This window comes from Anomaloglossus baeobatrachus, chromosome 5 (assembly GCF_048569485.1).
Source record: "Anomaloglossus baeobatrachus isolate aAnoBae1 chromosome 5, aAnoBae1.hap1, whole genome shotgun sequence".
Classification (NCBI taxonomy): domain Eukaryota; kingdom Metazoa; phylum Chordata; class Amphibia; order Anura; family Aromobatidae; genus Anomaloglossus; species Anomaloglossus baeobatrachus.
Genome location: NC_134357.1, coordinates 390993005 through 391136305, shown reverse-complemented (window position 1 = coordinate 391136305; position 143301 = coordinate 390993005). Strand labels below are relative to the sequence as shown.

General features: G+C 51.4%; 1 protein-coding gene across 3 annotated transcripts; it reads left to right on the top strand.

Annotated features, from left to right (window-relative positions):
• Positions 1 to 42045: 42045 nt before the first annotated feature.
• On the top strand, positions 42046 to 142384 carry MED1 (mediator complex subunit 1). Of its 3 annotated transcripts, none has more exons than XM_075350124.1 (17): positions 42046 to 42149; positions 57276 to 57375; positions 57462 to 57540; positions 57617 to 57671; positions 66598 to 66730; positions 67222 to 67250; positions 83192 to 83263; positions 83342 to 83404; positions 83484 to 83557; positions 83648 to 83737; positions 86016 to 86130; positions 86497 to 86621; positions 87034 to 87152; positions 112761 to 112962; positions 113585 to 113680; positions 132791 to 132896; positions 136454 to 142384. In XM_075350124.1, exons 2-17 carry the CDS (start codon positions 57289 to 57291, stop codon positions 139695 to 139697), a joined length of 4689 nt encoding a protein of 1562 aa, XP_075206239.1. In that variant the 5' UTR covers positions 42046 to 42149; positions 57276 to 57288; the 3' UTR covers positions 139698 to 142384. The 3 variants fall into 3 exon arrangements, with proteins under 3 accessions (XP_075206239.1, XP_075206240.1, XP_075206241.1); XM_075350125.1 differs by having other exon boundaries at positions 57273 to 57375; XM_075350126.1 differs by having other exon boundaries at positions 42046 to 42174.
• The last annotated feature ends 917 nt before the right edge of the window (positions 142385 to 143301 follow it).

Here is a 143301-nt window from a genome sequence, read left to right as displayed (position 1 = left end):
TCCTATATAACCTAAAGCCAGTGCTATACTGGCACTATCAGACTGATTCTATACTTAACTTTAGTTGTCAGCTCGGATGTATAGGTTTTGAAACACAAGCAAGTAAATTTACAGAAATGTACAGCTTTATGATTGGCAGCAGCTGCCCAATAGCTAATAAAGAAGCAAATTAATACAATTGATTTATGAAATCAATATTAAAACAACGGTTATGCTATGTGTATTCCTGCCACTCACCAGAAACTCCCAAGTCTTCCTCCAGCTCCAAATCACTCACTGTCTCCTTAGAAATTCTCCAGGGACCACCGTCCTGGCGCCATGGTAGCGCACCAAGTTTCCACTTACTACAGCTCACACTCACCATGATATAGTGCAATAAAAGTGAGGAACAAATTGTTATACCCTACATATTACAAGACTGCAACATGGCGGAACAAAGTAAATATACAAAATTATCAAGTGGCGGTCCCGCCAACGTAGTAACATTTTTGGTAAGAAGGACACGTACCAAAAGATTTCTCTAGAGAATGAGAAGGATTCTTCATGTGAAGGAGATTCACCATTTTGAATGTGTATTGCATATATGGTACAAGCGTTCCATTATTTTTTTTTTTAAGGCCTTCAGCTCAATCTCCAGCCATGGCGACTTGATAGATGAATAATCTGTAACAAAATTGATGTTGTGCAACCCTAGATAGGTCCATCAGGGTCTTCTCTTCCATTTTCTAGATTATATCCAGCCATCGGGTTGCTGGTCTTCCTCTTCTTCCTTCTATTCTTCCGACCATGACGTTTTTCTTCAGTTATAGCTCTCTCCATAAAATGTGTCCTTAGTAGATAACTTGTAGCTTGGTGATCATTGCTTCCACTTACTGGAAATGTACTGTAAGTTAGTGCTATGTGCAGAGTTAACGGGAGTTTCTAGATGAAGACAATGTTGCACATGGCCATAATGCAGTATTACAACTGTGAGCAAGTGGCCGTAAATAAAGAGGAATTAAAGGTTTATGTGCCACCCCCGCGACAGCCGACGGGCTGCTCGGACCCGAATCCACAGTGGCTCAAGGGGTCTCTGGATCCGAGGCGGGGTCGCGCGGCTACCCCGGAATAAAAAGGGGGATGTCTTGGGTGGTGAATGGGATAATGTTCATGACGCCACCCACTGTGTGTGGTAACACGAGGGACCACCGCTGCCGTTTGGGGGGAGCCCGGGGACGATGGTGTGTGGCAGCTCGAGATGTTAACCCCTCTGTGGGCAGGGGGAGTGGTGTCCCGGGATCCGATGATGGGTGGAGTGGAGGACCCGTCGGGTGAAAAGGGATATCGGGTACTCACACAGTCCAAAGTCACTGATGCTGACACCAGGTAAACCAAACTCTTGGGTATCCTGCTCTCTTTGGGCAAATATGCTGGGTCCGTGCCCCTTTGGTGTTGCAGGTTGGTCTGAAGCCTTGTCCCTTGGCACTGTGTGTCCTACGTGTGGATCCATTCACATGAAGAGATTCGGGTCCCGCTCACCTGCGTGGCTAGCAGGGTGAGCTTGCTCTCAGGGGTCACGCTTGGGATTTTCTAGACGGTTGTGGGAAGTGCTATCCCCCTCGTTGCGCTAGTACCCCGATTCTGGAGCGGGTGGGGAATGGTTCCTGAAGATTCCGTTCCCATCGGGTAAATTACTGGGCTGCGTGAAGCTTCTTCCAAGCCTAGGGTCTGCATACCCCGTTGTGCCCTGATCCCTGCCCGGTTGTAGCACAAGGCAGCCGGCCTGCTCTCTGTAGCAGCACCATGCCCCCTATCACTACCCCCTGCGACCGGGGTTCCAGCTCCTTCTGGCCAGACAAACGTCTGACACCTGGGACGGGTACATTAGCCCAGCTCCACAGCGTGACCTGTCTTGTCACCACTGCTCACTGCTCAACTACTACTCTACAACTGACATCTCTGCTCTCCCTTTTCCATCCCTCCATCTGGGTGGCCCTATTCCCCTCAGGCTGCCCAATGGGTAGTTGGTAGGTGTGGTGCAGAGTGTTCCTCAGGATTTTGGTACGCCTGTTGGTAGCAACACCAAATTGACAGGACCCGTAACCAAGGAGGAGCGGGTACCATGCAGAAAGGCAGATTGCACTGCACCCTTGTGACGACCTGATAGGCCAGGGCGTCACATTTATTCCTCACAGTAAATGATCCTCTATCTCTGGGGGTCTGAATGTTGTGACCCCTAGCAATCCCATGATGGGGCTCTGCAGAGTCCCATCTAGTATAGAACAGATATTTCGATATATTCGATCATTGCTCCATTCATTGTTTATACTCAGCTTTCTCTGGCAGTCCAGGGCGTCACATTCTCCCTTGGTTAAACGTAGGTCGTCCGCGAGCTACAGAACACCAAGCATTTATTTTTGTTTTTAAGGAAAGAAAAGGGTTAACAAACATATTTATTTTGAACAGGTTCATCCCACATTAGGGAGGTACTTTCTTAAACCGTTACCAACTTTTTTACTTTTGAGTTCGTCTGCCACAGGGGACGCCACCGGTTTTGATGGCAGCGGGGACCCAACCTTCCACGTTGCGGTCCCTCCCTGCGACAGTCCAGTCCCATCGTCCCGGGTCACAACAACCCCCCATCCAAACAACCTGGTTCCCCTGGAAACCTACATGGGTCCTTGGGCTGAGCCAAGGTCCCGGTGTAGGTCAGACGACTCTGTTAGGCACAATGGGTGCAGTCTTTTTACAAGTCACAAGTTCGTGTTGGTCACGCCAGTCATGTGACCGTGGTCCATTTTTAATCAACTAAAAAATGTGGAAGTCTTTGTAAAACTTTAACAAGAGTCCCTGTACCGTAGTACAACTGCTGTCAATCTAGAGAAAATCAGGTTACTTTCCCATGCAATTAGCTTTTCATTAATTCTTTCATTTTCTAAAATTTTCTATATGGAAAATAACAAACTGTGGAAAATAACAAACGGAAAACACAGATACCTAATTTTACGGTACCATATTTTTGCTTATATCAACATTCCTCTCTGTACCTCTGTGGAGGCTGCCCAAAGTTAATACGAGTGGACCTTCTTAACTCTGGACCCTCATCCCCTTCTGTCGACACCGCTACCTCCCCTACAACTTCCTCACTTCCTGTGCTGGGTGTTGCAGGTAAGACCCTACGTGTGCGTGGCAAGGGAATAGGTGTCATCCTAGGTGTTGGAGTGGGTGCAGTGTCAGTAAGCCCATCTTGTTCTGTTTCTTTCATGGGTTGTGGGAATGTTAATACGGGGACTATTACTGCTCCATTTTGAATAGGCCAGTCTTCCGGAAAGTCACCTAGAATTGTTTGAATCACCTTCTTCCCTTTTTCTACCACCGGAGGTTGGGGTTGAGGCTCTTCTGCTAGCCTGAATGGTTCTGGGCACTTCTTTAGATGGTCCCGGGACACCGTGGCCATAGTCCTCCCATGATTCTTGCTGATCAGGCAGGTTTTGTGATTATCAAAGTTGGACGGCTGTATCACACACGGCTCCTTTTCCCATTGGTCATCTAGCTTGTGCTGCTTCCGTTTTCTTTTTAACACTACTTCACCGGGAGCAAAGGGAGCCGCTCTGGCTTGTTTATTGAAGTTCCTTTCTTGCCGTTCCCGGGAGTGATTCAAGTTCTCTTCAACACACCGCTGGATTTGCTTGTACTGGGCCTGGCGACGGATGTCCCAATATTCCCCGGATGCGTATGTCTCTGGTAGCTCAACCCCTATTTCCAAATCTATTGGGAGCCTTCTGGGTCTAGCCCTCATCAGGTACGCCGGGGTGCACTTCGTGGATCTGACTGGAATATGGTTGTACATATCCACCAAGTCCGGTAGCTTCTCAGGCCACAGATTCCGTTCTTCCAGGGGAAGGGTTTTCAGCAAGTTGATCACCAAGGGATTCATCTTCTCGCACATTCCATTTGTTTGAGCATGGTAAAGGGTAGTGTGAATCTTCTTGCACCCATATAGACTACAAAACTCTTGGAAGATTTCGGCTTCAAAAGCAGGGCCTTGATCCGTCAAGACTCACTCAGGATACCCATGTGGCCTGCAGAAATGGGCCTGGAACGCCTTGGCTGCTGTGCTGGCTGTCAAGTCTTTGACAGGTACTAACACTAGGAACCATGAATAGTGGTCAACCATAGTGAGTGCATACGTGTAGCCACTGCGACTGGGAATTAGCTTAACATGATCCAGAGCCACAATCTCCAAGGACTGCTGGGTGATGATCGGTTGAAGTGGTGCTCGCTGACTGGTGCCATCTTGCCTCCTCAAGACGCAGGGGCCGCAATTCCTGCACCAGGCCTCGATGGAATCTCGCATCCCAATCCAATAAAAGCGACTCCTTAGTAGCATCTCCAACTTCTTCCATCCAAAGTGCCCAGTCCCGTCATGGTAGGCCTCCAGCACTACTGGAACATGCGATTTGGGAACCACTATCTGGAAGATCCTCTCGTGAGTCTTGGGGTTGGTTAGATTCCGACACAGCTTGCCTTGATTTAAATAGAGCTGGCTTCGATCTTGCCACAACTTTATAGCTTCCTCTGGGGCATTTGGTCCCAAACGGGCATCAGCTCTGGACAGCAGCAGTTTGACTAGCTTGATTGCAGGATTCTGATCCTGAACCTCTTGCCAGCTGTGGTGAGGTAGGGGGTCGCAAGTTATCTCCTGCTGGTGGACACTTGTTCGGGGTCGCTCTTCCGCACAGGGTTGGTGAAAAGCGGGTAGCTTGACCTCCTCCAGGTTGTCTTCATCCCCTTCTTCATCCAGCAGGTGGGGCATTCTGGACAGCGCATCCGCATTGGTGTTCTTGCGGTCAGCCCTATATTTGATAATGAAATCATAGTTAGCCAGTCGTGCCACCCACCGCTGCTCCAGGGCTCCCAGCTTCGCCGTATCCAGGTGGGTCAGCAGGTTGTTGTCCGTGTACACAGTAAATTTGGCCGCAGCAAGGTAGTGCTTGAACCTCTCTGCCACAGCCCATACGTGTGCCAAGAATTCCAGCTTGAAGGAGCTATAGTTCTCTGGGTTCCTTTCTGTTGGCCTCAGCCTCCGGCTGGCGTAGGCAATCACCTTCTCCTTGTCCTTCTGCACTTGGGATAGGACGGCGCCCAGTCCCACATTACTGGCATCTGTGTACAACATGAATGGGAGGCCATAATCGGGGTAGGCCAGGATCTCGTCCCCAGTGAGGACAGACTTCATTTGTTCAAAAGATTTCTCTTGTTCCGGGCCCCATGGAAATGGCAGCCTTGAGGGTTGCCCATGTGTGGTCTGACCCACCAGGAGATCTTGTAAGGGGGCTGCCATCTGGGTATAGCCCTTGATGAACCTCCGATAATACCCCATAAGGCCCAAGAATTGCCACACTTCCTTGACAGTGGTAGGTCGCGGCCAGATCTAGATGGCGGTGATCTTTTCAGGGACTGGCGCCACGCCTTCGGCGCTTACCACATGCCCCAGGTTCTGGACCTTAGGTTTGAGTAGATGGCATTTGGACGGCTTGAGCTTCATCCCGTATTTGGATAGGGCATCAAATACTTCGGCCAGATGTTCCAAATAGGCCTTGTACGTCTTATGCGGGCGTCACACGAGACGATCTATCGTGCGATATGTCGTTGGGGGTCACGGTTTTCGTGATGCACATTTGGCATCGCTCGCGACGTCGTCCCGTGTGACACCTATGAGCGTCTGTAAACGATCGCAAATCGGTTACGAATCGCGAATCGTGTACATTTTTAAAAAATCGTTTATTCTACTTTGCACCGGTTGTTCATCGTACCCGGGGTAGCACACATCGCACTGTGTGACACCCCAGGAACGATGAACACAGCTTACCTGCGTCCCGCGGCTCCCGCTGGCTATGCGGAAGGAAGGAGGTGGGCGGGATGTTTACGTCCCGCTCATCTCCGCCCCTCCGCTTCTATTGGCCGGCGGCTGTGTGACGTCGCTGTGACGCCGAATGTCCCTCCCCCTTCAGGAAGTGGATGTTCGCCACCCACAGCGAGGTCGCTCATCAGGTAAGTACGTGTGACGGCGGTTTAACGACTTTGTGCGACACAGGCAGCGATTTGCCCGTGACACACAAACGACAGGGGCGGGTATGATCGCTCGTGCAATCGCACGATAGAACGTACCGTGTGAAGCCCGCTTTAGAGTAGACTATGACGTCATCCAAATACAACAGAACTGTCTCGAAGTTACAGTAACCCAAGCAGCACTCTATCAGCCTCTGGAACGTCCCGGATGTGTTGCACAGCCCGAATAGCATACTGTTGAATTTGCACAACCACATCTGGGTCGCAATTCAGTCTTCTCTCTGTCTTCTTCAGCGACCGCCACCTGCCAGTAACCGCTGGTGAGATCAAGAGTGGAGAAATAAGCAGTAGACTTCAAAGCAGCTAACGACTCCTCAATTCGGGGCAGAGGGTAGGCGTCCTTATGGGTGATTTTGTTTATCTGTCGGTAGTCCACACACATCCACATGGTCCCATCTTTCTTCTTCACAAGGGCCAGTGGAACCGCCCAGGGGCTGCAGCTATCTCTGATCACTCCTGCTTCCTTCATGCTTCAGAACATATCTTTAGCGCATTGGTAATGGGCAGGTGGTATGGGCCTGTACCTCTCCTTAATGGGGGGGGGTGTGCCTGTGGGTATGTGATGTTGTACCTGTCGCGGGCGGGGAGGACGCCGCCGCTGCGCTCGCTAACGCTCGGGTCCGGCGCTGCTGCGGCTGCTGCTGCTCAGTGGCTCGAGCGGTGGGCCAGATCCGGGGACTCGAGCGGCGCTTCTCACCCGTGAGTGAAAGGGGTGGTCGGTTTGGGGGATTTAGTCCGTGACGCCACTCACGGGTTGTGGTGAAGGTAGGCACCACCGCTGCTGGTGACGGGATCCCGGGAGCGATGGTATGGAGCAGCTGGGATGTTGTTTTCCCCCTCCGTGGGTAGGGGTCGGTGGTCCCGGGGCCCGGTGGCGTGACGGGGAGGCAGGGTTGGTGAGGTGAAGGGTTGCAGGGACAGCGCGGCGCGGTGCCGGATGGCACGGGTGTACTCACTCAGTAAGAGATGCACAAAGTCCTCGGTAAACCAAACGGCTGGATGGACGGGTCCCGCAGCCGGCTGCATTGTCTCTCCCCGGACAGGTGATGGCGGCTGTCTTTCCCTGCACCTTTGTGGACTTGTCTGACTACGGTGGATCCCCAACGGTAGTCCGCTCCCCGGTGTATGGATGCCGGAGGAGCCCGTTTGCCCACAGGCGCTGGCCCTTGGGTTTCTAGCCTTAGGCGGTAGCTGTATACCCTCACGCTGTGGGCGGTTGCCTTCTAACGGGTCTTTGGCTGTTAGGAAACCCCTGGGGTTCCTGTCACACTCGGATTTGACTGTTGACGGTGACTCCAAGCCTAGTCGGGGTCCGATGGCCCTGCCCGTGTGTGCTGGCTTCACTTTGCTCCCCGGTCGGTACCGGCGGGCCAACGCCTCGACCCCGGTCCTACGGTTCCGCGTTGATTCACCACTCCTGCAGACAGCCACCACCGTCTGCCAACCTTGTTGTCAGTGCCTGGGCCCCAAACCCAGACACTCTTCACTTCAACCTCTTCCACTGAACTCCTGAACTCCACTCCTCCAAACTCTAACTGACTGCTTTTCCCGCCTCCAGGCCTGTGAACTCCTCGGTGGGTGGGGCCAACTGCTTGGCTCCGCCCCACCTGGTGTGGACATCAGACCCTGGAGGGAGGCAACAAGGGTTTTGTGTTTGGCTAATGTTACTGTCTGGTGGGGGTGGGGGTGTTTGTGTGTTACCTGTGACGACCTGGCTAGTCCAGGGCGCCACATACCCCTTTAATCCGCCCAAAATCCAAAGGGGGCTTGCTGAAAACCTGCTCATACTCCCTGACAACCCTGTAAACCCCTTGTTTGTGATATACAGGTGTAGTGTCAGTGCCCACATGTAGTTCCTGATACCATTTTTCTTCTGGATCCTTAGAGCTGACCAGGGGGGCCTGATGGGAACTCCCCTGCGAGTCGGCTGCATGAATGTTGCTTGGGTTCACTGTAAACAACTTGGCTATGGTGGCATACCGGGGCAATGCGACCTCCTCTTCCCCACAGTTGAGTACTCGCACGGGCACCCTCCCCTTTTGGACATCGACTACCCCTCTGGCCAATGCTCTGAGGGCTGTGGCCCCACCACTGCCTGGTAATCTTGCCCCGGGAAGCCTACAGCTGCCCTGCACCAAATTAACATTTCACTTCTTGGGGGTACCACAAGAGGGGCTGCATCCATTACCCGCATACCACCTATCTCCCCTCCAGAGAGATTTACCTGTTGCCGCTGCAGGAGGGCTCGGATCTCACGTTGCAGGACCCTCTGTCGCCCTGCTCTTGCAGTCTCTGACAGCTGTTGAAGCAAAAAGAACACTTCACTCATGCAATTTTCTATCACATTTGTTCCTAAAATGATCTTCGGGTTCCGATCACTAGGGTCATTCTGGACGACAATAAGGCCCTGTCGGACTAAAGGCTGCTTTACACGAGTCGATCTATTGTGCGATGCATCGTTGGGGTCCCGGATTTTGTGACGCACTTCCGTCATTCGTAACGACATCTTCGCATATGACAGCTCCTTGCGAGTCCAAACGATGCCTAATCGTTTGAAATTCGGCCATCGTGTACTCATCGTTTAATTCCATAAAATCGTTCAGTTTAGTCTTCATGAACGACACATTGCAAAGTGTGACACCGTGTAATCGGCCATCCTCGTAGTTGTTTGTGACGTCATTAAACGTTCAGGGCGTATTTGTGGTTTTAAATAATCACGCCTAATCTAATCGGATTGGTTGCAGCAGATGCGTTTTGATTGGTTATTACTGTTATAAAATACGGAGCTGTAGTCATGATGTGTCAACATTCAGCCTTGGCGTCATGCACAGTGTTTTATAGTGCATTAGTCCTAATTTTTCTTACGTTTGTTTGTTCGCTGCCAATCGCCCCATTTTGTGACTCCTGAATGGAAAGCATACTTGTTGATGACCTTGGAATCTCTTGATCTCTTGTGAAGTCAAGGAGATCAAAATACCACAGCCGTGGGACATAAAGATCGGCAGTCGCAGCCCCTGAACGTCGTGACTCCTCGACTTTATTGAGTTCCTTTTTATATACAGTGCGTATTCCTTGTATTTTTTTCTTGATAAGATTTACATCCACAGGCTCATTAGGAAAATGGTTTTTATAGATACTAATCAGATCCGCATAAGCTGCTTGTTTGATGCGTTTGTTACTATATTCAGGCGATTTAATTTTCCAAAGACAGGTTAATGTGAGATATTTTTCAATGAAATCACGCAAAAATAATTCGTTTTGATGAGCCGTCATCTGTGAAGGAACATATGAGAACATTTTATTTTACACTGTTATAATAAACATGTAATCTTTTTGTTTTTGTAAACGAAAAAAAACAAAAATGAAGAAAAAAATCAAAACCTTATGTTTCAAAAAACATAATACACAATAAAACATACAAAAAAAAGAAAAAAAATGATACATAAGAGACACATTGTGAACGGCTAAATAACACAATAAAAAAACCATAAAAAAACAAAACTAACCCACCTTTTGAAGATAGATACTCTGAAATCGACATAAACCAGACCACAAACAAAAAACAAGACTGATGCTAAGGACACACGAGGCAACAAAGACGGACGCAGAAGAGAAACAATATATATGGGATCTAACCAATCAACCACATTAGCAGAACTGGATTGAGCAGGTCAGAAGAATTCAGGGCGTGCAACAATCCAGACAACGTCACGGAGGGGTGTATAGTTTGCCTAATTATGCCCATACAAAAGACAGATTGACCAAAGGAAAACATGTGTGAAGCCTTTTGGACGTCCGCCATGGCCAATCAATATATCGATGAGCGCTTTAGGGTCGTTTAACAACACTCAATGTGTGACACATGGACAACTACCTATCAGCGATACAAACAAAAAAAAAAAAAAAGACTTTGCCAAAGAAATTGCACGATGGATTGGCTCGTGTAAAGCAGCCTTAACTGTACGCGGCCCACCTTAATAGTCACCTCCTTGAACCCGATTTGAGTCACTGGCAACCCATTAACAGCATAGATAGTCAGGCTATCGTCCGGTGGGGTCAAGTCGTCGTCCAACCAGATCTTCTTATACAGTACATAAGGGATAGTTGTTACCTGAGAGCCGGTATCAAGAAGTGCAGAGGTCAGGATCCCATCCAGGGTGATAGAGACGATGTGCCGCCTTCCGACATACCGCTCCTTCCAATCAGCTGGGCCTTGGCAATTTATTCCTGGGGATTGGCCCTTGGCCCCAGGGGTTGCTCGTTTAAAGGACTGCTCTTGGCATAGTGGCCGGTCTTGCTGCACTTGTAACAAACGGGTGGGCTATACCGGTCGCCACCCCATCCCTTGAATGCCGTGGGCCGCTTAATCATCCAAGGGACATCTTCAGGGCAGTCAGCCAGTTGAATTTCCTTCGATGAGGTGGCCTTGGTCTTGAGTTGCATAGCTTCCAGGATCCGGGCGACGTCTCAGGTCAGTTGTTGCACCTGGGTAGACAGGTCACTAGTCTCGGGCCCGGTCGGTAGAGACGGTGTAGGCAGGGTCAACGCAGGTGCCCTTACCTGCAGTGGGGATGTCTCCACTTGCCGTGCCAGGAGAGGGGAGTCAGGCGCCTCTGGGGGCTGCAGGGCCTTAATCGCCCATTCTTTTAATGTAGCAAAGTCCAGAGCGGGGTGTTCCAAGGCCCACAGCCGCAACTGTTTGCGGTCCTCCACTGACTCAAGGCCTTGCAGAAATTGCTCCACTAGCATTCGGTTTCCCTCCGGCTCCCCGATGTTGTTAGTCAGCCTTAGGGTCCACAGCGCTGCCTGTAGTTTCAGGGCATAGTCCCTGATGCTATCTTGGGGCCGCTGCTTACAGCTGTAAAACCTCATCTGCAGCTCAGCCTCTGTACGGGTCTCAAATGCAGCTCCCAGTCTCTGGAAAATGGCGGCTACGGAGATCCAATCCGCCTCCGTCCAGGTCTCCACTTCCAGCTCCGCTGCGCCGGTTAGCTGCCCGAGTACTACCGATGCCCGCTGCCGTCCATTCAGTGCATGCATGTCGAGCATATTGCAGATCTTCAGCTTGAATCCCTGCAGCGTGTCTGGCCAGCCGTCATACTGGAGAAGCCAGGCCGCGCCTGGCCAATAGGGCAGGGTTATGGGCAGGATCGGCGCTACGGCGTCAGGTGCCCGGGCCGCCGGTTCTGCGGCCGGAGCGGCACCCGCGGCATAAGCATTACCCTGATCGGGCGGAGGCAGCGCCACCACACTCCTGTCATCTGGAGCCGACATCTTCGCGCGCCCCCTTGGTTTTCTCCCAGCACTCTTTCGCGTGCTGTGGCCCTCTGGGAACTTCCGGTTACGGTTTCAGACTGAAGACGAAGGGCGGGGCTTCGGCTTTGCGCCCTTTTCCAAGAAGATGGCGTTTTTGGTGCGAAAACAGCGGAAAAATGGCAGGCGTTGCAGAAAACGGCATTTTGGATTGTGATTTTCACTTCTCAAGGCGCACGTCACCCAGGTTAGTGGGTCCTGCTCGCATCCTGTTCATGACGCCAAGTTTTCCTAAGGTGTGCCGCCCCCGCGACAGCTGACGGGCTGGTCGGACCTGGATCCAGAGTGGCTCGAGGGGTCTCCGGATCCGAGGCGGGGTCGCGCGGCTACCCTGGGGATAATGGTGTGTGGCAGCTCGAGATGTTAACCCCTCCGTGGGCAGGGTGAGTGGTGTCCCGGGATCCGGTGATGAATGGAGTGGGGGACCCGGCGGGGGAAAAGGGATATTGGGTACTTACACAGTCCAAAGTCACTGACGCTGACACCAGGTAAACCAAACTCTTGAGTATCATGCTCTCTTTGGGCGAGTACGCTGGGTCCGTGCCCCTTTGGTGTTGCAGGTTGGTCTGAAGCTTTGTCCCTTGTCACTGTGTGTCCTACGTGTGGATCCATTCACATGAAGAGATTCGGGTCCCGCTCACCTGCGTGGCTAGTGTCGCGGGTGGAGGAGGGGACGCCGCGCTCTCCCTACTGCTCGGGTCCGGCTGCCGCTGCGACTGCTGCGGCCTGCTGCTGCCGCTGCTCGGTGGCTCGAGCGATGGTCCGGATCCTGGGGACTCGAGCGGCGCTCCTCGCCCGTGAGTGAAAGGGGGTTTGGGTGTGGGGATAGTTTATTGTCCGTGACGCCACCCACGGTTGTGGTGATTAGGTGTACACCACCGCTGCTCTGGCTGGGGATCCCGGGAGTGATGGTATGGAGCAGCCAGTTGTTGTGTTGCCCCTCTGTGGGTAGGGGTTGGTGATCCCGGGGCCCAGTGATGGGGTTGGATGGTGGACAGGCGGGTATGGGGCCTGTGGAGGTGCGGGGGCGCAGGGGCAGCGCTGTGCCGCACGGCACGGAGGTACTCACTCAGCCAGTAAACACGACACAGTTCTCGGTAAACAAACGGCTGGTTGGACGGGTCCCTCAGACGGTTGCGCTGCTGATATCCCCTGCAGTTGACGGTGACGGTCTCTTCCCTGCACCTATGTGTTGTTGTTTGGTAGCGATGGGTTCCCACCGGTAACCCGCTCCCCAGCTGAGATATGAGCCGGGGGAGCTCCACTCTTGCCCGCAGGCGCTGGCCCTGGGAAACTGGTGCCTTGGCGGTGGCGGTGTCTCCCCTTAACGGTCAGACTGTTGCCTTCAAACAGGACTTGGTTGTTGGGAGACAGTCGTCCCCTTCACTGACGGATTTGGCAAATTCGGCGACTCCTAGCCTTGCCAGGATCCGAAAGGCCCCTGCCCTGGTGCTGACTAATCTTCGTATACCGCTCCGGTGCCGCCGGGTCACCACCCGTCCACGGTCCTTTCGGCAACCTCCAATCAGTCTCGCCTGCAGACGGTCACCGCCGTCTGCCAACCTTGCTGTCTCAGTCCGGGGCACACACCCGGACTAACTTCAGGCTTCTTTCTGTCACTTTCTCTGTTGCTTTTCCTTTAGCTCCTCTACCACTTCCTCTCACTTTGAACTTCCACTTCTATCTTTACTCCTTCACTTCCCTAGCTTCACTCTACTCTAGCCCTCAGCTAGACTTCAACTCCTCTCACTTCCTCCTCCAAACTCTATCTGCCTGGTTCCTCCCGCCTCCAGGGCTGTGAGCTCATTGGTGGGTGGAGCCAACCGCCTGGCCCACCCCCTGGTGTGGACACCAGCCCCTGGAGGAAGGCAACAAGGATTTGTGTTTTGACCTAGTGTGTACCTGCAGGGAATGTGGGGTGCGTATGGTGTTGTGACCTGTGACCCCTGGCTTGCCCAGGGCGTCACACTAGCAGGGTGAGCTTGCTCTCAGGGGTCACGCTTGGGATTTTCTGGATGGTTGTGGGAAGTGCTATCCCCCTCATTGCACTAGTACCCCGATTCTGGAGCAGGTGGGGAATGGTTCCTGAAGATTCCGTTCCCGTCGGGTAAATTACTGGGCTGCGTGAAGCTTCTTCCAAGCCTAGGGTCTGCGTACCCCGTCGTGCCCTGGTCCCTGCCCGGTTGTAGCACAAGGCAGCCAGCCTGCTCTCTGTAGCAGCACCGTGCCCCCTGTCACTACCCCCTGCAACCGGGGTTCCAGCTCCTTGGCCAGACAAACGTCTGGCACCTGGAACGGGTACAGGAGCCCAGCTCCACAGCGTGACCTGTCCTGTCACCGCTGCTCACTGCTCAACTACTACTCTCCAACTGACATCTCTGCTCTCCCTTTTCCATCCCTCCATCTGGGTGGCCCTATTCCCCTCAGGCTGCCCAATGGGTGGTTGGTGGGTGTGGTGCAGAGTGTTCCTCAGGATTTTAGTACGCCTGTTGGTAGCAACACCAAATTGACAGGACCCGTAACCAAGGAGGAGCGGGTACCATGCAGAAGGGCAGATTGCACGGCATCCTTGTGACGACCTGATAGGCCAGGGCGTCACATTTATTCCTAACACAGTAAATGATCCTCTATCTCTGGGGGTCTGAATGTTGTGACCCCTAGCAATCCCATGATGGGGCTCTGCAGAGTCCCATCTAGTATAGAACAGATATTTCGATATATTCGATCATCGCTCCATTCATTGTTTATACTCAGCTTTTTCTGGCAGTCCCACAGAGCAGAGGTCATGCATCTCCATTGAGGATAGGACTCTTTAGAGAGTGGTTCCAGGGCTTCATGGCCCCGTTCTCAGGATTGCTGTGACTCGGGATGACATAACATTGGTGCTGCCTATGCAGCACCAAGGTCAGGGACTCACTACCACCACCAGAGCAGGTGGAATTATGCACTCTGAGGAGCTATTGGACTAGAAAATGCCCATATACTGTTCTTGCACAGGGGCCCTCTTCTGTCTGTTTTCGCCAGGGCTGTGACTGACTGCCAGAGGTCGGCCTCTCAGTGATCAACACATTAGTGGAAGATTTACTAATTTGAGAATAACTCATCAAGCAAATTATTTACAGAATTGTGTAACTTCATGAATGTATTGATTGAATGTTAATAGGAAGTGTAATGCAGATATCTTTATAAAACATGGCCCTGCTTGTAAAGGCTGTGCCCATCTTATTTCCTTAATGTATAGCTGACATTGCAGTTTTCCTGTATCGTCACATATCAGTGCTCTGCGCGGTCGGGTGATCATAGACACTTTCACTATTTGACTCTCATTTCCTCTTTCTTCTATTACTCTGGCATACATGATAATTGTAGTGCCCCTGAGGCTATCAGGTAGCTACAAAGTACTGCATCCCCACCAGGATGCAGGGCCTACACCCTAGGGACCCAGAAAACCAGTGCCGGTAACAACCAAACACTCCAGATAATCCCTGTTTTCCACAAACTCCCCATAGACTGGTACCAGGCTAGGGTTGGACCCAATGGATGGCCGCCTACAGGTGGAGCCAATGTCGCGGGCGGAGGAGGGGACGCCGCGCTCACCCACTGCTCGGGTCCGGCTGCTGCTGCTGCTGCTCGGTGGTGGCTCGAGCGGTGGGCCGGATCCCGGGGACTCGAGCGGCGCTCCTCGCCCGTGAGTGAAAAGCGGGTGGTGTGGTTTGGGGATATTGTCCGTGACGCCACCCACGGTTGTGGTGAGGTTGTGACACCACCACTGCTCTGGACGGGGATCCCAGGAGCGATGACAGGGAGCAGCTTGGATGTTGTTTCTCCCCTCCGTGGGTAGGGGGGTTGGTTGTCCCGGGGCCCCGGTGAGGGTTAGGGATGGCAGGCGGGTTACGGGGCCTGGTGAGGAGCAGGGTCGCGGGGGCAGCGCGGTGCCGCACGGCACAGTGGTACTCACTCAGCCAATGAATAATGCAGAGTCTCCGGTAAAACAAACGGCTGGATGGACGGGTCCCACAGGCTGCTGCGGTGTTTCTCCTCCCGGTAGGTTGCTGGTGACTGCCTTTCCCTGCACCTGTGTTGTGTTTACGGTTCCAATGGCTTCCCACCGGTAACCCACTCCCCAGCTTGGATGGATGCTGAGGGAGCCCCTTTTGCCCGCAGGCTCTGGCCCTGGGAACTGTAGCCTTGGCGGTGACTGTGTTTCCCTCTACAGTGTGGGCTGTTGCCTTCAATCGGGTCTTGACTGCTGGGAAACCCCGGAGGTTCCCTTCGCTAACGGATTTGACCAGTTTTACGGCGACTCCTAGCCTGGTCGGGGTCCGTAGGCCCTGCCGGATGGTGCTGGCTTCTCTTCACTCCCCGATCCGGTACCGGCGGGCTACCGCCCGTCCCCGGTCCTTACGGTTCACTCAAATCAGCCTCTCCTGCAGACGGTCACCACCGTCTGCCAACCTTGCTGTACGTGCCCGGGCCACACACCCGGACACAGTCAATCTCCTCTACTCCTACTTCACTTCTCCAACTCCCTAACTGATCTGACTCCTTCTCCCGCCTCCAGGACTGTGAACTCCTCGGTGGGTGGGGCCAACCGCCTGGCCCACCCCCTGGTGTGAACATCAGCCCCTGGAGGGAGGCAACAAGGATTTGTGTTTGACTTCGGTGTGCCTAGGGTGTGGGGTGTGTTGTTGTAGTACCTGTGACGTCCTGGCTTGTCCAGGGCGCAACATTCCCCCTTAGTAAAATGCAGACCATCGGCGGGCTGCCCGTCCATCACCGGTTTTATTTTTGTTTAACTGTAGAAAAGGGGTAAAATACATACAAACATTAAAACACAAGTATTTGCATCAATCTTCCCATAACGGGAGGTACGGTACTTAAACGTTGCAAACGGTAACGGCTTCCGCTCTTCTCCCACCCAAACAACCTGGCCCTGATGCTGCCCCTAAGAAGTGGGCAGCACCCCTTGACCCCAGTCCATCACCAGGCTTCCCGAGCGGGTTCTGTCTCTTTCATGGGACCCATGTCCATGGGGACCCCTGAACCCATGGAGGATCGCCACCGGTTACGGTAGTGGCGGGCCTGTGCCATCCCTTTCCTCCAGGCCCATCCTCCCAAATCAGCCTCTCCGGAGGCGGTAACGGTTTCAAGCCAACACATTTTTATTTACATTACACTAAGTTTGTGGTTGCCCTGCAAGTTCTCGGGTTTGTCCGTAAGCAGTTCCTTACGCAAGGATTACAGACAGTCCCTACGGGGACAACAGTTGCCGGCAACGGCCGGTTCAATCAAAACCTCAATCAGGTTACTTCTTCGGTTGATTTGCTCTTATCATTTAAAAACTTTCAAACTGGTGGTCCCAATGGGGGCAACTTCTAACAACGGTGGACTGCTGACTTACTCCAGATCCACGGTGTCGGCCAGGGGAGGGGGCTGGGTTGGTACTCGGGCCTCCTGACTGCCCCTCAACTTAGCGTCCAGGGCAAACCAACCCCTCTCCCCGCAATGCCTGGTGTACTGCACCAAATCTCCTGGCATCAGGTTGCGGCCTGGGTGGTCCTCGGGTAGGTGGGCATTGACGTCCCGACGGGCCACAAAGACTTCGGCCTCCAGGCCCGGCTCATATATAAAACCATAGCCCCGACGGGCGTCAAATCTCCTCACTTGCCCTTCATAGAACGGTCCCCGTACCCGGAAGGTGTCCTGACGGAGGCTTTCCTTTTCTTTTATCGTGCGGGCTACCAGCTCCGCCTTCCTTCGCTCCCTCTCCGCAATCTCCTGGCCCAGCGGGGTCTGTTCCCTTTCCCAGTAAGGGGCTACTGCGGGCCCCAGCGCACGGGTCGGGCCCCGCGAGACCCCCTTCACGCTACCCAGTACTGGCATTCTGGGGGGAAGGTCCCGCGGTGTCATGGCCTGGGGTGCTACCTTACAGCGGCAACCCGGCGCGGCCTCAGCCGAGGCGTGGGGGATGGGCACAGGGACAGTCTCACGCTTAACCTCCTGCACGGAGTGGCCTGTCGGAACCGGTTCAGGCTCAGGCACGATCACTACAGGTGCCTCCGGTATCTCTCCGCTGACGGCCTCGGATTTCGGCAGCTTCCACGGGAGCGGCTCCGGGCGGTCACGGGCTCCGGCTGCAGGTCGGTCTGCCTGGGCGGATGTGCGGGGTACCGCTACCGGTGGTGGTGGTAGGAGGCCTAGTGGCGGGGCAGCAGCAGCCAACACGGGTAGCGGGGGAGGTAGCAGGGCGAGCGGGTGTAGACCGGGCCCTTTGGCTGCGATGACCGACCCGCTAGGGGTACAGGGGCGTGGGTCACTTACCCTCTCTTCCAAGACTCCCTCCACCTCGCGTCTTCGTATGGCCGCCACCACCTCTGCCATGTCGGCCTCCCACTCCTCTAAGAGGAGTTGCATCCTGATCTGCAGCCGCTGTTGGAGCTGGGCGGTCCGGACCTCCACCCACGCCGCGGTTCTAGGCGCGGGGGCTACGGTGCTGCGGGATGGCTGGTACATCGCTGCAGCGGCCTCTTCCAGGAACAAAAAGATGGCCGCAGGGTCCTGGCGTCCCTGCTTTTATAGCCGCGGGCTACATGCGGCCAGACGCCATCCGTCCCCCTTAGTCTTTTTCCGGCTCCTCCTCTACAGGGGCGGGGTTTCGGTTTTCGCGCCTCCACTACTCGGGAAGACGCTCGAGCGGGGACTTTTCGCGCCCAAAATGGCGGCCTCTCCAAATTTTCGGCCGGACGCCTCCGGCGGTCACAAGGCACACCTCTACCAGACGGCAGAGAGGTAAGATCCTGTTCGTGACGCCAAGTTGTCGCGGGCAGAGGAGGGGACGCCGCGCTCACCCACTGCTCGGGTCCGGTTGCTGCTGCTGCTGCTCGGTGGTGGCTCGAGCGGTGGGCCGGATCCCGGGGACTCGAGTGGCGCTCCTCGCCCATGAGTGAAAGGGGGGTGGTGTGGTTTGGGGATATTGTCCGTGACGCCACCCACGGTTGTGGTGAGGTTGTGACACCACCGCTGCTCTGGACGGGGATCCCGGGAGCGATGACAGGGAGCAGCTTGGATGTTGTTTCTCCCCTCCGTGGGTAGGGGGGTTGGTTGTCCCGGGGCCCCGGTGAGGGTTAGGGATGGCAGGCGGGTTACGGGGCCTGGTGAGGTGCAGGGTCGCGGGGGCAGCGCGGTGCCGCACGGCACAGTTGTACTCACTCAGCCAATGAATAATGCAGAGTCTCCGGTAAAACAAACGGCTGGATGGATGGGTCCCACAGGCGGCTGCGGTGTTTCTCCTCCCGGTAGGTTGCTGGTGACTGCCTTTCCCTGCACCTGTGTTGTGTTTACGGTTCCAATGGCTTCCCACCGGTAACCCACTCCCCAGCTTGGATGGATGCTGAGGGAGCCCCTTTTGCCCGCAGGCTCTGGCCCTGGGAACTGTAGCCTTGGCGGTGACTGTGTTTCCCTCTACGGTGTGGGCTGTTGCCTTCAATCGGGTCTTGACTGCTGGGAAACCCCGGAGGTTCCCTTCGCTAACGGATTTGACCAGTTTTACGGCGACTCCTAGCCTGGTCGGGGTCCGTAGGCCCTGCCGGATGGTGCTGGCTTCTCTTCACTCCCCGATCCGGTACCGGCGGGCCACCGCCCGTCCCCGGTCCTTACGGTTCACTCAAATCAGCCTCTCCTGCAGACGGTCACCACCGTCTGCCAACCTTGCTGTACGTGCCCGGGCCACACACCCGGACACAGTCAGTCTCCTCTACTCCTACTTCACTTCTCCAACTCCCTAACTGATCTGACTCCTTCTCCCGCCTCCAGGACTGTGAACTCCTCGGTGGGCGGGGCCAACCGCCTGGCCCACCCCCTGGTGTGGACATCAGCCCCCGGAAGGAGGCAACAAGGATTTGTGTTTGACTTCGGTGTGCCTAGCCGGGGTGTGGGGTGTGTTGTTGTAGTACCTGTGACATCCTGGCTTGTCCAGGGCGCCACACCAATACAGTTCACTAGACGACCAGTTAGGAGGGGCAGACAGTGGACAGAAAGACCATTAGTCAGTGATAGTGAGAGAGAGAGGAAGGACTGTCAAGAGTGTGACGGTGACTTGAGGGTCCAGGCGGTTAGCTGCCGATGGAGTACGGTGGAGTAATCCCGGAACTACGCACCAACGGGGAACAGAATCCTAGGTCAGGCAAACGCTCCAGGCAGACCTGATAAAATCTGCACAGTGAGGGGACCATCAAGGACCTCACTGACCTTGAAGTTCGTGACACAGTAGCAACGGGAGAACCGGGGACAGGACCAGAGACTCCCCACAGGGTTCACTCTACCGTCATATGGACTGCTGTAAAAGAGACAACCAGAAGGGGACCTGCAGACGCTCCAAGCCATGGGGACCCACCAACTAAAGACGGGTGCAGGGGAAAGAATCCACCAGGTCACTAAACCGGCACTGGGACAAAGGGGACCTGTAGTTGAGACCAGCCGGCCTTGGGTGACCAGTATCAGCTTGCAGTGAGTAAAAGAACCAGTTACACTGAAACCCCTTGTGTGGCCTACCTTCTTTCAACACCCATCTGCATCACCTGTCCTTTGGGGACTGGCCCTGCTTGCGGAGGGCCTAACATCAAGGCTGCCACTAACACCAGCCCCAGTAGTGAAAACTGTGCAGCTGCGGCTCCATCCACATAGCCACAAAACCACAAGTGGCATTGTGACGCCCTGGTAAAACCAGGTAGTCACACAGGAAGGCCCCCGTACAACACCTTCCCACACAGGGTTACATACAGCCGACCTGAAACCCTAGCCACCCCCCTTAGGGCAGGACAGACACACCAGTGGGCCGGACCAGGCGGATGAAAAACGCCCACCTAGGGGTCTGGAGAACCCGGGGCGGGAAGAGAGTCAGAGTTTTCAAAAGGGGAGAGTTAAGTGCAGTTGAGAGGAGAGGAGGTGAAGTTCAAGGGGAGCAGTGTATCTACAGTGAAGTGCAGAGTCAGAAAGGAAAGGCGTCGGGGTTGGAGCCCCGGCGTACTGGCTAGGTGGCAGACGGTGGTCCGTATCTAGCAGGAGACGGGAAGACAGCTGCCTGAGATCTGAGGTGGACCGGGACAGGGTTGGAGCCCGCCGAAACCGACACGGGAGAACCGACCTAGAAACCCGGCACAGAGGGGGTACTTGGACCCTGAAGCCAGGACCGGAACCAAGGGCCTTGCTAATTAACCAACTGAGGGCAGGATTATAGGCCCTGTCCCAACCAAAGTCCCAAAAGCAGACAACCACCCACCGAGAGGGATAGGGCATCCGCCAGGGGTAGATCCCCAGGGTCAGCGTCAGTGGGCAAGGCTCCCAACAAAAAGGACCGGGAGCGGACTCCCATGTTTCACACCGGGAAGTCCAATACACCACACACTGAGTGCAGAGGAAAGAGACATGGATCATCAGCCCAGGTGTGGGACCAGATACACTCGACCACGGCGGCCGGCCACCAGCACCTTGGTTTACCACTGGACTTGTGTGATTTATTCAACCGTGAGTAACCTAACCTAACTAGTCCGGGACCCAATGGATGGCCGCCTAGAGGTGAAGCCAGTCCAGTCCACTAGAAGATAAAACAGACACACTCAGACAAGAGAGTCCTGTAGTATCAGTGAAGGGGGATGGGTGTGTCCCAGATGGGGTCGTGTAACGGTGACCCAGGTGGCAAGGAGAGGGGTTGCCAGGGACGGTACAGCCAGGTACCTCTGCAACTAGAGCACCGACGGGGCACAGGAGACAGCTTCACACAACCTGACAAACACCTGCACAGTGAGGGGACCTTCACGGACCTCACTGACCCAAAGAATCTGGGGGCACCAGCAGTAAAGATTGAGCCAGGGACCAGAATAGAACACCGACTCTACAGGGTTCGCACTGCCCGCCATACGGACAAGAGACTGCCAAAAGACAGTAAGGGACCAACAAACGCTCCAGGCTACGGGGTCCCAACCACAAGTGAGAGGTGCTGGGGATAGAGACTACCAGGTCACCACACCAGCACTGGGACAAAAGGAACCAGGGGTCCGAACCAGCCGTCCTCGAGGCCACCATTCCATCTGACAGTGAGTAAACAGAAGTTGCACTGCATCCCCACTGTGTGGTCTCCCTTCTTTCTGTGATGGACCCCTCCATCCATTCCCTGGGGCCCAGCCCTACTTGCGGACGGCCTACCATCTCGTCTGCCACCACCATAAGCCCCAGAGGTAAAAGACTGTGCAGCGGCGGTTCCATCACCAAAGCCACAACCCACAAGTGGCATCACAATACAAACTCTTTCACTCCCCTGTATATACACCCTTTTAAAAAAGTGTCCCCAGGATCATGGAACCGGGCATTGGCCATTATACAACCGTGACACAGCATCCCCGTACATATACGGCCCGGGACCGAGTATCCCATAGCCCTGGGCGTCACAAATGATACTATAATCTTATATCTCATATGATACACTAGGATAAAATGATATTGTATATATGTGCCGCCCCCGTGCCAGCAGCCGGTCGCTACTCGGATCCGGGCCTTTAGGGGTGGAGGTTCGAGGGTCTCCGAACCCGGGGGTCTCGCGCACACGCCGAATAAAATGGGGGACGTAGATGTACGGCCTAGGCCGTAATAGGTTTGTGACGCCACCCATGGTGTGTGGTCAGGTGGGACACCACGGCTGCTGTTACGGGGCACCCGGGGAAGATGTTGTGCAACAAGATGTTAACCCCTCCGTGGGCAGGGATGGTGGCCCCGGGACCCGATGGCTCTGGTGCAGGAGGAATGGCGACCGCAGAGGGTGTTGGTGTACTCACTTTTAGTAAAACACACAAGTCTCTGGTAAACCAAGGTGGTGGTGGCCGGTGCCGCGGCCGGTTGCGTTCGGGATACCCCACCCTGCTGGTGGTCTCTATCCTTTTCCTGCACTGTTTAAGTAGAAAAGACTTCCCAGTTTGAAACGTAGGAGTCCGCTCCCGCCAGGATGTGGCCTAAGGAGCCGTGCCCGCAGACGCTGGCCCGTGGGATCTATGGGCCCTGGCGGTGACCTGTTATCCATAATCGGTGGGCTGTTGTCTTCTATGAGGGACTTTGGGTTGGACAGGACCTCTAGTCCTGGCCTCAATCGGTTAATTAACCAGTTCCACTTGTTTCTGGCTCCTGGCTTCAGGGTCCGAGTACCCCCCTTTGTGCGACGGTTTCCGGGTCGGTTCCCTGTGTCGGTACCGGCGGGCTACAACCCTGGCCCGGTCCACCTCGGTTCCACCGAGCTGTCTTCTCGTCTCCTGCTGGCGGAGACCACCGTCTGCCTCCTAGCCAAGGCACCAGGGCTCCTACCCTGGCACCGCTTAACTTGGACTTGACTGCTGGAGCTATCCCTAGCTCCAGCTCACACTCCTCTCCAAACTGCACTCTAACACTTTCTGCTTGTTTTCCCGCCCTGGGCTGTCTAGACCCCTGGGTGGGCGTGTCCCAACCGCCTGGTTACGACGCCCACTGGTGTGTCTATCTGTCCCGAAGGGGGGTGACTAGGGTTTACTGGTTGGCTGTGTGTTTCCTAGTGAGGGAAGGTGTTATGCAAGGGCCTAACTGTGACTACCTGGTTTTGCCAGGGTGTCACATATACATGAATTAAGAAGACAATGAATACAGCTTTCTCATCTATATTCATAGGTTTGTCTGTGCTTACTGAATTATGCTGCAGCTCTGAGCAATGGTGTGCGGGGGTCCTGAGAAATAGGGATCACCTGTACATGGTTGGTCACACAGATGCTTGCGTATGTAGAAAGTGGAAACCAAAGCCAGATGACAAAATTAATAAAAACCTTGGATTTAACTCTTCAGAATAAAAAAATATCCAATGATTAATGAGCCAGTTGCACCTGAATCACGTAAGCGATGTCTACTGTATATTGTCTGTTTGTGTAATGCCATTGGATATATGTTCTCAATCTGAAGAAATAAATGTTTTAATACATTTTGGACTCTGACTTTGGTTTTCCATTTCTGTGTGATGCCTAAAGCCTGCTTTACACGTTGCAATTTCGCATACGATTTCGTATGCGATTTGCAACGCCCCCATCGTATGTGTGGCACGTTCAATTTGTTGAACGTGCCGCACATACGAGTAACCCCCGTCACACATACTTACCCGTCCATATGACCTTGCTGTGGGCGGCGAACGTCCACTTCCTGGAGTGGGAGGGACGTTCGGCGTCACAGCGATATCACGCGGCAGCCGGCCAATAGAAGCAGAGGGGCGGAGCTGAGTGGGACGTAAACATCCCGCCCACCTCCATCCTTCCGCATTGTGGGCCAGGAGCCGCAGGACGCTGGTTAAGATCTGTTCATCGTTCCCGGGGTGTCACACACTGCAATGTGTGCTGCCCCGGGTACGATGAACAATCTGACGTGCAATTCCAGAGACAGGTACGATGTGTATGCGATGAACGTTTTAACGTTCAATCGCAATTGCACGTACCTGTCACACACTGCAATGTACTTATGTCGCGGGCGGAGGGGACGCGCGCGCCACGCTCGGGTCCGGGGTTTCTGCTGCTGTGGCTCGGTGGCTCGAGCGGTGGACCGGACCCGGGGACTCGAGCAGCGCTCCTCACCCGTGAGTGAAAAGGGGGTGGTATGTTTAGAGAGATTGTTCGTGACGCCACCCATGGGACGTGGTGATGATGGCACCACCGCTGCTGGTAACGGGGATCCCAGGAGAGATGGTAGGGTGTAGCTAGGATGTTGTTCCCTCCGTGTGTAGGGGGGTTGGTGATCCCAGGGCCCGGTGGTGTAACAGGGAGGCTGGATGGCTGGGGTGCAGGGTTACAGGGACAGCGCGGCACGGTGCCGGACGGCACTGGTGTACTCACTCAGACAATCACTGACAGAGTCGTTGGTAAACCAAAAGTGGCCGGATGGACTGGTCCTGCAGCCGGCTGCAGTGTTGTTGTTGTTGTGCTCTTCCCGGACAGCTGATGGTGGCTGTCTTTCCCTGCACCTGTGAAGATATTCTTGACTCCTGTGGTTGCCCACCAGTAGTCCGCTCCCCGGCGTATAGGTGCCGTAGGAGCCCGTTTTGCCCGCAGGCGCTGGCCCTTGGATCTCTAGCCTGTGGCGGTGGCTGTATATCCTCTCTGGGTGGACTGTTGCCTTCAATCGGGTCTTGACTGCTGGGAAACCCCGGAGGTTCCCTTCGCTAACGGATTTGACCAGTTTTACGGCGACTCCTAGCCTGGTCGGGGTCCGTAGGCCCTGCCGGATGGTGCTGGCTTCTCTTCACTCCCCGATCCGGTACCGGCGGGCCACCGCCCGTCCCCGGTCCTTACGGTTCACTCAAATCAGCCTCTCCTGCAGACGGTCACCACCGTCTGCCAACCTTGCTGTACGTGCCCGGGCCACACACCCGGACACAGTCAGTCTCCTCTACTCCTACTTCACTTCTCCAACTCCCTAACTGATCTGACTCCTTCTCCCGCCTCCAGGACTGTGAACTCCTCGGTGGGCGGGGCCAACCGCCTGGCCCACCCCCTGGTGTGGACATCAGCCCCCGGAAGGAGGCAACAAGGATTTGTGTTTGACTTCGGTGTGCCTAGCCGGGGTGTGGGGTGTGTTGTTGTAGTACCTGTGACATCCTGGCTTGTCCAGGGCGCCACACCAATACAGTTCACTAGACGACCAGTTAGGAGGGGCAGACAGTGGACAGAAAGACCATTAGTCAGTGATAGTGAGAGAGAGAGGAAGGACTGTCAAGAGTGTGACGGTGACTTGAGGGTCCAGGCGGTTAGCTGCCGATGGAGTACGGTGGAGTAATCCCGGAACTACGCACCAACGGGGAACAGAATCCTAGGTCAGGCAAACGCTCCAGGCAGACCTGATAAAATCTGCACAGTGAGGGGACCATCAAGGACCTCACTGACCTTGAAGTTCGTGACACAGTAGCAACGGGAGAACCGGGGACAGGACCAGAGACTCCCCACAGGGTTCACTCTACCGTCATATGGACTGCTGTAAAAGAGACAACCAGAAGGGGACCTGCAGACGCTCCAAGCCATGGGGACCCACCAACTAAAGACGGGTGCAGGGGAAAGAATCCACCAGGTCACTAAACCGGCACTGGGACAAAGGGGACCTGTAGTTGAGACCAGCCGGCCTTGGGTGACCAGTATCAGCTTGCAGTGAGTAAAAGAACCAGTTACACTGAAACCCCTTGTGTGGCCTACCTTCTTTCAACACCCATCTGCATCACCTGTCCTTTGGGGACTGGCCCTGCTTGCGGAGGGCCTAACATCAAGGCTGCCACTAACACCAGCCCCAGTAGTGAAAACTGTGCAGCTGCGGCTCCATCCACATAGCCACAAAACCACAAGTGGCATTGTGACGCCCTGGTAAAACCAGGTAGTCACACAGGAAGGCCCCCGTACAACACCTTCCCACACAGGGTTACATACAGCCGACCTGAAACCCTAGCCACCCCCCTTAGGGCAGGACAGACACACCAGTGGGCCGGACCAGGCGGATGAAAAACGCCCACCTAGGGGTCTGGAGAACCCGGGGCGGGAAGAGAGTCAGAGTTTTCAAAAGGGGAGAGTTAAGTGCAGTTGAGAGGAGAGGAGGTGAAGTTCAAGGGGAGCAGTGTATCTACAGTGAAGTGCAGAGTCAGAAAGGAAAGGCGTCGGGGTTGGAGCCCCGGCGTACTGGCTAGGTGGCAGACGGTGGTCCGTATCTAGCAGGAGACGGGAAGACAGCTGCCTGAGATCTGAGGTGGACCGGGACAGGGTTGGAGCCCGCCGAAACCGACACGGGAGAACCGACCTAGAAACCCGGCACAGAGGGGGTACTTGGACCCTGAAGCCAGGACCGGAACCAAGGGCCTTGCTAATTAACCAACTGAGGGCAGGATTATAGGCCCTGTCCCAACCAAAGTCCCAAAAGCAGACAACCACCCACCGAGAGGGATAGGGCATCCGCCAGGGGTAGATCCCCAGGGTCAGCGTCAGTGGGCAAGGCTCCCAACAAAAAGGACCGGGAGCGGACTCCCATGTTTCACACCGGGAAGTCCAATACACCACACACTGAGTGCAGAGGAAAGAGACACGGATCATCAGCCCAGGTGTGGGACCAGATACACTCGACCACGGCGGCCGGCCACCAGCACCTTGGTTTACCACTGGACTTGTGTGATTTATTCAACCGTGAGTAACCTAACCTAACTAGTCCGGGACCCAATGGATGGCCGCCTAGAGGTGAAGCCAGTCCAGTCCACTAGAAGATAAAACAGACACACTCAGACAAGAGAGTCCTGTAGTATCAGTGAAGGGGGATGGGTGTGTCCCAGATGGGGTCGTGTAACGGTGACCCAGGTGGCAAGGAGAGGGGTTGCCAGGGACGGTACAGCCAGGTACCTCTGCAACTAGAGCACCGACGGGGCACAGGAGACAGCTTCACACAACCTGACAAACACCTGCACAGTGAGGGGACCTTCACGGACCTCACTGACCCAAAGAATCTGGGGGCACCAGCAGTAAAGATTGAGCCAGGGACCAGAATAGAACACCGACTCTACAGGGTTCGCACTGCCCGCCATACGGACAAGAGACTGCCAAAAGACAGTAAGGGACCAACAAACGCTCCAGGCTACGGGGTCCCAACCACAAGTGAGAGGTGCTGGGGATAGAGACTACCAGGTCACCACACCAGCACTGGGACAAAAGGAACCAGGGGTCCGAACCAGCCGTCCTCGAGGCCACCATTCCATCTGACAGTGAGTAAACAGAAGTTGCACTGCATCCCCACTGTGTGGTCTCCCTTCTTTCTGTGATGGACCCCTCCATCCATTCCCTGGGGCCCAGCCCTACTTGCGGACGGCCTACCATCTCGTCTGCCACCACCATAAGCCCCAGAGGTAAAAGACTGTGCAGCGGCGGTTCCATCACCAAAGCCACAACCCACAAGTGGCATCACAATACAAACTCTTTCACTCCCCTGTATATACACCCTTTTAAAAAAGTGTCCCCAGGATCATGGAACCGGGCATTGGCCATTATACAACCGTGACACAGCATCCCCGTACATATACGGCCCGGGACCGAGTATCCCATAGCCCTGGGCGTCACAAATGATACTATAATCTTATATCTCATATGATACACTAGGATAAAATGATATTGTATATATGTGCCGCCCCCGTGCCAGCAGCCGGTCGCTACTCGGATCCGGGCCTTTAGGGGTGGAGGTTCGAGGGTCTCCGAACCCGGGGGTCTCGCGCACACGCCGAATAAAATGGGGGACGTAGATGTACGGCCTAGGCCGTAATAGGTTTGTGACGCCACCCATGGTGTGTGGTGAGGTGGGACACCACGGCTGCTGTTACGGGGCACCCGGGGAAGATGTTGTGCAACAAGATGTTAACCCCTCCGTGGGCAGGGATGGTGGCCCCGGGACCCGATGGCTCTGGTGCAGGAGGAATGGCGACCGCAGGGGGTGTTGGTGTACTCACTTTTAGTAAAACACACAAGTCTCTGGTAAACCAAGGTGGTGGTGGCCGGTGCCGCGGCCGGTTGCGTTCGGGATACCCCACCCTGCTGGTGGTCTCTATCCTTTTCCTGCACTGTTTAAGTAGAAAAGACTTCCCAGTTTGAAACGTAGGAGTCCGCTCCCGCCAGGATGTGGCCTAAGGAGCCGTGCCCGCAGACGCTGGCCCGTGGGATCTATGGGCCCTGGCGGTGACCTGTTATCCATAATCGGTGGGCTGTTGTCTTCTATGAGGGACTTTGGGTTGGACAGGACCTCTAGTCCTGGCCTCAATCGGTTAATTAACCAGTTCCACTTGTTTCTGGCTCCTGGCTTCAGGGTCCGAGTACCCCCCTTTGTGCGACGGTTTCCGGGTCGGTTCCCTGTGTCGGTACCGGCGGGCTACAACCCTGGCCCGGTCCACCTCGGTTCCACCGAGCTGTCTTCTCGTCTCCTGCTGGCGGAGACCACCGTCTGCCTCCTAGCCAAGGCACCAGGGCTCCTACCCTGGCACCGCTTAACTTGGACTTGACTGCTGGAGCTATCCCTAGCTCCAGCTCACACTCCTCTCCAAACTGCACTCTAACACTTTCTGCTTGTTTTCCCGCCCTGGGCTGTCTAGACCCCTGGGTGGGCGTGTCCCAACCGCCTGGTTACGACGCCCACTGGTGTGTCTATCTGTCCCGAAGGGGGGTGACTAGGGTTTACTGGTTGGCTGTGTGTTTCCTAGTGAGGGAAGGTGTTATGCAAGGGCCTAACTGTGACTACCTGGTTTTGCCAGGGTGTCACATATACATTAATTAAGAAGACAATGAATACAGCTTTCTCATCTATATTCATAGGTTTGTCTGTGCTTACTGAATTATGCTGCAGCTCTGAGCAATGGTGTGCGGGGGTCCTGAGAAATAGGGATCACCTGTACATGGTTGGTCACACAGATGCTTGCGTATGTAGAAAGTGGAAACCAAAGCCAGATGACAAAATTAATAAAAACCTTGGATTTAACTCTTCAGAATAAAAAAATATCCAATGATTAATGAGCCAGTTGCACCTGAATCACGTAAGCGATGTCTACTGTATATTGTCTGTTTGTGTAATGCCATTGGATATATGTTCTCAATCTGAAGAAATAAATGTTTTAATACATTTTGGACTCTGACTTTGGTTTTCCATTTCTGTGTGATGCCTAAAGCCTGCTTTACACGTTGCAATTTCGCATACGATTTCGTATGCGATTTGCAACGCCCCCATCGTATGTGTGGCACGTTCAATTTGTTGAACGTGCCGCACATACGAGTAACCCCCGTCACACATACTTACCCGTCCATATGACCTTGCTGTGGGCGGCGAACGTCCACTTCCTGGAGTGGGAGGGACGTTCGGCGTCACAGCGATATCACGCGGCAGCCGGCCAATAGAAGCAGAGGGGCGGAGCTGAGTGGGACGTAAACATCCCGCCCACCTCCATCCTTCCGCATTGTGGGCCAGGAGCCGCAGGACGCTGGTTAAGATCTGTTCATCGTTCCCGGGGTGTCACACACTGCAATGTGTGCTGCCCCGGGTACGATGAACAATCTGACGTGCAATTCCAGAGACAGGTACGATGTGTATGCGATGAACGTTTTAACGTTCAATCGCAATTGCACGTACCTGTCACACACTGCAATGTACTTATGTCGCGGGCGGAGGGGACGCGCGCGCCACGCTCGGGTCCGGGGTTTCTGCTGCTGTGGCTCGGTGGCTCGAGCGGTGGACCGGACCCGGGGACTCGAGCAGCGCTCCTCACCCGTGAGTGAAAAGGGGGTGGTATGTTTAGAGAGATTGTTCGTGACGCCACCCATGGGACGTGGTGATGATGGCACCACCGCTGCTGGTAACGGGGATCCCAGGAGAGATGGTAGGGTGTAGCTAGGATGTTGTTCCCTCCGTGTGTAGGGGGGTTGGTGATCCCAGGGCCCGGTGGTGTAACAGGGAGGCTGGATGGCTGGGGTGCAGGGTTACAGGGACAGCGCGGCACGGTGCCGGACGGCACTGGTGTACTCACTCAGACAATCACTGACAGAGTCGTTGGTAAACCAAAAGTGGCCGGATGGACTGGTCCTGCAGCCGGCTGCAGTGTTGTTGTTGTTGTGCTCTTCCCGGACAGCTGATGGTGGCTGTCTTTCCCTGCACCTGTGAAGATATTCTTGACTCCTGTGGTTGCCCACCAGTAGTCCGCTCCCCGGCGTATAGGTGCCGTAGGAGCCCGTTTTGCCCGCAGGCGCTGGCCCTTGGATCTCTAGCCTGTGGCGGTGGCTGTATATCCTCTCTGGGTGGACTGTTGCCTTCAATCGGGACTTGGTTGTTAGGAAACCCCTGGGGTTCCTGTCACTTTCGGATTTGACTATTGACGGCGGCTCCAAGCCTGGTCGGGGTCCGATGGCCCTGCCTGTGTGCTTAGCTTCACTCCATTCCCCGGTCCGGTACCGGCGGGCCGACGCCCGACCCCGGTCCTTACGGCTCTGCGGAGTTCTACCAACTCCTGCAGACGGCCAGCACCGTCTGCCAACCTTGCTGTCAGTGCCTGGACTCCAACCCAGACACTTGCAGTTCGTGTCCTCCTACCTTCACCTCCAAGACTAAACTGACACTTTTCCCGCCTCCAGGCCTGTTTGTCATTTTTTACACGTACCGGCGGCACGGAGACACGTACAGCAATGCTACCCTATGGTAGCAGGCACACACACGTAAAACCACACGGAACGTGTGTCCGTGTGCGTTTGTACGTGTGTGCGATTTTCAAAGCGCTGACATGTCAGTGTTTTCTCCCGCAGCACGGGTGTCACACGGCCCGCACCCGTACCACACGGGTGTAGTGTGGATGCGGTCCCGTGTGACACGCGCCGGAGAAAACACACATGTCAGTGAAAAAAAAAAAAACATTAACTCACCTTCTCCAGCCCTCCTGTCTCTGCCGCTGCTGCCTCTTGCTGCCGACCGCCGCTCATTATTCTCATTGAATATTCACTTCACTGCCTGGCAGCAGCAGCAGCGGGGAGACGGGAGGGCTGGAGACCGAGGATCAGCACCATGGACAGCAGCGCGGACATCAGGAAGGACCAGGTGAGTATAATAATTACCGGTTCTACGTGTGCTATCGCGGATAGCACATGTAGAACACACGTGTCACGCACGTACCAGAGACACGTACTTACCTGCACGCAACACGCAGGGAAAATACGTGTCTCTCGGCACGTGCGTGAATTTCACGTGAGTGTGGCAGAAGCCTAAGTGACCATCATCTAGAGGAACTTGACCCTGAGCGGAGAATATAGAAGGGGACCAAGGCAATGGAAGATCTTTGTCCCACCCCTATGCACTTTTAGCCTCCTTTACATATTGCTTCAAAAGTTGATTTCTCTTTTGTAGAACAAAACTTTGGGAAAATAATTACTATATTTAATTTTATTTCATTGACTACATTGACTTATGCTATAAGTTACACGAACAATGTATTCGGTTTAGTGGGGGAATGGAATGACTGGTTCTCTTTAAAGGGTTGTCTGTCAGCAGGTTTTTGCTATTGAACCCTAGAACGCGCAAGCAATTCAATCTACCATAGAAAACAAATGACCTAGCAGGCCTGCGAGGCCCCAGGTATGCGTTCTAGGGTTAAGCTGAAGCCAGCATGCCGTAAGGGTTAAGCCAGAAAGTTCAGGCATGCCTTTGTTGTCACAGTCCGATCTTTTATTTATTTGCTATGTTTGTTTTAGCATTTGGCCAATTATTATTGCTGTGGCTAGCTGGCTCATGGCATATTGTCCGGCACGCCCCCTCCTCTGACTGACACGTCACTGTCAATGTACAATCTCAATTGAGAGTCTGGTGTAGGCGGGACACCTCTGTGGACTCTGGGCTAAAAATGCACAATGAGTCAGAATGGCTGCACCCAGTAATCTAAGTGATAGATCATTGGATTCAGAATCTCTTTGCCTACATTATGCTGCTCTCAGATGAGATAGCAAAAATCTGCTGACAGATTCCCTTTAAATGTTTTCAGCTGTTGATAACATGTATAAAAGAGGTTTACTCAAAGCTTATATTGATGACATATCTCTAGGCGAAAGACTAAATATCCGATACATGAAACAAATTGGCAATCTCCGGTTGGCTCTACTTGACTTTTCAGGTGGCCATAGGGAACATCAATTATACAAAGTGATCCAAATACTCAGCACAGATAGTACAATGCATATGAGATTTCTATAAATCTAATGGAATGGAAAAAAAATAAATCTGCCTGAATTTTAGAACAACATACAGAATTTCAGTTCCTTATTCGTCACAGATATCAAGTGTATATTTTGTAGCCATCATCAAGTTCAGTTGTAAAGAGAAATGCCCATGTAACAGATGGAAGCGGAAGCAGAGGGAGCCCATTGATTATTATGGGATCCATCTGGGTCCAGTAATGTGCCAGTATGTAGAATACAGAAAGTTTAGCATGATTACCTTTTTCTATTGTTGTAAAAATGAACTCAAAGCAGAACGGATCCCATAATAATGTGCCCCCCTCTGCTTCCATTTGTATAAGATATGCAATAAGTTCATTTTTTACATTAATTCCATGGAATTAATGTCGTAACACACAAGTGTGAATGTAGGCTTACAAGTTTAAAGGGAACCTGTCACCTAGAATATGCGTTCTGACCTATCAGCAGACGCATGTGTACCCTAATTACACCTCCCTACCCCTCCCTGTGCTGTAAAATTGTATAATATGAAAGTAATAAAAAATGTTTTATTACCTTCATATTTCCTATGTAAATAGCAGGGTATTTGGTCCCATGGGCGAGGCCTTGCCCTATGGACGTCTGCATACTTTCTCTGGTATCACGCCCCTGTGGGCGTGATACCATGGAGTCCCATGAGCGACGTCCCAGTCGCTCATTCTATCCTGCGCACATTGCAGCAGGCTTCTTTTCTGGGTGTTCACTCGCCGGCTTCAGACGCGCACTGAGCATGCGCAGTGCGCGTCTGAAACTGACAAAGAGAACCCGGAAGAGAAGCCTACCGCAATGCACGCAGGACAGAATGAGCGACGGGGACGTCGCTCATGTGACTCCATGGTATCACGCCCACAGGGGCGTGATACCAAGGAAAGTATGCAGACGTCCATAGGGCAAGGCGCTGCCCATGGGACCAAATACCCTGCTATTTACATAGGAAATATGAAGGTAGTAAAACATTTTTTATTACTTTCATATTATACAATTTTACAACACAGGGAGGGGTAGGGAGGTGTAATTAGGGCACACATGCGTCTGCTGATAGGTCAGAACGCATATTCTAGGTGACAGGTTCCCTTTAAAACTCTGTTTATACTTGCATTCAAAGGTCCTTTTGCAATCGTTGTCAGATTTGACAGTATCAAGCACTCTATTGGCAACACTCTTCTTCCCATCACGATATACGACAGCACACGGAGCCTCGATGGAACAATAAGTTGGAGGGATCTGCAGAGCAGTCGTGGTGTCTGTCGTAAGACAAATCCGCTACTACCGTGTTTCCCCGAAAATAAGACAGGGTCTTATTTTATTTTTTGCTCGAAAACATGTGCTAGGACTTATTTTGCAGGGAATGTTTTAAATTTTCCCATGAACACCAATCCACATTTATTCTTGAACAAAAATATCAACATTTATTCAAATATAATCATATTATCAATTCTGCAACATCAACATTTTGTGTTAATCCTATTACTGGTTCAGATGCACATTTTCTTCTCTGATCTGCAATTCTTGTGGTGCAGAACCTGTCCTATAGTGGTGGGTACATACCATTTTTAGACAGGTTTGACTTACCTGCTTATATTTATTATTCTCTATGTACTGCTAAGTCTACTCACAAAAGAAAGCAGACACCCCCTAAAAGAATCGCACTTACCAGACCCTAAACAATTAGAGTTGGAAAGTGAATGGGCTCTCACATACAAATCTGCGTCGCTGTCAGATCCCCCTGCGTTCTACAGCGGTTGGCTCCTCCTGGTGATTGGAAGCAGTATCTCCCATGCGGAGTGATACTAGTGCCCAGTCTCTTTGTGAGAGATGCAGTGCAAGGCAGCTGGAACGGCAAGGGAACGGAAAGTGATGCAGATCTCTGTGTGAGAGCCCATCCACTATCGGCACTTGTCAACTGTAATGGTTTGGGGTCTGGTGAGGGGTTTTGTTTGTTTTTTTGCAAGGGGGGGGTTGTGGTGTCTGCTTTCTTTTGGAGCTGTCTGCTTTCTTTTTATTTAGAAAAAATTCCGGCACACAGTCAAGAAAAAGGTATACCAGTCAATTGGTTGCTTGTGAATGTGTAGCACCTCTGAACCCCTCAGGGCACTACAAGGTACTGCATCCTGATGAAGATGCAGGGCCTACCCCCAGGGACCTGGAAGACCAGTGCCGGTACCACCAAAACATATAACATCTCCAGTTACCCACTCCCAGCTAGGGATAACTGACTAGTCCGGGACCCAATGGATGGCCGCCCAGAGGTGGAGCCAGTCCAGTCCACTAGCCGACAGCCCAGTGGGAGGGGACAAACAGACACTCAGACAAGAACGACAAGGGAGTACGGTAGTGACAGTTGAAGGGGACGGACATGTCTCTAAACGGGGTCATGTAACAGTGACCTAGGTGGCAAAGGAGAGTGGTTGCCAGAGAGGGTACAGCCAGGTACCTCTGGAACCAGAGCATTGACGGGGCACAGGGCCCTAGGTCAGGCGACAGCTTCAGGCAACCTGACAAACACCTGCACAATAAGGGGACCATCACGGACCTCACTGACCCAAGAATCCGGGGGCAATAACAGCAGTAAAGATTGAGCCAGGGACCGGAGCAGAACACGGACCCTACAGGGTTTGCACTGCCCGCCGTACGGACGAGACACTGCCGACACACAGTAAGGGACCCACAAATGCTCCAAGCTACGGGGTCCCACCAACCAGGGAGAGGTGCCGGGGAAAGAGACTACCAGGTCACCACACCGGCATTGAGACAAAAGGGACCAGGGATCTGAACCAGCCATCCTTAGTGCTACAGCTCAACACCACCGTGAAAAAAACAGAAGTTGCACTGCATCCCCATCGTGTGGTCTCCCTTCTTTCTGCGCCGGATCCCACCATTCACTCCTTGGGGCCCGGCATTGCTTGCGGAGAGGCTAACATCCGGGCTGCCACCACCATCAGCCCGAGAGGTAACAGACTGTGCATAACAGTGAAGAATGATGTGAGTGAAGAAGGCGATAAGATACAAGAAAAAGGTAAAAGTTAGCATAAAAAAAAGAAGTGATGTACCCGGTGAGGGGGTATACAATTAATATGAGGGTCCTGTGTACACGTATGTGGGTGAGAACTGGTCTGGAAGAGAAAATAATGGTTGTAGACAGATATTTGTAAGTAAAGGATGTTCTGAAGGATATATTGAGAGAAAAATTTGTATGACTTACATGTCACATTAACCCTGAATGAATATGGATCAGAGAATAGTTCTACAACTATGAATGCCTCAAAAGAGGAAGTAAGTATAAAATACTCAGGCTGGAATGAAGTACAAGAAACAAAGTTAAATGTAAAATCATGATAAATTGTGATAGAAACTAATGTGGCTATACATACCAGTATATACTATGCCGTAATGAATGAACAAAATTAGCTCTCCAATATGATGTGGTGAGGTCACACTGGTGTAATTGGACTAAAGTGACGCAGATCTCTGTGTGAGAGCCCATTCACTATCGGCACTTGCCAACTGTAATTGTTTGTGGTCTGGTGAGGGGTTTGGGTTTTTTTTGCCGGGGGAAGTCTTTTTTTTTTTGTGGTGTCTGCTTTCTTTTGGGGGTGTCTCCTCCCTTGGATGAAGAGTCCTGCTGTATTCTTTAGCTTTTTTTAGCTGCTTGGACACTTTCTTATGGAACCACAACTAGGGCTTATTTTTGAAATAGAGCTTCTATTTTACACTTACAGAAGAAAGGGTCAAGGGAGCTGCAGCTCTCATTAACAGGAATCTGTCACCAGGTTTTTACTACCCCATCTGAGAGCAGCATAATATAGGAACAGAGACCCTGATTCCAGCAATGTATTTTCTTTGCTGCAGATCTAGCAGTTCTCTGAAGCTCTGTATAACCCCGCCCCACCAATGGCTGGCAGCTTTCTGTGTACACTGTGCATAGGCAGAAAGCTGCTAATCAGTAGTGGGGGCGGGGATATAAAGAGTTCATGAATATGGTGGACTTCATGGCAGCACGTTTACTAGTCCTCTAGTAATAATCTCCTGCTGAGAAAAGTGTTGGTTTTTTTTTATTAAAAACTACAGCAATCAGCCCAGTAAGTGACACATCACTGGATCCAGGGTCTCTGTCTGTAAACAGTCAGGGTTCAGATATGGAATTATTGGGCCCCAATTTATCAAATAGTTTTCTTCAAAAAACTGTTTGAAATATTGCAGCATTTTTGTACAACACCTAGTCATTCAGACTTCCTCATTCTGACGCCAGTCTTAGCCGACTTCGCACACTGTTTGCAACATGAGTGGCGTTTAGCCAGAAAAACAGTTCCAATCACAGCCAAGAAATTCATCATAATTTATGTCCAAAAAGTGGTTAAAATAGCAACAGAAATGGGCAGTTAAAGGGCGATTTTTCCACAAAAGAAATGTATCACCCCATCAATGTCTGTATGGTGCGGGTAGGACGGATCCCTAGAGGCAATGGAACTCGTCCACGCGCCTTTACCAAGAAGCTGGATGGTGTCTCCATTATAATCAATGGTTTACCATGCAGGCTACAAAGAAAAGAAGTTTGGCCAACAGCGGGGGTTGGCAGGGGTCAGACCCGAGCCCTCGGTAAATTGCAAAAAAGGAGTTATTCCGAAAACCTAATACTGTACGTTAAGAATAACCCAACACTGTCACCTAAGAAGGCCCCAAAAACATCCATTTGCTAAAAATCTGTCCTTTTTTGAGGACGGTATCTTCAGCGTCGGCTATAAGTGTTTGTGTTTGTCTCCACTATTGTTCCACCGGTCCCATATGTCACCTTTATTCATATCTTTAGGATTATCAGAGCAGTAAGGAGAATGTGAACCCCCTGTCTATGGACAGTAAGGGCTCCACCGGTTTGACCTCCATAGTTGCCATTATTTCTGGAGCGGTTAGACCCCACCCTCCAGGGATGCCCCCATTGCTTTGATGTACACCCACTTTTGGGCAGGGTTTACATATACTCAGCCTCATTTGACCTCTGCAGATGATATATTTCTTACTTATCCTAACACAACCATGGTGTCTGTTATATATACGCTGTTGCCTGAACCTTGATGATTTCATTGATCTAGTCTGGGGTTTGGCAGGTGGTGGCTTAGTCTGGGGTTTGGCAGGTGGTGACTTAGTCTGGGGTTTGGCAGGTGGTGGCTTAGTCTGGGGTTGGCAGGTGGTGGCTTAGTCTGGGGTTGGCAGGTGGTGGCTTAGTCTGGGGTTTGGCAGGTGGTGGCTTAGTCTGGGGTTTGGCAGGTGGTGGCTTAGTCTGGGGTTGGCAGGTGGTGGCTTAGTCTGGGGTTGGCAGGTGGTGGCTTAGTCTGGGGTTGGCAGGTGGTGGCTTAGTCTGGGGTTAGCAGGTGGTGTCTTAGTCTGGGGTTGGCAGGTGGTGGATTAGTCTGGGGTTGGCAGGTGGTGGCTTAGTCTGGGGTTGGCAGGTGGTGGCTTAGTCTGGGGTTAGCAGGTGGTGTCTTAGTCTGGGTTTGGCAGGTGGTGGCTTAGTCTGGGGTTGGCAGGTGGTGGCTTAGTCTGGGGTTTGGCAGGTGGTGGCTTAGTCTGGGGTTGGCAGGTGGTGGCTTAGTCTGGGGTTTGGCAGGTGGTGGCTTAGTCTGGGGTTAGCAGGTGGTGGCTTAGTCTGGGGTTTGGCAGGTGGTGGCTTAGTCTGGGGTTTGGCAGGTGGTGGCTTAGTCTGGGGTTGGCAGGTGGTGGCTTAGTCTGGGGTTGGCAGGTGGTGGCTTAGTCTGGGGTTAGCAGGTGGTGTCTTAGTCTGGGGTTGGCAGGTGGTGGCTTAGTCTGGGGTTGGCAGGTGGTGGCTTAGTCTGGGGTTAGCAGGTGGTGGCTTAGTCTGGGGTTGGCAGGTGGTGGCTTAGTCTAGGGTTGGCAGGTGGTGGCTTAGTCTGGGGTTAGCAGGTGGTGTCTTAGTCTGGGTTTGGCAGGTGGTGGCTTAGTCTGGGGTTGGCAGGTGGTGGCTTAGTCTGGGGTTTGGCAGGTGGTGGCTTAGTCTGGGGTTTGGCAGGTGGTGGCATAGTCTGGGGTTGGCAGGTGGTGGCTTAGTCTGGGGTTGGCAGGTGGTGGCTTAGTCTGGGGTTGGCAAGTGGTGGCTTAGTCTGGGGTTGGCAGGTGGTGGCTTAGTCTGGGGTTTGGCAGGTGGTGGCTTAGTCTGGGGTTTGGCAGGTGGTGGCTTAGTCTAGGGTTGGCAGGTGGTGGCTTAGTCTGGGGTTAGCAGGTGGTGGCTTAGTCTGGGTTTGGCAGGTGGTGGCTTAGTCTGGGGTTTGGCAGGTGGTGGCTTAGTCTGGGGTTTGGCAGGTGGTGGCTTAGTCTGGGGTTGGCAGGTGGTGGCTTAGTCTGGGGTTGGCAGGTGGTGGCTTAGTCTGGGGTTGGCAGGTGGTGGCTTAGTCTGGGGTTAGCAGGTGGTGTCTTAGTCTGGGGTTGGCAGGTGGTGGCTTAGTCTGGGGTTGGCAGGTGGTGGCTTAGTCTGGGGTTGGCAGGTGGTGGCTTAGTCTGGGGTTAGCAGGTGGTGTCTTAGTCTGGGTTTGGCAGGTGGTGGCTTAGTCTGGGGTTGGCAGGTGGTGGCTTAGTCTGGGGTTTGGCAGGTGGTGGCTTAGTCTGGGGTTTGGCAGGTGGTGGCTTAGTCTGGGGTTGGCAGGTGGTGGCTTAGTCTGGGGTTGGCAGGTGGTGGCTTAGTCTGGGGTTTGGCAGGTGGTGGCTTAGTCTGGGGTTAGCAGGTGGTGGCTTAGTCTGGGGTTTGGCAGGTGGTGGCTTAGTCTGGGGTTTGGCAGGTGGTGGCTTAGTCTGGGGTTGGCAGGTGGTGGCTTAGTCTGGGGTTGGCAGGTGGTGGCTTAGTCTGGGGTTAGCAGGTGGTGTCTTAGTCTGGGGTTGGCAGGTGGTGGCTTAGTCTGGGGTTGGCAGGTGGTGGCTTAGTCTGGGGTTAGCAGGTGGTGGCTTAGTCTGGGGTTGGCAGGTGGTGGCTTAGTCTAGGGTTGGCAGGTGGTGGCTTAGTCTGGGGTTAGCAGGTGGTGTCTTAGTCTGGGTTTGGCAGGTGGTGGCTTAGTCTGGGGTTGGCAGGTGGTGGCTTAGTCTGGGGTTTGGCAGGTGGTGGCTTAGTCTGGGGTTTGGCAGGTGGTGGCTTAGTCTGGGGTTGGCAGGTGGTGGCTTAGTCTGGGGTTGGCAGGTGGTGGCTTAGTCTGGGGTTGGCAAGTGGTGGCTTAGTCTGGGGTTGGCAGGTGGTGGCTTAGTCTGGGGTTTGGCAGGTGGTGGCTTAGTCTGGGGTTTGGCAGGTGGTGGCTTAGTCTAGGGTTGGCAGGTGGTGGCTTAGTCTGGGGTTAGCAGGTGGTGGCTTAGTCTGGGTTTGGCAGGTGGTGGCTTAGTCTGGGGTTTGGCAGGTGGTGGCTTAGTCTGGGGTTTGGCAGGTGGTGGCTTAGTCTGGGGTTGGCAGGTGGTGGCTTAGTCTGGGGTTGGCAGGTGGTGGCTTAGTCTGGGGTTGGCAAGTGGTGGCTTAGTCTGGGGTTGGCAGGTGGTGGCTTAGTCTGGGGTTTGGCAGGTGGTGGCTTAGTCTGGGGTTTGGCAGGTGGTGGCTTAGTCTGGGGTTGGCAGGTGGTGGCTTAGTCTGGGGTTGGCAGGTGGTGGCTTAGTCTGTGGTTGCCAGGTGGTGGCTTAGTCTGTGGTTGGCAGGTGGTGGCTTAGTCTGGGGTTGGCAGGTGGTGGCTTAGTCTGTGGTTGGCAGGTGGTGGCTTAGTCTGGGGTTGGCAGGTGGTGGCTTAGTCTGGGGTTGGCAGGTGGTGGCTTAGTCTGTGGTTGGCAGGTGGTGGCTTAGTCTGGGGTTGGCAGGTGGTGGCTTAGTCTGGGGTTGGCAGGTGGTGGCTTAGTCTGGGGTTGGCAGGTGGTGGCTTAGTCTGGGGTTGGCAGGTGGTGGCTTAGTCTGGGGTTGGCAGGTGGTGGCTTAGTCTGGGGTTTGGCAGGTGGTGGCTTAGTCTGGGGTTGGCAGGTGGTGGCTTAGTCTGGGGTTGGCAGGTGGTGGCTTAGTCTGTGGTTGCCAGGTGGTGGCTTAGTCTGTGGTTGGCAGATGGTGGCTTAGTCTGGGGTTGGCAGGTGGTGGCTTAGTCTGTGGTTGGCAGGTGGTGGCTTAGTCTGGGGTTGGCAGGTGGTGGCTTAGTCTGGGGTTGGCAGGTGGTGGCTTAGTCTGTGGTTGGCAGGTGGTGGCTTAGTCTGGGGTTGGCAGGTGGTGGCTTAGTCTGGGGTTGGCAGGTGGTGGCTTAGTCTGGGGTTGGCAGGTGGTGGCTTAGTCTGGGGTTTGGCAGGTGGTGGCTTAGTCTGGGGTTGGCAGGTGGTGGCTTAGTCTGGGGTTAGCAGGTGGTGGCTTAGTCTGGGTTTGGCAGGTGGTGGCTTAGTCTGGGGTTTGGCAGGTGGTGGCTTAGTCTGGGGTTTGGCAGGTGGTGGCTTAGTCTGGGGTTGGCAGGTGGTGGCTTAGTCTGGGGTTGGCAGGTGGTGGCTTAGTCTGGGGTTGGCAAGTGGTGGCTTAGTCTGGGGTTGGCAGGTGGTGGCTTAGTCTGGGGTTTGGCAGGTGGTGGCTTAGTCTGGGGTTTGGCAGGTGGTGGCTTAGTCTGGGGTTGGCAGGTGGTGGCTTAGTCTGGGGTTGGCAGGTGGTGGCTTAGTCTGTGGTTGCCAGGTGGTGGCTTAGTCTGTGGTTGGCAGGTGGTGGCTTAGTCTGGGGTTGGCAGGTGGTGGCTTAGTCTGTGGTTGGCAGGTGGTGGCTTAGTCTGGGGTTGGCAGGTGGTGGCTTAGTCTGGGGTTGGCAGGTGGTGGCTTAGTCTGTGGTTGGCAGGTGGTGGCTTAGTCTGGGGTTGGCAGGTGGTGGCTTAGTCTGGGGTTGGCAGGTGGTGGCTTAGTCTGGGGTTGGCAGGTGGTGGCTTAGTCTGGGGTTGGCAGGTGGTGGCTTAGTCTGGGGTTGGCAGGTGGTGGCTTAGTCTGGGGTTTGGCAGGTGGTGGCTTAGTCTGGGGTTGGCAGGTGGTGGCTTAGTCTGGGGTTGGCAGGTGGTGGCTTAGTCTGTGGTTGCCAGGTGGTGGCTTAGTCTGTGGTTGGCAGGTGGTGGCTTAGTCTGGGGTTGGCAGGTGGTGGCTTAGTCTGGGGTTGGCAGGTGGTGGCTTAGTCTGTGGTTGGCAGGTGGTGGCTTAGTCTGGGGTTGGCAGGTGGTGGCTTAGTCTGGGGTTGGCAGGTGGTGGCTTAGTCTGGGGTTGGCAGGTGGTGGCTTAGTCTGGGGTTTGGCAGGTGGTGGCTTAGTCTGGGGTTTGGCAGGTGGTGGCTTAGTCTGGGGTTGGCAGGTGGTGACTGTATTTTTGGATGCAAAATACACTATTGTTATTGAAGAGCACTATTAGTGAAGGATCTGTGGTCAGTTGCTATGGGTAACAGGGTGGTTACTATGGGTAACACCACTGGCTGTATTTTTGGATGCAAAATACACTCTTGTTATTGAACAGTGCTATTAGTGAAGGATCTGCGGTCGGTTGCTATAGGTAACAGGGTTGTTGCTATGGGTAACACCACTGGCTGTATTTTTGGATGCAAAATACATTTTTTTATGGAAGAGTGCTATGAGTGAAGCGGCTGTGATCGGTTGCTAAAGGTGACAGGATGGTTAGCAATATAACATCACTTTTCTTCTCTCAGTGCACTTCCATCGAGAAAGGAGGCTGCTGCCATCTAGCGGCGCCCCCCGGCGTTACTCTTTCTGTTGCCATCGTTACGAACGAGGCCTGCCGTACTCTCGCGTTCTATCCCCGGAATCACTATGCTAATCTCGAGGAAGTCTCGCGAGATCAATGGGAGGCCGGGACTGTGTCTGCGGCGGAGGTTCCGGGTGCTGGGATCGGGGAGCAGGCCGCGGCCGCCCGTATTGGAGGAACACCCTGGTAACAAGGCGCAGGGTGAGTGCGGGTCTGGGAGCGGAGGGTGAGTGCGGGGCTGGGAGCGGAGGGTGGGCCTGGGCTCCGTGTTGGGTGACTGGGAGCGTTAACCCTTTGTGCACCCATGGCTGCAGGTGACGGTTCCGCAGGCTCCTGATTTCCTCTGTGCTCGCTCTTCTGCGCTACCTCTGACCTTTTGTAACAAGAAACATCAGGGGCTGTGTGAGGAGTCTGGTCCTGATGATCCCCCTTTCTCAATGCTTTATATGTGAATCTTAGGTGGAGCTCCCCTTTAGGAGGCGATTGTTGTCAAGACAGGCCCCACCGTACTGTACTGGCCCTAAAGGGTCTGGTGCTGCCACAGGCAGGGACGTTGTGTGCCAGTCCAAGCATGAGTGGCGGGTATGGCGGTGGGTAAGTATGGTGGTATGAGTGGCTGGTATGGCAGTGGGTATGGTGGTATGAGCAGCGGGTATGAGCGGTTGGTATGGTGGTATGAGCAGCGGGTATGAGCGGTTGGTATGGTGGTATGAGCAGCGGGTATGAGCGGTTGGTATGGTGGTATGAGCAGCGGGTATGAGCGGCTGGTATGGTGGTATGAGCAGCGGGTATGGTGGTGGGTACTGGTGGTATGAGCGGCTGCTATGGTGGTATGAGCGGTTGGTATGGTGGTATGAGCGGCTGGTATGGCAGTGGGTATGGTGGTATGAGAGGCTGGTATTGGTGGTATAAGCACCTGGTATGGTGGCGGGTAATAGGGGTATGGGCGGCAGGTAAGGTGGCGAGTATGAGTGGCATGTATTGGTGGTATGAGCGACTGGTATGGCGGTGGGTATTGGTTCTATGGGTGGTGAGTATTGGTGGTATGAAGGCAGGTATATGGTGGCTGTGACCGTGCCCAGATTCTTGCTGACTTCTTACCCCCAGATAGGATGGGCCCTTTACAGGGGCTTTTATGCAGCGTGTCACTTTTTTGCAGTCTTTTGATTGGCTTGTGCCTAATTTGGATCCAGTTCCGTCAGGATCCGCTTCACAGATGTGACATGCACATTTCTCTCTACCAGACTACTGAACATATGACCAGTACAGTGGTTTTACAATAGAAATTAGGAGATTTTTTTTATGTTTATTTTTTCTTTCCAGGCATTTGTTTTTTCTCGTGCCCATAGCCTCCTGTGTATAGCAGCCTCCATCTGTCCTTTACTAATGATGTTGGGGAGAGGAGAGGCTGGGCGTGCTGAGTTTTAGCATTCGTTTTTCTCCGGGGAGCGCAGTAAATACCCTCTGTATAATTTTAGGCCCCCTGAGCTTCCCAGCAGCGGTTTTCCTCACTCTCCCTGTTGTAAACACATGAACATTAAACTACCTAGGTGTGTGTACGTGTGTGTGTGCGCGTGTACGTGTGTGTGTGCGCGTGTACGTGTGTGTGTGCGCGTGTACGTGTGTGTGCGCGTGTACGTGTGTGTGCGCGTGTGTACGTGTGTGTGTGCGCGCGTGTACGTGTGTGTGTGCGCATGTACGTGTGTGTGTGCGCGTGTACGTGTGTGTGTGCGCGTGTACGTGTGTGTGCGCGCGTGTACGTGTGTGTGCGCGCGTGTACGTGTGTGTGCGCGCGTGTACGTGTGTGTGCGCGCGTGTACGTGTGTGTGCGCGCGTGTACGCGCGTGTAGGTGTGTGCGCGCGTGTAGGTGTGTGCGCGCGTGTAGGTGTGTGCGCGCGTGTAGGTGTGTGCGCGCGTGTAGGCGTGTGCGCGCGTGTAGGCGTGTGTGCGCGTGTACGTGTGTGGTGGAGTAGCTTTGTTCAAGGATCTTGCTTCAAATAGGAGCAGCTTCATCAAAGATCATAATGAAGCTTTTCTCCCTTCTGGTCCACGCCATTATTTTGACACCAGCTTTCCCACAATCAGTGTTTATTGATTTTTTTTCTTTTTTTTTGATGCTGCAGAATTTCTGCTTCTTGGGTTACTTGCATTTTTTTCTTGCATGTTTTTGTCTCTGGTGGTGTTTTTTGAAGGCTCCTGGTATTGATAGTCTTAGGCTATGTGTGCACGTTGCGTACTAGCCCTGCAGAAATGTCTGCAGCGATCTGAAGAGCACATGTGCGCTTTAGATCGCTGCAGAAATGTCCGTAGTGAAGCCGATTCCATGCGCTCTGCCTGCAGCTCCTCCCATAGACAGAGCAGGAGCTGCCGGCAAAGCGCAGGAAAGAAGTGACATGTCACTTCTTTTTGCGCAGCACTTTGGCAGTAGCCGAAGCGCTGCGCTCTTAAACGCCACGTGCGCACGGCCCCTGCACAATCTCCATAGACTGTGCAGGGGACGCAGGACGCATGCAGTTACGCTGCGCTGCAAAGCGCAGCGTAACTGCATGTATTTACGCAACGTGCGCACATAGCCTTGGGTGCGTATTTTATGTGTTTACTCTGAGGAAACACACTAAAAGCTCTTATGCTTGTTTTGACCTGCAACTTTTTCACATCTAACGCAAGTCTATGCAAATTAAAGGAAAGTTGACCCCAAGTTTTATTCTTTTTCATCACAGCATAAAGTAGTGATAGAGAGCATGATTCCAGTGATTTCACTAAAGGCCCAGTATAAGGCTGTGTACCCACAGGACAACGTACCCGCGGATATTTCCGCAGGTTTCCCGCACCTGCTGCCTGGAATCTGCAGCTTTCCATTGCTGCGGGATTACAAACATTTTTGTCGTGGTAAATCTGCTGGACAAGTGCGGAAATAACTGCAGACGTCCCACCCTCTATCTCCATAGTGGAAAGGCAGGAATTCCGCAGTTATTTCCGCAGGAATAATTGACATGCAGTTACATGCGGCGGCGGGAAATCCGCAGCATATTGCGCAGCCGCACATACGGCAGCATTGATACAGCACTCCCCAAATCCCATAGGATAACATGGGGAGTGTCTGTACTGGAAAATCTAGATAAATCTGCTGGTTTTCTGCGGCAAAATCTGCGAGTGCATAGTCCTGTGGGCACATAGCCTAAGAGAACCTGACATCAGGATCATGCTTGTTAAAATAAAGGTTTGGCCATTATGGCGCTGTCATACTGATTCAGTAGGTACCTTCAGTGTAAGGCTCTTTTCACACTACATTTTGCCTTACGTTCACAAGTCCCGTCGGGGCATCCATCAGAACCGCCCATCCCTCCTGAAAGCGTGTTTCGGACGCATGCGCTGACAGGGCCATTGACTATAATGGAGCAGACTCCGCTAGTGTGTGCTCTGTTTTGTACCATTTCTGCACATATACGTTTTCTGCAGGCGGACACCCAAACGTAGTCGACTATGTTTTGGTGTCCGCCTGCAGAAAACGTGTATGTGCAAAAATTGAACAAGACAGAGCACACACTAGCGGAGTCTGCTCCATTATAGTTAATGGCCCTGTCGGCGCATGCGTCCGAAACACGTTTTGCGGGGTGGGGGGAGGGGCGGTTCGGACGGATGCCCCGACGGGACCTGTGAACGTAAGACAAAACGTAGTGTGAAAGGAGCCTAAGAAATCCACATCCTTGTTGTTTCTTTATCATAATTAGTTTGGTCTTCCTAAGCTCTTTGTGCATGCGTACGGGACTGTGGGTAGGGTCTTCGGCTCGGCCTTGGCCCCTCCACCACCTCTGGTTTCCATAACCTTCTTATTGTTTTAAATTTCGCACTGGTGCTTGTACACATTGATCTCCCGGCAGTCTTCAGTATTATGGCGGAGCATGCACAGATTGAGTACACAGCTCATCATTGAGCCAAGATCTTAATCTGCGCATGCATGGCACCATTTTCCTGAAGCTTGCCACAATATCAATGTGACGTTGTGTCACCTTTTTTCCTGTACCTTCACCTATCCATCACCCATCTGTTCAAAATACAAGCACAATTGCATGAAACGCTTTGATTGTCATACTGCAATATCAATGTGTGCAGGCAAAAACATGAAAACCATAAGAAGATATGGACACCAGAGGCAACGGAGGGGCCGGGGCAGAGTCAAAGACCCTACCCACAGTCCAGCCACCGTGCATGAAAACCTAAAAGGGAACCTGTCAGGTGTAATATGCACCCAGAGCCACCCACGAGCAGTTCTGGGTGCATATTGCTAATCCCTGCCTAACCGTCCCTGTATACACTAGCATAGATCTTTAGAAAAAGTATTTCTAAAGATCTTTTAACGTATGCTAATGAGAGCGGGGACTAGTCACAAGGGTGTTACATCCCCCGACTAGCCGCCCTCTTAGCATGTTAGTACACCCACAGGGGTGTACTAACATGCTATTCAACATAGTGCACTTCTGAGTGCCCCACGCTTCCGGTCATACGTCTGTGAAGCTGGGACGCGTACACCCAGCTTCATACTGCGCATGACTGGAAGTGCCCGGCATTCAGAAGCGCGAACACAGGAACGCGCTGCACCGCTGGTGACGCTGCATTGAATTTTATGTTAGCACACCCACAGGGGTGTACTAACATGCTAAGAGAGGGCAGCTAGTCGGGAGATATAACGCCCTAAGGACTAGTTTCCCCACTCAATAGCATAAGATAAAAGATCTTTAGCAATACTTTCTAAAGATCCCTTTATCTATGCTAGTGTATACAACAGGGACAGTTAGGCAGGGATTAGCAATATGCGCCCAAAACTGCTTGTGGGTGGTTCTGGGTGCATATTGCACCTGACAGGTTCCCTTTAAGAAGCCCAAACGTCCAATGATGATTAAGCAACACCAAGATGCGGATTTCTACAATGAAGATACCTACTGAATCAGTATAACGGCGCCATAAACCTTTATTTTAACAAGCATGATCCTCATGACCTCTTTTACCCCTTCAGCCCCCAGCCTGTTTTCACCTTAAAGACCCGGCCATTTTTTGCAATTTTGACCAGTGTCACTTTGACAGGTTATAACTCTGGAACGCTTCAACGGATCCTGGCGATTCTGAGATTGTTTTTTCGTGACATATTGCACTTCATGTCAGTGGTAAATTTAGGCCGATATGTTTTGCGTTTATTTGTGAAAATTTCGGAAATTTGGCGAAAATTTTGAAAATTTTGCAATTTTCAAAATTTGAAATTTTATGCCCATAAATCTGAGAGATATGTCACACAAAAAAGTTACTAAATAACATTTCCCACTTGTCTACTTTACACCAGCGCAATTTTTGAAAAAAAAAAAAATTCCGTTAGGAAGTTAGAAGGGTTCAAAGTTCATCACCAATTTCTAATTTTTCCAACAAAATTTACAAAAAAAAATTTTTTAGGTACCACATCACATTTGGAGTGATTTGAGAAACCTAGGCGACAGAAAATACCCAAAAGTGACCCAATTCTAAAATCTGCACCCCTCACTCTGCTCAAAACCACATCCAAGAAGTTTATTAACCCTTTAGGAGCTTCACAGCAGCCAAAGCAATGTAGACGAAAAAATGAAAATTTTACTTTTTTAACACAAAAATGTTACTTTAGCCATAAAAATTAGTATTTTCACAAGGGTATCAGGAAAAATGCATCATAAAATGTATCGTGCATTTTCTCCTGAGTACGCAGATACCCCATATGTGGTGGTAATCAAATGTTTGGGCACACAGCAGGACTCGGAAGGCAAGGAGCGCCATTTGAATTTTTGAACACAAAATTAGCTGCACTCATTAGTGGACGCCATGTCGGGTTTGAAGACTCCCCGTGGTGCCTAAACAATGGAGCTCCCCCACAAGTGACCCCATTTTGGAAACTAGAGCCCTCAAATATTTTTTCTAGATGTTTGATGTGTACTTTGAACCCCTGGGGGCTTCACAGAAGTTTATAACGTTGAGCCGTGAAAAGAAAAAAAAAATTTTTTACCACAAAACTGTTGCTTCAACCAGGTAGCTTTTTTTATCACAAGGGTATCAGGAAAAAATGCACCATAAAATGTATTGTGCATTTTCTCCTGAGTACGCAGATACCCCATATGTGGTGGTAATCAAATGTTTGGGCACACAGCAGGACTCGGAAGGCAAGGAGCGCCATTTCACAGCAAAATTGGTTGGAATTATTAGCGGACGCCATGTTGCGTTTGGAGACCCCCCTGAAGTGCCTAAACAATGGAGCTCCCCCACAATTGACCCCATTTTGGAAACTAGACCCCTCATGGAATTTATCTAGCTGTTTAGTGAGCACTTTGAACCCCTGGAGGCTTCACAAACGTTAGTAATGTTCAGCCGTGAAAATATTTTATTCTTTTTTTTACCACAAAATTGTTTTTTCAAACAGGTAGCTTTTTTTTCCACAAGGGTATCAGAAAAAATGCACCATAAAATGTATTGTGCAATTTCTCCTGAGTACGACGATACCTCATATGTGGTGGAAATCAATTGTTTGGGCGTACGGCGGGGCTCAGAAGAGAAGGAGTGCCATTTCACAGTAAAATTGATTGGAATTATTAGCAGACGCCATGTTTCATTTGGAGACCCCCTGAGGTGCCTAAACAATGGAGCTCCCCCACATGTGATCCCATTTTGGAAACTAGACCCCCCCATACAAAAAAAATTAGTTTGGCGAAATAAAAAATACAGACATCAGTAAAAAAAAAAAAAAAAAAGAGCGCCTGCCACTAAGACCAGTGCCAAACGTGAGAGCAATGCACGAGTCTCGCATCGCATCATCCACTGCAGTCTGGAAGCGAGCAACTGCGCTGGATAATGCGATGCAAGAGGGCGCGGCAGCGGATGGAGGGGCGGCAGATGAGAAAGGGCGCAGCGGATGGTGGCTGGGAAAAGGCGCAGCGGATGGAGGAGCGGCAGAGGATGGGAAAAGGCGCAGCGGATGGAGGAGCGGCAGAGGAAGGGAAAAGGCGCAGCGGATGGAGGAGCGGCAGAGGATGAGAAAAGGCGCAGCGGATGGAGGAGCGGCAGATGAGAAAAGGCGAAGCGGATGGAGGAGCGGCAGATGAGAAAAGGCGCAGCGGATGGAGGATGGGAAAGGGCGCAGCGGATGGAGGAGCGGCGGAGGATGGGGGAGTGGGAGGTGAGATTGGGGATAGCTACCTTACAGGATTGATCTAGGCAGCAGGATCACAGCAGACAGAAAATGCAGCAGATGAAGGAGGGTGAAAAGGATGGGAGAGAGCAGGCAGCAGATCAGGGAGGGGGGCAGAGTCTGATGGGAGAGAGCGATGGCACATGGAGGGGGGGAAGGCAGCACATGGAGGGAGGGGGGGAAGGCAGCACATGGAGGGAGGGGGGGAGAGGAGGCAGCACATGGAGGGAGGGGGGGGAGAGGAGGCAGCACATGGAGGGAGGGGGGGGAGAGGAAGCAGCACATGGAGGGAGGGGGGGGAGAGGAGGCAGCACATGGAGGGAGGGAGGGGGGGAGAGGAGGCAGCACATGGAGGGAGGGGGGGAGAGGAGGCAGCACATGGAGGGAGGGAGGGGGGGAGAGGAGGCAGCACATGGAGGGAGGGAGGGAGGGGGGGAGAGGAGGCAGCACATGGAGGGAGGGAGGGAGGGGGGGAGAGGAGGCAGCACATGGAGGGAGGGGGGGAGAGGAGGCAGCACATGGAGGGAGGGGGGGAGAGGAGGCAGCACATGGAGGGAGGGGGGGAGAGGAGGCAGCACATGGAGGGAGGGGGGGAGAGGAGGCAGCACATGGAGGGAGGGGGGGAGAGGAGGCAGCACATGGAGGGAGGGGGGGAGAGGAGGCAGCACATGGAGGGAGGGGGGGAGAGGAGGCAGCACATGGAGGGAGGGGGGGAGAGGAGGCAGCACATGGAGGGAGGGGGGGAGAGGAGGCAGCACATGGAGGGGAATCAGCACATGGAGGGGAATCAGCACATGGAGGGGAATCAGCACATGGAGGGGAATCAGCACATGGAGGGGAATCAGCACATGGAGGGGAATCAGCACATGGAAGGCGGCAGCCGATTAGGTGCAGTGGCAGCCGATGGAGGCGGCGGCCGATCGGGTGCAGCGGCGGCTGAAAAAGGTGGGTGCGACTGAAAGGGGACGGTGGCGGCGGGGACAGCGGCGTGTAAAGCGGCGTGGCGGGCAGGGACAGCGGCGTGTAAAGCGGCGTGGCGGGCAGGGACAGCGGCGTGTAAAGCGGCGTGGCGGGCAGGGACAGCGGCGGGAATAGCGGCGTGGTGGGCAGGGACAGCGGCGGGAATAGCGGCGTGGCGGGCAGGGACAGCGGCGGGAACAGCGGCGTGGCGGGGAGCAGCGGTGGATCGTGGGGAGCAGCGGTGGATCGGCGGGCAGCAGCGGTGGATCGGCGGGCAGCAGCGGTGGATCGGCGGGGAGCAGCGGTGGATCGGCGGGGAGCAGCGGTGGATCGGCGGGGAGTAGCGGTGGATCGGCGGGGAGCAGCGGTGGATCGGGGGGGGGCTATAATTTACCGATGGGCACCTACAGCGACCGCTCTCATCAGCTTTCACGGACGGAGTGAAGCTGAGGGTAGCGGCACAAGATCCACAGTGATTGGGAGAGATCGGTCACAAGGCCGGTCTCTCCAATCAGAGCTGGGGGCGGGTGAAACAAAGTTCACCCAGCTCCAGCCAGTCATCAGTGCTACAGCAGCACTGATTATGGCTGGATTTCAATGTGTCAGCCATTTTCAATGGCTGACACATTACAGTGACTGTAATTGGCTGAGCGGCGTTTGTCAGCCAATCACAGCCTCTGTAGGTTCGGGGAGGAGGCACCACCCCTCCTGAGGTCAGGCAGAGGTCCCCTCCTTCCCGAATCTACCGTTTAAGTAAACAAATTTCACTCCCCGGGGCTCCGGGACCGCGATTTCGCCATGACGTACTGAGTACGTCATGGGTCGTTTAGCACCATGTCACCATGACGTACTCAGTACGTCAAAGGTCGTTAAGGGGTTAAAGAGAACCTGTCAGAATGATTTTGTAATGTAAAGACATTGCTGTTAAACTTATTACATTGATACCTTTGGTGAAGAAATCCATTTTGTGATTCTTCTATAATTTTTCTGCTAATTAGATTTTGGTGCACATGGGCTGGGCAGTACAGAGGGTCTTCTCCTCCCTCTCTGTGATCCCCAGCACCTCTACCTAAAGCAAAAAGATTATATTGATGAAGTCTTGTGTCTACTATAGATTGGTGTCATTACTTAAATGGGTTATCCGGCTTATTTTTACTTTTTTTTATTATTACCCTATTGGGCTACATTGGGGCAGGTAAGTAGATAGTGACCACTTACCTGCCCTGCTGTCAGCCCCTCTCCCCCGGCTCAGAGTGGTCATGTGACCGCTCCTGCCGCGATTTTGCTGCTTCCGGTCATTTCATGTCAACATGGGCAGGATCATGTTGACATGCAAATCTGGGAACAGCTTGTTGCCGCCCTGCTGGGCGGGTACAGTGCGTGGGTCCCCGCGCCCTTCCCTGCACCCTCCCACACATTCCCCCGCACCCCATACTCTCCCCGCCCATGGTGTCACCGCCAGCACCGGGCCCCCTGCTTACAGTGCTTAGGATAGCAGGAGTGCCCGTGCAGTCTGTGTCCCGCTCCTTGCCAGCCCCGCTCCTTGCCAGCCCCGCAGCTGCTTATACTGCAGGCTCAGCAGCTTCTCACAGTGCTGGCAGCCGCGGGGATAACGAGCGCTGCTGCCAGGAGGTTAGATGAGATCATTACCTGCAGTGACGATCTCCTCCTCTGCCGACGTCACCGCTGTCACTGACTTCCATGCCTGCCGCCTTCTCACGTCACGTCTCGCGGGCGGCCCGAGACTGTCACTAGCGGTGACGTCACGGGCTCTCGCGATACTGCTGAGAACGCGGCGGGCATAGAAGTCAGTGACAGCGCTGACGTCAGTAGAGCAGGAGATCGTCACTGCAGGTAATGATCTCAGCTAACCTCCTGATGGCAGCGCTCGTCATCCCCTGCAGTGACCTGGGCTGACCTATTGATGTTAGCTCAGGTCACTGCATTACTCTCCCAGCCAATGGGGAACATTCTGTTCTTCATTGACTGGGACATTGACTATGGTATGGATGTCGTGGGACCCCCTTATTGGATTAAGCCGGACCCTGATTTTATTGTTCTTTTCAATAAATTGGTGAAAGAGGGAATCTTTTGGGGAGTGTTTTTTCAAATAAAACTTTTTTTGTTGTCTTTTCTTTTTTTTTTTTTTTTATTACTGACTGAGTTGGTGATGTCAGGTATCTGATAGACGCCGTGACATCACTAACCCCAGGGCCTGATGCCAGGTGACATTACACATCTGGCATCAACCCTATATATTACCCCGTTTGCCACTGCACCAGGGCAATGGGATGAGTTGGTGCGAAGCGCCAGGATTGGCACATCTAATGGATGCGCCACTTCTGGGGCGGCTGTAGCCTGCTATTTTTAGGCTGGGGAGTGTCCAATAACAGTGGACCTCCCTAGTCTGAGAATACCAGACCACAGCTGTCCGCTTTACCTTGGCTGGTGATCAAATTTGGGGGGACCCCGTGTTTTTTATTTTAAATTATTTATATAATTTAAAATAACATTGTGGGGTGCCCTCTGTTTTGGATTACCAGCCAAGGTGAAGCTGCCAGCTGTGGTCTGCAGGCTGCAGCCGTGTGCTTTACCCTAGCTGGCTACAAAAGATAGGGGGGACCCCACATCGTTTTTTTTTTAATTATTTATTTTTTTGGCTAAATACAAGGCTAAGCACCCTTTAGTGCCACATGAAAGTCACTAAAGGGTGCCAGCTTAGAATATGCAGGGAGGTGGGACAGTATATAGGTCTTTCTCATCTATCTATCTATCTATCTATCCCATTCATTCATCCCTCTATCTCTTTGTCTCTATATCTATCTATCCATCTCTATATCTACTCATCTATTTATCTTTCTTGCTGCTTCCGTTTTTGTGCGGTCCGCAAAAAACGGAAGGCACACGGATGACACGGATGCAGCCGTGAAAAAAACGGACCTTTTTTTGCAGACCGCAAAAACGGAACGGTCATGTGAATGTAGCCTAAATGTGTTCCTTATGGGGGTAGGGGTCGGTACAGAACGATGGGGGGGGGGTCGGCACAGAGCGCCGTGTGTGTGTGTGTGGGTTGCAGAGCCCGATGTGTGTGTGTGTGTGTGTGTGTGTGGGGGCGCAGAGCCCGATGTGTGTGTGTGTGTGTGTGTGTGGGGGCGCAGAGCCCGGTGTGTGTGTGTGTGTGCGCGTGTGCGCGCAGAGCCCGATGTGTGTGTGTGTGTGTGTGGGGGGGGCGCAGAGCCCGGTGTGTGTGGGGGGGGCGCAGAGCCCGGTGTGTGTGTGTGGGGGGCGCAGAGCCCGGTGTGTGTGTGTGTGTGTGGGGGGCGCAGAGCCCGGTGTGTGTGTGTGTGGGGGGCGCAGAGCCCGGTGTGTGTGTGGGGGGGGGGCACAGAGCCCGATGTGTGTGTGGGGGGGCGCAGAGCCCGATGTGTGTGTGTGTGTGTGTGGGGGGGGGCGCAGAGCCCGATGTGTGTGTGTGTGGGGGGGCGCAGAGCCCAATGTGTGTGTGTGTTGGGGGGCGCAGAGCCCAATGTGTGTGTGTGTTGGGGGGCGCAGAGCCCAGTGTGTGTGTGTTGGGGGGCGCAGAGCCCAATGTGTGTGTGGGGGGGCGCAGAGCCCAATGTGTGTGTGTGGGGGGGCGCAGAGCCCGATGTGTGTGTTGGGGGGGCGCAGAGCCCGATGTGTGTGTTGGGGGGGCGCAGAGCCCGATGTGTGTGTTGGGGGGGCGCAGAGCCCGATGTGTGTGTGGGGGGGCGCAGAGCCCGATGTGTGTGTGGGGGGGCGCAGAGCCCGATGTGTGTGTGGGGGGGCGCAGAGCCCGATGTGTGTGTGGGGGGGCGCAGAGCCCGATGTGTGTGTGGGGGGGCGCAGAGCCCGATGTGTGTGTGGGGGGGGCGCAGAGCCCGATGTGGGGCTGTTATTTCCAATGCTGTAGTGATAACAGGTCAGTGCTGCGGCAGAATACTGACAGGGAATGTGTGCAGGGGGCGAGGCTGGACAGTGAGGGTGGGCAGGGGTCGAGCTTGGATACTGAGGGCGGGCAGAGCGCGAGCCTGGACACTGGGGCCGGGGCAGTGCCAGCTGTGACTGGGAGGTGTGGCACAGGAAGTGGTCAGTTTGCTGGAGCTGAATGTAAACAAAGAGCTGCAGAGAATATAGAGATAATTCAAGAGGAACAAAAGTTAAGGTACCGTCACACATAACGAGATCGCTAGAGAGATCGCTGCTGAGTCACGATTTCTGTGACGCAGTAGCGATCCCGTTAGCGATCTCGTTATGTGTGACACCTACCAGCGATCAGGCCCCTGCTGTGAGATCTCTAGTCATTGCCGAATGGTCCAGGCCATTTTCTTCAAAGGCGATGTCCTGCTGGGCAGGACACATCACTGTGTTTGACACTGTGTGACAGGGTCACAGTGACTGCTGAGATCATTATACAGGTCACTACTGCAACCTGTATTGTTCCTGCATCGCTGGTAAGATCTGACTGTGTGACATCTCACCAGCGACTTACCTGCGATCCCTATCAGGTAGCATCGTTTTCGGGATCGCTGGGAAGTCGTTGTGTGACTGGGCCTTTAGAAAACAAAAAATAACAGTGTAGGGGTGATTTATATGACAATAAAGCACAGATAAACGCAAAAATGTTTGGTAAGCTAATGTCGGACAACTCCTTTAAGCTGATTAGGACAGTTGAAGATAATCAAATCATTTACCCTTTTAAATAGACTCCAAAATAATTCAGGACGATCATTGACCTCTCCTTACATGTCTGTTTTAGTTATGGAACATCTATTGTCTTAAAGGCCTTTTCTACTCTTTAGTTATTAAAGGGGATCTGTCAGGAGATTTTGCAGTACAATACTAATGTTATCTTTAAATAGGGCTTAAAGGCCCAGTCACACACAACGACTTACCAGCGATCCCGAAAATGATGCGTCCTGATAGGGATCGCAGATAAGTCTCTGGGAGGTCGCTGGTGAGATGTCACACAGTCAGATCTAGAGGGCAGTGAATATTACATACACTTGACTAGCTAGCAGGGAGACACTGAATTCTAAGGGTACCGTCACACTTAAGCGACACTCCAGCGATCCCATCAGCGGTCAGGATCGCTGGTGCGTCGCTACATGGTCGCTGGTGAGCTGTCAATCATGCAGATCTCACCAGTGACCAGCCCTCAGCCAGCAGCGATGCATGGGAACGATGCTGCGCTTGGTAACTAAGGTAAATATCGGGTAACCAAGCGCTTGGTTACCCGATATTTACCTTGGTTACCAGCGCACACCGCTTAGTGCTGGCTGCTGCACTCCTACCCAGAGTACACATCGAGTTAATAAGCAAACCGCTTTGCTTATTTACCCGATGTGTACTCCGGCTACTTGTGCAGGGAGCCGGTACTGACAGCGTGAGAGCGTAGTCACGTAGTAGCCAAGGTAAATATCGGGTATCCAAGCGAAGGGCTTCACTTGGTTACCCGATATTTACCTTGGTTACAGCTTGCTGCCAGGTGCCGCCTCCTGCTCCCTGCACATTTAGATCGTTGCTCTCTCGCTGTCAAACACAGCGATGTGTGCTTCACAGCGGGAGAGCAACTACCAAAAAATGAACCAGCACTGTGTGTAACGAGCAGCGATCTCACAGCAGGGGCCAGATCGCCGCTCAGTGTCACACACAGCGAGATCGCTAATGAGGTCACTGGTATGTCACAAAAATCGTGACTCAGCTGCGATCTCGCTATGTGAGAAGTACCCCTAAGGAGTTTTCAGCAAGATAACAGCATAAGGTAGAACAATGAAACTTACTGATCCTGAAAGGCCCCCTTAAAGGCCCCTTTACACACTAAAAACTTTCTAGCGATCCCACCAGCGATCCCAACCTGGCCGGGATCGCTACAACGTCTCTGATGAGTCGCTGGTGAGCTGTCAAACAGGCAAACCTGGCCAACGACGCAACAGCGATCCGGACCTGCAGAACGACCTAGCTGGTCATTGGGGACATTGTAAAGCAGCTTTTTGAAAGGGAAGTCGCTAACTAAGTCGCTGTAAAGGCCCCTTTACACACTAAAACTTTGCTGCACAGCGGGAAACAAAGGACCAAAGAATGGTCCTGAACGATTTGTAGCGATCAGCAACTTCACAGCAGGGGCCAGGTCGCTGATGTGTTTCACACACTGCAATGTCGCTGGGGAGGTCGCTATAACGTCACAAAACCGGTGACGCTACAGCGATGTCGTTAGCGATGTTGCAGTGTGTAAAGCCACCTTTACTGATCCTGAAAGGCCCCCTTAAGCCCTATTTAAAGATAACATTTGTATTGTACTACAAAATCACCTGACAGATTTCTTTTTATAATCTATCCTTAGAATGAATCCCTTATTAGACAGGACAAAAATTGCGTGTAAAATCGCAGTATCGTTCTAAAGACTGCTATATTCGCAATGTGTAATAGCTGCCAGTGATCGTAATATCGTTCGATTCTCGCAAAACCAAATCTTTCAACTTGCTTATAAATGATCGCTTGTCGGTTTAAAATTTCACCTTGTAATAAGTCGCTAGAAGCTGTAATACCTGATTTTGTGAACGACTAGCGACTTTCCATCTTTCTAGCGAACACTTGCTTGTAATAATGAGCTTGATAAGTATTCGCTCTTCAATCGCTGTTGTAAAAAAATCGTACTGTCTAATAACACCTTAAGCCTTCAATATCAGATTGGAGGGGGTCTGTCACGTGGCGCCCCACCAATCACCTAATATTACCTCTGCAGGTGGTCCGATGTACATAGTATATAGATGGCACACCGCAGCTCCGTCACTCTATTTAGTAGCCGTTCCCTATTCAAGCAGTTGTAGTTGAGCTGTAATAACCGGTGATGGCCACTACACAGTGTGACGGATGGAGCTGTGCTGTTCTGGTAACAGCTGATTGGTGGGGTAGCTGACCTCTACTGATCCTGTAGGGATAGGTCACCCGTATCAGAGTAGTGGACAGCCCCTTTAAGCATGGGAGAAAACTGACCCTTGGTATTCAGATATATCTGATCCCCCATCGCCGCTGTTCTCCGCCTCTTAGTACCTGGTATGTCTGCCTGTCTCTTACCATGTGCAGTCTTTCTCGTTGTTTGTCGGACTATGCTTTTCTTATTGCTTATGCAGATTTTTATTTCCAGCAGGGTCCCAGCTAAAATGAGTTCCCTCCTAGAACGCCTCCATGCCAAGTACAGCCAGAATCGACCATGGCCTGAAACGATTAAGTTGGTGCGACAGATTATGGTAAGACACTAGGGCTCTCTAAATGTCTGTGTGACCCCCTCTGCTATGTCTATGGGGAACTTGGACCAATATCTTAATTTTTGCAGGAGAAGAGGACTGCGATGATGACTGGAGATCACCAGCACTTAGTGAGTTGCCTGGAAACTCTACAGAAAGCTTTAAAAGGTGAGTAGTGATCTTTCCCCACTAATGCGGATTATTCTTCTCTAGTGAGACGTTAACGAGACTTTTCTGCTTTCAGTGTCTTCCTTGTCTGCCATGACGGACCGTCTGGAGTCCATAGCAAGACAAAATGGGTGAGATGTAAAAGTTGTATATATCATGTATGAAGCTGGCGACACGGACGCCGTACCCACATGTGCGTGCTCATCACGGATTATACAGGGGAGTTAGTCTGACCCTCGTGTAAGCCTCACTGTAGTAGGTAGAGTTGTACCCTCAGTGCCATCTATAAGCTTTTCAGTACAACCCATTTTGCCTACACGACTTGCCTACTGATGTATTTGAGTTGGTTAATCCCATTCACTAGTATGGAAGTTCACATACTTTTTGACATTTAGCATGTCATTTCAGATGTCAATGCAGTTTTCATACTAAAGCTAGTGTTATAGCAGTGTAGAGCTAACGTAAATGATACCTGTTCTCTAATAATTTGATGTGCCATCGCTGAGAAATCGAGTTTTGAAGAAACATGCAAATTAGCCCGGGCACGTGTTGATGTACTTTGTGTATAGACAAGACCCATTATGCTCTTCAGACTAATTTGCATGCATTTTTAAAGGGGTACTTCCATCTCCCAATATGTAGTTTGTGTGATAATATTAGCAAATACCTCCAATTTGAAATGTAATATAGTTCTCCTGATATAGCCATATCACTTACCTCATGTGCAGGGCATTGCAGCTTAGGTATCCATCGTCTGGGAGCCATACAGGCGTCTGTATGGCTCCCAGATCCTTCTGTGATCTTCCATCAGGTACGCTGCACGCCTCCCCTGCGTCTGGCTGACATCAGATCTCACACACACACACACACACACACACACACACACACACACACACACACACCACACTCACCCACCCCACTTCTTCCCACCCACCCCACGATCCCAGCAGCTGTGCTGCACGCCGTGCTCCTCTGCCTCCTGCCGACACTCACAGATCCGATCGCACACACTCACACATCAAACAGCGTACACGCACACACACACTGACGATATCGCACATACGCGCTCACACACTCACAACATCCGGAGATACCACATGCTTCCGCCCATGTGATCCTCCGGCAGGTCCTGGAAGGTCCCTGCACGCACAGTATCGCCGCCGAGAAGCAAGCGATATCACTGGATGTTGTGAGTGTGTGGATGCGATCTGATGTGTGTGTGAGGTGTGTGTGAGAGTGAGTGAGTGCGATCTGATGTGTGTGTCTGTTCTTATGTGTATGTGTGTGCGTGTGTGTTCCGCCGCTGCAGGACCTTGATGCGCTCTCCTGCTCCCGGTCGGCTTCTAGTGAGTATGATCGGGGGTCTTCTTTCTTCTGTCTTCTCTCTTCTGGGGGTGCCCGCTGCCTATAATGAAGTGTCCTGCAGTGTCTATAACTCTTTCACCGCTGCATGACACTTCATTATTGACCGCAGCTATGTCTTATTTTCAGGGGATGTCTTATATTAAAGCTTCCCTGAAAACTCCTAGGATGTCTTATTTTCGGAGGATGTCTTATTTTCGGGGAAATACGGTAATATTATTATTATTATTATTATTATTACATTATTACACCTACTACATATTGGGATGAGATCTTGGTGATGGGAATACCCCTTTTAAAGCTTGATTTCTCAGCGATGGCACATCGGATTATTACAAAACAGGTATCATTTATATTGTTATACTAGGACATTTACAGCCATAACGCTAACTTCAGTCACACTATGTTATTGACAAGCTTCTGTTAATGGGGTAGCCTTCTGCTGCATCTGGTATGTGAAGTTACATCTCAAGCTCAAGTGATGGCATTTGGGATATTTGAAGGTTGAAGAAGATCACTGGAATAATGTTTCTTTTTCGCTCCTAATTGGGAGACCCAGACAATTGGGTGTATAGCTATTGCCTCCGGAGGCCACACAAAGTATTACACTTAAAAGTGTAAGGCCCCTCCCCTTCTGGCTATACACCCCTAGTGGGATCACTGGCTCACCAGTTTTGTGCTTTGTGCGAAGGAGGCAACACATCCACGCATAGCTCCACTGTTTAGTCAGCAGCAGCTGCTGACTATGTCGGATGGAAGAAAAGAGGGCCCATACAGGGCTCCCAGCATGCTCCCTTCTCACCCCACTTCATGTCGGAGGTGTTTGTTAAGGTTGAGGTACCCATTGCGGGTACGGAGGCTGGAGCCCACATGCTGCTTCCTTCCCCATCCCTTTTTACAGGGCTCTGGGTGAAGTGGGATTCTATCGGTCTCCAGGCACTGAGACCGTGCTCCATCCACAGCCCCTGGTATCTGCTGGACATGGAGCGGAGTATCTTCAGGGACATGGCCCTGCTACATGGAGGTACTCTGTGTCCCTGTGGGGACCGCGCAGACACACGGCAGCACTGCTGGGTGTGTTAGTGCGCCAGGGACAGCGGCGCTGTCCGCACTAGTGCCATCGCACACCACAGCGTTGCTGGGTGTGTTAGTGTATTGGGTGACTACTGCGCTAACCGCCGCTGCCATTTTTATTTAAGGCGCCGCTGGGATTTGTGGTGCGCCGGGGACTTCCGCGCCGGCCAGCACTGATATGCCGGCCGCGCTTATTAACTCGAGTCCCCGGCTTCTGGGCCTAGTCTCCCTTCGTTACCGCCCACAGGCCTGACAGTCAGGGTAGGGGCGTGACGCTGCATAGCACAGCAGCGCTGAGAGCTGGAGTATGTTTTGCATACTCCACCCCTCTCACTGTGTGCACTGTGAAACCGGATTCCCGCACTTTCTCAGGCACGCCCACGGCTTCCTTCTCTACAAGGACGCCGGCAGCCATTAGTGTCAGTTTCTGTACGATACAGAGACAAGTGTGGAAGACCCTGGCATTCTGTTAGTCACACAATCGCTGCAACAGGCGTTAAGCAGCACCTGTGGTGCTAACCCCACTAGTGCAGAGGTGCACTTATAGATATGCTTGTACTATATACATTGCACTGTTTGGTCGCACGTTGTATATACCCTCCTGGATTGTGCGGAGGAGTTATCAGCATATTCTCTGTGTAAAACAAAGGTGCAGAACCACATGTTTTTCTATGCAGCCGGTACAGCATGTACGGCTATACGGCCGGCAGGTTACATAGACCCCCATTATATCCAACTCAGCCGGAGTCTCTGCTAATGGCCAGAGGATGAGGACGGTGTCTGCAGTATTTACTGACAGATTTTCTGAGACTATGGCTATGATACTAGAAGCCTAGCAGTCCGGACATGTCTCTCACAACATGGGCACTGTTGAATCATTGATCCATGGCCCCCCTCAGTGTGAACAACTAACAGCTCCGGGAATGTCACACGCATCCCAGAGTCACGGCTCTGCACAGACGTCAGTCCCAGACAGCCTAAGCGGGCTCACTATGAGCGGCCCTCGGTTTCATCAGGGTCCTAGCAGAAGGACTCTCTGTGTAATGAGGCGGAAGTAGCGGCTCAGGATTCTGATCCTGAGACCGCTCTCAATCTGGATACACCTAATGGTGACGCCATAGTGAATAATCTTATAGCGTCCATCAATAGAATGTTGGTTATTTCTCTCCCAGCTCCTCCAGTGGAGGAGTCAGCTTCACGTATTTTTCTGGACCACTCTGCCTTCAGAGAGGCAGTCCAGGAACACCACACTTATCCAGATATGCGCTTCTCCAAACGGCTTAGGATACACGTTATCCCTGCCCCCTGACGTGGTCAAGGACTGGACCCAGTGTCCCAAGCGGCATCCTCCAATCTCCAGGCTTGTAGCTAGATCCATAGTTGCAGTGGGAGATGGAGCTGCACTTAAAGATGCCACTGACAGACAGATGGATCTCTGGTCTAAATCCATCTATGAGACTGTCGGCGCACCGTTGGCTCCAGCATTCTCACCCTTGGGGCACTCCAAGCTATTTCAGCTTGTCTTACACAGATTGACACGGTTACACGTACATCTGTGCCGCAGGTGGCATCCTTAACCTCTCAAATGTCTGCATTTGTTTCTTACGCGATTCAGGTTGCCCTAGACTCTGCGAACCGTACGGCAGTAGCCTCCGCTGCTCCGTGTTTTTAAGCAGAGCCTGGTCTGCTCGTTAAGTGAATGGAAGGCAGATTCTGCTTCCAAAAAAGGTTGCTTAACCAGTTGCCTTTTTCTGCTGACCGACTGTTTGGTGAGCGTTTGGATGTAACCATTAAACAGTCCAGGGGTAAGGATTCATCCTTTCCTCAGCCCGGACACAACAAACCCCAACAGAGCAGGAGGCAGTCGTGGTTTCGGTCTTTTCGAGGCTCGGGCAGGTCCCATTTTTCCTCGTCCAATGTAGACTCAAAAGGATCAGAGGAGCTCAGATTCTTGGCGGGCTCAGTCACGCCCAAAAAAGAGACAGTCTGAAAACCCGCTTCCAAGGCGGCTTCCTCATGACTTGCGGCCTCCTCTCTCCGCATCCTAGGTCGGTAGCAGGCTCACCCGCCTTGGCGATATTTAGCTGCCATAGGTCAATGACCGTTCGGTGTGAGACATTCTGTCTCACGGGTACAGGATAGAGCTCACTTCTCGTCCTCCAACTCGATTCTTCAGAACTTCTCCACCTCCCGGCCGAGCCGCTGCTCTTCTGCAAACAGGGTGCACACTATAGGCAGAAAGAGTGATGACCCCCGTTCCTCTTCAGGAACAAGGTCACGGTTTTTACCCCAAATTATTTGCGGTGCCTATAAGAACGGGCCGTTCCGTCCCGTTCTGGATCTAAAACTGCTCAGCAAGCTCGTGACCAGGCGGTTCCGGATGGAATCCCTCCGCCATGTCATCGCCTCAATGTCCCAAGGAGATTTCCTAGCATCATTAGGCATCAAGGATGCTTATCCACACGTGCCGATTGATCCAGAGCACTAGCGTTTCTACGCTTCGTTATAGGAGACGAACACCTTCTGTTCGTAGCTCTACCTTCCGGCTAGCGACAGTCCCACTGGTCTTCGCCAAGGTCAGGGCAGCAGTAGTCACAGTCCTGCACTCTCAGGGTCACTCTGTGATCCCATATTTAGACGATCTACTTGTCAAGGCACTCTCTTAGGAAACATGCCGACACTGCCCGAACGTTGCGCTGGAGACTCTCTAGAGTTTTGGGTGGATCATCAACTTTTTGAAGTCAGATCCGACCCCGACCCTATCGCTAACATATCTAGGCATGGAGTTTCATACTCTCTCAGCGATAGTGAAGCTTCCGCTAGACGAACAGCATTCACTACGGGCTGCAATCTCTTCTTTAAGAACCAGTCGCACACATTGAGACGCCTCATGCACTTCCTACGTAAGATGGTAGCAATGGAGGCAGTTCTTTTCGCGCAGTTTCATCTGCGTCCACTACAATGTGACATTCTCCGCCAATGGGACGGGGAGTCGACCTCCCTCAACAGAGTCGTCTTTCTTTCTCAGGCGGCCAAGGAATCTCTACGGTGGTGGCTTCTTCCCACCTCATGGTCAAAAAGAAGGTCCTTCCTATCCCCATCCTGGGCGATAGTTACGACAGACGCGAGTCTATCAGGGTGGGGAGCAGTTTTTCTCCACCACAGCGCTCAGGGTACGTGGACTCAGCAAGAGTCCACCCTTCAGATCAATGTTCTTGAACACAGAGCAGTGTATCTTGCCCTACAAACCTTCCAACAGCAGCTGGACAGCAAGCAAATCCGACTTCAGTCGGACAACTCCACAGCGGTGGCATACATCAACCACCAAGGAAGAACGCGCAACCGGCAAGCCTTCCAGGAAGTCCGGCAGGTTCTGATGTGGGTGGAAGACACGGCATCCACCATATCCACAGTTCACATCCCAGGCGTGGAAAACTAGGAAGCTGACTTCCTAAGTCGCCGGGGTGTGGCCGAAAGGGTATGGTCTCTTCACCCGGACGGGTTTCGGGAGATCTGGCGCCGCTGACAGAGGCCGGACGTCGATCTAATGGCGTCACGGCACAACAACAATGTGCCAGCTTCATGGCACGGTTTCACAATCATCGAGCTCTGGCGGCAGACGCCTTAGTTCAGCATTGGTCGCAGTTCCAGCTACCTTATGTGCCACCTCTGGCATTGTTGCCCAGAGTGCTGCGCTAGATCAGGACCGACTGCGGCCGCGCCATCCTCGTCGCTACAGATTGGCCGAGGATGTTGTGGTTCCCGGTTCTGTGGTGCCTCACGGTAGGCTAACCGGGGGCACTACCAGACCAATCAGACTGGCTGTCTCAAGGGCCATTCTTCCATTTGAATTCTACGGCCCTCAACCTGATGGTGTGGCATTGAGTCCTGGAACCTAGTGTCGTCAGGATTACCTCAGGACGTGGTTGCCACCATGAGACAGGCTAGCATACCAACGTCCGCCAAGATTGACCACAGGACGTGGAAGATATTCTTATCTCGGTGCTCGGCGCAGGGTGTTTCTCCCTGGCCGGTTGCATCGTCTATGTTTCCTTCCTTCCTGCAATCTAGGTTGGAAAAAGGGTTGTCGCTCAGTTCCCTTTAGGGACAAGTCTCAGCGCTATCTGTATTTTTTCAGAAACGACTTCCTCAGGTACGCACGTTCCTACGGGGAGTTTGTCGTCTCAGCACTCCGTACAAGCGGCCGTTAGAGCCCTGGGATCTGAACAAGGTTCTAATTGCTCTCCAGATGCCGCCTTTCGAGCCTTTGAAAGAGGTCTCCCTTCCCGCTTTTCTCGGGAAGTGGCCTTCTAGTAACGGTCTCGTCTCTTAGGAGAGTTTCCGAGCTAGCAACGCTCTCATACAAATCTCCCTTCCTGGTCCTTCACCAGGACAGGGTAGTTCTGCGTCCGATTCCGGAATTTCTCCCTAAGGTGGTATCCCACTTTCATATCAATCAGGATATCACCTCACCTTCTTTGTGTCCTCGTCCAGTCCATCAATTTCAGAAGGATTTGCATCTGTTGGTTCTGGTGAGAGCACTCAGGTTCTACTTCCCGCATGGCGCTCCTGCGCCACCCGGATGCACTCTTTGTCCTTGTCGCTGGTCGGCGTAAACAGTCGCAAGCTTCTGAATCCACCCTGGCTCGGGGGATCGAGGAACCAATTCTTGAAACCTACAGTTCTACTGGGCTTCTGGTTCTCTCAAGGCTGAAGGCCCATTCTACCAGAGCCGTGGGTGCATCCTGGGCATTACGGCACCAGGCTACGGCTCAGCAGGTGTGTCAGGCACCTACCTGATTGAGTCTGCATACTTTTACCAAGCATTTTCAGGTGCATACCTACGCTTCGGCAGACGCCAGCCTAGGTAGATAAGTCCTTCAGGCGGCGATTGCCCACCTGTAGGAAAGGGCTGTTTGACGGCCCTATCACGAGGTATTCTTTTACCCACCCAGGGACTGCTTTTGGACGTCCCAATTGTCTGGGTCTCCCAATTAGGAGCGAAAAAGAAGAAGGGAATTTTGTTTACTTACCGTAAATTCCTTTTCTTCTAGCTCCAATTGGGAGACCCAGCACCCGCCCTGTTTTCTCGGGGTTTTTCTGTTTTTTTCGGGTACACATGTTGTTCATGTGGTATGGTTCAGTTCTCCGATGTTTCCTCGGATTGAATTGGTCTTTAAACCAGTTATTGGCTTTCCTCCTTCTTGCTTTGGCACTAAAACTGGTGAGCCAGTGATCCCACTGGGGGTGTATAGCCAGAAGGGGAGGGGCCTTACACTTTTAAGTGTAATACTTTGTGTGGCCTCCGGAGGCAATAGCTATACACCCAATTGTCTGGGTCTCCCAATTGGAGCTAGAAGAAAAGGAATTTACGGTAAGTAAACAAAATTCCCTTCTTTGCAAAGAATACTGTCAGTAAAAGTGCAGGAGACCTAGAGTGTACTCCAGGGTTTATACACAAGATAGTGGCCAGGAGTACACCGCTTGAAGTATAATAACTCCGAGAGGTATGTTCCATGATGTGGCACCATCCTAATCTCCAGAGATACTGGGAAGGTCCACTAGATGTGGTAAAGTCTATCAAGTGTTCATGGTCCTAACCCCTTTATCCACATTTGGTTGACTAAAAGAAATATTGGTGTGAACAGTTAGAATGGTATAAGTGGCCTGGAAACGTATAGCACACCAAGGGGCAAAAGTTAATTGGCTGCTTCCAATGCATCATGTCATGACTATTTCTGAAAAAACATAGTCCCCATGGTTAGATACTCCACAATTAGGCTGCTTTCACACATCCGTTTTTTGCTGAGCGGCACAATACGGCGCTTTGCAGAAAAAACGCAACCTTTTTTTTGCCGCCGCTTGCGTTTTTTCCCACATAGACTTGCATTAGCGCCGTATTGTGCCGCATGGCCTTGCGTTGCATCCGTTTTTTTGCCGGATGCGGCAGACTTTGCCTATGCGGCGGCTGGATGGAACGTTGCCTGGCACGTTTTTTTGTGCTGGCGAAAAAATACGCGATTTACAATGCAAGCCTATGGACGCCGGATGCGGCGCCTTGCGGCAAAAAACGCATCCGGCCGTTGGATGCTTTTTTTTGCACTGTGCATGCTCAGCATCAAGCCGCATCCGTCAAAAACGGTTGCCGCATGGAAAAACGTATGCAACGGATCCTGTTTTTCCGCCACATCCGTTGCATAGGTTTTTGAGCCGGATTGAGCCGCACTGCAAAAACCGGATGTGTGAAAGCAGCCTAAGACCCTGACTTACTAGGGATAGAGGTTTATGGGATATTACGGGCTTTCTGTAAGGCAATGAGTGGCGTTCACCACTCATTGCTGTAGATTCAACACTCTGTGGTTAGCACTGTCGCTTTGCCATCCTGGGGTCCTTGCTTCCATTCCCACCAAGGAGAACATCTGTGAGGAGTTTGTATGTTCTCCCTGTGTTTGTGTGGGTTTCCTCTGGATACTCCAGTTTCTAACCATACATTAAAGGCATGTTGATAACTGTGAATCGCTGTGAACTATGATGGAGCTATATAAGCAAAACCTAATAAATACATGATAATTAAGCAAATTTGACGGTTGTAATTCTGACGTCTATCTCCCTTGACTCTAGTCTTACGTCACATTTAAGTCCCAATGGCACAGAGTGTTACATCAGCTCTGACCTGTTCTACCTAGAGGTTCATCTAGATCCAGAAGGGCAGCTGTCTGACGTCAAGGTCGCTCATCAGGGGGAAAGCCCCATGGTAAGTGTAAGCGAGGGGTAATGGGCGAGTGCAGCTTTAGCTCTTTCTAATATATCATAGGTACCACTATTATCTCAGACCTTCACTGATTTCCAAAAGAGTTTTGCAGACAATATACCTTTACCATACATGATTATTTTCTATATTTACTTTTGGCTTGTAGCAGCAGCACATGGCCACTTATCTGCAGTATTTGAGGACAAGGTTCATTTTGGGGTTTACACCTTCAATGACGTGATCTATACCAGCTAGCTTTCTTACCGCTGTAGGCGTTACTGAACCTTATGATCTTTGCTTTGGCCAATACTTGTTCATGGTCATAGATTGTAGCTTGCGAGCAGGACCTCACTCCTCTTGGGATACGTTGCACTATAATATCTTCTGTTTGTAAAAGTCTCCTCTGAGTTGTGAAGTGCCGCAGAATATGTAGGCGCTATAGAAATAAAACATTATTAACAATAATAATAATAATTTGTTTTTGCCTTTTACAGAGCAGTCCAGAACTTGTTCAGCAACTACGGTTGGTTTATTTTTATTACATACAGATATACAGTAGTTTACTTTAGGGTTTAATTACAGAGATTATTACAAATCAATCCACAATTATATATTTTTAATACATTTAAGAACCCCAATCTTTCTGCAATGTAACAGAAATCTAAATCCACACTTCTGGTCTATTCAAATCAACTATCGGGGCCTCAGCCAACAGAAAAACAATGTTGCTTTCTGGTATCCGCTATGTTGGTTAAGACCCCGCCCCTTCTGGTCACATGGGTATGACATCAGCACAGGTCCTTCTAGTCACTAAGTAAAACGATTTTATGATAGAATTAGCACAAATAACAGGGGAAGGATGGACAGGCAAGGGGTGGGAATCGCTCTGAATACCTTCCCCAGCTATCAGCTGATCGGCAGCTGCTTTCATTCAGAAAGCTGCTCATTTTACAAACTTTACTTGCTTGTGTTTCAAAACCTATACATCCTAGCTGAGCACTAAAGGTATGTATAGAATCAGCCTGAAATTGCCAGTATAGCACTGGCTTTAGGTTAGTTATATAGGAAAATCCTGGTGATTGGTGCGCTTTAATATACTCTCCCACCTCTGCTTTCTTCAGTATCCAGTGCCAGTGTTCTCCTCTTCTCCATGATGTCGCCCCTCTGCAGATTTTCCAGGTCACACTGCGCTTTGCGTGACACCAAAATTATTTTTCCATGTAAGTCTATGAAGCTTCAGAACAAGACTCCATAGGCTTACATTGTAAAAGAGACTTCTGGCTCACACATAAGAGAGCGTAGAGTGATAGTCTGAAGAGGGGGAAGTCACTGAGAAGAGGAGCAGACTGGCACTGGATCCCAGAGAAAGCAGCTCTAGTTGAGTTGAGTTCCTGATGTATATAAAGCGCTGTGGAATTAATAGCGCTATATAAATGAATAAATATTATTATATTATTATTATTATTATATTAATACACTCACACTACATTATATGCACATACATACACATTTAAAGGAGTATTCCCATCTCCAACAACCTATCCTAATATGTAGTATGTTTATTATTATTTTCTTTATCGTTCCTATGGGAGACCCAGCCCATGGGTGTTTAGCTTCTGCCTCCGGAGGACACACAAAGTACTACACTTAAAAGTGTAGCTCCTCCCTCTGAGCTTATACACCCCCTGGAGAACCAGATCTAGCCAGTTTATCGCTTTGTGTTCAGGAGGCATACATCCACACATGCATTCTCATCTGATTTGTTTGATTTTTGGAAAGAGTTTGAAGAAATGCGGGTCCAAGTCTGGACTCCCGGCATGTCCCTTCTCACCCCACTGTGTCGGCGGTGTTGTTAAGGTTGATTTCCAAGGCTGGAGCCTTACATGCCGCGCTCCTTCACCATCCCTCCTGGGCTCTGGCTTGAAGTGGGAGCCAGCACGGTCTCCATGCCTGGCAGGAGTCCGGTCTCCATCCACAGCCCCTTGAGGATCCTGTTGGACCGGAGCACTCATCCCCAGGGACCTGGCCCTGCGTCTCAGCAGCTAAGTACCTGAGACTTTTGTTTGATTATTTTGCCTTTTCCGGCGGGTTCTCTTGCTTTTGCCTGAGAACCGCGCCGATGGTGCCTGCTTGTCGGCCTCGCCGCTTAAATTTAGGCCCCGGCTTCGCCGGAGGCCTAGTTTCGTTTTCCTGCCCTCACATGTCACTCATGCAGAGGGACAGGCTCGGCTCCTCCCGGCGGCCGTTCTACACAGGGGAGGGACACTCCCCACTGCTGGGGCGTCCCTCCTCCCCTGCAGGTCTCTATAGCCCTCCAGTTCCCGCTCTCCTATAGGAACGCCCCCTAGTCCCACCCCCTCTCCTCGCTCTGGTGGCCATTTCTCACACAGAGTTCACTCTGCTCTGGGACATTCTGCACTCTGCATCTCTGCTGAGGTGCTGTGCACTGGGGGACCGGGCTTCGGGATCTGGAGGGCACACAACACCGCGCCCAGCGGTCTGGTAAGCCACAGCCGGTCTCCGGTTGTGGACCTCTGTATATTCTCCCTGGGGTTCATTCTCTGCAAAGCCCCCACTCCAGCAGCATGTCTCACACAAGGAGCAAGGCTCCAAAGCTTTATTCAGTATGCACTACATGTAAGCTCCTGATGCCTGAGCCGAGCACTTATCCACACTGTGATGGTTGCTCTAACTTAGCGGTGCCACAGCCTGGAGTCTCACCCCCAGTGGTCTCTCAGGTTGCTGCTGCACCTGTGGCTGAACCCCGGCCTGGGTAGAGTCCTTTTCTAGGTCCATATCCCAGTCATTTGCTGAGTCCATGGGACTTTTGTCCAGGACTTTGATGAATATGCATCAGCCCTCCTCACAGGGTGCCTCTAATACTCTTGACAGAGGATTCCTATCCTCTGACCTCCGTCCATCAGAGCTCACAGAGGATTCATCATCAGGTCCCAGACCCCGTCCTTCTAAGAGAAGGCGCAGGGTTTCCTCCCCCTCCTCGTCCCACGGCTCTGTCTCAAGAGCTGACTAGCAAGATGAGGAGGCTATGTATCCCATCGATTTCTCTGAGGGTGACTCAGATCTTAGTGACTTGATTGCTTCTATTAATTCTGTGCCGGATCTCAATCCGCCAATCTCAGAGGAGCAACCCTCTTTGGCAGAAAAACATCAGTTTACCTCGCCTAAGAGAGTGAAGAGTGTGTTCTTTAACCACTCCAGTTTTCAGACCGCTGTGACCAAGCCCAGGGCCTTCCCTGACAAACACTTTCCAAAGCGTGGTTCTGATGATCGGTTTCCATTTCCACCTGAGGTGGTCAAGGAGTGGTCTCACTCCCCAAAGGTAGACCCTCCGGTGTCTAGGCTCTCAGCCCGGACCGTTGTGTCGGTGGCTGACGGCACCTCACTTAAGGATTCCACTGACCGTCAGATTGACCTTTTGGCCAAATCTGTGTATGAAGCTGCGGGGGCCGCGTTTCCCCCGACTTTTGCAGCAGTGTGGGCTCTCAAAGCCATCTCTGCTTCTCTGGAGGAGATGCATTCCCTCACCAAGGAATCTATGCCTGAGATGGTTACCTTAACCTCTCAGGCTTCAGCTTTTTCATCTTATGCCATGTCTGCAATGCTAGAGGCTGCTCACCGCACTGCGGTGGCTTCAGCTAATTCTCTTGTTATCCGCAGGATTTTGTGGCTTCGAGAGTGGAAGGCAGATTCTTCTTCCAAGAAGTTTCTTGCTGGGCTCCCTTTTGCTGGTTCACGGCTGTTTGGTGAACAGCTGGATGAAATCATTAAGGAAGCTACTGGCGGGAAGAGTACTTCCATGCCACAAACCAAAACCAGGAAACCCGCCCAGGGTAGAAATTAATCGAGGTTTCGTTCCTTTTCGTTCCTCCAACTGGTCATCCTATAAGCCTTCCGCCTCGTCCGCTAACTCAGCCAAGGATCAGAAATCCAACTGGCGCCCAAAAGCGCGTCCGCAGAAGTCCGCAGGAGGTTCTGCCACTAAGGCAGCCTCCTCATGACTCTCGGCCCGCTCCAGCCACGTCCTCAGTCGGTGGCAGGCTCTCCCACTTTGGCGACGCTTGGTTAAAGCAAGTCTCCGATCAGTGGGTGAGAGACATCATATCTCACGGCTACAGGATAGAATTCTCTTCCAGCCCGCCAAACAGATTTTTTCTCTCAACTCCCCCCTGCTCCAAGGCCGCCGCCTTCTCACAGGCCGTGGCATCCTTGCAGGCAAACGGTGTGATTGTACCAGTTCCTGCTCGGGAACGGTTCAGAGGTTTTTACTCAAACCTCTTCCTAGTTCCAAAAAAGGACGGTACCTTCCGGCCCATCCTGGATCTCAAGCTTCTCAACAAGCATGTCCGGGTGCGGCATTTTCGCATGGAGTCTCTGCGATCAGTCATTGCCTCTATGACGAAAGGGGATTTCCTGGCGTCCTTCGACATCAGAGATGCCTATCTACATGTGCCAATCGCAGTGTCACACCAGCGTTGGTTACGTTTTGCGATAGGAGAGGATCATTTCCAATTCGTGGCTCTCCCCTTCGGGTTAGCCACGGCCCCTCGGGTATTCACCAAGATCATGGCGGCAGTGATTGCGGTCCTGCACCTCCAGGGGTTGGCAGTGCTTCCTTACCTGGACGACCTTCTGGTCAAGGCTCCATCCAGCGCAGACTGTCAGCGGAGTGTCTCGCTCACTCTCGCCACTCTAGCCCAATTCGGGTGGCTTGTCAATCTTCCCAAGTCCACCCTGATTCCGACCCAGAGTCTCACGTACCTAGGGATGCAGTTCGAGACTTTGCCGGCACTTGTGAAGTTGCCCTTAGTCAAACAGCAGTCTCTCCGGCTAGCGGTGCGCTCTCTGCTGCGGCCCCGCCGTTATTCCCTCAGGCGCCTGATGCAGGTGCTGGGTCAAATGGTGACGTCCATGGAGGCGGTTCCCTTTGCCCAGTTCCATCTGCGCCCCCTGCAGCTGGACTTTCTCCGCTGTTGGGGCAAGCGGCCTTCCTCCTTACACAGGTTAGTGGCTCTGTCGCCACGGACCAAGATCTCTCTTCAGTGGTGGCTTCGACCCCTCTCCCTGTCCCAAGGGCGCTCCTTTCTGACTCCGTCCTGGGTGATTCTCACCACGGATGCCAGCCTATCCGGCTGGGGAGCGGTATATCTCCACCACAGAGCACAGGGCACTTGGACTCCGTCCGAGTCAGCCCTTTCAATCAATGTGCTGGAAACCAGAGCTGTGCTTCTAGCTCTCCTAGCCTTTCACCACCTGTTGGCGGGCAGGCACATTCGAGTCCAGTCAGACAACGCGACAGCGGTTGCCTACATCAATCACCAAGGCAGGACACGCAGCCGCCTGGCAATGTTGGAGGTCCAACGCATTCTTCAATGGGCGGAGGACTCCAAGTCCACCATATCCGTAGTCCACATCCCAGGCGTAGAAAACTGGGAGGCAGATTATCTCAGCCGTCAATCCGTGGACGGTGGCGAGTGGTCCCTGCACCCGGCAGTGTTTTAGTCAATCTGCCGCAAGTGGGGCACTCCGGACGTGGACCTAATGGCATCCCGTCTCAACAACAAGGTTCCGGTTTACGTGGCTCGCTCCCACGATCCTCAGGCCGTCGCCGCGGACGCTCTGGTTCAGGATTGGTCCCAGTTTCGTCCGTCCTACGTGTTTCCCCCTCTAGCTCTCTTGCCCAGAGTCCTGCGCAAGATCAGAATGGAGGGCCGTCGAGTCATCCTCATTGCACCGGACTGGCCCAGGCGAGCTTGGTATCCGGACCTGCTCCAACTGTCCGTAGAGATGCCGTGGCATCTTCCGGATCGTCCAGATCTACTCTCGCAAGGTCCGTTTTTCCGCCCGAATTCTGCGGCACTCAATTTGACGGCGTGGCTCTTGAGTCCTGGATTTTGACGGCTTCAAGTATTCCTCCTGAAGTCAGCTCCACTATGACTCGGGCCCGTAAGTCTTCCTCCGTCAAGATCTATCACAGGACTTGGAAAATTTTCCTGTCCTGGTGTCGCTCTTCCGGCCATCCTCCTTGGCCATTCTCGTTGCCGACCCTTCTGTCTTTTTTACAGTCCGGTCTGCAGCTAGGACTGTCCCTCAACTCTCTCAAGGGACAAGTCTCAGCTCTATCAGTGCTGTTCCAGCGGCGTCTCGCCCGGCTGGCTCAGGTCCGCACCTTCATGCAAGGCGCGTCTCACATCATTCCGCCTTATCGGCGGCCCTTGGATCCCTGGGACCTTAACTTGGTCCTCACGGTATTGCAGAAACCCCCTTTTGAGCCCCTTAGGGAGGTTTCTTTGTATCGTTTTTCTCAAAGGGTGGCCTTTCTAGTTGCCATAACTTCTCTCAGGAGAGTCTCTGATTTGGCTGCGCTCTCCTCGGAGTCACCTTTTTTGGTTTTTCACCAAGACAAGGTAGTTCTCCGTCCGACTCCGGACTTTCTTCCTAAGGTGGTCTCTCCCTTCCACCTTAACCAGGACATTTCCTTGCCTTCCTTCTGTCCGGCCCCTGTTCATCGCTTTGAGAAAGCGCTGCATTCTCTGGATCTAGTGCGTGCTCTCCGGATTTATGTGTCTCGCACCGCTGCGCTTAGGCGGTGCACCTCTCAAGCTTTTCAAAGCACACTCGACCAGAGCTGTCGGTGCCTCTTGGGCTTTTAGGCACCAGGCTACGGCTCAACAAGTCTGTCAGGCTGCCACTTGGACTAGCCTGCATACCTTTTCAAAGCACTACCAAGTGCATGCTCATGCTTCGGCAGATGCGAGCTTGGGCAGACGCATCCTTCAGGCGGCTGTCGCCCACTTGTGAAGTTAGGCTCCGCCTACTTCTTAGTTTTCTTTATCGTTCCTATGGGAGACCCAAACCATGGGGTGTATGCTACTGCCCCCGGAGGACACACAAAGTTACTACACTCAAAAACGTGTAGCTCCTCCCTCCTAGCATATACACCCCCTGCTAGCCAGATCTAGCCAGTTTCTTGCTTTGTGTCAGGAGGATCACACACACACATGCATTCTCTTTTGATTTTTCATTTTTTCTAAAGATTTGGAAGAAAAGCGGGTCCACTGGACTCCCGGCATGTCCCTTCTCACCCCCCTGGCGGCGGTGCTGTTAAGGTTGACTTCAGGGCAGGAGCCCTTCATGCCGCGCTCCTTCACCATCCCTTAGGGGCTCTGGCTTGAAGTTGGAGCCAACACGGTTCTCACTGCCTTGCAGGAGACCGGCCTCCATCCGCAGCCCTTGTGCAGGACCCTGCTGGAAGGAGCACTGAACCCCCACCCCACCAGGGACTGGGCCCTGCGTCTCAAAGCTAAGTAGCCTATCCGCCTTGGGAGCAGTATATCTCCACCGTGGAGCGCAGGGCGCTTGGACTCTGTCCGAATCAGCCCTCTGGATCAATGTGCTGGAAATCAGAGCTGTATTTCTTGCTCTCTAAGCCTTCACCATCTGTGGGCGGCTAGGCACATTCGAGTCCAGTCGGACAACGTGACAGCGTTTTCCTACATCAGCTTCCAGGGCGGGACACTCAGCCGCCTGGCAATCATGGCGGCTCAACATCCTTCAGTGGACAAGGGACTCCTAGTCCACCGTATCCGCAGTCCACATCCTAGATGTGAAAACTACGAGGCAGGCTATTTCAGCTGTCCTACCGTGGTCCACAATCCTCAGGTTTTGCGGTAGACACACTGGTTCATGTTTGATCCCAGCTTTGTCCCTTTACGAATTTCACCCTCTACCTCTTGTCCAGAGTCCTGCGCAAGATCGGTAAAGGGGGCCGTCGGGTCATTCTTCCAGACTGACCCAAGCAGGCTTGGTACTCTGACCTGCTCCTTCTGTCCGTTGGGTTGCCTTGGCATCTTCCGGACCGTTCAGACCTTTTCTCAAGAGGTCCGTTTTTTCCCGTCAGAATTCTGGATTCTCAGATTGACGGCGTAGCTCTTGAGTCCTGGATCTTGGCGACTTCTGATATCCTTCCTGAAGTCATCTCCACTATGACTCGAGCTCCAAAGTGTCCTTTGACCTTTTTTGGCCTTGCCGACCCTCCTGTCCCTTCCACAGTCCGGTCTACAGCTAGGACTATCCCTCATTAAGGGACAGGTCTCGGCTCTGTCAGTATGTGCCAGCGGCGTATCGTCCGGCTGGCTCCGGTGCGCTCCTTTAAGGGCGCATCTCACATCATTCCGCCTTCCGGCGGCCTATGGAGACCTGGGACCTTAATCCGGTCCTCCCGGTTCCCGGAAACCCCCCTTTGCGCCTCTTGGGGAGGTTTCTTTGTTGTATCTTTCACAGAAAGTAGTCTTTCTAGTGGCTATAATTTCCCGCCAGAGAGTTCTGGCTGCACTCTCTCGGAGTCACCCCCTTTTTTGGTCTTTTGCATCAAGACAAGGTGGTCTTCATCCGACTCCGGACTTTTTTCCCTAAGGCGGTTACTGCTTCCACCTTATCCGGGGCAATTTTCCTGCCTTCCTTTTGTCCGGCTCCTGTTCATCGCTTGAGGAAGCGTTGCATATCCTGGATCTGGTGCGGGCGCTCCGGATCTATGTGTCTCGCACCGCCGTTATTAGGCGGTGCACCTCTCTGGTGCTGACTGTTCGTCAGCGTAGCGGTCTCTCGGCATCTAAGCCGACCCTGATCGTTGGCTTAGATCGGCCATTTCCGAGACCTACAAGTGTACTCAGTGCCTTCCCCGCCGGGGATCAGAGCACATTTGGTCAGACCTGTCGGCACCTTTTTTTGGGCTTTCAGGCACCAGGTTACGGCTCAGTAGGTCTGTCAGTCTGCAGCTCGAATTAGTCTGCATACTTTTTCGAAGCACTACCCAAGGCATGCTCATGCTTTGGCAGACGTGGGCTTCGGCAGACGCATTTTTCCGGCGTCTGTCGCCCATTTGTGAAGTTAGGTTTGCCTGCTTCTCAGTTGTCTGTTTATTCCCACCCATGGACTGCTTTTGAACGTCCCATGGTTTGGGTCTCCCATAGGAACGATAAAGAAAAAGAGAATTTTGTTACTTACCGTAAATTCTTTTTCTTATAGTTCCGTCATGGGAGACCCAGCACCCTCCCTATTGCCTATTGGCAGGTTTCTTGTTCCGTGTGTCTTCACCGGCTGTTATTGTTGTAGACAGAGGTTCCGGTTCTTCCGGATTTTACTCTGTCTCTTCTTGTGGGTGGATGTCCTCCTTCAGCTTTTGCACTAAACTGGCTAGATCTGGCTAGCAGGGGGTGTATATGCTAGGAGGGAGGAGCTACACGTTTTTGAGTGTAGTAACTTTGTGTGTCCTCCGGGGGCAGTAGCATACACCCCATGGTTTGGGTCTCCCATGACGGAACTATAAGAAAAAGAATTTACGTTAAGTAACAAAATTCTCTTTTTTTTCTGTTTATTCCCACCCAGGGACAGCTTTGGAACGTCCCATGGTCTGGGTCTCCCATAGGAACGATAAAGAAAAAGAGAATTTCTTTTTCACTCTATTGGGAGACCCAGACAATTGGGTGTATAGGCTATGCCTCCGGAGGCCGCACAAAGTACTACACTTAAAAGTGTTAAGCCCCTCCCCTTCTGCCTATACACCCCCCGTGCTCCCACGGGCTCCTCAGTTTTTTGCTTTGTGCGAAGGAGGCAGACATGCACAGCACAGCTCCACAGATTGGTCAGCAGCAGCTGCTGACCATGTCGGATGGAAGAAAAGTGGGCCCATATAGGGCCCCCAGCATGCTCCCTTCTCACCCCACTCTTGTCGGCGGTGTTGTTAAGGTTGAGGTATCCATTGCGGGTACGGAGGCTGGAGCCCACATGCTGCTTTCCTTCCCCATCCCCCTCTGGGCTCTGGGTGAAGTGGGATCTTATCGGTCTCCAGGCACTGAGACCGCGCTTCATCCACAACTCCTGTGGAGCCTGATGGATAGGAGCCGGGTACCGTTCAGGGACATGGCCCTGCATCTTGGAGGTATTCTGTATCCCTGTGGGGACCGTGCACGGCATCACCTCAGCTTTGCTGGGTGTGCTAGTGCACCGGGGACCGCGGCGCTGACCGGGTCTATATGTGCCATTACACACTCAGCGTCGCTGAGTGTGTTTATATGTAGGGGCTACCGCACTAACCGCCGCTGCCATGGGAGACTGCGGCGCGGCTGGGACTTGTAGTGCGCCGGGGACTTTCACGCCGGCCGCGCTTTTACGGCGGCCGCGTTTATACTAGAGTCCCCGGCTTGCTTGCGGCCTAGTTTTCCCTTTCTCCCGCCCTCAGCCCTGACAGGCAGGGGAAGGGCGGGACGCTGCAGAGCGAGCAGCACTGAGGGCTGGAGTATGATTTACATACTCCACCCCCCTCACTGTGCGCAGTGTGAGCACCAGTTCCCGCACTTTCTCGGCCACGCCCCCAGCTCCCTCCTCTCGTCAGGACGCCGCAGCCATTCCTGTCAGCTCCTCGGACGCTGCAGAGGGGGACAAATCCTGGGAGACCCAGACACGGTCTCTGGTGGCCTCACAACCGCTTTAGGCGGCTGGTAAGCAGCACCTGTTGGTGCTAGCCCCATGGTGCTGTAGTATATTGGTACATTATTTGTGTATTGTATATACTTTACATTGTATGAGCACAGTTCATTCTGGCTATATACCCTATTGTGTTACTCAGGGAAAACTATAGCATGGCGCCCACAAAAGGCAGGGGTGCCAAAACACAGGCTTATTATGCTGCCTGCGCCGCTTGTAAGACCCCACTACCGGCAGGTTCCACTGACCCTCATTGTGTGCAGTGTTCGGCCCCTGTGGCACTTCTTCAGCCGGAGCCTATGCTAAGAGGGGCCCGGGGGGAGCCACCTGTTGACACTGTCCAGGTGACGGGGACTGAGTTTGCAAAACTCTCTGAGACTATGGCTAAGATACTAGAAGCCTTGCAGTCCAGGCCGGTATCTCAGCAAAGGGACTCTGGTGAATCATTGTTCCCTGGCCCCCCTCAGTTGGACCTTCTTTGTCCTCCCGGGGTATCTCATACATCCCAGGCTGAGGGTTCTGACTTAGACCCCAGCCCCAGATCGACTAAGCGGGCTCGCTTAGAATTTCCCTCGACATCATATTGTTTAGGGTCTCAGCGGGGGGAATCCTTGGTTGATGATGCGGAGACAGCTGATCAGGATTCGGATCCTGAGAGCGCTCTCAATCTTAATACTCCAGACGGGGACGCCATAGTGAACGATCTTATTGCGTCCATCCATCAGTTGCTGGATATTTCTCCCTCAGCCCCTCCGGCGGAGGAGTCAGCTTCGCAGCAGGAGAAATTTCGTTTCAGGTTCCCCAAGCGTACACAGAGTATGTTTTTAGACCACTCTGATTTCAGAGAGGCAATCCAGAATCACCATGCTTGTCCAGATAAGCGTTTTTCTAAGCGCCTTAAGGATACACGTTATCCTTTCCCCCCGGACGTGGTTAAAGGTTGGACTCAATGTCCCAAAGTGGATCCTCCAATCTCCAGACTGGCGGCTAGATCCATACTTGCAGTGGAAGAGGGGGCCTCGCTCAAAGATGCCACTGACAGGCAGATGGAGCTCTGGTTGAAATCCATCTACGAAGCTATCGGAGCTTCTTTTGCACCAGCATTCGCAGCCGTATGGGCGCTGCAAGCTATCTCAGCAGGTCAAGCGCAAATTGAAGCAGCCACATGCACGGCCGCGCCACAAGTGGCATCCATTACCACCCAGACCTCGGCAATTGCGTCTTACGCTATTAATGCTGTCCTGGACTCTGTGAGCCGTACGGCGGTTGCGGCCGCCAATTCGGTGGTACTCCGCAGGGCCTTGTGGCTACGGGAATGGAAGGCAGATTCTGCTTCCAAAAAGCGCTTAACCAGTTTGCCAATTTCTGGCGACAGGCTGTTTGGCGAGCGCCTGGATGAAATCATCAAACAATCTAAGGGAAAGGACACATCCTTACCCCAGCCCAAACAGAACATCCCCCAACAGAAGAGAGGGCAGTCGAGGTTTCGGTCCTTTCGGGGCGCGGGCAAGGCCCAATTCTCCTCGTCCAAAAGGTCTCAGAAAGAACAAAGGAACTCTGATGCATGGCGGTCTAAGTCACGTCCTAAAAAGACCATTGGAGGCACCGCTAACAAAGCGGCTTCCTCATGACTTTCGACCTCCTCTAGTAGCATCCTCGGTCGGTGGCAGGCTCTCCCGCTTTTGCGACACCTGGCTGCCACAAATAAAAGACCGCTGGGTGAGAGACATTCTGTCTCACGGTTACAAGATAGAGTTCACCTCTCGTCCCCCGACTCGATTCTTCAGGTCCTCTCCGCCTCCCGAGCGAGCCGAGGCTCTTCTGCAGGCGCTGGGCACTCTGAAGGCAGAAGGAGTGGTGGTCCCTGTTCCTCTTCAGCAACGGGGCCACGGTTTTTACTCCAACTTGTTTGTGGTCCCAAAGAAGGACGGGTCCTTCCGTCCAGTCCTGGACCTGAAACTTCTCAACAAACACGTAAAGACCAGGCGGTTCCGGATGGAATCCCTCCGCTCCGTCATCGCCTCAATGTCTCAAGGAGATTTCCTTGCATCGATCGATATCAAAGATGCTTATCTCCACGTTCCGATTGCCCCAGAGCACCAGCGCTTCGCCATAGAAAACGAACACCTACAGTTCGTGGCACTGCCATTCGGCCTGGCAACAGCCCCACGGGTTTTCACCAAGGTTATGGCTACTGTAGTTGCGGTCCTCCATTCTCAGGGTCACTCGGTGATCCCGTACTTGGACGATCTGTTGATCAAGGCACCCTCTCAAGAGGCATGCCAACACAGCCTCGACGCTACCCTGGAGACTCTCCAGAGTTTCGGGTGGATCATCAATTTTCCAAAGTCAAATCTGACACCGGCCCAATCGCTGACATACCTTGGCATGGAGTTCCATACCCTCTCAGCGATAGTGAAGCTTCCGCTGATCAAGCAGCAGTCACTACAGAAAGGGGTACAATCTCTCCTTCAAGGCCAGTTATTCCCCTTGAGGCGCCTCATGCACTTTCTGGGGAAGATGGTGGCAGCAATGGAAGCAGTCCCTTTCGCGCAGTTTCACCTGCGTCCCCTTCAATGGGACATCCTACGCAAATGGGACAGGAAGCCGACGTCCCTCGACAGGACCGTCTCCCTTTCTCAGGCGACCAAAGCCTCCCTTCGGTGGTGGCTTCTTCCCACTTCATTATCGAAGGGGAAATCCTTCCTACCCCCATCCTGGGAAGTAGTCACGGCGGACGCGAGTCTGTCAGGGTGGGGAGCAGTTTTTCTCCACCACAGGGCTCAGGGTACGTGGACCCGGCAAGAGTCCTCGCTTCAGATCAATGTTCTGGAAATACGGGCAGTGTATCTTGCCCTGAAAGCGTTCCAGCAGTGGCTGGAAGGCAAGCAGATCCGAATTCAGTCGGACAATTCCACAGCGGTGGCATACATCAACCACCAAGGCGGCACACGCAGTCGACAAGCCTTCCAGGAAGTCCGGCGGATTTTGATGTGGGTGGAAGCCACGGCCTCCACCATATCCGCAGTTCACATCCCAGGCGTAGAAAACTGGGAAGCGGATTATCTCAGTCGCCAGGGCATGGACGCAGGGGAATGGTCCCTTCACCCGGACGTGTTTCAGGAGATCTGTTGCCGCTGGGGGGTGCCGGACGTCGACCTCATGGCGTCCCGGCACAACAACAAGGTACCAATGTTCATGGCACGGTCTCAAGATCCCAGAGCTCTGGCGGCAGACGCCTTAGTTCAGGATTGGTCGCAGTTTCAGCTCCCTTATGTGTTTCCTCCGCTGGCACTGTTGCCCAGAGTGTTACGCAAGATCAGGGCCGACTGCCGCCGCGTCATCCTCGTCGCTCCATACTGGCCGAGCCGGTCGTGGTACCCGGATCTGTGGCATCTCACGGTCGGCCGACCGTGGGCACTACCAGACCGACCAGACTTGCTATCTCAAGGGCCGTTTTTCCATCTGAATTCTGCGGCCCTCAACCTGACTGTGTGGCCATTGAGTCCTGGATCCTAGCGTCTTCAGGGTTATCTCAAGAGGTCATTGCCACTATGAGACAGGCTAGAAAACCAACGTCCGCCAAGATCTATCACAGGACGTGGAAAATTTTTCTGTCGTGGTGCTCTGCTCAGGGTTTTTCTCCCTGGCCATTTGCATTACCTACTTTTCTGTCCTTCCTTCAATCTGGAGTGGAAAAGGGTTTGTCGCTGGGCTCCCTTAAGGGACAAGTTTCGGCGCTCTCTGTGTTTTTCCAGAAGCGCCTAGCTAGACTTCCACAGGTACGCACGTTCCTGCAGGGAGTTTGTCACATCGTTCCACCTTACAAGCGGCCGTTAGAACCCTGGGATCTAAACAGGGTGCTGATGGTTCTTCAGAAACCACCTTTCGAGCCAATGAGAGATATCTCCCTCTCACGACTTTCGCAGAAAGTGGTTTTTCTAGTAGCAGTCACTTCTCTTCGGAGAGTGTCTGAGCTAGCAGCGTTGTCGTGCAAAGCCCCTTTTCTGGTGTTTCACCAGGACAAGGTGGTTCTACATCCGGTTCCGGAATTTCTTCCTAAGGTGGTATCCCCCTTTCATCTCAATCAGGATATTTCCTTACCTTCTTTTTATCCTCATCCAGTTCACCAATGTGAAAAGGATTTGCACTTGTTAGATCTGGTGAGAGCACTCAGACTCTACATTTCTCGTACGGCGCCCCTGCGCCGCTCGGATGCACTCTTTGTCCTTGTCGCTGGCCAGCGTAAAGGATCACAGGCTTCCAAATCAACCCTGGCTCGGTGGATAAAGGAGCCAATTATCGAAGCTTACCGTTCGGCTGGGCTTCCGGTTCCCTCAGGGCTGAAGGCCCATTCTACCAGAGCCGTGGGAGCGTCCTGGGCTTTGAGGCACCAGGCTACGGCTCAACAGGTGTGTCAGGCGGCTACCTGGTCGAGCCTGCACACTTTCACGAAGCACTATCAGGTGCATACCTATGCTGCGGCGGATGCCAGCCTAGGTAGACGAGTCCTTCAGGCGGCGGTTGCCCACCTGTAGGAAAGGGCCGTTTTACGGCTCTCTTACGAGGTATTATTTTACCCACCCAGGGACTGCTTTTGGACGTCCCAATTGTCTGGGTCTCCCAATAGAGCGAAAAAGAAGAAGGGAATTTTGTTTACTTACCGTAAATTCCTTTTCTTCTAGCTCTAATTGGGAGACCCAGCACCCGCCCCTGTTTTTTTGTGTACACATGTTGTTGATGTTGAATGGTTTTAGTTCTCCGATATTCCTTCGGATTGAAGTTACTTTAAACCAGTTGATAATTCTTTTTCCTCCTTCTTGCTTTTGCACCAAAACTGAGGAGCCCGTGGGAGCACGGGGGGTGTATAGGCAGAAGGGGAGGGGCTTAACACTTTTAAGTGTAGTACTTTGTGCGGCCTCCGGAGGCATAGCCTATACACCCAATTGTCTGGGTCTCCCAATTAGAGCTAGAAGAAAAGGAATTTACAGTAAGTAAACAAAATTCCCTTCTTTTGTTTACTTACCGTAAATTCTTTTTCTTATAGTTCCGTATTGGGAGACCCAGCTCCCTCCCTGTTGCCTGTTGGCAATTTTCTTGTTCCGTGTGTTATCACCGGCTGTTGTCGTGGACAGAGTCTCCGGTTGTTCCGGTTCTTGCTCGGTTCTACTTGTGGGTGGCTATTCTCCTTCAGCTTTTGCACTAAACTGGCTAGATCTGGTTCTCCAGGGGGTGTATAAGCTCAGAGGGAGGAGCTACACTTTTAAGTGTAGTACTTTAGCTTCTGCCTCTGGAGGACACACAAACACCCATGGTCTGGGTCTCCCAATATGGAACTATAAGAAAAATAATTTACGGTAAATAAACAAAATTCTCTTTATTTACTATTATTAATAGCAAATATCTACAATTAGAAATATAGTATAGTTCTCCAGATTAGCCATGGTCTCTTACCTAGTGTGCAGGGCATTACAGCTTGGGTATCCATGGTTACAACCATTCAGCTAGTTAGTTGCTAGTGGTCGTAACCATGGATGCCTAAGCTACTGCAATGCGGTAAGCAACAAAGCTAATCAGGAGAACTATACTACATTTCTAATTAGAGGTATTTGCTAATATTATAATTTTTATTATTATTATTATTACACCTACTACATATTGGGATAGAATCTTGGAGATGGGAATACCCCTTTAATTAATAAAAGTGTTTGTTATTTATAAAAAAAAAAAAATCCATGAAGTTGGTGATAGAACCCCATTTCCTTGCTCTATTTTGAGATTGATCACTGATCATTTGCCCTTCTCCATGTTATCTAGTCATTTCCAGCTTACCCTATATGATTGTCCACATAGCATTAATTTTGCCTAATACATCATACGAAGCTAGATTGTGATATACGTGTGGTGTATTGACATCTATCCCCTTTTTTGGTAAATTAGATGTTTTTGTTTTTTTTCTAGAGATAAGAATTTTGAGGACTTTTCTCAGTATTTGAAAAGCCTGGTGAACCTGTACAAGATGCCAGGAGATAAGTGAGTGATCGCTCCATGTGTCGGGCACATCACGTGTATGAAACATGAATCCTTCTGACTGGTTATCTGTTTTCATAGGAAATTGTTTTTAGCACTTCAGTCTTTGGAGATGGACCTCACAAAAATGGCTGCAATGTATTGGTAAGCTCAAGATTTCACGTGTGGTCTTGTGGACAAAGTGAGGAGCTGGAATAGATTTAATAACTCATTTGTTTTACAGGCAGTTGACCAATGCCAGCTTGTTGGACAAAATATTACAGGGCACTGTAGGGCACCTGACGCCAAGAAGTGGAGGTAATGTCTGCAGAAGTCAGAGAGCGGTTCTAGAAACCGGACCCACACAATTCATGATAAATGATGCATACTTGTTTTGTTTCATCTTAGGCCATGTTATGAATTTAAAGTATTATGTAACGCCATATGACCTTTTTGACGATGCAACGGGAGCCACAATGACACTTAATGAAGGCCATGGTGAGTAATAGGCAGGAAAATGGAGTTCCCAGCATCATTCGTCTAGAAATAGAGGCAGCATGGCTCGCCAATTAAATCAATCTTTCTGTACTAAAAGAGGATTCAATTACAGGGGTTATCCAAGCTGATAAGAGAAGCCTGCAGTCACTTTATATAAATCCAGCGTTGCCCGCGTCAGTGAGCCATCACTTGACTGCATATATTCCATTTGGATTTCTTCAGTAACGTGTCACGTAGACTCTCCCTTGCTTTTCCATGCTCTATTAAGAGTATCAGATAAGAATCTCTTCCGCCAATTACCACCAGATCGTATAAATGCAGTCATGTGACCGCCCACCCACACGGGAAATTGGGGCAATGTGCACATTATTAATAATAATAATAATAATAATTAATTCACTTGTATAGCGCTATTAATTCCACAGCACTTTACATACATTTGCAACACTGTCCCCATTGGGGCTCACAATCTAGAGTCCCTGTCAGTATGTCTTTGGAGTGTGGGAGGAAACCCACGCAAACAAAGGGAGAACATACAAACTCGTTGCAGACGTTGTCCTTGGTGGGATTTGAACCCAGGACCCTAGCGCTGCAAGACTGTACTGCTAACCACTGAGCCACCGTGCACTTTGTCCCATGTCACAGTTTGAGTCTTCTTGACAGGGAAAACCCCTTTAATTTCTCTAAACTGCTGTCTCCATTTTCTGAGCTTTGTACATTGTATGGACCTTTGGGTTGGGCCCTTGGGGCTTTCACAGCTATCTATTTTATAATATTCAGTGCTGTTATATTCTCTCATTTCATATTTTGTGATCTGTGCTATTGGAGAAGTTAATACTAGCTTCCCTGATGGCCTAGGTTACTTAATGGGTTAATACATGTTTTCTTGATGATCGAAGAAAAGGGTGAATACCATCACCTCTGGTATATGGTAGTGGAGGACTGTGAGCGTTTGGCTGTACAGTTCATTCTATGATTGAAAATGGTGCTTTGGGTCATTAAACCCCTTCCTGACATATGATCTACTGGTACGTGATATGTTGGGTCCCCGATTATGGAACAAGCTCAGAAGCTGAGCCCCCACAATACTCGACAGATGTCTGCTGCAATACACAGCCTACATCTTCTTGTATCAGCACTGGCCAAAGAGCACTCTGATTGCTTCTGTTTAGACTTTTAACACTAGAAGTCCCAGAGAGGGGTCATTTAACATTTCTACCTTTGGAACCCAGAGACGGGTCGAATGACCTGAAGGATTTTAGCTAACCTCCTATAATCACCGTCTTTTGTTCTGTAATTAAGGCCATTACTGTCGCACCACAGGAGGTTGTTGTTTTCCATTGAGTTCAGCCATTTAGTTTCTAGTTAGTTCTATTCAGTTTATTGTATTTGTCATTTGACCCTCTTTCGGGACTTCAGGGGGGAGCTCAAAATTTCTGGGACTTCTAGTGTTAAGTGCCACTGTCAAACACTGACAACTGCATCTAAACAGTGTTGTGCACTGTCTCCCAGCCCCTCGCAACATGATCTTGGGGGTCCAATTGATTGTCATGGCAGCTGTGGACCTGCCATTTTTGTACTCTGGTGATTGTGGGTTTCATAGGAGAATGTCCTTTTGATTATCGGATTTATCCACTACTTGGCCAATCCGTTTTCATTCCCCATGTTTGGCTCCTTTAAAATGAAAAAGCTTATACTCTTCTCCCATACCAGCGCAATTCCAGCGGTGCCGGTGCTCACTTTTCCGGGTGCTCACGTGAGGTTGTGGTGTCATGCGAGCCCCACTACCAGTCACTGCCGGCTTCTCCCTCACCGCCTTTGGATATATGATTAATCAATAAGAAGCGAAAGCTGCAGCTGCCGATCACCTGTGGATAAATCATTCGTCCGAAGGTGGGAGAGTGAATACTGGAACGCGAGCACCGACACCGCTGGAACGGTGCCACACTCAACTGGAGTTGAACGTAATATTTATTTTAATGGGGCCAAACATTGGAAATGAAAAAAGGTTGCCCTAGTAGTGGACAACCCATTTAATTAACCTATATAGTGAACGCAGTAAAAAAAAATGAAAAAAAAATACATTTAACCGAATTAGGTCTATTGTTTAAACCTTGATTTATACAATAGACCTAATTCTCTGCCATTTTCTTTTAAGTCATGGTAAACTGAAATATGGTGCATGGATATTCTCTTACACATATGTATAATTATGTATATTACATCAGATAAGACTGAAAGCATCCTAAATTGAATATATGCCTTTCATGTCTTTCAGTACTCCCTCGGTCACTGGGGCTGAATGTATCGGTCACCATTGAAGCCACATCTACAATGTACAAACTACCCATAGCTCCTCTGATCATAGGCTCACATCCCATTGACAATAAGGGGTAAGACGACGTTCCCATCTACAGTCCATATAGTATTAATAAGGATGCTAGAATCAGATGTTACATACCGGACCAGATTACCTCACTTATATCCCTGTATAATGGAACAATCAATGTCATTTACAAATTAGAGATTTTCCTGTTTCTGAGAACCCCTTTTCCTCAGCTGCACTTTACAAAAAAAAAAAGATTGTCTGCAGTGCTGATAACCTGTTGACAACACTGCAGACAATCAGACATCGTGGGCGGCAGCGTAGTTTTTTGTTGTTTTTTTTTTTTAAAGAAAAAAGCTTTCACATCCCCCCTCCAACAAATATTAAAAGGTGACATCTGATTACATCACAAGCTAATGATTTCTCTTTGCAGAACCCCATCATTCTCCGCTGTAACCAACGCCAACAGTGTGGACCTTCCTGCCTGTTTTTTCCTTAAGTTTCCACAGCCAATTCCTGTCTCCAGTGCTTTTATCCAGAAAATCCAAAACTGTACAGGTGAGCAGAACTATGGGGAACCACCTTCCTTACATTTAAGGCCTCCATACACATTTGACTAATATCGGCCGAACCTGCCGATATCGATAGGTTAAGCCTGACTCCCTGTGTATAGGAGCGCCAGCCCATTGAGATGTTCATTGGGCGCGTCCGATTTCAGACTGCCAATCACTTTGTTCTCCCGGAGATAAGCCGCCACCAGAAATCTGTCGGCAATTTTCTCTTAGACTACACAGGAGCGCTCGTCTGAGTTGGCTGATGGCCAAAGGATTGGTGGAAGTATGGTTCAGCCGACAGCCATCTAATGAGCACGGTTGGCTGTAGTCCACCAGAGTTTAGTCGTCTTTATTGTATATGTTGTCCTTTTTTACAGTTACCCGATCAGTCACACTTCACACTTCCTTTTCTATAGGTATTCCCTTGTATGATACCCCACCCACCTTCTCGCCTCATTATGAGCTCATCACCCAGTTTGAGCTGGCTAAAGATAAGGAGCCGTCACCTATGAACCACAACATGCGATTCTATGCAGTACGTATTTTTAATAGCCTCTTATTGTTTGCCTTAAAGGTGTTTGGTAGGTTTTAAGGGTCCCATACACATTTGATAACTGTTCATCTAATATATAAGGGGATGTTCTGACTGTTGAATTTTACTTTTCATTAAAAAAAATTTTCTTTATCGTTCCTATGGGAGACCCAGACATTGGGTGTATAGCTTCTGCCTCCGGAGGACACAAAAAGTACTACACTAAAAAGTGTAGCTCCTCCCTCTGAGCATATACACCCCCTGGATAACCAAATATAGCCAGTTCAATGCTTTGTGTTCAGGAGGCATACATCAGGAACCGAGAAAACCTCAATCATCAGTATAAAATAATAAACTTTATTGTATAATCGATATTAGAAAAAATTAACAATTATCCAATTACCCACTTGTAGTCAGGGCGCATTAAGGGCAAGCCGACGTGGAACGGGGGCGCCCAAAACAGTTACGGCGTCACACCCTCCGTTGGTAGGTAGGAGTGAGATTTATAGGGTGAGATAGGGACCCCATAGAGAATGTTTTCTCCCCTCTCCTCCATCTCCCTGCCCCGTTAGTGGCTAATACTTTTTATTGAGGGTGCATTGAGAGAAAAATTGAATTTGAACGGGGGCGCCCAGAGAAAAATATGGCGCTTTGTATATATATATTTGTACATATTACCCCGTAGGTTATATAGGAGCTTGACCTCTTAAAGAGAATAGAAGGGTCCCATTTAGGTTGCTCCCATAATCTCTTTGTATACCCCTGTGTGTGTCCACAATCACTGGGTGTGTTTTTCTAATATCGATTATACAATAAAGTTTATTATTTTATACTGATGATTGAGGTTTTCTCGGTTTCTAGTTTCTAAACTCAATTCAATTGAACCGTTTTTTGATAATTACAGGAGGCATACATCCACACATGCATTCTCATCTGATTTTTGATTTTTGGAAAGAGTTTGAAGAAAAGCGGGTCCAAGCCTGGACTCCCGGCATGTCCCTTCTCACCCCACTGTGTCGGCGGTGTTGTTAAGGTTGATTTCAGGGCTGGAGCCTTACATGCCGCGCTCCTTCACCATCCCTCGGGCTCTGGCTTGAAGTGGGAGCCAGCACGGTTCTCCCTGCCTTGCAGGAGACCGGTCTCCATCCGCAGCCCTTCAGGATCCTGCCGGACGGAGCACTCATCCCCAGGGACTTGAAACCCTGCGTCTCACAAGCTAAGTATCTGAGACGTTATTTTCGGGGGGTCCCTTGTACTTTATTGTTGGGGAGAGTGGGCTGTGTATCTATTCTGACATTTCCGGCCGGTTCTCTGGTTTTCGCCTGAGAACCGCGCCGATGGTGCCTGCACGCCGGTCGCATCGTTAAATTTAGGCCCCGGTTTCGCCTGAGGCCTAGTTTCGATTTCACTGCCCCTGCATGTCAATCATGCAGAGGGACAGTGCGGCTCCGCCCAGCGGCCGTTCGGCACAGGGGAGGGACACTCCTCTCTGAGGAAATGTTCCCTCCCCTGTAAATCTCCTTGGCCCTCCAGTTCCCGCTCTCAGAGTAGGCCCCGCCCCCTCTCCTCGCTCCGGCGCCATTTTACCAGCGTTCTCACAGCGATCGGTGCTGGCTGCAGCATCTCTCTGGGGGTCCGGGCTGTGGGATCTGGAGGGCACACAAACGGTCTGGTAAGCCACAACCTCCGGTTGTGGACCTGCTTATATACTCTCTGGGGGTCATTCTGGCTCAGAGCCCCCACTTCAGCAGCATGTCTCACACAAGGAGCAAGGCTGCAAGGCTGTACGCAATATGCACTGCATGTAAGCTCGTGCTGCCTGAACCGAGCACATATCCACATTGTGATGCCTGCTCTAACCTGGCAATGCCTCAGCCTGGTATCGCACCCACAGTGGTCCCTCCGGCTGCTCCGGCTCCGGTGGCTGAACCCCCGGCTTGGGTAGAATCCTTCTCTAGGTCCCAGTCTTTTGCCGACTCCATGGGACAGCTGTCCCGGACTTTGCCGACCATGCATCAGCCCCCTTCACAGGGCGCCTCTGCTGCTAGGGCTCTCTCAGCGGAGCTCACAGAGGATTCTTCATCTGGTCCCAGACCCCGTCCTCCTAAAAGGAGGCGCAGGGCTCCCTCACTTCCCCGTCCCGTGGCTCTGATTCACGAGCTGACTCGCAGGACGAGGAGGATGCCTTTACGGGGGGCTCGGACGCTACCTACATGTGCCCCATTGATCTGTCCGAAAGTGACGCAGATGTTAGTGATTTGATTGCGTCCATTAATTCTGTACTGGACCTCAATCCGCCAGTATCAGAGGAGCAACCCTCTGTGGCAGAAAAGCACCAGTTTACCTTGCCTAAGAGAACAAGGAGTGTGTTCTTTAACCACTCCAGTTTTCAGGCCACTGTGACCAAGCCTAGGGCCTGTCCTGACAAACGCTTCCCAAAGCGTAGTTCTGATGACCGTTTTCCCTTTCCACCAGAGGTGGTCAAGGAGTGGGCTCATTCACCAAAGGTAGACCCTCCGGTGTCTAGACTCTCAGCCCGGACAGTTGTATCAGTGGCTGATGGCACCTCATTTAAGGATTCCACTGACCGCCAGGTTGACCTTCTGGCCAAATCTGTATATGAGGCGGCAGGGGCCTCCTTCTCCCCATCTTTTGCAGCAGTGTGGGCTCTCAAAGCCATCTCTGCTTCTCTAGAGGAGATGCATTCCCTCACCAGGGAATCTATGCCCGAAATGGTTGCCTTAACTTCCCAGGCTTCAGCCTTTTCATCCTATGCCATGTCTGCCATGCTGGAGGCTTCTCACCGCACTGCGGTGGCTTCGGCTAATTCCCTCGCTATCCGCAGGATCTTGTGGCTTCGAGAGTGGAAGGCAGACGCTTCTTCAAAGAAGTACCTTGCTGGGCTCCCATTTGCTGGGTCCAGGCTGTTCGGTGAACAACTGGATGAAATTATTAAGGAAGCTACTGGCGGGAAGAGTACTTCCATGCCACAAGCTAAAACCAGGAAACCTGTCCAGGGCAGGAACCAGTCGAGGTTTCGTTCTTTTCGTTCCTCCAACTGGTCGTCCTCTAAGCCTTCGGCCTCGTCCACTAACTCAGCCAAGGACCAAAAACCCAACTGGCGCACGAAGCCGCGTCCTCAGAAGTCCGCAGGAGCTGCTGCGACTAAGGCAGCCTCCTCTTGACTATCTGGCCGCGCCAGCAACGTCCTTGGTCGGTGGCAGGCTCTCCCACTTTGGCGACGTGTGGTTTCAACACGTCTCCGATCAGTGGGTGCGGGATATCATCTCCCACGGCTACAGGATAGAATTCTCTTCCAGCCCGCCAAACAGATTTTTTCTGTCAACTCCCCCCTGCTCCAAGGCCGCCGCCTTCTCTCAGGCCGTGGCATCCTTGCAGGCCAGCGGAGTAATTGTACCGGTTCCCGCCCGGGAACGGTTCAGAGGTTTCTACTGAAATCTCTTCCTAGTCCCCAAAAAGGACGGTTCCTTCCGGCCCATCCTGGATCTCAAGCTTCTCAACAAGCATGTTCAGGTGCGGCATTTTCGCATGGAGTCTCTGCGATCAGTCATTGCCTCAATGACCCAAGGAGATTTCCTGGCATCCATCGACATCAGAGATGCCTATCTGCATGTGCCAATTGCAGTTTCACACCAGCGTTGGCTACGTTTTGCAATCGGAGAGGAACATTTCCAATTCGTGGCTCTTCCCTTCGGGTTAGCCACGGCCCCTCGAGTATTCACCAAGGTCATGGCAGCAGTGGTTGCGGTTCTGCACCTCCAGGGGTTGGCAGTGATTCCTTACCTGGACGACCTTCTAGTCAAGGCTTCATCCAGTGCAGACTGTCAGCGGAGTGTCTCGCTCACTCTCGCCACTCTAGTCCAATTCGGGTGGCTTGTCAATCTGCCCAAATCCACTCTGACTTCGACCCAGAGGCTCACGTACCTAGGGATGCAATTCGAGACTCTGCCGGCACTTGTGAAGCTGCCCTTAGTCAAACAGCAGTCCCTCCATCTGGTGGTGCGCTGTTTGCTGAGGCCCCGCCGTCATTCCATCAGGCACCTAATGCAGGTGCTGGGTCAGATGGTGGCGTCAATGGAAGCGGTTCCCTTTGCCCAGTTCCATCTGCGTCCTCTGCAGCTGGACATTCTCCGCTGTTGGGACAAGCGGACTTCCTCCTTGCACAGGTTAATGGCGCTGTCGCCACAGACCAGGGGCTCCCTTCAGTGGTGGCTTCGGCCCCTCTCTCTGTCTCAGGGACGCTCCTTCCTGGCCCCGTCCTGGGTGATCCTCACCACGGATGCCAGTCTATCCGGCTGGGGAGCAGTATATCTCCACCACAGAGCGCAGGGCACTTGGACTCCGTCCGAATCAGCCCTCTCGATCAATGTGCTGGAAATCAGAGCTGTGCTTCTAGCTCTCTTAGCCTTTCACAACCTGTTGGCGGGCAAGCACATTCGAGTCCAGTTAGACAACGCGACAGCGGTTGCCTACATCAATTACCAGGGCGGGACACGCAGCCGCCTGGCAATGTTGGAGGTTCAACGCATCCTTCAGTGGACGGAGGACTCCATGTCCACCATATCCGCAGTCCACATCCCAGGCGTGGAAAACTGGGAGGCAGATTATCTCAGCCGTCAAACCGTGGACAGCGGCGAGTGGGCTCTGCATCCGGCAGTGTTTCGGTCAATCTGCCGCAAGTGGGGCACTCCGGAAGTGGATCTAATGGCATCCCGGCACAACAACAAGGTTCCGGTTTACGTGGCTCGCTCCCACGATCCTCAGGCCTTTGCAGCGGACGTGCTGGTTCAAGATTGGTCCCAGTTTCGTCTGTCTTACGTGTTTCCCCCTCTAGCGCTCTTGCCCAGAGTCCTGCGCAAGATCAGAATGGAGGGCCGTCGGGTCATCCTCATTGCTCCAGACTGGCCCAGGCGAGCTTGGTACCCAGACCTGCTCCATCTGTCCGTAGAGGTGCCGTGGCATCTCCCGGACCGTCCAGACCTTCTCTCACAAGGTCCGTTTTTCCGCCAGAATTCTGCGGCTCTCAGATTGACGGCGTGGCTCTTGAGTCCTGGATCTTGACTGCTTCCGGTATCCCCCCTGAAGTCATCTCCACTATGACTCGGCCTCGGAAGTCTTCCTCGGCCAAAATTTATCACAGGACCTGGAGAATTTTCCTGTCCTGGTGTCGCTCTTCCGGCCATGCTCCTTGGCCTTTTTCCTTGCCGACCCTCCTGTCCTTTCTACAGTCCGGTCTGCAGCTAGGACTATCCCTCAATTCCCTCAAGGGACAGGTCTCGGCTCTGTTAGTGTTGTTCCAGCGGCGTATCGCCCGGCTGGCTCAGGTGCGCACCTTCATGCAGGGCGCATCTCACATCATTCCGCCTTACCGGCGGCCTTTGGATCCCTGGGACCTTAATCTGGTCCTCACGGCTTTGCAGAAACCCCCCTTTGAGCCTTTTAGGGAGGTTTCTTTGTCTCATCTTTCACAGAAAGTGGTCTTTCTAGTGGCCATAACTTCCCTCAGGAGAGTCTCTGATTTGGCTGCGCTCTCTTCGGAGTCACCTTTTTTGGTTTTTCATCAAGACAAGGTGGTTCTCCGTCCGACTCCGGACTTTCTCCCTAAGGTGGTTTCTCCTTTCCACCTTAACCAGGACATTTCCCTGCCTTCCTTTTGTCCGGCTCCTGTTCATCGCTTTGAAAAAGCGTTGCATACTCTGGATCTGGTGCGGGCGCTCCGGATCTATGTGTCTTGCACCGCTGTTCTTAGGCGGTGCACCTCTCTTTTTGTGCTGACCACAGGTCGGCGTAAGGGCCTCTCGGCTTCTAAGCCGACCTTAGCTCGTTGGATTAGGTCGGCCATTTCCGATGCCTACCAGTGTACTCAGGTGCCTCCCCCGCCGGGGATCAAGGCACACTCGACCAGAGCTGTCGGTGCCTCTTGGGCTTTCAGGCACCAGGCTACGGCTCAGCAGGTCTGTCAGGCTGCCACTTGGACTAGCCTGCATACCTTTTCAAAGCACTACCAAGTGCATGCTCATGCTTCGGCAGATGCGAGCTTGGGCAGACGCATCCTTCAGGTGGCTGTCGCCCATTTGTGAAGTTAGGTTTCGCCTACTTCTCAGTTTTCTGTTTATTCCCACCCATGGACTGCTTTGAGACGTCCCAATGTCTGGGTCTCCCATAGGAACGATAAAGAAAAAGAGAATTTCTTTATCGTTCCTATGGGAGCCCCAAACCATGGGTGTATGCTTCTGCCCCCGGAGGACACACAAAGTTACTACACTCAAAAACGTGTAGCTCCTCCCTCCTAGCATATACACCCCCTGCTAGCCAGATCTAGCCAGTTTCTTGCTTTGTGTCAGGAGGATCACACACACACACACATGCATTCTCTTTTGATTTTTCATTTTTTCTAAAGATTTGGAAGAAAAGCGGGTCCACTGGACTCCCGGCATGTCCCTTCTCACCCCCCTGGCGGCGGTGCTGTTAAGGTTGACTTCAGGGCAGGAGCCCTTCATGCCGCGCTCCTTCACCATCCCTTAGGGGCTCTGGCTTGAAGTTGGAGCCAACACGGTTCTCACTGCCTTGCAGGAGACCGGCCTCCATCCGCAGCCCTTGTGCAGGACCCTGCTGGAAGGAGCACTGAACCCCCACCCCACCAGGGACTGGGCCCTGCGTCTCAAAGCTAAGTATAGAGACGTTATTCAGAGGGTCCTTCTGCAATGTGGGGCACTTTTATTGGGGGGGACAGTGATTGCTTGATAATGCTGCTTTTTTACTGTGTTCCGGCCGGTTCCACGGTTTTTACTGGGAACCGCGCCGATGATGCCTGATTCTCGGCCGCATGCATAACTCTAGGCCCCGGCTTCAGCCGCGGCCTAGTTTCGTTTCGTTCCCCTGCATGTCAGTCATGCAGGGGGACACTGCAGAGCCGCCCGCCGGCCGCTCTGCACAGGGGAGGACACTCCTTTTTGAGGAGATGATTCCCTCCCCTGTACATCTCCTTCGCCCTCCGATTCCCGCTCCTGGGTTAACCCCCGCCCCCCCCCTCCCTCTGGCGCCATTTTCTCAGCGTCTTAGTACTCTGGTCGGCGCTGGCTGCTCTGCAGTGCAGAGGGAGTGAATATCTGGCTGGGGGTCCAGGCTTGGAATTCGGATGGCACTCATAATAGCGGCCTGATAAGTCACAACCTCTGGTTGTGCACTTTTATTCACTCTCAGGGCATTCTGAAGGAGTTAATTCTTTATCATAGAACCTCCTCCTCAGCAGCATGTCTCACTCTAGCAGCAAAGCTCCAAGGCTGTACACTACATGTTCTGCATGTAACCTCATATTGCCTGAACCGACACACTGTAACGGTTCTTATGTGGTGGATAGTGGTCAAGATGCCTCAGCCGGGAGTCTCCCCAGGCTGAACCCGTCTTGGGTATTCTAGCCATTCTAGACAGAGCCCCCACCTCTGCAGCATGTCTCACAGAGCGAGGCTGCAGGCTGTTTTTTATTATCCACTGCAGGTAGTCTCGTACGGCTATACCGAGCTCATAACCACTGTGGCCCCTCAGCTTGGGAGCTAATTAATGGTCCCTCCAGCTGCTCCGGTTTCGGTGGCTGACCCCCGTGGGAATCCTATTTCCAGGGGTCGGCTGTCCCGGCATCTGCTGAGCATGCAGCCCCCTTCTCAGGGCGTTTTCTGCTTCGCTCAGCAAAGCTCACAAGGGACTCTCCTTCTGGGCTCAGACCCCGTCCTCCTGACAGGGAGACGCAGGGTCCCCTGTCCTCCCCGTCCCGCAGCTCCGATTACGAGCTGACTCGCTGGACGAGGAGGATGTCTCCACCACGGGCTCGGACGCTACTTGATGTACATTGATCCGTCCGTAGGTGACGCAGATGCGAATGATTGGATTGCGTCCATTATTCTTGTACTGGACCTCCATCCGCCTGATCAGGGGAGTATTCCCCGCTGGCAGAAAGGCATCAGTATGCCTTTAACAGGACGAGGAGTGTGTTCTTTAACCACTCCAGTTTTCAGCCCGCTGCGTCCAAGCCCACAGCCTATCCTGCAGACCCCACAGCGGAGTTCTGCTGCCTGTCTCCCCCTCCCATCAGAGGTGGTCAAGGAGTGTACTCATTCGCCAAGGGTAGCCACTCCGGTGTCTAGACTTTCAGCCCGGATAGTTGTATCAGTGGCTGACGGCACCTCTATATGGATCCTACGGTACATTAATTTTGTACTGGACCTCAATCCGCCGGTGTTACCTTATCTAGGTGAACACAACGTGTGTTCCTTAACCACTCCAGTTTTCAGGCCCCTGTGACTAGCCCAGGGTCCGCTCTGACAGTCGCTTCCCATGAAGCGTGATTCTGAGGACTGGATTTCCCCTGTCCACCAATGGTGGTCAAGAAGTGGGCTCATTCACCTCAGGTGGCTCAGCCCGGGCCGTTATGTCAGTGGCTGATGGCTCCTCACTTAAGGTTCTGCGGTCCGCCCGGTTGTGCTTTGGGCCAAGTCGGTATGGGGACGGCAGGAGCTTCGTTCTCCTCAGCTTACAGCAGTGCGGTTTTTTTTGTACCTTCTCTGCTTCTCTGGAGGAGATGCATTCGCTCACAGGGACTCTATGCCCAAAACGGTTGCCTGAACTTCCAGACTTCAGTCTTTTCATCCTATACCAGGTCTGCCATGCTGGACGCCGCACGGCGGTGATCTGGGCTACCTTCCTCGCTATCCGCAGGCTCCTGTGGCTTCGGAATTGGAAGGCAGATGCCTCTATGGGGGTTCCCTGCTGGGCTCCCCCTTGGTGGGACCAGTTTCCTCGGAACCAACTGGGTGAAATTAAGGAAGCTCTTGGCGGGGAGTGTTCTTCCTTGCCACAAACCTAAACCAGGGAACCTGTCCAGGACAGGAATCAGTTGAGGTTTCGGTGGTTTCCGTTCCTCCATCTGATCGTCCTCTAGCTCAGCCTAGGTTCATAGAACCAAATGGCTCGAAGCTGCGTCTTCGGAAGGCCGCAGGAGATGCTGTCACTGAGTCAGCTTCCTCCGAGCTATTTAGCCACGCCAACAACCTCCTTGGTCGGTGGCAGGCTCTCTCCACTTGGCGACGTAGGGTTCTAACACGTCTCCGTTCAGTGGGGGCGAGATTATATCTCCCTTGGCTACAGGATGGACTTCTGTCCACCCGCCAAACAGATTTTCTCTGTCAACTCCTCCCGGCTCCAAGGCCGCCGCCTTCTCACAGGCCGTGGCATTTCTGGCAGGCCAATGGAGTAATTGTACCGGTTCCCGACTGGGAACGGTTCTGAGATTTTTGCTTAAATCTATTCCTAGTCCCCGAAGAGGGCGGTGCCTTCCGACCTGGATCTTTAGCTTTTCAAGCATAGCCAGGTGTGGCGTTTTCACATTGAGTCTTGGTTTTGTTCCGTGTGTTTTTTTTTCACCGGATCAATCAAGACCCCGAGGAGATTCCCTAGCAGCCATCGGCATCAGAGATGCCTATCGGCAGGAGTCAATCGCAGTTTCACACCAGCGTTGACTACGTTTTGACAATCGGGGTGGTCCAATTCGTGGCTCTTCCCTTGGGGTTAGCCAAGGCCCCTCGAGTATTCTCATTGGGGCAGCTGTGATTAGGGTCCTGCCCCCCTAGGGTTTGGCAGTGATCTTTTGCCCTGGACGGCCTTCTTGTCGGGGCTTCATCCAGTGCTGACTCTTAGCAGAGTGCTTCGCTCACTCTCGCCACTCTGACCTATTCGGGTGGCTTGTCTTTCTGTCCAAGTCCACTCTGACTTCGAACCAGAGGTTCTCAGGGCGTCAATGGAAGCGGTTCCTTGCCCAGTTTTTCCTGCGTCCTCTGAGACTGGATGTTTTCCGCTGTACAAGCGAACTCACTCCTCCCACGGGGTGGTGGCTTCGCCACTGACCAGGGGCTCGTTTCAGTGGTGGCTTCGGCCACTCTGTCTCAGGGGCGCTCCTTTCTGGCCCGTCCCGGGTGATCCCCCACCAGGATGCTAGCCTATCCGCCTTGGGAGCAGTATATCTCCACCGTGGAGCGCAGGGCGCTTGGACTCTGTCCGAATCAGCCCTCTGGATCAATGTGCTGGAAATCAGAGCTGTATTTCTTGCTCTCTAAGCCTTCACCATCTGTGGGCGGCTAGGCACATTCGAGTCCAGTCGGACAACGTGACAGCGTTTTCCTACATCAGCTTCCAGGGCGGGACACTCAGCCGCCTGGCAATCATGGCGGCTCAACATCCTTCAGTGGACAAGGGACTCCTAGTTCACCGTATCCGCAGTCCACATCCTAGATGTGAAAACTACGAGGCAGGCTATTTCAGCTGTCCTACCGTGGTCCACAATCCTCAGGTTTTGCGGTAGACACACTGGTTCATGTTTGATCCCAGCTTTGTCTCTTTACGAATTTCACCCTCTACCTCTTGTCCAGAGTCCTGCGCAAGATCGGTAAAGGGGGCCGTCGGGTCATTCTTCCAGACTGACCCAAGCAGGCTTGGTACTCTGACCTGCTCCTTCTGTCCGTTGGGTTGCCTTGGCATCTTCCGGACCGTTCAGACCTTTTCTCAAGAGGTCCGTTTTTTTCCCGTCAGAATTCTGGATTCTCAGATTGACGGCGTAGCTCTTGAGTCCTGGATCTTGGCGACTTCTAATATCCTTCCTGAAGTCATCTCCACTATGACTCGAGCTCCAAAGTGTCCTTTGACCTTTTTTGGCCTTGCCGACCCTCCTGTCCCTTCCACAGTCCGGTCTACAGCTAGGACTATCCCTCATTAAGGGACAGGTCTCGGCTCTGTCAGTATGTGCCAGCGGCGTATCGTCCGGCTGGCTCCGGTGCGCTCCTTTAAGGGCGCATCTCACATCATTCCGCCTTCCGGCGGCCTATGGAGACCTGGGACCTTAATCCGGTCCTCCCGGTTCCCGGAAACCCCCCTTTGCGCCTCTTGGGGAGGTTTCTTTGTTGTATCTTTCACAGAAGAAAGTAGTCTTTCTAGTGGCTATAATTTCCCGCCAGAGAGTTCTGGCTGCACTCTCTCGGAGTCACCCCCTTTTTTGGTCTTTTGCATCAAGACAAGGTGGTCTTCATCCGACTCCGGACTTTTTTCCCTAAGGCGGTTACTGCTTCCACCTTATCCGGGGCAATTTTCCTGCCTTCCTTTTGTCCGGCTCCTGTTCATCGCTTGAGGAAGCGTTGCATATCCTGGATCTGGTGCGGGCGCTCCGGATCTATGTGTCTCGCACCGCCGTTATTAGGCGGTGCACCTCTCTGGTGCTGACTGTTCGTCAGCGTAGCGGTCTCTCGGCATCTAAGCCGACCCTGATCGTTGGCTTAGGTCGGCCATTTCCGAGACCTACAAGTGTACTCAGTGCCTTCCCCGCTGTCGGCGCCTTTTTTTTGGGCTTTCAGGCACCAGGTTACGGCTCAGTAGGTCTGTCAGTCTGCAGCTCGAATTAGTCTGCATACTTTTTCGAAGCACTACCCAAGGCATGCTCATGCTTTGGCAGACGTGGGCTTCGGCAGACGCATTTTTCCGGCGTCTGTCGCCCATTTGTGAAGTTAGGTTTGCCTGCTTCTCAGTTGTCTGTTTATTCCCACCCATGGACTGCTTTTGAACGTCCCATGGTTTGGGTCTCCCATAGGAACGATAAAGAAAAAGAGAATTTTGTTACTTACCGTAAATTCTTTTTCTTATAGTTCCGTCATGGGAGACCCAGCACCCTCCCTATTGCCTATTGGCAGGTTTCTTGTTCCGTGTGTCTTCACCGGCTGTTATTGTTGTAGACAGAGGTTCCGGTTCTTCCGGATTTTACTCTGTCTCTTCTTGTGGGTGGATGTCCTCCTTCAGCTTTTGCACTAAACTGGCTAGATCTGGCTAGCAGGGGGTGTATATGCTAGGAGGGAGGAGCTACACGTTTTTGAGTGTAGTAACTTTGTGTGTCCTCCGGGGGCAGTAGCATACACCCATGGTTTGTGTCTCCCATGACGGAACTATAAGAAAAAGAATTTACGGTAAGTAACAAAATTCTCTTTTTCTTTGTCGCTCCATTGGGAGACCCAGACAATTGGGTGTATAGCTTCTGCCTCCGGAGGCCACACAAAGTATTACACTTTAAAAAGTGTAACCCCTCCCCTCTGCCTATACACCCTCCCGTGCATCACGGGCCCATCAGTTCTGTTTTTTGCTTTGTGTTGAAGGAGGCAGACACATTCACGCAAGCTCCACATTTTAGTCAGCAGCAGCTGCTGACTTTATCGGATGGAAGAAAAGAGGGCCCCTAACAGGGCTCCCGGCATGCTCCCTTCTCACCCCACTCTGGTCGGCGGTGCTGTTAAGGTAGAGGTACCCATTGCGGGTACAGAGGCTGGAGCCCACATGCTGTTTTCCTTCCCCATCCCTTAGGGGCTCTGGGTGAAGTGGGATCCTAACCGGTCACAATACACTGGGACCGGGCTCCCTCCGCAGCCCCTGGGGGAATCTGACGGACAGGAGACCGGGTATCATCAGGGACAGGCCCTGCTCCTCTGAGGTACTCTGTGTCCCCTTGGGGACGGCGCATAGAGCGCCTGTGTAACGAACGCTGCAGCAGTTGCTGGGTGTTTTGTGTCGCCGGGACTACTGCGCCGACCGCGCTTGTTTGCCGGCCGCGTTAATATCTTTAGTCCCCGGCTTTTGCGGCCTAGTACCGCATACTCCCGCCTCCGGGCCTGCCAGTCAGGGGTAAGGGCGGGACGCTAGACTGGACGTCAGCGGTGAGGGCTGGAGCATACTTAGGTATCCTCCTACCCCCTCACTGAGCACTGCGGGGCACCAGATTCCCGCACTTTCTGAGGCACGCCCACGGCTCCCTCCTTCTCTCAGAACGCTGGCAGCCATTGCTATCAGCACTTTTGCCGGTGGAGATCTTCAGACCGTGCTCCACAGCTCTGGGAGACCCAGGCAGGGAATCTGGTGGACACACAACCGCTGAGGGCGGTCGGTAAGCCGCACCTGTTACTAGGTGCTGGCCCCCCTGGGTGCCGAAGTGTATATTTATATCCTTATATTGTATACATTTACTCTGTTCGGCCGCACTATTTGCTTTGGCTATATACCCTCACTGATTGCTCTAAGAGGAGACAACAGCATGTCGTCCGCAAAAAGCAAGGGTGCCAAGGCACAGGCTTATTTTGCAACCTGTACCTCTTGTGCGGCTATGTTACCTGCAGGTTCCACCTACCCTCATTGTGTGCAATGCTCGGCCCCTGTGACACTCACTCAGCCGGAGCCTCAGCCACGGGTGGGACCCCCGGCCCAGGTAGAACCACCGGCTACCACTGTCCACGTGGCAGGGACAGAGTTTGCAGTGTTGGCTGAGAAACTTTCTGAGTCACTTTCACAATCCATGGCTCAGTCTATGGATAGATGGTCTGCTAAGATACTAGAAGCTTTGCAGTCCAGACCGGTAACACAGGCCCCGGGCACTGTTGAATCATTGCCCCCAGGCCCTCCTCGGTCGGCGCAGCAAAGTGCTCCTGGGGTGACTCCTAGGTCCCACGGTGAGGACTCCGACACGGACCGCAGTCCCAGACCGGCTAAGCGGGCTCGCTGGGAGCTTCCCTCGACTTCATCACACTGCTCAGGGTCTCAGCATGAGGACTCTCTGGAGGATGAAGCGGATGTGGCAGATCAGGGCTCTGATCCTGACGCCGCTCTCAATCTTGATGCACCTGAAGGGGACGCCATAGTAAATGACCTTATAGCGTCCATCAATCAGGTGTTAGAATTTTTCCCTCCAGCTCCTCCGATTGAGGAGTCAGCTTCTCAGCAGGAGAAATTCCAATTTAGGTTTCCCAAACGTACATGGAGTGCGTTTTTTGACCACTCCCAACTTCAGAGATACAGTCCAGAAACACCGAGCTTTTCCGGACAAGCGCTTTACTAAGCGCCTTAATGACACACGCTACCCCTTCCCCACTGACGTAGTTAAGGGTTGGGCTCAGTGTCCCAAGGTGGATCCCCCAGTCTCTAGACTGGCGGCTAGATCCATAGTAGCAGTGGCAGATGGTGCGTCGCTCAAGGATGCCACTGACAGGCAAATAGAGCTCCTGATGAAATCCATCTATGAAGCCACAGGCGCGTCTTTTGCTCCGGCATTCGCAGCCGTATGGGCACTCCAAGCTATCTCAGCTTGTCTGTCTGAGATTAATGCAGTCACACGTGCCTCTACTCCGCAGGTTGTGTCTTTAACCTCTCAGGCGTCGGCCTTTTCGTCCTACGCCATGAACGCCGTCCTGGACTCTGCGAGCCGTACAGCGGTAGCATCCGCCAATTCAGTGGCAGTCCGCAGGGCCATGTGGCTACGCGAATGGAAGGCAGACTCTGCTTCCAAGAAATTCTTAACCGGTTTACCATTTTCTGGCGACCGTCTGTTTGGCGAGCAATTGGATGAAATCATTAAACAATCCAAGGGAAAGGACTCGTCCTTACCCCAGTCCAAACCAAACAGACCTCAGCAACGGAAGATACAATCGAGGGTTCGGTCCTTTCGGCCCTCAGCCAGGTCTCAATTCTCCACGTCCAACAGGCCACAGAAGGGCCAGAGGAACTCTGATTCATGGCGGTCTAAGTCACGTCCTAAAAAGACCGCCGGAGGAACCGCCCCCAAAGCGGCCTCCTCATGACTTTCGGCCTCCCGAAACGGCATCCTCGGTCAGTGGCAGGCTCTCCCGCTTTTGCGACGCCTGGTTGCCACATGTCCAAGACCGATGGGTGAGAGACATTCTGTCTCACGGTTACAGGATAGAACTCAGCTCTCGTCCTCCGACTCGTTTCTTCAGAACATCTCCGCCCCCAGAGCGAGCCGATGCTCTTTTTCAGGCGGTGAGCACTCTGAAGGCAGAAGGAGTGGTGATCCCTGTTCCCCCTCCAAGAATGGGGTCGCGGTTTTTACTCCAACTTGTTTGTGGTGCCAAAAAAGGACGGATCATTCCGTCCCGTTCTGGACCTCAAACTGCTCAACAGACACGTGAAAACCAGACGGTTCCGGATGGAATCTCTCCGCTCCGTCATCGCCTCGATGTCCCAAGGAGACTTCCTAGCATCAATCGACATCAGGGATGCTTATCTCCACGTGCCGATTGCACCAGAGCATCAGCGCTTCCTGCGTTTCGCCATCAGAGACGAACACCTTCAGTTCGTGGCACTGCCTTTCGGCCTGGCGACAGCCCCACGGGTCTTCACCAAAGTCATGGCAACAGTGGTGGCAGTCCTACACTCTCAGGGACACTCGGTGATCCCTTACTTAGACGATCTTCTAGTCAGGGCACCCTCCCGGGTGGCATGCCAACACAGCCTGAACACTGCTCTGGAGACTCTCCAGAGGTTCGGGTGGATCATCAATTTCCCAAAGTCAAAATTGACACCGACTCAATCGCTAACTTACCTCGGGATGGAGTTTCATACTCTCTCAGCGATAGTGAAGCTCCCGTTGGACAAACAGCGCTCACTACAGACAGGGGTGCAATCTCTCCTTCGAGCCCAGTCACACCCCTTGAGGCGCCTCATGCACTTCCTAGGGAAGATGGTGGCAGCAATGGAGGCAGTTCCATTTGCGCAGTTCCATCTTCGTCCTCTCCAATGGGACATTCTCCGCAAATGGGACAGGAGGTCGGCGTCCCTCGACAGGAACGTCTCCCTCTCTCGGGCAGCCAAAGCCTCTCTTCAGTGGTGGCTTCTTCCCACTTCTCTGTCGAAAGGAAAATCCTTCCTGCCCCCATCCTGGGCTGTGGTCACGACGGACGCGAGTCTGTCAGGGTGGGGAGCAGTCTTCCTCCACCACAGGGCTCAGGGTACCTGGACTCAGCCAGAGTCCTCCCTTCAGATCAATGTTCTGGAGATAAGGGCAGTGTATCTAGCCCTAAAGGCGTTCCAGCCGTGGCTGGAAGGCAGGCAGATCCGAATTCAGTCGGACAACGCCACGGCGGTGGCGTACATCAACCACCAAGGCGGCACACGCAGTCGTCAAGCCTTCCAAGAAGTTCGGCGGATTCTGCTGTGGGTTGAAGCCACAGCCTCCACCATCTCCGCAGTTCACATCCCGGGCGTAGAAAACTGGGAAGCAGACTTTCTCAGTCGCCAGGGCATGGACGCAGGGAAATGGTCTCTTCACCCGGACGTGTTTCAAGAGATCTGTTGCCGCTGGGGAACGCCGGACGTCGATTTAATGGCGTCCCGGCACAACAACAAGGTCCCGGCATTCATGGCACGGTCTCAAGATCACAGAGCGCTGGCGGCAGACGCATTAGTTCAGGATTGGTCGCAGTTTAGACTGCCTTATGTATTTCCTCCTCTTGCACTGCTGCCCAGGGTGTTACGCAAGATCAGGTCCGACTGCCGCCGCGCCATCCTCATCGCCCCAGACTGGCCGAGGAGGTCGTGGTACCCGGATCTGTGGCATCTCACGGTGGGTCAACCGTGGGCACTACCAGACCGACCAGACTTGCTGTCTCAAGGGCCATTTTTCCATCTGAATTCTGCGGCCCTCAACCTGACTGTGTGGCCATTGAGTCCTGGATCCTAGCGTCTTCAGGGTTATCTCAAGAGGTCATTGCCACTATGAGACAGGCCAGGAAACCAACGTCCGCCAAGATCTACCACAGGACGTGGAGGATCTTCTTATCCTGGTGCTCTGATCAGGGTTTTACTCCCTGGCCGTTTGCCTTGCCCACTTTTCTGTCCTTCCTTCAATCCGGAATGGAAAAGGGTTTGTCTCTCGGCTCTCTCAAGGGACAAGTCTCGGCGCTTTCCGTGTTTTTTCAAAAGCGTCTAGCCAGGCTTCCGCAGGTACGCACGTTCCTGCAGGGGGTTTGCCACATAGTCCCTCCTTACAAGCGTCCGCTAGAACCCTGGGATCTTAACAGGGTGCTAACGGCTCTTCAGAAATCACCTTTCGAGCCGATGAGGGAGGTTTCTCTTTCACGCCTTTCGCAGAAGGTGGTCTGAGCTAGCTGCGCTGTCATGCAAAGCCCCCTTCCTGGTGTTTCACCAGGATAAGGTGGTTCTGCGTCCGGTCCCGGAATTTCTCCCTAAGGTGGTATCCCCTTTTCATCTCAATCAGGATATTTCCTTACCTTCTTTTCTTCGGCGCTCCATTGGGAGACCCAGACGATTGGGTGTATAGCACTGCCTCCGGAGGCCACACAAAGCATTACACTAAAAAGTGTAAGGCCCCTCCCCTTCTGGCTATACACCCCCAGTGGGATCACTGGCTCACCAGTTTTCTGCTTTGTGCGAAGGAGGTCAGACATCCACGCATAGCTCCACTGTTTAGTCAGCAGTAGCTGCTGACTCTATCGGATGGAAGAAAAGAGGGCCCATATAGGGCCCCCAGCATGCTCCCTTCTCACCCCACTTGCGGTTTGTAAGGTTGAGGTACCCATTGCGGGTACGGAGGCTGGAGCCCACATGCTGCTTTCCTTCCCCATCCCCCTGAGGGGCTCTGTGGAAGTGGGATCTTACCAGCCCCCAAACCCTGAGGCCGAGCTCCATCCACAGACCCAGAGACCCTGCTGGAGGAGCTGAGTACAGTCAGGGACAAGGCCCTGCAACGTTCAGGTACTCTGTGTCCCCGCACAGACAGGCCACGCACGCTCCAGGCTTGCTGGGTGTGCTAGTGCGCCGGGGGCATTAGCGCTGCGCGCTCGGGTTAGAGTCACTGCAGCTTAGCTGAGTGATTTTATGTCTTGGGAACTACCGCGGAGCGGCGGCGCGGCTGGGACTTGTAGTGCGCCGGGGACTCGCGCTGCCCGCGCTTTTACGGCGGCAGCGCTCCTAAATCTAGTCCCCGGCTTTTGCGGCCTAGCTCTGCTTCGTTCCCGCCCCCACCCTGTCAATCAGGGAAAGGGAGAGACGCTGTTCTACAGTCAGCGCCGAGGGCTGGAGTCTTATTTACATACTCCAGCCCTCTCACTGGGCACAGTGGGGATGCAAGTTTCCCGCTCTTGGTCTCAACACGCCCAGGGCCCGCCCCTCTCCACAGGACGCCGGCAGCCATTCCTGCATGCAGTCTGGCTGGAGAACGGACACAGGCTCTGGGGGACTCAGACAAGGGACTCTGGCGACCACACACCCGCGTTTATGCGGGCGGTAAGCTGCACATAAGTGCTGGCCCCACTAGTGCCACAGTGTTATTTGGTGCATTTTTTCCCTGTACCATATATATTTATATTGCACTGTACAGTCGCTTCTTGGCTTATACCCTACATTGCTCTGAGGAGACAACAACATGTCATCCGCAAAACGCAAGGGTGCCAAGGCACAGGCGGTATGCACTGCTTGTGCCGCATGTGGGGCTAATCTACCGGCAGGTTCCAATGACCCCCATTGTGTGCAATGTTCAATCCCTGTGCCACTTCGGCAGCCAGAGTCTATGGTAGTAGTGGCCCAGGCAGAGACGCCTGTGAACCCTGCCCCGGTGACGGGGACAGAATTTGCAGTTTTTGCTGATAAGATGTCTGTGACTATGACAAAAATCCTGGAAACCTTGCAGTCCAGGCCAGTTTCTCAGACCATGGACACTGCTGTGTCTATGCCCCCCGGTCCCCCTCAGTTGGAACTAATCCGTACTTCAAGGGGGTCCCAGGCATCACAGGCTGAAGACTCTGACTCGGATGACAGTCCCAGGCAGCCTAAGCGGGCTCGCTGGGAAAGACCCTCGCCGTCATCACACTGGTCAGGGTCTCAGCGAGACGAGGCTCTGTATGAGGATACAGAGGTGGGTGATCAGGAATCTAATCCTGACACCGCTCTCAATCTAGATACCCCTGATGGTGACGCTATGGTAAATGACCTTATAGCGGCCATCAATAGACTGTTGGATATTTCTCCCCCAGCCCCTTCAGCAGAGGAGGCAGCTGCACAGCAGGAGAAGTTCCATTTCCGGTATCCTAAGCGTAAATTGAGTACTTTTTTGGACCACTCTGACTTCAGAGAATCAGTCCAGAAACATCATGCTTATCCAGATAAGCGTTTCTCCAAACGTCTTAAGGATACACGTTATCCCTTTCCCCCTGACATGGTCAAACGCTGGACCCAGTGTCCAAAGGTGGACCCCCCAATCTCCAGGCTTGCGGCTAGATCCATAGTTGCAGTGGAAGATGGGGCTTCACTTAAAGATGCCAATGACAGACAGATGGACCTTTGGTTAAAGTCTGTCTATGAAGCTATCGGCGCGTCGTTTGCTCCAGCATTCGCGGCCGTGTGGGCACTCCAAGCTATTTCAGCTGGCCTGGCACAGGTGGACTCTATCATACGTCCAGCAGTGCCGCGAGTAGCGTCCCTAACCTCGCAAATGTCTGCGTTTGCGACTTACGCTATCAACGCTGTCCTGGACTCTACGAGCCGTACCTCAATGGCGTCTGCCAACTCTGTGGTTTTGCGCAGAGCCTTGTGGTTAAAGGAATGGAAAGCAGATTCTGCTTCCAAGAAATGTTTAACCAGCTTGCCACTATCTGGAGACAGACTGTTTGGTGAGCAATTGGCTGAGATCATTAAACAGTCCAAGGGTAAGGACTCCTCCTTACCCCAGCCCAGATCGAGCAAACCTCAACAGAGGAAGTGGCAGTCGAGGTTTCGGTCCTTTCGAGGCTCCAGCAAGACCCAATTCTCCTCGTCCAAAGGGACTCAGAAGGAGCAAAGGAGCTCAGATTCCTGGCGGGCTCATTCACGCCCCAAGAAAGCAACCGGAGGAACCGCTTCCAAGGCGGCTGCCTCATGACTTTCGGCCTCATCCCTCCGCATCCTCGGTCGGTGGCAGGCTCTCCCGCTTTTGCGACATTTGGCTGCCACAGGTCAAAGACCGGTGGGTAGCAGACATTTTGTCTCACGGGTACAAGATAGAATTCAGTTCTCATCCTCCGCCTCGGTTCTTCAGAACCTCCCCACATCCCGACCGAGCAAATGCCCTTCTGCAGGCGGTGTGCTCACTAAGAGCAGAAGGAGTGGTGATCCCTGTTCCTCTGCAGGAACAAGGGCAAGGTTTTTACTCCAATCTCTTCGTGGTTCCAAAAAAGGACGGCTCGTTCCGTCCTGTTCTGGACCTAAAGCTGCTCAACAAGCATGTGAACGCCAGGCGGTTCCGGATGGAATCCCTCCGCTCCGTCATTGCCTCAATGTCTCAAGGAGATTTCCTTGCATCAATAGACATCAAAGATGCTTATCTCCACGTGCCGATTGCTGCAGAGCACCAACGTTTTTTACGTTTCGTGATAGGAGACGACCATCTCCAGTTCGTAGCTCTGCCATTTGGTCTGGCGACAGCCCCACGGGTTTTCACCAAGGTCATGGCGGCAGTGGTAGCAGTCTTGCATTCTCAGGGACATTCGGTGATTCCTTACTTAGACGATCTACTTGTCAAAGCACCCTCTCAAGAGGCATGCCAACACAGCCTGAATGTTGCGCTGGAGACTCTCCAGACTTTCGGGTGGATCATCAACTTTTCAAAGTCAAACCTGGCACCGACTCAATCACTAACGTATCTTGGCATGGAGTTTCATACTCTCTCAGCGATAGTGAAGCTTCCGCTGGACAAGCAGCGGTCACTACAGACAGGGGTGCAGTCTCTCCTTCAGAGTCAGTCGCACCCCTTAAGGCGCCTCATGCACTTCCTAGGGAAGATGGTGGCAGCAATGGAGGCAGTCCCGTTCGCGCAGTTTCATCTGCGCCCACTTCAATGGGACATTCTCCGCCAATGGACGGGAAGACAACTTCCCTAGACAGGAAAGTCTCCCTTTCTCAGACGACCAAGGACTCTCTGCAATGGTGGCTTCTTCCCACCTCATTATCACAGGGAAGATCATTCCTGCCCCCATCCTGGGCAGTGGTCACGACAGACGCGAGTCTGTCAGGGTGGGGAGCAGTTTTTCTCCACCACAGGGCTCAAGGGACGTGGACTCAGCAGGAGTCCACCCTTCAGATCAATGTTCTGGAAATCAGGGCAGTGTATCTTGCCCTATTAGCCTTCCAGCAGTGGCTGGAAGGAAAGCAGATCCGAATTCAGTCGGACAACTCCACAGCGGTGGCATACATCAACCACCAAGGAGGGACACGCAGTCGGCAAGCCTTCCAAGAAGTCAGGCGGATTCTGATGTGGGTGGAGGAAAGAGCATCCACCATATCCGCAGTTCACATCCCGGGCGTAGAAAACTGGGAAGCAGACTTCCTCAGTCGCCAGGGCATGGACGCAGGGGAATGGTCCCTTCACCCGGACGTGTTTCAGGAAATCTGCCGCCGCTGGGGGGTGCCGGATGTCGACCTAATGGCGTCTCGGCACAACAACAAGGTCCCGACCTTCATAGCGCGGTCTCGCGATCAAAGAGCTCTAGCGGCAGACGCCTTAGTGCAAGATTGGTCGCAGTTCCGGCTCCCTTATGTGTTTCCACCTCTGGCACTCTTGCCCAGAGTGTTACGCAAGATCAGATCCGATTGCGGCCGCGTCATACTCGTCGCCCCAGACTGGCCGAGGAGGTCGTGGTACCCGGATCTGTGGCATCTCACGGTCGGCCAACCGTGGGCACTACCAGACCGACCAGACTTACTGTCCCAAGGGCCGTTTTTCCATCGGAATTCTGCGGCCCTGAACCTGACTGTGTGGCCATTGAGTCCTGGATCCTAGCGTCTTCAGGATTATCCCAAGGGGTCGTTGCCACCATGAGACAGGCTAGGAAGCCCACGTCTGCTAAGATCTACCACAGAACGTGGAAGATATTCTTATCCTGGTGCTCTGCACAAGGAGTATCCCCCTGGCCATTCGCGTTACCTGTCTTTCTTTCCTTCCTGCAATCTGGGTTGGAAAAGGGCTTGTCGCTCGGCTCCCTTAAAGGGCAAGTCTCGGCACTATCCGTGTTTTTTCAGAAGCGTCTAGCGCGACTTTCTAAGGTGCGCACGTTCCTGCAGGGGGTGTGTCATATCGTACCTCCGTACAGGAGGCCGTTAGATCCGTGGGATCTAAACAAGGTCCTTGTTGCTCTCCAGAAGCCGCCTTTCGAGCCCCTGAGGGATGTGTCACTTTCTCGACTCTCACAGAAAGTGGCATTTCTGGTAGCGGTCACGTCTCTTCGGAGAGTGTCTGAACTAGCAGCGCTGTCATCCAAAGCTCCTTTCCTGGTGTTCCACCAGGACAAGGTAGTGCTGCGCCCCATTCAGGAGTTTCTCCCTAAGGTGGTATCCTCTTTTCACCTTAATCAGGATATCTCCTTGCCTTCCTTTTATCCGCATGCAGTTCATCGGTATGAAAAGGATCTACATTTGTTGGATCTGGTGAGAGCACTCAGAATCTACGTTTCCCGCACGGCGCCCCTGCGCCGCTCGGATGCACTCTTTGTCCTTGTCGCTGGTAAGCGCAAAGGGTCGCAGGCTTCAAAAGCCACCCTGGCTCGATGGATCAAAGAACCAATTCTTGAAGCCTACCGTTCTGCTGGGCTTCCGGTTCCATCAGGGCTGAAGGCCCATTCTACCAGAGCCGTGGGTGCGTCCTGGGCATTACGACACCAGGCTACGGCTCAACAGGTGTGCCAGGCAGCTACCTGGTCGAGTCTGCACACTTTCACCAAACATTATCAGGTGCATACCTATGCTTCGGCGGACGCCAGCCTAGGTAGAAGAGTCCTGCAGGCGGCAGTTGCCTCCCCGTAGGGGAGGGCTGTCTTTGCAGCTCTAACATGAGGTATTTCTTTACCCACCCAGGGACAGCTTTTGGACGTCCCAATCATCTGGGTCTCCCAATGGAGCGCCGAAGAAGAAGGGAATTTTGTTACTTACCGTAAATTCCTTTTCTTCTAGCTCCTATTGGGAGACCCAGCACCCGCCCTGTTGTCCTTCGGGATTTTTGATTGTTTTTCGGGTACACATGTTGTTCATGTTGAACGGTTTTCAGTTCTCCGACGGTTCTTCGGAGTGAATTTGTTTAAACCAGTTATTGGCTTTCCTCCTTCTTGCTTTTGCACTAAAACTGGTGAGCCAGTGATCCCACTGGGGGTGTATAGCCAGAAGGGGAGGGGCCTTACACTTTTTAGTGTAATGCTTTGTGTGGCCTCCGGAGGCAGTGCTATACACCCAATCGTCTGGGTCTCCCAATAGGAGCTAGAAGAAAAGGAATTTACGGTAAGTAACAAAATTCCCTTCTTTGTCCTAATCCAGTTCACCAATGTGAAAAGGATTTGCACTTGTTAGATCTCGTGAGAGCACTCCGACTCTACATTTCTCGTACGGCGCCCCTGCGCCGTTCTGATGCGCTCTTTGTCCTTGTCGCTGGCCAGCGTAAGGGTTCACAGGCTTCCAAGTCAACCTTGGCTCGGTGGATTAAGGAACCGATTCTTGAAGCCTACCGTTCTTCTGGGCTTCCGGTCCCTTCAGGGCTGAAAGCCCATTCTACCAGAGCCGTGGGGGCGTCCTGGGCATTGCGGCACCAGGATACGGCTCAGCAGGTGTGTCAGGCGGCTACCTGGTCGAGCCTGCACACTTTCACGAAACACTATCAGGTGCATACCTATGCTTCGGCAGATGCCAGCCTAGGTAGGCGAGTCCTTCAGGCGGCGGTTGCCCACCTGTAGGAAGGGGCCGTTTTACGGCTCTTTTTATCGAGGTATTCTTTTACCCACCCAGGGACTGCTTTTGGACGTCCCAATTGTCTGGGTCTCCCAATGGAGCGACAAAGAAGAAGGGAATTTTGTTTACTTACCGTAAATTCCTATTCTTCTAGCTCCTATTGGGAGACCCAGCACCCGCCCCTGTTCCCTTCGGGCTGTTGTTCTTTTGTGTACACATGTTGTTCATGTTGAATTGTTCTTTTGGTTCATGGTTTCAGTTCTCCGAACATCCTTCGTATTGAATTTACCTTAGACCAATTTATAAGTTTCCTCCTTCCTGCTTTGGCACCAAAACTGAGGAGCCCGTGATGCACGGGAGGGTGTATAGGCAGAGGGGAGGGGTTACACTTTTTAAAGTGTAATACTTTGTGTGGCCTCCGGAGGCAGAAGCTATACACCCAATTGTCTGGGTCTCCCAATAGGAGCTAGAAGAAAAGGAATTTACGGTAAGTAAACAAAATTCCCTTCTTTGTTTACTTACCGTAAATTCTTTTTCTTATAGTTCCGTATTGGGAGACCCAGCACCCTCCCTGTTGCCTGTTGGCAGTTTCTTGTTCCGCGTGTTATCACCGGCTGTTGTTGTAGACAGAGGCTCCGGTTGTTCCGGTTCTTGCTCTATCTCTACTTGTGGGTGGCTATTCTCCTTCAACTTTTGCACTAAACTGGCTATATTTGGTTATCCAGGGGGTGTATATGCTCAGAGGGAGGAGCTACACTTTTTAGTGTAGTACTTTGTGTGTCCTCCGGAGGCAGAAGCTATACACCCGTGGTCTGGGTCTCCCAATACGGAACTATAAGAAAAAGAATTTACGGTAAGTAAACAAAATTCTCTTTGTTCCAATTATGTAACGTATCTCCTATTGATCAGATGGGGCAACGTATTAATCGATGGGGTTCAACCAATGGGATCCCCAGCAATCTCTCAAACGGAGCTCTGTCTGAGTGGGTCAGACGTCGAGCATATGCATGTCTTCTCCATTCATTCTCTATGGGACTGCTGGAAATTACTGAGCGCAGTTCTCATCCATCTCCAGCAATCCCAGGCGAGTGTCATACTTGGGAATGGTGGAGGGTCCCTGTAGTCGAACCATCAGTAATCAATACATTATTCCCCATCCCATGAATAGGTGGTAACTTTATATTCTTGGTACAACCTTTTAGGCCTTGGCTCCACTTGTGTTTTACACGGACAAGTGCAATCTGATAAAACATCGGACTGCACTCGCACAAGTGCAAAACTATAGGGCAGTGTCCATCTGCCATTGTTTTCTCATGCCATATCGGCATGAGAAAAGAATCGCAGCATGCTGCGTTTTGGCAGTGAGTCTTGCCTCACACGCACCCATACAAGTCTATGGGAGTGTGTGAAACATCACACTGCAGTCACATGTCATCTGAGTGCAGTGCAATATACAGCGAAACAGGCTGCAGAGAAGAGGGAGAAAGTGCTCCCTCTTCTCCGCAGCTGTGATCCGATCACAGTCGCATGACCCTCAGTTGACACTCGCAGCAGAGCAGTAGCCGAGGGTCATTAGTATCTTGCTTCTTATGCTCTTGCATCCGAAGCTATGCGCAAATGGAACCAAGGCCTTCAAGTGGTTGTCTACAACTGGACAACCATGGGCTTCTACATAAATTAAACAAAAAAAAAAATCTGTACTTGCCTCCTGGACCACTGCGCTCCTCTGCTCTGAGTCTTGTGTTTCCCACTGGACGCCTGACATAAATAAGGTCACATGTGACTGCTGCAGCCAATCAGCAGCCACTGATCCACTGCAGCCATCACATTTCTGTCCTCAAAGAAAACACTGTAGTTAACTCTCGGATGGTGCCAGTCTGGAAGGTAATGCCTTTTTTTTTTTTTAAATTATGCAGTGAGGCCATTAATAAGGGATGTCCAGTAGTGGGGAACCCCATCGAAGAAAGGGTCATCTGGCTTGTAATATCACTGGATTAAATTGTGTTTGTAATTTCATTCCAGTCTCTACCGGGTCAGCAGCATTGCTATTTTTTAAATAAAGATGCTCCTCTTCCTGATGGGAGATGCCTGCAGGGGACCCTACTGAGTAAGATACCATTCCAGCACCCTGGACGGGTTCCCACCATCCTCAGCCTCATCCGACATCAGATGGCTTGTAACACGCTGATTGGGAGCTGTGTGAAGCGCACTGTGGTCAAAGAGGGTACGTTCCTGCCATAGGTTTCATATAATTAGTCCCAGAAGGGGAAGTCCTTTGGGGGTCTCAGCACTTCTTCAAAGGTTTTGTTTTAAGCTTGCAGTTCATACTTTTGGTATCCCAAAGAAGCACAGTACATTGTTTTTCTATAAGACATGTACCAATGGTCCTTTTTAGAACCAAGTATACTGTACAATATCAAATGAATGGTAATATTAATATAACTGTACCTTGATGCCCTCTAAAAGTGTGTGTGTGTATGTATGTGTGTGTGTGTGTGTGTGTATATATATATATAGATATAGATATAGATATATAGATATATATGTATATATATATATATATATATATATATATATATATATATATATATATATATATATATATATATATATATATATATATATATATATGATTTGACTTATTTAGTGTGCGCCAGGAATTAGACTTTGTGAATTGGAAATACAGAGACTCCTCTTTTATTTTCCCAGCATTTCTGACTTCCCAAGGAGGGAATGTTCACAAGTAATTCCACTGCAGTAGATAGGTATAGGTGCGATCACATGGATTAGCCCTTAAAATCTCCTAATTCTTCCTTTTCATATTTTCTTGTTTGCCTGTTCTTTAGATTGCCCTAACCTCTTGCAGTTTGAGGTTTCCCCGCTCTCTGACTCCTGTATCAGCATCTCATTTCAGCATCCGGTTAATGACTCTTTGGTCTGTGGTAAGTGTTTCTCGTGACTTTGAAAGGCCTTGAATTGGGAGGAGAAATCTGCGATAGGTGGAAATAAAGTGTAGTGCTCATACTGAAATATGTTTTGGCTTTTTTAATTGACAAATATGTACTATTTTGCATTTTCTACTTTTATTTGTAGATTTTCACCTTGTTTTTCAATGTAGAACAATTTAGGTAACAATTTAGACTTGCATCCCAGCTTCCGTTAAGGAGGTTATCAAATTGTGGTTTTTGTTTTTGGTTTTTTTTTGGAAACAGTAGTGCTTACACACCCTAGATCACATATGGTACTGTGCATAAATGAACTTACCATGGGCTTCCATTGTCACTTTCTTTGTCGCTCCATTGGGAGACCCAGACAATTGGGTGTATAGCTTCTGCCTCCGGAGGCCACACAAAGTAGTACACTTTAAAAAAGTGTAACCCCTCCCCTCTGCCTATACACCCTCCCGTGCATCACGGGCCCATCAGTTTTTTGCTTTGTGTTGAAGGCATGCACTTCCTAGGGAAGATGGTGGCAGCAATGGAGGCAGTTCCATTTGCGCAGTTTCATCTGCGTCCACTCCAATGGGACATTCTCCGCAAATGGGACAGGAGGTCGACGTCCCTCGACAGGAACGTCTCTCTTTCTCGGGCAACCAAAGCCTCTCTTCAGTGGTGGCTTCTTCCCAATTCCCTTTCGAAAGGGAAATCCTTCCTGCCCCCATCCTGGGCTGTGGTCACGACGGACGCGAGTCTGTCAGGGTGGGGAGCGGTCTTCCTCCACCACAGGGCTCAGGGAACCTGGACTCAGACGGAGTCCTCCCTTCAGATCAATGTTCTGGAGATAAGGGCAGTGTATCTAGCCTTAAAGGCGTTCTAGCTGTGGCTGGAAGGCAGGCAGATCCGAATTCAGTAGAACAACGCCACGGCGGTGGCATACATCAACCACCAAGGCGGCACACGCAGTCGTCAAGCCTTCCAAGAAGTTCGGCGGATTCTGCTGTGGGTGGAAGCCACAGCCTCCACCATCTCCGCAGTTCACATCCCGGGCGTAGAAAACTGGGAAGCAGACTTTCTCAGTCGCCAGGGCATGGACGCAGGGGAATGGTCTCTTCACCCGGACGTGTTTCAAGAGATCTGTTGCCGCTGGGGAACGCCAGACGTCGTCCTAATGGCGTCCCGGCACAACAACAAGGTCCCGGCATTCATGGCACGGTCTCAAGATCACAGAGCTCTGGCGGCAGACGCATTAGTGCAGGATTGGTCGCAGTTTCGTCTGCCCTATGTATTTCCCCCTCTGGCACTGCTGCCCAGAGTGTTACGCAAGATCAGGTCCGACTGCCGCCGCGCCATCCTCATCGCACCAGACTGGCCGAGGAGGTCGTGGTACCCGGATCTGTGGCATCTCACGGTGGGTCAACCATGGGCACTACCAGACCGACCAGACTTGCTGTCTCAAGGGCTTTTTTTCCATCTGAATTCTGCGGCCCTCAACCTGACTGTGTGGCCATTGAGTCCTGGATCCTAGCGTCTTCAGGGGTTATCTCAAGAGGTCATTGCCACTATGAGACAGGCCAGGAAACCAACGTCCGCCAAGATCTACCACAGGACGTGGAGGATCTTCTTATCCTGGTGCTCTGATCAGGGTTTTACTCCCTGGCCGTTTGCCTTGCCCACTTTTCTGTCTTTCCTTCAATCCGGATTAGACAAGGGTTTGTCTCTCGGCTCTCTCAAGGGACAGGTATCGGCACTTTCCATGTTTTTTCAAAAGCGTCTAGCCAGGCTTCCGCAGGTACGCACGTTCCTGCAGGGGGTTTGTCACATAGTACCACCTTACAAGCGTCCGCTAGAACCCTGGGATCTTAACAGGGTGCTAACGGCTCTTCAGAAACCACCTTTCGAGCCGATGAGGGATGTTTCTCTTTCACGCCTTTCGCAGAAGGTGGTCTTCCTAGTGGCAGTCACATCACTTCGGAGAGTGTCTGAGCTAGCAGCGCTGTCATGCAAAGCCCCCTTCCTGGTGTTTCACCAGGATAAGGTGGTTCTGCGTCCGGTCCCGGAGTTTCTCCCGAAGGTGGTATCCCCTTTTCATCTCAATCAGGATATCTCCTTACCTTCTTTTTGTCCCAATCCAGTTCACCAATGTGAAAAGGATTTGCACTTGTTAGATCTCGTGAGAGCACTCCGACTCTACATTTCTCGTACGGCGCCCCTGCGCCGTTCTGATGCGCTGTTTGTCCTTGTCGCTGGCCAGCGTAAGGGGTCGCAGGCTTCCAAGTCCACCTTGGCTCGGTGGATCAAGGAACCGATTCTTGAGGCCTATCGTACTTCTGGGCTTCCGGTTCCTTCAGGGCTGAAAGCCCATTCTACCAGAGCCGTGGGTGCGTCCTGGGCATTGCGGCACCAGGCTACGGCTCAGCAGGTGTGTCAGGCGGCTACCTGGTCGAGTCTGCACACTTTCACGAAACACTATCAGGTGCATGCCTATGCTTCGGCAGATGCCAGCCTAGGTAGGCGAGTCCTTCAGGCGGCAGTTGCCCACCTGTAGGAGGGGGCCGTTTTACGGCTCTTTTTATCGAGGTATTCTTTTACCCACCCAGGGACTGCTTTTGGACGTCCCAATTGTCTGGGTCTCCCAATGGAGCGACAAAGAAGAAGGGAATTTTGTTTACTTACCGTAAATTCCTATTCTTCTAGCTCCTATTGGGAGACCCAGCACCCGCCCCTGTTCCCTTCGGGTTGTTGTTCTTTTGTGTACACATGTTGTTCATGTTGAATTGTTCTTTGGTTCATGGTTTAGTTCTCCGAACATCCTTCGGATTGAGTTTACCTTAGACCAATTTATAAGTTTCCTCCTTCCTGCTTTGGCACCAAAACTGATGGGCCCGTGATGCACGGGAGGGTGTATAGGCAGAGGGGAGGGGTTACACTTTTTTAAAGTGTAATACTTTGTGTGGCCTCCGGAGGCAGAAGCTATACACCCAATTGTCTGGGTCTCCCAATAGGAGCTAGAAGAAAAGGAATTTACTGTAAGTAAACAAAATTCCCTTCTTTCTTGCCCTGGTGTTTGTGTGTATGGTCTGCATCACTGAATATAGTGGACATTCCTCCTTTGCCCGGTGTGTGAATACTTATTTAGTTTGGGAAAACACATTTTTCCTAGAAGCTGTTCTCTTTTTTTATTTTTCTTTATCGTTCCTATGGGAGACCCAGACATTGGGTGTATAGCTTCTGCCTCCGGAGGACACACAAAGTACTACACTAAAAAGTGTAGCTCCTCCCTCTGAGCATATACACCCCCTGGATAACCAGATCTAGCCAGTTAATTGCTTTGTGTTCAGGAGGCATACATCCACACATACATTCTCATCTGATTTTTCATTTTTGGAAAGTTTTTGAAGAAAAGCGGATCCAAGCCTGGACTCCCGGCATGTCCCTTCTCACCCCACTGTGTCGGAGGTGCTGTTAAGGTTGATTCCAAGGCTGGAGCCTTACATGCCGCGCTCCTTCACCATCCCTCGGGCTCTGGCTTGAAGTGGGAGCCAGCACGGTTCTCCATGCTTTGCAGGAGACCGGTCTCCATCCGCAGCCCTTCAGGATCCTGCTGGACGGAGCACTCATCCCCAGGGACATGGCCCTGCGTCTCAGCAAGCTAAGTACCTGAGACGTTTATGTTGGGGGTCCCTGTACTTTATTATGGATGGAGAGTGTGCTGTGTAACTTTTCTGACATTTCCGGCCAATTCTCTGGTTGTCGCCTGAGAACCGCGCCGATGGTGCCTGCGCGCCGGCCGCATCGCTTAAATTTAGGCCCCGGCTTCGCCGGAGGCCTACTTTCGATTTCACTGCCCTCGCATGTCAGTCATGCAGAGGGACAGTGCGGCTCCGCCCAGCGGCCGTTCGGCACAGGGGAGGGACACTCCTCTCTGAGTACATGTCCCCTCCCCTGTAAATCTCCTTGGCCCTCCAGATCCCGCTCTCAGAGCAGGTCCCGCCCCCTCTCCTCGCTGCGGCGCCATTTTCTCAGCGTTTTTCTCTGGATCAGAGCTGGCTGCAGCATCCCTGCTAAGCTGCTTGGGGGTCCGGGCTGTGGGATCTTGAGGGCACACAAACGGTCTGGTAAGCCACAACCTCCGGTTGTGGACCTTCTTATATACTCTCTGGGGGTCATTCTGGCTCAGAGCCCCCACTTCAGCAGCATGTCTCACACGAGGAGCAAGGCTGCAAGGCTGTACTCAATATGCACTGCATGTAAGCTCGTGCTGCCTGAACCGAGCACATATCCACATTGTGATGCCTGCTCAATGCCTCAGCCTGGAATCGCACCCACAGTGGTCCCTCCGGCTGCTCCGGCTCCGGTGGCTGAACCCCCGGCTTGGGTAGAATCCTTCTCTAGGTCCCAGTCTTTTGACGACTCCATGGGACAGCTGTCCCGGACTTTGCTGAACATGCATCAGCCCCCTTCTCAGGGCGCCTCTGCTGCTAGGGCTCTCTCAGCGGAGCTCACAGAGGATTCTTCATCTGGTCCCAGACCCCGTCCTCCTAAAAGGAGACGCAGGGTCCCCTCTCCTTCCTCGTCCCGCGGCTCTGATTCACGAGCTGACTCGCAGGACGAGGAGGATGCCTTTACGGGGGGCTCGGAAGCTACCTCCATGTGCCCCATTGATCTGTCCGAAAGTGACTCAGATGTTAGTGATTTGATTGCGTCCATTAATTCTGTACTGGACCTCAATCCGCCAGTATCAGAGGAGCAACCCTCTCTGGCAGAAAAGCACCAGTTTACCTTGCCTAAAAGGACAAGGAGTGTGTTCTTTAACCACTCCAGTTTTCAGGCCACTGTGACCAAGCCTAGGGCCTGTCCTGACAAACGCTTCCCAAAGCGTGGTTCTGATGACCGTTTTCCCTTTCCACCTGAGGTGGTCAAGGAGTGGGCTCATTCACCAAAGGTAGACCCTCCGATGTCTAGACTCTCAGCCCGGACCGTTGTATCAGTGGCTGATGGCACCTCTCTTAAGAATTCCACTGACCGCCAAGTTGACCTTCTGGCCAAATCTGTATATGAGGCGGCAGGGGCCTCGTTCTCCCCATCTTTTGCAGCAGTGTGGGCTCTCAAAGCCATCTCTGCTTCTCTAGAGGAGATGCATTCCCTCACCAGGGAATCTATGCCCGAAATGGTTGCCTTAACTTCCCAAGCTTCAGCTTTTTCATCCTATGCCATGTCTTCCATGCTGGAGGCTTCTCACCGCACTGCGGTGGCTTCGGCTAATTCCCTCGCTATCCGCAGGATCTTGTGGCTTCGAGAGTGGAAGGCAGATGCTTCTTCAAAGAAGTACCTTGCTGGGCTCCCTTTTGCTGGATCCAGGCTATTCGGTGAACAACTGGATGAAATTATTAAGGAAGCTACTGGCGGGAAGAGTACTTCCATGCCACAAACCAAAACCAGGAAACCTGCCCAGGCTAGGAACCAGTCGAGGTTTCGTTCCTTTCGTTCCTCCAACTGGTCATCCCCTAAGCCCTCGGCCTCGGCCACTAACTCAGCCAAGGACCAAAAACCCAACTGGCGCACAAAGGCGCGTCCACAAAAGACCGCTGGAGCTGCTGCCACTAAGGCAGCCTCCTCTTGACTATCTGGCCGCGCCAGCAACGTCTTTAGTCGGTGGCAGGCTCTCCCACTTTGGCGACGTGTGGTTTCAACACGTCTCCGATCAGTGGGTGCGGGATATCATCTCCCACGGCTACAGGATAGAATTCTCTTCCTGCCCGCCAAACAGATTTTTTTCTGTCAACTCCCCCCTGCTCCAAGGCCGCCGCCTTCTCTCAGGCCGTGGCATCCTTGCAGGCCAACGGAGTAATTGTTCCGGTTCCCGCCCGGGAACGGTTCAGAGGTTTCTACTCAAATCTCTTCCTAGTCCCCAAAAAGGGACGGTTCCTTCCGGCCCATCCTGGATCTCAAGCTTCTCAACAAGCATGTTCAGGTGCGGCATTTTCGCATGGAGTCTCTGCGATCAGTCATTGCCTCAATGACCCAAGGAGATTTCCTGGCATCCATCGACATCAGAGATGCCTATCTGCATGTGCCAATTGCAGTTTCACACCAGCGTTGGCTACGTTTTGCAATCGGAGAGGAACATTTCCAATTCGTGGCTCTCCCCTTCGGGTTAGCCACGGCCCCTCGAGTATTCACCAAGGTCATGGCAGCAGTGGTTGCGGTTCTGCACCTCCAGGGGTTGGCAGTGATTCCTTACCTGGACGACCTTCTAGTCAAGGCTTCATCCAGCGCAGACTGTCAGCGGAGTGTCTCGCTCACTCTCGCCACTCTAGCCCAATTCGGGTGGCTTGTCAATCTGCCCAAATCCACTTTTACTCCGACCCAGAGGCTCACGTACCTAGGGATGCAGTTCGAGACTCTGCCGGCACTTGTGAAGCTGCCCTTAGTCAAACAGCAGTCCCTCCATCTGGTGGTGCGCTCTCTGATGAGGCCCCGCCGTCATTCCATCAGGCACCTAATGCAGGTGCTGGGTCAGATGGTGGCGTCAATGGAGGCTGTTCCCTTTGCCCAGTTCCATCTGCGTCCTCTACAGCTGGACATTCTCTGCTGTTGGGACAAGCGGACTTCCTCCTTGCACAGGCTAGTGGCTCTGTCGCCACAGACCAGGGGCTCCCTTCAGTGGTGGCTTCGGCCCCTCTCTCTGTCTCAGGGACGCTCCTTCCTGGCCCCGTTCCTGGGTGATCCTCACCACGGATGCCAGTCTATCCGGCTGGGGAGCGGTATGTTTCCACCACCGAGCACAGGGCACTTGGACTCCGTCCGAGTCAGCCCTCTCGATCAATGTGCTGGAAACCAGAGCTGTGCTTCTAGCTCTCCTAGCCTTTCACCACCTTTTGGCGGGCAAGCACATCCGAGTCCAGTCAGACAACGCGACAGCGGTTGCCTACATAAATCACCAAGGCGGGACATGCAGCCGCCTGGCAATGTTGGAGGTTCAACGCATCCTTCAGTGGACGGAGGACTCCATGTCCACCATATCCGCAGTCCACATCCCAGGCGTGGAAAACTGGGAAGCAGATTATCTCAGCCGTCAAACCGTGGACAGTGGCGAGTGGTCCCTGCATCCGGCAGTGTTTCACTCAATCTGCCGCAAGTGGGGCACTCCGGAAGTGGATCTAATGGCATCCCGGCACAACAACAAGGTTCCGGTTTACGTGGATCGCTCACACAATCCTCAGGCCTTTGCAGCGGACGCTCTGGTTCAAGATTGGTCCCAGTTTCGTCTGTCTTACGTGTTTCCCCCTCTAGCTCTCTTGCCCAGAGTTCTGCGCAAGATCAGAATGGAGCGCCGTCGGGTCATCCTCATTGCTCCGGACTGGCCCAGGCGAACTTGGTACCCAGACCTGCTCCATCTGTCCGTAGAGGTGCCGTGGCATCTTCCGGACCGTCCAGACCTTCTCTCACAAGGTCCGTTTTTCCGTCAGAATTCTGCGGCTCTCAGATTGACGGCGTGGCTCTTGAGTCCTGGATCTTGACGGCTTCCGGTATCCCCCCTGAAGTCATCTCCACTATGACTCTGGCTCGGAAGTCTATCTCGGCCAAAATCTATCACAGGACCTGGAGAATTTTCCTGTCCTGGTGTCGCTCTTCTGGCCATGCTCCTTGGCCTTTTTCCTTGCCGACCCTTCTGTCCTTTCTACAGTCCGGTCTGCAGCTAGGACTATCCCTCAATTCCCTCAAGGGACAGGTCTCGGCTCTGTCAGTGTTGTTCCAGCGGCGTATCGCCCGGCTGGCTCAGGTGCGCACCTTCATGCATTGCGCGTCTCACATCATTCCACCTTACTGGCGGCCCTTGGATCCCTGGGACCTCAATCTGGTCCTTAAGGCCTTGCAGAAACCCCCCTTTGAGCCTTTTAGGGAGGTTTCTTTGTCTCGTCTTTCACAGAAAGTGGTCTTTCTAGTGGCCATAACTTCCCTCAGGAGAGTCTCTGATTTGGCTGCGCTCTCTTCGGAGTCGCCTTTTTTGGTTTTTCATCAAGACAAGGTGGTTCTCCGTCCGACTCCGGACTTTCTCCCTAAGGTGGTTTCTCCTTTCCACCTTAACCAGGACATTTCCCTGCCTTCCTTTTGTCCGGCTCCTGTTCATCGCTTTGAAAAAGCGTTGCATACTCTGGATCTGGTGCGGGCGCTCCGGATCTATGTGTCTCGCACCGCTGTTCTTAGGCGGTGCACCTCTCTTTTTGTGCTAACCACAGGTCGGCGTAAGGGCCTCTCTGCTTCTAAGCCGACCTTAGCTCGTTGGATTAGGTCGGCCATTTCCGATGCCTACCAGTGTACTCAGGTGCCTCCCCCGCCGGGGATCAAGGCACACTCGACCAGAGCTGTCGGTGCCTCCTGGGCTTTCAGGCACCAGGCTACGGCTCAGCAGGTCTGTCAGGCTGCCACTTGGACTAGCCTGCATACCTTTTCAAAGCACTACCAAGTGCATGCTCATGCTTCGGCAGATGCGAGCTTGGGCAGACGCATCCTTCAGGCGGCTGTCGCCCATTTGTGAAGTTAGGCTCCGCCTACTTCTCAGTTTTCTGTTTATTCCCACCCATGGACTGCTTTGAGATGTCCCAATGTCTGGGTCTCCCATAGGAACGATAAAGAAAAAGAGAATTTTGTTTACTTACCGTAAATTCTTTTTCTTATAGTTCCATATTGGGAGACCCAGCACCCTCCCTGTTGCCTGTTGGCAGTTTCTTGTTCCGCGTGTTATCACCGGCTGTTGTCGTAGACAGAGGCTCCGGTTGTTCCGGTTCTTGCTCTGTCTTTACTTGTGGGTGGCTATTCTCCTTCAGCTTTTGCACTAAACTGGCTATATCTGGTTATCCAGGGGGTGTATATGCTCAGAGGGAGGAGCTACACTTTTTAGTGTAGTACTTTGTGTGTCCTCCGTAGGCAGAAGCTATACACCCAATGTCTGGGTCTCCCAATACGGAACTATAAGAAAAAGAATTTACGGTAAGTAAAGAAAATTCTCTTTTTTGCCTCTTGTGCTGTCTGTGTGATAATGTTCCCCACACACAGAGAAGTGATAATCCCTCCATAGTCTTGTTGATGGCTCTAGTAAATTTTCTTTAGTGCAACTTGAGCTGTGACGCCCAATCTCAGCCAATAAATGCCTACTTAGGGTGTATGCCCACGATCACTTTTAACAGCGCTTTGAACGCAGCATGCTTCATTTGCTTCCAAAGCGCTGCGTTTTACAGTACAAGCACAGTGGATAGGATTTTTAGAAATCCCATGCCCATTGTGCGTGTACTGTCTGCAGCGTAAACTGACCTGCGGTGCGGCTTTCCAAGCCTCAAGCATGTCAATTGTTTGCAAGCAGGGAGAACAGAAGAGGGAAACCACAACTGCCCGAGCCCGGATCGTGGGCACCAGCTGCTGTAGTCTCCTGTGGAGGAGACTCGCGGCCTCGCAGGTCAGGACCTGCCATGCCCAGGACGCAGCAGGTCCTGATTGTGGTCACGTCCCCTTAAGGGGGCTTCACACGCTACGATATTGTTAATGTTTTATCGTCGGGGTCACGTTGTTAGTGACGCACATCCGGCGTCATTAACGATATCGCAGCGTGTGACACGTACCTGCGACCTTAAGTTACCTCAAAAATGGTGAAAATCGTTCACCATGGAGAGGTCGTCCCAAACTCAAAAATCGGTAAGGGTTGTTTATCCAGGTGGTTCGTCGCTCCTGCGGCAGCACACATCACTGTGTGTGACACCGCAGGAGTGAGGAACGTCTCCTTACCTGCCGCCGGCCACAATGCGGAAGGAAGGAGGTGGGCGGGATGGTTACATCACGCTCAGCTCCGCCCCTCCGCTTTGATTGGCCGGCCACTTAGTGACGTCGCTGTGATGCCGAACGTCCCTCCCCCTTGAGGGAGGGATTATTTGGCAGTCACAGCGACGCCGACGACCAGGTAAGTGCGTGTGACGCTGCCGTAGCGATAATGTTCGCTGCTGCAGCGATCACAAACAATCGCATGCACGACAGGGGCGGGTACTTACACGCTCGATATCGCTAGAAATTGCTAGCAATATCGCTACCGTGTAAAGCCCCCTTTAAGGTTTAATGGGGCTTTTTGGGCTAAACTTACATTTCTGCTCTGTCTATAGTGTTCCCTATACACATTGTCAGGATTCTGTTCTGTTGCGTTTTCGAATGGTCATCAAGTGACCACTCACATTCAGTTTTCATACTGATGGTCATATAAGTGAAAGTCTCATCAGTGGTAATGTTATACCCAGTCAAACAGGCAACAGAGCAGAATCTTGACAGTGTACATATGGCACACAGTGAATATTCGACATAGTGCAGTCAATAGATTGCACTACTTGGACAACCTCTCCTCATTTCCCTTGTTCACTCAAGAAAAATAAATAATCCTATACTCACCTTCGGTGCGGTGATTGTTATGCCAAATGGGCCCCGCAACCAATCAGTCCCAGCTTTCTTCACCTTGCCTTCAGACATTTGAGCAGTCCTCTGATCCTGCAGAAATGTTTGAAGGCGTGGAGACACGCCAGGCTCCGATTGTCGTAACAATGACATGTGGGCCCTGGGAACGCGACTTCAGATATTGCTGGAACCGCAGCTACGTTGGAGGTGAGTATAGACTTTATTTATTTTTACAGAGGTGAACACGAGAAATGAGTACGAGTTGTCCAAGTAGTGGACATCCCCTTTTAAGTTTAGCCCGGAGTGCCCAAATAATCTTATAAACAGGTACAGTATATGGTTTACAGTGGCAGTCCTCATCCCCTGCCATGTGCCATGTCTTTGTACAGAAAGAGAATAGCTTTCAATGCATAGTGTATTTTTCCACACTCAACTGGCAGCTACAGATCTACTGATGATCATTAGTAAGGAGGGATAAGTAAAAACCAAGAGAACATTATTTTGGAAAGGATTACTGTAATCTATTAAAAGGATTGTCTGAGCAAAAGTGAAAATTTTACCAGTGGTTTGGTATATTAAAAAATAAGAAACAAAGCCACACTCTCCTACTGGCATTTACATAGATCCAGCACAGCCTATTACAGAAAGGAGACATCCCCATTCCATCAGAAGCAGTAGCGTTGTGGCCTGCGATTGGCTGCCGTGGTCATGGGACTACTATTCAGCGGCATTTGCAGGATCCAGCTAAGTGCCAGTAGGTGAGAATTGCTTAGTTTGTTATTTTTCAATATACCAAGCCACCGGTAACATATTAATTTTGCCCTTTAAATGTAGCTGTGTGCTTTAACTATTTTACCACTATGACCTCACTTTTGATAGTTCGAATACCTGGAAAATCCCTTTTTATATACATAAAAACATATTTTTTTAGATATTCTATAAAAGAAGACAGACCACATATACACACACATGCGGGTACCAAAAAAAGTACAAGTGCATAAAAAATAGAATTGTCGACCACAAAGGATGGAGCTTCTTTTCTTTTGTTTCTCTTTAGCCCCATATGTAACTTATTGCCTTTAGTGCTCTGTGAACCACTAGTGCTTTCTTTATCGTTCCTATGGGAGACCCAGACATTGGGTGTATAGCTTCTGCCTCCGGAGGACACACAAAGTACTACACTAAAAAGTGTAGCTCCTCCCTCTGAGCATATACACCCCCTGGATAACCAGATCTAGCCAGTTCATTGCTTTGTGTTCAGGAGGCATACATCCACACATGCATTCTCATCTGATTTTTCATTTTTGGAAAGTTTTTGAAGAAAAGCAGGTCCAAGCCTGGACTCCCGGCATGTCCCTTCTCACCCCACTGTGTCGGCGGTGCTGTTAAGGTTGATTTACAAGGCTGGAGCCTTACATGCCGCGCTCCTTCACCATCCCTCAGGCTCTGGCTTGAAGTGGGAGCCAGCACGGTTCTCCTTGCTTTGCAGGAGACCGGTCTCCATCTGCAGCCCTTCAGGATCCTGCTGGACGGAGCACTCATCCCCAGGGAGTTGGAACCCTGCGTCTCAGCAAGCTACGTACCTGAGACGTTTATATTCGGGGGGTCCCGGTACTTTATTATGGTGGGAGAGTGTGCTGTGTAACTTTTCTGACATTTCCGGCCGATTCTCTGGCTGTCGCCTGAGAACCGCGCCGATGGTGCCTGCGCGCCGGCCGCATCGCTTAAATTTAGGCCCCGGCTTCGCCGGAGGCCTACTTTCGATTTCACTGCCCTCGCATGTCAATCATGCAGAGGGACAGTGCGGCTCCGCCCAGCGGCCGTTCGGCACAGGGGAGGGACACTCCTCTCTGAGTACATGTCCCCTCCCCTGTAAATCTCCTTGGCCCTCCAGATCCCGCTCTCAGAGCAGGTCCCGCCCCCTCTCCTCGCTCCGGCGCCATTTTCTCAGCGTTTTTCTCTGGATCAGCGCTGGCTGCAGCATCCCTGCTAAGCTGCTTGGGGGTCCGGGCTGTGGGATCTGGAGGGCACACAAACGGTCTGGTAAGCCACAACCTCCGGCTGTGGACCTTCTTATATACTCTCTGGGGGTCATTCTGGCTCAGAGCCCCCACTTCAGCAGCATGTCTCACACGAGGAGCAAGGCTGCAAGGCTGTACTCAATATGCACTGCATGTAAGCTCGTGCTGCCTGAACCGAGCACATATCCACATTGTGATGCCTGCTCTAACCTGACAATGCCTCAGCCTGGAATCGCACCCACAGTGGTCCCTCCGGCTGCTCCGGCTCCGGTGGCTGAACCCCCGGCTTGGGTAGAATCCTTCTCTAGGTCAATCTCCCAGTCTTTTGCCGACTCCATGGGACAGCTGTCCCGGACTTTGCTGAACATGCATCAGCCCCCTTCTCAGGGCGCCTCTGCTGCTAGGGCTCTCTCAGCAGAGCTCACAGAGGATTCTTCATCTGGTCCCAGACCCCGTCCTCCTAAAAGGAGACGCAGGGTCCCCTCTCCTTCCTAGTCCCGCGGCTCTGATTCACGAGCTGACTCGCAGGACGAGGAGGATGACTTTACTGGAGGCTCGGACGCTACCTCCATGTGCCCCATTGATCTGTCCCAAAGTGACGCAGATGTTAGTGATTTGATTGCGTCCATTAATTCTGTACTGGACCTCAATCCGCCAGTATCAGAGGAGCAACCCTCTCTGGCAGAAAAGCACCAGTTTACCTTGCCTAAGAGGACAAGGACTGTGTTCTTTAACCACTCCAGTTTTCAGGCCACTGTGACCAAGCCTAGGGCCTGTCCTGACAAACGCTTCCCAAAGCGTGGTTCTGATGACCGTTTTCCCTTTCCACCTGAGGTGGTCAAGGAGTGGGCTCATTCACCAAAGGTAGACCCTCCGGTGTCTAGACTCTCAGCCCGGACAGTTGTATCAGTGGCTGATGGCACCTCTCTTAAGGATTCCACTGACCGCCAGGTTGACCTTCTGGCCAAATCTGTATATGAGGCGGCTGGGGCCTCGTTCTCCCCATCTTTTGCAGCAGTGTGGGCTCTCAAGGCCATCTCTGCTTCTCTAGAGGAGATGCATTCCCTCACCAGGGAATCTATGCCCGAAATGGTTGCCTTAACTTCCCAGGCTTCAGCTTTTTCATCCTATACCATGTCTGCCATGCTGGAGGCTTCTCACCGCACTGCGGTGGCTTCGGCTAATTCCCTCGCTATCCGCAGGATCTTGTGGCTTCGAGAGTGGAAGGCAGATGCTTCTTCAAAGAAGTACCTTGTTGGGCTCCCTTTTGCTGGATCCAGGCTATTCGGTGAACAACTGGATGAAATTATTAAGGAAGCTACTGGCGGGAAGAGTACTTCCATGCCACAAACTAAAACCAGGAAACCTGCCCAGGGTAGGAACCAGTCGAGGTTTCGTTCCTTTCGTTCCTCCAACTGGTCATCCTCTAAGACCTCGGCCTCGTCCACTAACTCAGCCAAGGACCAAAAACCCAACTGGCGCACAAAGGCGCGTCCACAAAAGACCGCAGGAGCTGCTGCCACTAAGGCAGCCTCCTCTTGACTATCTGGCCGCGCCAGCAACGTCCTTAGTCGGTGGCAGGCTCTCCCACTTTGGCGACGTGTGGTTTCAACACGTCTCCGATCAGTGGGTGCGGGATATCATCTCCCACGGCTACAGGATAGAATTCTCTTCCAGCCCGCCAAACAGATTTTTTCTGTCAACTCCCCCCTGCTCCAAGGCCGCCGCCTTCTCTGAGGCCGTGGCATCCTTGCAGGCCAACGGAGTAATTGTACCGGTTCCCGCCCGGGAACGGTTCAGAGGTTTCTACTCAAATCTCTTCCTAGTCCCCAAAAAGGACGGTTCCTTCTGGCCTATCCTGGATCTCAAGCTTCTCAACAAGCATGTTCAGGTGCGGCATTTTCGCATGGAGTCTCTGCGATCAGTCATTGCCTCAATGACCCAAGGAGATTTCCTGGCATCCATCGACATCAGAGATGCCTATCTGCATGTGCCAATTGCAGTTTCACACCAGCGTTGGCTACGTTTTGCAATCGGAGAGGAACATTTCCAATTCGTGGCTCTCCCCTTCGGGTTAGCCACGGCCCCTCGAGTATTCACCAAGGTCATGGCAGCAGTGGTTGCGGTTCTGCACCTCCAGGGGTTGGCAGTGATTCCTTACCTGGACGACCTTCTAGTCAAGGCTTCATCCAGCGCAGACTGTCAGCGGAGTGTCTCGCTCACTCTTGCCACTCTAACCCAATTCGGGTGGCTTGTCAATCTGCCCAAATTCACTCTGACTCCGACCCAGAGGCTCACGTACCTAGGGATGCAGTTCGAGACTCTGCCGGCACTTGTGAAGCTGCCCTTAGTCAAACAGCAGTCCCTCCATCTGGCGGTGCGCTCTCTGCTGAGGCCCCGCCGTCATTCCATCTGGCACCTGATGCAGGTGCTGGGTCAGATGGTGGCGTCAATGGAGGCTGTTCCCTTTGCCCAGTTCCATCTGCGTCCTCTGCAGCTGGACATTCTCCGCTGTTGGGACAAGCGGACTTCCTCCTTGCGCAGGCTAGTGGCTCTGTCGCCACAGACCAGGGGCTCCCTTCAGTGGTGGCTTCGGCCCCTCTCTCTGTCTCAGGGACGCTCCTTCCTGGCCCCGTCCTGGGTGATCCTCACCACGGATGCCAGTCTATCCGGCTGGGGAGCGGTATGTCTCCACCACCGAGCACAGGGCACTTGGACTCCGTCCGAGTCAGCCCTCTCGATCAATGTGCTGGAAACCAGAGCTGTGCTTCTGGCTCTCCTAGCCTTTCACCACCTTTTGGCGGGCAAGCACATCAGAGTCCAGTCAGACAACGCGACAGCGGTTGCCTACATCAATCACCAAGGCGGGACACGCAGCCGCCTGGCAATGTTGGAGGTTCAACGCATCCTTCAATGGACGGAGGACTCCAAGTCCACCATATCCGCAGTCCACATCCCAGGCGTGGAAAACTGGGAAGCAGATTATCTCAGCCGTCAAACCGTGGACAGTGGCGAGTGGTCCCTGCATCCGGCAGTGTTTCAGTCAATCTGCCGCAAGTGGGGCACTCCAGAAGTGGATCTAATGGCATCCCGGCACAACAACAAGGTTCCGGTTTACGTGGCTCGCTCCCACGATCCTCAGACCCTTGCAGCGGACGCTCTGGTTCAAGATTGGTCCCAGTTTCGTCTGTCTTACGTGTTTCCCCCTCTAGCTCTCTTGCCCAGAGTTCTGCGCAAGATCAGAATGGAGGGCCGTCGGGTCATCCTCATTGCACCGGACTGGCCCAGGCGAGCTTGGTACCCAGACCTGCTCCATCTGTCCGTAGAGGTGCCGTGGCATCTTCCAGACCGTCCAGACCTTCTCTCACAAGGTCCGTTTTTCCACCAGAATTCTGCAGCTCTCAGATTGACGGCGTGGCTCTTGAGTCCTGGATCTTGACGGCTTCTGGTATTCCTCCTGAAGTCATCTCCACTATGACTCGGGCTCGGAAGTCTATCTCGGCCAAAATCTATCACAGGACCTGGAGAATTTTCCTGTCCTGGTGTCGCTCTTCCGGCCATGCTCCTTGGACTTTTTCCTTGCCGACCCTTCTGTCCTTTCTACAGTCCGGTCTGCAGCTAGGACTATCACTCAATTCCCTCAAGGGACAAGTCTCGGCTCTGTCAGTGCTGTTCCAGCGGCGTATCGCCCGGCTGGCTCAGGTGCGCACCTTCATGCAGGGTGCGTCTCACATCATTCCGCCTTACCGGCGGCCCTTGGATCCCTGGGACCTCAATCTGGTCCTCACGGCCTTGCAGAAACCCCCCTTTGAGCCTCTTAGGGAGGTTTCTTTGTCTCATCTTTCACAGAAAGTGGTCTTTCTAGTGGCCATAACTTCCCTCAGGAGAGTCTCTGATTTGGCTGCGCTCTCTTCGGAGTCACCTTTTTTGGTTTTTCATCAAGACAAGGTGGTTCTCCGTCCGACTCCGGATTTTCTCCCTAAGGTGGTTTCTCCTTTCTACCTTAACCAGGACATTTCCCTGCCTTCCTTTTGTCCGGCTCCTGTTCATCGCTTTGAAAAAGCGTTGCATACTCTGGATCTGGTGCGGGCGCTCCGGATCTATGTGTCTCGCACCGCTGTTCTTAGGCGGTGCACCTCTCTTTTTGTGCTAACCACAGGTCGGCGTAAGGGCCTCTCGGCTTCTAAGCCGACCTTAGCTCGTTGGATTAGGTCGGCCATATCCGATGCCTACCAGTATACTCAGGTGCCTCCCCCGCCGGGGATCAAGGCACACTCGACCAGAGCTGTCGGTGCCTCCTGGGCTTTCAGGCACGAAGCTACGGCTCAGCAGGTCTGTCAGGCTGCCACTTGGACTAGCCTGCATACCTTTTCAAAGCACTACCAAGTGCATGCTCATGCTTCGGCAGATGCGAGCTTGGGCAGACGCATCCTTCAGGCGGCTGTCGCCCATTTGTGAAGTTAGGCTCCGCCTACTTCTCAGTTTTCTGTTTATTCCCACCCATGGACTGCTTTGAGACGTCCCAATGTCTGGGTCTCCCATAGGAACGATAAAGAAAAAGAGAGTTTTGTTTACTTACCGTAAATTCTTTTTCTTATAGTTCCGTATTGGGAGACCCAGCACCCTCCCTGTTTCCTGTTGGCAGTTTCTTGTTCCGCGTGTTATCACCGGCTGTTGTTGTAGACAGAGGCTCCGGTTGTTCCGGTTCTTGCTCTGTCTTTACTTGTGGGTGGCTATTCTTCTTCAGCTTTTGCACTAAACTGGCTAGATCTGGTTATCCAGGGGGTGTATATGCTCAGAGGGAGGAGCTACACTTTTTAGTGTAGTACTTTGTGTGTCCTCCGGAGGCAGAAGCTATACACCCAATGTCTGGGTCTCCCAAAACGGAACTATAAGAAAAAGAATTTACGGTAAGTAAACAAAATTCTCTTTTTTTCATCTTGTAGGGAACCTGTCAGGTTCCTTATGCCATCCATGCCAGCAGTATTCACATTTTCATGTCAAAGTAACCTTCCTAACCAGCCCTGTATATATAACATCATTCTCAAAAATCACTGTGTGTAAAAAAAAAAAAAAAAAAAAATGTTTTTCTTATGCAAATTAGGGCCTTGACTAGTCAAAGGAGCATTGTTTACTTAGACTAGTTGGCTCTCTTTCCGTGTTATCACACACCTGTGGGCATGATTAAATGATTTCCATGAGCCGGCGTCCTAGCCAGCTCCTGTAAATCTCACTTATTTTAGCAATGTTAGGCTAGTTTCACACATCTGGCTTTTCGCCGGTTTGCCGGATTTGGCGGACTCCAGTACAGTGTATACAGTACAATGGCAGCGCCGCAACTTCCGGGTCACATGCTCCGGTCACATGACAGCATGTGACTGGAGCTTGTTGTGCTGCCATTGTACTGTATACACTGTACTGGAGTGCGCCGAATCCGGCGAAAAGCCGGATGTGTGAAACCAGCCTTAATGTGCCCTAGAAGCTGTGGTATTCATACCAACTTCACAGAGGCGTGTTCGGAAGTGCAGAAGCTGTTTTTGATAACTTTGCCTACTATTTATATACTATATGTGCGTCTAATTGGAATACCCCTTTAACCTAGTATCAGTTAGATTTGTGTGAGTCTAGCTCCCGACAACCCCTGGTAATCATGCATTGCATCATTGCAGTCAGTCGCCAAGACCAGTTTCCTGCTATAGCTGTCCATGCAATAAATGGATATCTTAATTGCTTGAAAGCTCTCCTCTTGCTCAAAGGGGGAAGCGGTCTTCTGGTTGGCACCCCCCTCTCTGACAGTTGTGCTTCCTAATAGGAAAGGGGTTGTCTATACCATACAGCCACATTTAATGTGCTTTCTTGTGGGGCTATTGGAGATTCCAGAAACTAGTGTACCATATAATGGGTTTTATATTTTATTTGGTGGTATCCCAGTATAATATAAATTATGAATTGCGTAACTAGAAGTAATTGTTCATTTTTTGTCTTCCTAAGCAATGTATTTAAGGGGACCAACCACCAGGAGTTTCCTATATAACCTAAAGCCAGTGCTGTACTGGCACTATCAGGCTGATTCTGTACATACCATAGTTGTGAGATCGGATGTATACTTTCTGAAATATCGGGATGTAAAGTTACAGAAATGTACTGTTATGATTGATAGCAGCTACAGAATATATAATAGGTAGATCGGGTTTTGCTAGTATTCCCGCCCCTGTATGCCTGCCTGTCATTTCTCATCCCCCTGTAATAACAGGGACAGGGGGAGGAAGGACAGGGGCGGGAATAACTAGCAAAACCCTACCCACCTTTGAGTAATTCTGCAGCACCTATCAATCAAGTAACAGTGCATTTCACAAACGTTACATGCCTATATTTCAGAAAGTATACGTCAAATTTCACAATTAAAGGTATGTAGAGAATCAGCATAATAGTGCCAGTATAGCACTGGCTTTAGGTTATATAGGAAAATTTTAGTGGTTGGTTCTCTTTAAGGCCACTTCTTGTAGGTGTTTTACTGTTTTTTCAATAAAGCTGTCCATAAATATTACAGTGTGCTGAATACAATACACATACATTTAATGTGTATGGACAGTCTTCTGAAGCCATTGTAGACATGATGTTGTCATCACTCCGTTACTGATTGACATTTCTTTCCATGCAGTTGTAATGGACGTTCAGGATTCTACCCATGTATCCTGCAAGCTATACAAAGGTCTATCTGATGCGCTCATCTGTACAGACGATTTCATCACTAAAGTGGTTCAGAGGTAAATTGCATGTAAATAGTTGCTGAGAATCATTGTGGAATCCTGCGGCACCTGCTATTGTTAGGGGTCATTAATGGCTGATGCTAATACTAGTCTTTGTGGCCAGAGCTGGTACTTGTGAAGACTTCCTAACCACAATCAAGGCTGCAGTGTCAGGAAGCATATCCAATGTCCATAATGGTTTCTTTCCTCCAGTTCCCTAGTTGTAGGGAGAGCAGAGGTATCAGTATTATATATGGCACAGGTTTGCATTGTCCAGATGTTTTAAGTAATGCCACAGACCTACTGTTCAGTAATCACTAAAGGTGCATTTACACTGAAAGATTAACAATTTTTCCTAAAAATGCACATTTCACAATTATTTTGCTTTATAAACAGCCAATCACCACTGGATGAATGAACTAAACGCTCATTTGTTGGGTGAAATAATAATTTGTGCTGCACAAAAGATCATTGTTCTTGGTAGCACATCTTCTGGTGTAAACATGGCGTGCACTAATGAAAACAATTAAAGACTACTCGCACCTGATCAATTATAAATGGCTCAATATGTATCATAAGGGCCGTTGTCTTATGTGAGCGGACTATAAAACGACCGCTGGTCGGTAAATATTTTCCGATCAGTGTTTGTTTAAAGGGTCTTTGTCAGGACATTTTTGCTATTTAATCTGAAGCCAGCAATGCTGTAAGAGTTAACATGAAGTTTACAGCCAGCTGTCTCTTATCTCAAAGTCTGTTTTTTTTCACCTGCAATGTTAGCTTAAGCCTCTTATCTTTATCATTAGTGGGTCTCAGCAGTGAGTGAGCTATAGTCCAACTGTGCACTCTTCTGTGATTATCAGCTTCTGTCTATGGAAATGTACACTGAAAGCCTTGTGTAGGCAGCTGCAGCTTCCAAAGCTCTGCTACATGTTGAAAATAATATCTTTCACTGTGGCAGAATGGTTGAAGCCAGTTATCTAACTGATACATGGTTAGATTCAGGTTCTCTTAGATGAGGTAGCAAAAACCTACTGATAGATTCCCTTTCATTTCGCCAAGCGGTTAATATAAGCCCACCGTAAGGAATTGGATGATAAAAGGATTTACTATCGAGCTGAAGGAGGAGGGCAAAGCTTCCATAATGAGAGTAGCAGAGCTGTGTAGTTTGTAAGGAAGACATGCCACCAAATCCCGTCCACAACACATGTAGCTACAGGTAAAAATGAATGGATTGCTTCTCTGTTTATAACCCCGTCATCTGCTCAGTGCCGCACCCAGGGTAAGTCTAGTAAGTCCAGTGTTCGGTCCTGTCTTCCTTTTTAGGGTTGTTATTTACATGGGAATATAATGTTAATGTCACACACTGAATGTCACTGTAGTAGGAGATCTGCACACGTTACAGCGTGCAAAGACAATTATTTTTTTTTTCTTTTCTTATGACAACCCTTAATTTCCCTTAAGAAATGTCAAGATGAAAAATGAATTTGGTTCTCTTGGGATTGGTATTTATGACCTGCAGGATGTTGGAGTTCTGCTCTATTACTAAATGACATTCCGTTCTTCTTGCTCATCAGTCAGTAATGGGGAGTTATACAGGTTTATCCTGAGTGATGGAAAGCGTCTGACTTCCCTGCTGTAATAATATGGTATATTACATTTTATTGGTGCCTGTAAATCGCTGGAGCACACAACTGCCTATTTTCCACATGTAAATCTGACAACTTCGTCCAGCCTCCACTCGTTACACAATGTCCTCTCTAAACCTTCTGAAAATACTGGCAGCACGTACCTCACGACAGGGATAGATTAAGCCTAGTCACCATAGCGTAGAGAGGATCAACTTTCAGGATTATTTCTAGTGTGAAATAAATCCCCCAAAAAATAGTATAATCCGGCAGCAAGAGTTAAAGCACCAACATTTTATTTGTCATTAAATAGAAACAACACAAGTGGACATGGGTGCAACCACCCTTATCCATGGCAAATTGTGATTACACCTGAAATTTGTAGGTTTTTTGTTTTGTTTTTTTTTCCAATCTCCAACACATGGTCAGATGGGTGTGTTTGTCTTTTTTTTTTCTTTTCTTTTTTTTTTTTGATGGACTAAATATAATTTTGTAGTTGTAAAGGCATTTTCTGGACTTGACAAAAGTCTGCAGACTGTTGCTGTCATGATTCTCCATGCAAGCGGGCAATTTGTGTAAGTGTAGAGTCATGAGTTGACTAAACTCATCCACCTTCTCTGATGACTTAGATTGAGTGAAGCAGAATCAATTTATTCGACACGTGACTGTGAGCAAGCAGTCATGACTGGAAATACAAAGGAATCGTAGCAGCCTATGTAACGCATGGGGTCACAATCTGGTAATCTGCAGCCACGTAAAGTGTTCCAAGTCTGAAACAGTTTAAAGGGTACCTGTCAGGTCCCCAGTGCACCCAGAAGCTCTAGCAGTTCTGGGTGCATATCTAGAATCCCTCCCTAACAGTCTCTGCATGTCGCACACACAAACAGATCTTTAGTAAAGGTATTTGTACAGATCGTTTAGTTATGTTATGTATAGATCGTTTAGGACATGCTAATGAAGGCTTTGGCTAGTCTCCCACTTTGTGTGTTATCATGCCCCTGTGACCATAACATGCTTTACAATACCCAGTGCAGCTTTGTACCCATCAGCATTGAGCTTCTTTGATGCCGGGTGTATGAGTCCCAACTTCGAAAAGACTCCCTGCCCGTGATCAGTAGTCGCCTGCACTTCCGGTCATGCGCACTACTCAGAAGGCGTGTGTACGTGTCCCAGCTTCAGAGAGGACTAGTGCGCATGACCGGAAGTGCGGGCGAAGTCAGATCATGGGCATTGGCCCTCTTTGAAGCCAGGACTCATACACCCGGCGTCAAAGAAGCTCAATGCTGACGGGTACAAAGCCACGCATGCGCCGCTTTGTATCACGATGCCATGATGCTGGGCATTGTAAAGTATGTTAGTACAACCACAAGGGACTGGTAACATGTCAAGTGGGCGACTAGCTAGGGAACGAACGCCCTATCGGCTAGTCACTGCTTTAATTAGAAACTCATAAATGATCTTTAGAAATACTTTTACTAAAGATGTATTTATGTATGCTACTACATGAATGGACTGTTAGGCAGGGGTTCTAGATATGCACCCACAACTGCTCGTGGTTCTGGGTGCGCTGGGGACCTGACAGGTTCCCTTTAACTCTTTTGTTGCTGGAGTTTATTTCATTTTTGGACTATCTTACCTCCTTGGTCCATGACACTTACTCAAGTCACTCATCTAATAGTTGCTGCTGCATTATCTATTGTAAATTGCATAAAGCTAGATGTTGCGTCTGACTGCAGAAAACTATAAAAATTTTAAAGTGAAAGAACAGCTCCAGGCAATATTCACCGTAATTTTACTTACTAAAGATAGATTTTTTTTTTTTATTATTTTTCTTCCTAGTTTGAAATCCAGTTTTAGCACGGGGTGTTTAATACGCACAGTTTTATTGATGTAGGTTATCTTGCATTAAGATTTGCGTACTTAAATGTTTTACCTCTTTTTGTTACATAGGTGCATGTCCATCCCTGTGACTATGCGAGCCATTCGTAGGAAGGCTGAGACCATCCAGGCTGACACCCCTGCACTGTCACTTATTGCTGAGACTGTGGAAGATATGGTGAAGAAAAACCTTCCTCCGGCCAGTAGTCCAGGCTATGGAATGACCACTGGCTCTTCTACTTTAATCACTACCCCAACCAGCTCATATCCCTCAGGACCCATAACTTCTCTTTTCAACATGAATAACATTGGCAACATGGGTATGAAAGAGCGCCATGATTCTACAGGGCATGGGGACGACTACAATAAAGTAACACAGAATCCTATACTAACCAGCCTTCTTCAGATCACAGGAAATGTGGGTGGAAATATAGGCTCAAGTCCCACACCACCCCATCATACCCCACCTCCTGTTTCTTCCCCAGCTAGCAATACTAAAAACCATCCCATGCTAATGAACTTGCTCAAGGACAACCCAGCTCAGGACTTCTCAACTTTGTATGGTAGTAGTCCCCTTGAAAGACAAAACTCTTCTGGATCTCCTCGAACAGATCTAGGTCAGTCAGGAACTGGAAAACCCAAGAAAAAGAGACCTAGGACAGATAAAATGAAAAATCAAACTGAAGATGACTTTCAAAGGGAGCTTTTCTCCATGGATGTGGACTCACAAAACCCGATATTTGATGTAAGCATGGCAGGTGATGCCCTGGACACACCTCATATTACTCCAGCACCGAGCCAGTGTGGCACACCCCCTACAGTATACCAGCAGCCCATGGCTCATACCCAGTCTGGTATGCAAAGAATGGTGAGGTTGCCTAGTACTGACACCATTATTCCAGACGTTACAGATATCCTCTCCGACATAGCAGAGGAAGCTTCAAAACTTCCAGGAGCTGGGGAGGATTGCCCCAATCTTGGTACTCCAGTTCGAGACTCTTCCAGCTCTGGTCACTCTCAGAGCACCCTCTTTGACACAGATGTCTTTCCAGTAGATGGTGCAGGTGGTGGAGACAATCCTTATGCAGATGCTGCTGATCTCATTGCAGAGGCAAATGGAAGCCCAAATAGTGACTCCTCTAATAATTTCTTCAACAGCGTGGATTTTAACCCAGAACTACTGAACAGTCAAAGCGGTTTTACAGATGACTTCAATGATGACAGCAGCCAGAGCGACGATCATGATTTTTCTGGGCAGGACTTTTCTGGGCAGGGGCTATCACTGGGTGTAGTTTCAGGAATGCCTGTTGATGGGAGTGAAGGCAAGTACAAGGTAGGGCCAGCGGCCGAAACAGTAGATTTTAGTATTATTGGAGGTGGCAAGGGGCTGGGTGGGGTGGATATTCTTGAATCACATAGTAGGAGTCAGAGCCCTTTACTTGGAGATTTGACAAAAGACAGACCACAAAAACAGAGAGTAAAAGAGGGAAACAATGGGGGAGGGATTGGAGGAGGATTAAGTGGGAGTCAGGGTTCAGGCCTAGATTCAAAATCGGGAAAGCGCAGCCGAACACCTTCTAGTGATGGTAAAAGCAAAGAAAAGCCACCTAAACGCAAGAAAGAGTCTGAAGGAAAATCACCCTCACATATTGCCAATCGCCCATTTACCCCACCCACCAGTACTGGTGGTTCAAAATCTCCAGGAACATCAGGAAGATCTCAAACTCCTCCTGGAATGAACACTCCCCCTATACCGAAAATCACCATTCAAATTCCCAAAGGTACGATGAGTGTAGGGAAGCCAACTTCTCATAGTCAGTATTCAAGCAGTGGTTCAGGAAACTCGTCAAGTAGTAAAAGCCATCATGGCCACTCCACATCATCTTCCTCTTCTGCCTCAGGAAAAATTAAGAACAGCAAATCAGATGGATCATCTGGAATAAAGATGGGCAGTGGGGGGAGTGGATTGTATACTGGTCCACCTGGATCAGGGGGTAGCCAGTCTAAAAGTGGATCTCAATCATTAGGCAAGCAAGGATCTTCTCCTATCACCAAGCATGGGTTAGGAAGTGGAGGCAGTGGTTCTGGAAGTAGCAAGACTAAACCACAGGGAAAACCATCGGTGTTAATGAACCCCTCTCTTTCCAAACCAAACATTTCTCCTTCACACTCCAGACCATCTGGAGGCTCCGACAAGTTATCTTCCCCAATGAAACCAATGCCAGGAACACCACCATCTTCAAAAGCCAAGTCGCCTATTGGTTCTGGGGGTTCTCATTTGTCAGGGGGAGGTTCAAATTCCACAATGAAGTCAACATCTGGTCTAGTTTCTTCAGGATCTCTTTCACAAAAGCCAAACTCCTCCTCATCTTCATCCTCTTCCTCATCGTCCTCATCATCTTCATCGTCGTCATCCTCTTTTTCAGGTGGCTCCAACGTCTCACAGAACCTTCATGGTAGCTCAAAAGGGAAATCTCCAAGCAGAAATAAAAAACCCTCGCTAACTGCTGTTATAGATAAGCTCAAACATGGGGTGGGTACAGGAGGTCCTGGTTCAGAGGATCCTATGGAGGTTCCTGGTGGGGGAGGAAACCCTGGAGCCCCGAGTCATGTAATGTCCTCAAAACATGGACTTGCGGGAGGTGAATTTCCTGTTAAACGTGAAAAGAGTGAGAAAGATAAATCAAAAGTTTCAGTCTCTGGTGGATCTTCTGATTCATCCAAGAAAGGAGACTCGAAAGGCTCAGGAAGTACTGGAGTAGCCAAAATTATTATCAGCAAGCATGATGGAGGGTCACCAAGTATCAAAGCAAAAGTAACCCTTCAGAAGCCTGGAGAAGGGGGTGGGGATGGGTTGAGGTCACAGATGCCGAAGAGCTATGGTTCACCCTTGATCAGTGGTTCAACTCCGAAGCATGAGCGCTGCTCACCAAGCCACAACAAATCACCAGCATATACCCCACAAAACCTTGACAGTGAAAGTGAATCAGGGTCTTCTTCGATTGCTGAGAAATCTTATCAAAATAGTCCCAGCTCAGATGACGGAGGAGGAGGCCGAACACAGCCAGAGTACAGTGCAGAAAAACACAAAAAGCATAAAAAAGAAAAGAAGAGATTGAAGGACAAGGATCGAGAAAAGAAGAAGTCCTACAGTATGAAGCCCGAAAATTGGTCCAAGTCACCAATATCTTCAGACCCTACATTATCCATGGGTGGTGGCTCCCTCTTATCTTCGGAAAGAGCAGCCCGTCCTAGTCCAGGTTACTTAATTGGTGAAGAGGATGACTTAATGGATGTGGCTCTTCTAGGGAACTGAACTCTGTGACATAGGACCTAGATCGAGTGCGGTTGCTATGTGTGCTGTTTCGGTTATAGGTTTGTCCCTCTTGCTGCTGGTACGTCTAGACTTATCTGGCAGTAGATAGGATCCAGTATTTTATTTTCTTTTTATGATTCCCAATTTAAATATAAGTTATAAAGAAGGAAAAAGGTATTATAACAAGTTTTACCACTTTTTAATTTAGTGGATGTCATAACTATTCACAGTGGAGGCAGCTTCTTTATGGGCTAAGCTTCATCACAATACTGTGTATGATTTTGAGCTCCCTATTCTCTCCCCACTTTGTATTAATCGTATTATGGCTACAACCGCCATGTCTAAGTGAAGTGTTCAAGTTAAAATAGTTGAAGCAAACATCAGTATTTAAAAAAAAAAACAAACAACAAACTAAAGACACCGAGTTTTGGTGTAGCTTTTAAGAAATCCGTTGATAGAAGGACATTGTGAGAATGTGTTACATGAATGTACATAAAATTGATTTTGATAAAGATATGTACGCATTACACATATAGATGTGTAAAGTTTTTCATCTGTAGTTGTGTGTTTCACACAAACTAAATCCAGCTGTGATTTATAAGACAAAATTGCCTTATTTTTTTAAGCATCCCACTCACCTATTTGTAATTCTGATTTATTTGTAATAATTCTATTTTAAAAAGTTTACATTTTATCATTTTATTTTGTGTAAATACCCCTATCCTATATGTAAATAATTTTTCCTGATTATTTTTTTTTTTTTTTTGTCATTCTACTGCAAAAAAAAGAAAAAAAAACCTTTTGAAAAAAGTTCAGGAAATGTTTATTATGGAAATAAAATGTTTGGCATAAAATTTGTTTCAGTGATACTTTTATTTTTTAATCAGTAAACTCCCGACTATCCCTGGGTGTTTGCCTTCAGTAGCTTTAACTGTGCCGTATAGCGCCATCCTGAAATTCCTGGTGGATAATGATGTGGGTTGCATTGCTAGAGTTGGCAATCGCCTTCAAATACATAAAAACGTTCCAAACGGAAAGGATGTTTTTTTGTAAGGTCTTCCAGACTGCGGCTGGGCAAGGACATAGTCTGTAGCAATCATTTTAGGTGACCACAAGAGAATGTGGAAATATGCACAGAGACAGGAGAGTATGTTTTGGCATGCTGACATTGCAGTCCTTCTGAATCACCATCATAATGTGGGGTTGACTAGCAAACAATAGAAAAAGTGCTGAAGGAACCTCAATATATTTTAGTGCGGGGTGCTTTTACTTTTCTTTTTTTTGTAGATGTCTTAATGGTGTTTAGAAGTTTCAGTAAGGTGATTTTGAACTGTAATTTCAGGAGTGAAAGTCTAAAATTAACATATTTGTATTTGAGGTGTTTATAAGGTTTTTTGCCATTGATTAAACCAAATTGACCAGATATCTATTTTCTATCATTACGAGAAAGTTAAGGCTCCGTTTATGCTGGTGGTGTTCTATTCTTGGCGGTTCCATTGCCTTGTGGCTGACATAATGTATTTTGCACCCTTTGACCCCAAAGGACGTTTTTGCAAGTCATTGGTATTCTTCACGGATTGTCTGAATCATCATTGTCCTAGTGCGAACAGAGTCCAATACGTTTGGCATATGACGTCGATATAGGGGTTTAGAAATTTGTGTGAAACAAAGTCTATGTTGGATGTGTGAATATACAAGCGGTTCCTCCACAACGTATTTGATTTTTAAGGATTGGATGGTTTTCACCCCATTGACTTGAACCAGCAAAATTCTAAACAGTGTTAGCTTAGACTAAAGTTTTTTGGCGTAATTTAAGTTTTCAGATTTTTGTCTGTGATGTTTTCCAGTTTTACTTTTTCAGATAAAGTTACAGCTTTATTGGTCAGGAACAAGATATTTCTCGATACAGCAGAAATAAATTGTCCATAATGATTGCTAGAAAAAGGTTCTTACATTTTGGACACTGTTAATTTGTTTCTTTAAGACTATGCTTTTGTTCTTCCTTTATAATGCTAATAATTGGATTTTTTGGCTATTTTATATTTTTTTTCGTTTTTAAGTCAATGTATATCTATTGTTGAAATCCATAAGTTTGAAATCTGACACTGAGTTTCTGCTTAGTCCAGTTCAGTATCTCTTAGCCGTAGCAGTATTCTATTTTACACCTCCAGATTGATTACAAAAAGAGGATTCCTTTACGCTGCACTATTTGGTTCTTCAGTAGCCTGATTATGGTTTCGGATGCACCTTGGACTATCTGTAGTTGATCGTTCAATGCGCATAGGCTGCCATTGGTCTTGGCAATGCAAATCCTGTTTATACAAGATGCTTTGCAGAAAACCATGATCTTTTGTGCAGCACGACTATTCACAAACTCGTGTTTTGCTCCTTTTTCGGGTGTTTGGCAGCCTGTTCAAACTGCACGATTATAGGGAAACGAGCATTAGTATGAACACTCGTTTGTGATAATCCTGCAGTTTTAATGTACTAATTTTGTACTTTAGTTGCTTAAAGGAGTTGTCCACTACTTGGACAACTCCTTCTCATACCCCTTGTTCCCCACGTAAAAATAAATAAGCCTATACTCGAGCCCGGTGTGACCTCGGTTCCAGTGATGTCTGAATCCGGGGCCCGCATGACATTTTGACACACGAGCACCGCAACTAATCAGCCCTGGCTTCCTTCTCCCAGCCTTCGGACATTTAAGCAGGAAGTCGGCACAGTACTCACATCCTGCTAAAATGTCCAAAGGCGGGGAGAAGGAAGCCAGGGTTGATTTGTCGCGGTGCTCGTGTGTCATAACCATCTCACGTGGGCCTCGGTAATGCAGCTTTAGACATCGCTAGAACCTCAGCTGCACCGAAGGTGGGTATTAGCTTATTTTTACGGGGGCGAATAAAGGGAATGAGAAGGGTTTGTCCCAAGCAGTGAACAACCCTTTTAAGATAACATTTCAGTACCAGGCGGTATCAACAGTGATCCTCTTGAGAACACTAAGTTGCCTATGATCCTATATTACGTAAAAACAGGATATGCGAGACTTGGTCTTGTAGGCTATACTTTTTTTTTTTTCTCCCCCTTTCTTTAAGTGTATTAGTTATGTTATAGGTGTGTGTGTGTGAATGTGTGTATTTTTGGTGGCTAATCAGACCTTCACTAGTTTACCCAGAGAAGAAGTAATTATAAAAAATGAAAATTGGCAATCCACGGAGAATAATTCTATCCCCTCCCTTATACCGAAAAATAAATCAACCACAAAGAAGACAATATTACTATTAATGTGACCATCGAAGGATCTTTCAAGGAAAAAGAAACTATATCTGGAAAGACTACAACCAGGACTAATGCACAAGTCGGCATTACCAATAAACCCTCTTACGAAAAAGGTTTGATTTAGAGCTTAGTGAATGGGTAGGAAGATGTGAAGGGATGTAGGATTCTTAGAGTGGGCTTATTTTAGTGGGGACTGATTTATATTATCCACAGATCTAGACTATTATATTTAGTGTTAAGTGTAACTATCCACTTTACATGTGGTTGGATTTTTGAAACTAAGCTGTTTAATATTATATCCCCCATGTCTGTGTACTCCAGTTTAGAAGGA

Coding starts and splice junctions, on each gene's coding strand:
- MED1 (XM_075350124.1), top strand. CDS start 57,289: ATGAGTTCCCTCCTAGAACGCCTCCATGCCAAGTACAGCCAGAATCGA. Junction 83,264..83,341: donor TACAAGATGCCAGGAGATAA/GTGAGTGATCGC, acceptor CTGTTTTCATAG/GAAATTGTTTTTAGCACTTC. Junction 83,738..86,015: donor GACACTTAATGAAGGCCATG/GTGAGTAATAGG, acceptor CATGTCTTTCAG/TACTCCCTCGGTCACTGGGG.